The sequence below is a fragment of the Callospermophilus lateralis genome, chromosome 5 (assembly GCF_048772815.1).
Source record: "Callospermophilus lateralis isolate mCalLat2 chromosome 5, mCalLat2.hap1, whole genome shotgun sequence".
Taxonomy (NCBI): domain Eukaryota; kingdom Metazoa; phylum Chordata; class Mammalia; order Rodentia; family Sciuridae; genus Callospermophilus; species Callospermophilus lateralis.
Window position 1 is genome coordinate 156,862,620 of NC_135309.1, and position 121,896 is coordinate 156,984,515.

Sequence of the window (121,896 nt, forward strand, 5' to 3'; positions counted from 1 at the left end):
CACGAGGCCAGAAGCAGAGCCCACCCGTGAGCTGCCCTGGCCACACAGCTCACTGGAAATCTTCAGCACTTTGAACCTCATTTCCTGGTCCTCGTTTTCCATCCAGATGATGATGTGGATCAAAGAAGTATTTGAAAGCATTTTATGAGTTTTAATGCACTGTGTGAGTGGAGGGGTGGCCACAGAAAACTTAATCCCCAATGGCATTTGGCATTGGACATGGGGCCTTTGGAGGTGCTTAGGTTAGATTGGGGCCTGAGAGTGGGCTTTTGTAATGGAATAAATGTCCTTATAAAGAGACACAGGATCTCTCTCCCTCTCCTCTCCTCTCCCCTTCTCCTCCTCTCCTCCTTCCTCTTCTTCTTCTTCCTCCCCCTCCTTTTCCTCCTCCCATCCCTCCTCCCTTCTCTTCCTCCTCCTCCTCCTCCTCCTCTTCTTCTCTGTGTACCAAAAAAGTCCATGTGAGCACATAACCAGAGATCCTCTCCAAATCCAGGCAGGCTGGCACCCCAATCCTCAACTTCCAGCCTCCATAACGGTGGGAGATAAATGTCTGTCATTTCAGCCGCCCAGTGTATGTATGGTATTCTGACACAGCAGCCTGAACAGACAGCAGTCTTCTTCTAGATGACTAATTTTATGAAGAAGTTGCAAAAAAATTTAAGAAGAACAATTAGAAGTTTTGCTCTTAATTCATTAATCTCACTCTTTCTAAGTGCTAGCTATGCACCAGGCATGGTGCCCAGATTTTCACACATTCTCTTAATATCACCTTCAGAACCATTCTGTGAGATGTGGGTTGTGAGTGTTCCCATTTTACAGGTGGAGAAGTGTATAACCACCCTGCCCAGGGCCAAGCTCCTGGGATGCTGGGTACCAGGACTCCCCTCAGGGCATAGGGTCTGTAGCTCACCTTCTCCCCTGCCACATAACCTCCAAGGCTTGCACTTCCTGGTGCTGCTCATGGGATTATAAGATCATAATTTGTTTCACTGAATCTATGTGTCATGGAGCCACCTCTCTAAGCTCCTCAGATGCAGTGTAGCATACCACTGTGACTGTGTGTTGTTTGTTACACAGCATTACTACAGATACACAGTTACACAAATAACTGCTCTATCAGGGCATTGCATGGTCAAAGGAAAAAACCACAGGTTCACTGAAATGTCCTGCTCTCTCCTAACCACAGCTCTTCTGTCCCCAACACACCTGCCAGCCCACGCCCTACCACCACCCGTGCAAGCTCCAGCTCTCAGCCTCAAGGTCACTTCCTCCAGAATGATTCTCCTGGTACCCCCCCTTTCTCCTCCAAGGCACTGGACACACTTCCCAATTTATTGTGCAGGATATGGAGAAAAGTGTTATTTCAGGAGGTGGGAGGAAAAGTCCTTTGAAACAAGAGGATGAATTAGTAGTGAAAAATAACTGTTACCTCTTTTGCTAAGGTGCCAGGCAGTAAACAAGGGGGAAGGGTATACTCATTGAAAAGGCGGGTGGGAATGACCCAACTCCATGTGTGTGCGGCTCTGCAGAGAAACCTTTAGACTAGAAGGAGGTGGGGGTGGCTCCAGCACCCTGATGTCATGAATAACTGTCCCCAGCCAGAGTACGGTGCACCACAACTTCCATGCAGGTTGCTCAGTGAATATTTGAACATGATTGGGATTGTCTTACTCCCCGTGTCCTTCCTGATTAATTGGGAGAAAAGTTCTTCATATTGGTAAGTCTTCTATGCTTATATGCAAGCCAGAGTAACACCACTAGGGTGTTGCCCAGTTCCAGGGCCATATCTGAATCGAGGAGATTTGGAATGACAAAATGTAGCCTAGCTTACAAAAGGAATTGCCCATGATATTTAAGTATAGCCAACTCAGACCTACTAACAAAGCTTTTTTTATTTTAAAGGATATTTCTTTAGATACTCTGTTTTTATTTCTGGATAAGATCCATTTATAATTACCTTGTACTATACATGTAAATGTTGTTTCTCCAGTGTTTGATGAGTAGGTCTTGAATGAGAAATATACCCCTCCCTCACATTGAAATAATAACTAAAATTACCTTTCAAGAAAATGTTTGCAAACTAAAAAAGACTTCATTGAGTTCTTATCTGAACCATTACAAATTCTAAACTAATGAAATTTAAACAAATGAGATGTGTTATCAGAGATACTGATTTTTCAAAAAAAAATGTGACTTAGATTATTAATACAAACATATAAATGGGAAATTATACTCTTTATTAATTTTTGTTTCTTCCAAGGGAAGAAAGGATCTAAAAACTAAGTCACTTTTACCAAAAAACAAAAAACAACAACAAAAAACAACTATTTATGACTATATCCATCAAAAACCTTGTGTTGAATGTTCTAATTAGCATTATCAATAATAACCCATAACTGGAAACCATCCAAATGCCTATTGCCTATAAAATGGATAATTACAGGTATTACAGAATAAGTGTTGCTAAATGGAAATTAGAGCCCTTCTTTCTTGGTTTTCAAATAAGTTCCTGCACTAGGTACCAACAGACCAGATTAAAAAATCAAAATGGAGTCACTTGTGCTAACGTTTCACCAGGCTGAAACTAAGCTGTTATCTGAACTCAAAAAAAAATCAGAGGTAGAAAGATAATAGCCAAATTTTCCAGTCAGGACAGTTTTGATTGGCATGATAATGAAATTCCTTCAGCTTTAATTCTTATACACACACACACACACACACACACACACACACACAAATAGTGGCCTGAGGCAACCTGATTTAACCAATCCGTTATTTTTCTATTGTCCGTCTTCCTGTCCCCACCTTACAAGGAAAATAACTTTGCAGTGACCAATCTGCCTTTTATTGAAGCCCTTTCCTGTCTATGTAAGGAGCCTCCTCTGCCTGGCTCTGGGAACGCTCATGCTGCCCAGTTCCAGAACTATAGAGCCACGCGAGATCTTTGAGCAACAATGTGCTTTTGTCCTTGGATGGTTTCTGTTCTATTTCATACATTATTTCATGTTACCTAAAATGATAGATTGTACGAGAACGATAGCATCACCATGGGACAGTGCTCTGGGGAGCGTGAACACACCGGGGCTGGACCTCACACTCAAGGAGCCAGACGCGAAGATTTCACTTCTAAGACTACAAAACCAAGCAACGCACGTGTGTGCCGTTAGAGACACACCAATGGTCAGCTTTTGAGGGGGTGGTGACAAGGAAGGGACCAGAAGGTTTTCTGGAGCTGACAACTTAGTTTCTTTCTCAGAGCCAAAACCATGGAGCCTGTCTTGTGGTTGAAAAATTATCCCATGGAGTTTTTCTGTGTTCATATACACTTCAATACAAATGTGTTCTTATTTTAATTGAAGTTAAAATAATAATAATAATACCCAGTAAAGGGGCAGGGTAAGGGAGAGGAAGAACTTGAGAAAAAAGCAGGTGTCTACAGTCCATTGTTGAAGATTGAGTTGGGATTCTGTCTGATAAACACAAAATTCAAAATGAAAGGCTGTGAGAAAATATTAGGACAGCTAGAGGACCCAGCACATGGGAAATGCTGAAGGACGATACAGGAGACCACCCATTCAGCTTCACCAGCCATGCCAGAGATGGCATAGGCAGACATCCCTGGGGGGACAGAGCAGGGGCCATACAAAGCATCCTGAATGTGGCAGAGCACAGCTGAGCCCAGGGAGGTAGCCTGGACCTCGGGTTTGCCAGAGTCATGGCCCCTCACACCTCTGTAGTTCTCAGCCCCCTCGTCTACCAAATGAGGTAAGAACACCTGCCCCCCAGGTTGGTTTTAAGGATGAAGCGAGATGAAGTGTGAATATGTCTATCAATTGCAAGGGACCACGCGAATGAAGTTACCAGCTTATTTAGTGCTTTCTATAAACCAAACCATAAAATAAATAAATAAATAATGTTGCTCCTGGTCACAGTGAGCTTACAGTCTAAACGCAAGAGCATGTTTTTATCTTTCAAGTCAAAATGATTCCTCCTGAGCAGACCAGCACCAGAAAGCAGAAGGCTCTTCTGTTACTCATTTACAAAGCTCTTATTGAAAACACAAGGTCCAAGACTTCAAAACAACACCATTTAAACTCAGAAGTCCCCTTTGTAATCCTCCAGAGAGGTAAGCGATGGCCTCATTATCTGGTGTTATCAGACGGGTTTTATCACAGTGTGATCAGCTATTGCTCGAACTTGTCATTTTTATGAGGCTGTCCTTCCAATGCATGTGGCACCCAACTCTAATTTAGTCTAATTTTGGATCCACAAATATAAACTTCATGTAGCATTTCACTTATCTCTAAAATAAAGTTATTGCTCTAGTTCTCAATTCCTTTCTGGAACACATTATTGTTTGTTGAGTTATTGATCTTACTTGGAAAATTAGAATATTAGCTTTCAAGTCCTTCACATTAAAATGTCATTTGTTAATTTGCATTAAATAGCTGGCATTACGGGCCCACTGAGAATTAACTTTGCTTCTAGCTGTTACTAATTATTAACATTTTTTATCTTTGCACTTCAAGCATTTGTTTTGATACCCTCCTTTCCTATCTGTTCCAAGTCATAAGTCATCCGGGAGGAAGCGATTAAGCTGCCAGATTGCCCTAATGGTATTCATCCTGGGAGATCATTTGTACTACCAACTAGAGTTTGCCTTTTAACAACTGGTAAAGATCAATCTGTTTCAATATTGAGAATTAGAATACAGAGACTTCCTAATTTTTAATTATCCTTTGCAGCAATGTCCAGGGCCTTGTGTTTGACTTTGAAATGCTGGCCATGGGGAAAACTAAGCCGAAGGGACAATCCACTTCTTCCTAAAACACAGTGGAATCCTGGACAAACATTTCAATGTGTTTTAAAGACGTAGTTAAGTTAAAAAGTAAAAGAAATTTTAAGGTGCTGCCAGAAACTAAGGATGAGCTTGCAAGATGACGCCCTGGGCGTGGACACAGGCCCTAACAGCTGAGAGCCAGGGTTTAAATAGCATGTTGGGAGACATGATGGGTTCTGAGCCCCTTGGGAGGGGAAGAATTCCACTGTAACCACTGCAGCCAGAATCTCTGAAGATCCGTCACCATGAAAAAGATGCTCTGTTGTCAGAAGTGAATTGCGTTAGTAATCATCTCTGGCGACATAAGAAATTATCCCAAACCTTCACAACCTAAAAGCATAAGCACTCATTAATTAGCTCATGGTTTCTGTGGATCACTCATCCTGGTGGGCTTAGCTGGGCCTTTGCCTCAGCATCCCTATAAGGTTCCACTCAAGGTTTCAACAGGGCATGGCTCTGCCTCCAAGCCCACTCCTCACAAACTGTTGACCCAGAGCCTCCGTTCTCGTGTGCGCCAGAGGCTCCCCTCTGCTCTCCCAGCCTCTGGGCCTCTCCAGGGAACAGCTAGCCACATGGTGGCCGGATTTCTCGAGAGAACAAGCAAGAGACAGGAGAGGGAAAGATGGAGGCCAGGGCTTCTGTGACCTGGTCTCAGAGGCGGCTCCCCTCCATTTGTACCACTATCAATTTGTCTGTCAGCTGGCATTCAAGGGATGGGACTACACAGGAGTGCACATAACAGAGAGAGAAGGCTGGGGCGGTCAGATATGGGAAATGGCAGGCCCCAAATGGTGTGGCCTGGGAAGAGGGGCTGAGGAAGAGCACATTGATAACATCGATCCTTTCCCAGTCCATCCTTTTCCAGTGCCAGGACAATCCCTGGAAATGAAGCAAACATCATCTAGTGACACCACAGTCCTTGGGAGGACACATTCATCCAGCCCAGAATGGCAGTCTCTGGGAGGAAGCCAAAGCATTGATCCTTTCCCAAATAAATCCTTCACCAGTGACAGTACAGTGGGACCCTGAAGGGAAAGAGATAAGCACCGAACACTGACCCCAGACCCTCCATTCTTCCCCAAGTAAAAACACTGCCCAAGAAAAACAAATTTAAAGTTCTCACAAGCCTGTTTCCTGAGTGCCCAAACTGACCCGCTCTGTCCATAATTAAGTCACCTCTCAGTGTAGGATATATAAGCACAGGATCCCCCTTTGGCCAGTGGCTCATTTTCCATCAGGAAATTGAGTCCGTCAGATGCATGACTCCACCACTGAATAAAGACTGTGCTGATCTGTGAAGTTTGCATGGGGCTCAGTGGTTTTGTGCTAACAGGGACCATCTTGGAAGCTGCCCACCACAACCAGCTATTTATCTAGATCCATGTGCTCCTGTCCAAGAGTGAGCTCAGTAGAACTTGGAGGAGGGTCCCCACAGAGCCAAGACCCAGTCTCGGGAAGGGCTGCTGCCAGCTGGTACTGCTGTCTGTGGGTACAATAGGGTGTTACTGATGGTGGGAAAATAAGCCGGGAATAGAACCATGGCCAGCCACAGTGAGACCGTGGCTGGAGTGATGCTTCAGGAACGGGAGCAGACAGGAAGTGGGAGGGTCCTCTCTCACTCCCCTTCCATCCTCACTCCGAGAACCCGATGAGCAAAAGCTAAAGGAGAGAGGCGCCTCCTCCCTTTTAGTGACAAAGGGGAAATGTGGTTTGCAGAATCCCAACCCTGGCACCATCACACAGAAGGTGCAGGAGCCGAGAGCCCACCACTCCACAAGAGCACAGGAGGCAGGAAGAGAGGTCGTCCTCCGGACCCAAGGAGTGGCAGGAGGTTTCTCTCGCCTGGGGATCTGGGCAAGAAACAATTTTCAGGTCTCCAAGGAAAAGTCAGAACAGTACTTTTAGACATAGCTTAGGTGCAGAGTCTAAATTTACACCATCCAAACAGTGCAGGAATCTCGAAAAATAAGAACAAAAAAAAAATCTCAGGCCAGTGAAATCCTGTGGTTTACAGAGGAAACATGCAAACACACCCTCCCCAATCCTCCTGTACTCACAGTAGGCCTCCCCTGTCCACCAAAGATGAGCTCGGACTCAAAATTAAAGCCTAGAAGAGTGGACTGGGGTGTGGCTCAGTGGCAGAGCACTTGCCTAGCAGGGGCAGGGCCCTGGGTTTGATCCCCACCACACATGCGCATACACACACACACACACACACACACACACACACACACACACGAAAGAAAGAAAAAAAACCACCTAGGAGAGTAAATGTTTTATGTAAAGGAGAAGGTGACTCAGGAAACACAAAACCAGAAACAGAAGAAAGAGAAGAAACCAGGAGAAGCAGTAGTCAAGTCCTCAGGGATTAGAAAAATGTGGAATTATTCATAATGTAACACAGTGAAAGAAGTTAAGAAAGAAGAAAAGGTTTCTGTTTAAACATAAATGTTCCTTTTAACACAGACGTTTATCACTCCTCCTTCCTACGAAACCACTGAAGTAACAATGGTGAGAGGAAGGCAGCCACCTCAGGAGCAAATGGAACGGGGAGGAGATGCACGATAAGACATCAGTAATAGCATGTAGCTTGAGAAGGCTAACGCGGAGCCCACAAGGAGAAGGTGGAAGTAGAAGTAGGTGATCCACGTACTGTATTATGAGCCTCACGCTCCTCCTGCACTTGGTTGGGAGAGCATGGGCATCCAAAGTCTACTCCCCGAGCACAGATGTGCAGGCTGTCCCTTTTAGAAAATTGAGCAAAAGAAAACATCTACTCTTTTTTTATGTGATACTTCCCTCAATTGTCTGGTAATGTTTGCCTAGGCTCCTATTTAAAAGTGAGGATTAGAAAGCAATTGAATGTTCTATATCAAAAAGGAAAAGAAAAGAACTTTGAAGAAATGGAAGCAACATGCAGAAGCAGAAAAATCAGAAAAGACAAGCGACTATTGATAATGTCCTCAGGGAGAAGGAGGAGGAGGAAGAGGAGAAGGAGGAGGAGGAGGAGAAAAAGATAGTATACATATGAAACAAGAACAGGAGGAAATTAAAAAGAAAACCACTGCAGAAAAATTTAAATTTAAATTAGAAAAATTTAAAAATGATAGTAGGAAGAAAAACTTTGGGGAAAAATTTGAAAGATAACAAAAGGAAGGGGAACACTGTCATATAGGTATAAGAGAGGGAATTTCTCATTTCTATAGTAAGAAATCAGTAGATGAAATCCAAACCTGAAAACAGTAGCATTATCATAATGTAATAATGCAGAGGCAAATGTCAGAAGAAACAACTTGAAAACAGTAGGTTTGGGAGTTGGAATTTGTGTGAGGCAGGGGGTTTCTTTATTATATCCTAAGTCTTACTTATTTAGCCTTAAACATTGCATATGTATTATTTTAATAGAAATAAATTCCTAACTATACAGATTTTGACTTTTGATCTTTCCCAGGCTAGTTATATGCAGTATAATCCTCTGTCGTGATTCTGGGCAGGGCAGAAAGCCATTGCTGCTAGTCAGCCCCCAGATTATGAGGGGAAACAGCGACTCTCTACAACAACTCTCTCTACATCTATTGTGTGGCTAAGGCAGGATGCTTTTGGGGTTAGACTCAATGCATTTGCAACTTCTGATATTTTCAATTTATGAGGGGTTTGTTGGACATAACCCCATCATAAATCAAGGAATATCTATATACACACACACATGAAAGTGTTGTTAAGAGGCACATAGAATAAAATGAAAAGGTCCAATGTAAGTCTACAAAGATGTTTTCCAAAAAGAAATGGAGAAACTGGCAGAGAGACTATTTTAAAAGAATTTTGCAGCTCTCTAAAATGCATGATTGTTCAGATTCAAAAGGCTCTCCAAGTCTCAAGCAAGACAGAGTTAAGCACATGAATCACAGTGAATAATCTTCCCTGTGTTTTGCATTTGATTTGTGACCTCATTCTCAATGGAATGTCTGGGGTCGTGCAAATACCCCTGCAGAGTGGCTTAGCGCTAGCTTCTGCCAATCATCCCTAAGGATCCCAGGCCAGGCATCTGTCTACACTGATCTCTTGAATTGGGATCCTAAACACATAGGCAGAGTATATTCAGACTCCATAACACCTTGTGGATAATATCTGCTGTCTCTCCACCAGGAAATCTTTACCTTTTTTCTTCTCCACTCAGAATCCTGAACTGTGTTTTAAAGGATGAAAAAGTAAGAAATATGAAAAATATTATCAAAATCTGTGAAAAGGTTTGTCAAGTTCATATCATTATCCGAAAAAAAAGTCTAAACACATAGAAAGAATCATGTAACATAAAACAACGCGATACAGGACAGAACAGAAGGTTAGAAAGTAGAGAGATGGAAAAGACACACCAGGCTAAAAATAAGAAAACGAATTTGGACAGGCAATGCTAACGTAAAAACAAGACGGCTTTAAGGTAGACATTGCTGTCCTGGGGACGTCTGGGTTATTCCGTTGTCCAACATTGTGACAAAAAATCTCAGAAAAACAACTTAGAGGAGAAAAGATTTATTTGGGTTAATGTTTTCAGAGGTTTTGGTCCCTGGTCACCTGGGCCTGAGATGAAGTAGGACATCAAGGCAGAAGGGTGCAGCAGAGGAAAGCTGTCTCCTGGTGGCAGGGCAGGGAAGTGGGTGGGGACAAGCTGTAACCACGCAGGACGCACACCCTGAGGCCTACTTCACCCAGTGAGGTCCTGCCTCCTACAGTTCCCACCTCCTCCCAACAATGCCATTAAAATCCTGATCTATCAGTGGATCAATCCACGGATGAGGCTAAAGCCCTTGTGATTCAATTAACTCCCCAGAGTCCCACCCCTGAACATTGCTGCCTTGGGGACTGGGCCTTCAACAGATGAATCTTAGGGGGTCATTCTGCATAAGCTATAACAGTGCAAACCTCCAAGAGCCCTGCTTTCACGGCTCTGCAGATTCCCGTCTCCCTCAGGGCCCCTCCGTGTGCGCCAACTCTGCCCCAGGTTCGTGGGCAGCATAATGACGCCGGGCAGGACTGCAGAGTAGGGACGCCTGTCACACCCTGCTCTGCCTCTCACCAGCTGCCCCTCAACCTGGGCCTCTGCTGGTCCACCTGTGAGACAGGAGTGTGACAGTGACAGCCTTGGCTGTGGTGAGGGATAAATCAGCGAACACTTGGAAAGCCACTAGAGGGGCGTCCAAAAGCAGGCTTAGGAGGGGGCCACCTTCAATGGCATCATACCCAGGTGTGCATGAGGCTTTGAGGGACATCTCAGACCCAAATGATAGCAGGTATGACCTGAGGATTCGGTCAGCACTGAACCCTGTGGTTCCGTCCAGTATGGGAGAATACGCACTGCAGCCTCCTCGTCCACCATGGACCATGATTTGACTCATTAAGACGACCCCAAAGTGGGAGCCCCTGGGATGCATACTCACACAGAGAGAGGGCAGCTTGTCCGTCCCATTTGGACTCCAGTGAACTGGCCATTTACTGCATAGCTCTCTATCTCCTCAATACTACAACGCTATAGCTCAATACTATTGCGCCCAGAGGAACACGGAGCAATAAATAGTATTGTAACGCTCAATTATGCTCCCAGAGGGCAGAGGACTTCTAGAGAATTCTAAAACAGAACCCCTCTCTTTTGCATGAAAAAATTAGATAGCTCTCTTTTCTTTCCTAAATAAACACACGGGTCCTTGAAACATGCTAGCTTGTTTTCTAAAATGAAGCCTCTGTTGTTAAATTTAACAGTTTTCCAGAGACCTTTGAGACCCTCAAAGAATAGACATGTAGGGTCTGGTTACACAGTATCTAATATTTGAAGACCTATAAATGTGTTTTGGACCCACATTTTATTTTCACGACTCTGAGTGAAATAGAGTGCTTGGAGCTATCCTCATTCTTAAATGAAGAGATTCAGGCAGAGAGCTCAGCCCGAGGCTTCAGATCACTGACTCCAACAAGGCCAAGGCCAGCACCTGCCTTGGGCTGCTCAAGGGTGTGGTGACCTGAGGGATCTCGATGCACTTCACAGCGATCAGGTCCCCACTTTGTGTCTAGTTTTGAGACTGCTGCTCAACAGAGAGGGCACACGGGAAGGGACCTCAAAAGCAATGGATTCTGTCTGAACATGAAAAACTAGAACCTCAGAGGAAAAAAAGAGGAGTGAGGAAGACCAGGCAGAACACAATTGCTCAGACAACATTAGACTTTTTAAAATTCGCCTAGAATGATGTCCACTCATCCGTCTGATATAGACCAGCATTAAAGCACGGAGAACGTGGCCATTCCAGAGCTGCATCGAGCCCTCTGGAAGTGTGGCAGGGATCCTGGAGAGGATCCACAGAGAGAAGTAGCTCGGGAATGGCTAATGGGCCTACAGGGACCCTTCTGCCCACCATGCCCTTCCCTGTGCTGAGCGTGGGCAGGGAAGACAGCCCTGTGTTTTTGTTTTGCTCTGAGTTACCACGAAAAGAACACAGGACTGCAAGTCAGGAGGTGGTTCCCTGCTGGTCTGCCTTCACCAGCTCTGTGACCCATGGCCAGGTGGCTGTAGTCCCTGGGCACCCGATTCTCACTTGGGAAAGGAAAGGACTGAACTGGCTGATTCTAAGGCCATGTTTGCCTTGAACAGTAAACCAGGCCAGACTAGAGACACGGCTAAAGCCCTGACGTTTCTCCAAGATGCCAGGATCTCCAGCTTTGCCTTTCCCACCTTTTTGTCCAGATAACGTCTTTAGTATTTTCATGTTAAAACAGGGGGAGATATAATGCCATCATCTGTGCTTCGGCAGAAAGCCTTTTATGCTGCCCTGTTGTCTCCATTATAGTTACATGGAAGGCTCTGAGTCCATGTTCATCTGGTTGAATGAGCAGAGTTGGAGTCAAAGATAAGAGTAGGAACTTGATGTATGGCAAGGAGGCAGAAGAACACCTTTCAGCTCCTGCCAAGTCTGGTGCTATGGGCGATCTGGCTGGGATCATCTCAGAAGTCCTGAGGGGCTGAGGAAACGTGGAGAAGTAATGCCTTTCTCCCCTTCCCCACTCTGCCCTTCTCTGAACTACCTTTCCTTCAAAGAGAGAGGTAGGATGTGGAGTCCAGACCATGCCCCAGTAATCCCCTGGAGCATGCTCAGTGGAGATTCAGGAGAAAGAAGCTCCTGTGGCACAGAGTTAAAGCCCGTGAGCATGTTTAGGGGAGCAGAAGTGTGTGAGAGCAAGACATGGAAATTAAGTAGCTCAAGGATCAGGGAAAATGGTCCACTGGAGACACGGAGAACCAGTGAAATCAAGTCAATAGCGAACACAAGGGAACTGATGGCATTCTTTGTTTACTCCTAATTATGGTGAAGCCCAAAGAACTCTTAGGTACTGTTCATCAGAATTACCTGCAAATTGTTCTATTTGCCTACAGAAGTGCATATTAGCCTAGCTGCTGCACTGCAGACAGGCCAGTGGGCTTCCAGACACCTGGACACCACAACAGGGGTGATGGACTCTGCAGGCTCAGGCTCCGGCAGCAAGAAGACTCTTCGCACGTTCTGGCTTCTGGAACTCTGCCCACATCTTCCTCCCCTTCCCATTGGTCCTCACACCTGAAGACTCTCTGACACCATGCAAGTAGGGGGTTCCATCTCCAGCTCAGCGACTGTGAACTTCAACCAGTGGATGAATGCGGAAGAATCATGGTGCTCAGAGGAGGAGAGAAAGGGAGACCCTGAACCTCACGAGGTGCAGAGTGTTCATTTTCTCTGATTCTTCCAAGGACACTTCACTTACCTTTATTTGACTTATGTCTTTCATGTTTCTTCACAATGGCGGAAAGATAGCTGAAGAGATTCGTAAATCAGAAACACAGGAGTACGTACCAAGAGCATGAAATGAGATCCCAGCTCTAGAATCTGATGCATCCTGTAGACTGTTCCTGCAGATGTCCCTTCAGATCCAGGGGCTCAACACCGCTGTATGCACATGAAGTGTTCATCCACAGGGGTGGGAAGGGCTTCCTTGCAGAAGAGGGCCCAAGTTCACAGCCCCAGCCAAGGTGCAGTGATCTGCAGGAAAAGAATGTCAGAAAACAGAGAATGAGACTGAACTCCAGGAAGTAGCCCTCTTCACTGAAGGTGAGCCTTTGAGTCTGGAAGTCCCTGTTCAGTATCATTTTGAGACTTGCAAAAATGGGTATTCCAAAGATGCTGCAGGTTGTAACTAACATAAATGGATAAACAGCAAAAAAAGACTTGCTCTAAATATGAGTTTCTTCCCTTTGCTAGAAATCAAATTTTAGCATAACTACTCTTGTATCAGGAAGAAAGGAAAAAAAGAGGCAGAAAATGTGAAAAGCCAAGAAAAACAGCTCCACACTGTGATGCTTTAAAATAAAGCAAAAATATTGACTCCCTGTATTAACCAACTGGAAGGGTAGCCACATGCAATTTCTCAAATAAGAAGTAGTTATGGTTACTGCACTTTGGAAAGCAGGCGTAGAGGGGAAGTGTCACTTTGGACAACTGCAATTTAAGTAAAACAACAGCTTAATAAAGTGTCAGCAGCTCCCTCGCTGTTTAAAAACAGATGGGCCTTGCTACCCAGGAAGAAGGGGAATTTTTAGATGTGCTGCGATTTAGAGAGTCTGTCTCCACCCTTTACTGAATCGTTAGAATTCTGAAAAGCATAAATGATGATAATGTCTCCAATTCACTTCAGACACTCCTGTGCTATGTGTCAGATTTGGTCAACAGCAACACCATCATCAGTTTCAAATTACAATGCAGAGAATAGGCTTTTATACATGTGAGAATTTTGAAGAGACTGTTAGCCAAAGTATTTTTACAATTCTTTTCTCTTTTAACAATGGAATAGTCCTAAGGCTAAAACTAACAAGGCAACAAACATTTCAAAGTCAGCCCTATGAAGCATATCTGTCTGTATGTATACATATGCATATGTACACATATGTGTAGACATACTTACATATACATATACATATACTGATAGATAGGGAAGGAGGTAGGTAGGTGGATGATAGCTATGCAAAGTATAGATGTCCTTCTGACGAGGTGAGAAGCTCTTTCCAGTATATCCAGAACATCCCCATTTGGGGTCTTAAGCAGCATTTTGGGTGGCTGGTCACCCTCAGCCTCAATGTTCCCATGAGCTGCCAAAATCAGGAGAGCCTTTCTCATAACGGGAGGCCCTGCCTGGTGACATAAGGAAGATGGGTACCCATTTGTCCCTGACCTGACATGTGAAGCTGTCACCTGCCTTCCTGTCCTGTGGAACTGGAGGCCACTCCATTGGAGATGGAACACACAGTTCATGAAACCTATCCCACAGGCAGTCTTAGGAGTTACCAAACTCTCAGTTGTCCTGTTGTCAGAGGCCCTACAGGATGCTGAAAATGAGGGACGGTCCCTTTCCCTCACAAAGGCCCTGACCTGTGCTGCAGACTGCATTCTGGTTGACCAGCCAACTGGAAGGCCAGACTTGTGGCTGTCATCCCAGGACGACTAACTCTGGGTGTTCCCTGCTTGCGGCATGTTTGAACTCTGCTCAAAGAATATTTAAATTTAAATATTTAAACAGGTAATATTCATTACCTGTGTCCTTCCTAATTAACTGAGAAAAGGGTCCTGCAGGCTGATAAGTATTCTTTGCTTAAATGAAAGCTAGATTAACATCAAGGCCAATTTAAAATGATAAATTACAGCATTACTAGTAAAATGAATTCTTCATTAAGTATCTGATCACTGATTGATAATCTTGTATATCTATCTCTCTGAACTATCCATCTGTTGGACAATATAAGACAACAATTTGGACATTCAATAGGAATTTTTCTCCAGGTCACTGATAAATTTCAGGGATGATAAGATTAGTGAACCATAGTGTTCTGGACCACTGGCCTCCCTGGTGATCAGCATTAACATCTTGCACACACACACACACACACAAACACAACACCTCTAGAACCAATTATAATTTCTACCACATGGAAACAAGTTTCTAAATGGCACTACACCTTATGTTTACTAACGAAAAGATGACAAAATGGTGCCATCTGATCAAAACTAGTAGATAGGGTGGCTCTTCAAGATAGAAGAAATGATGCTAGAGCTTTAGCCTGTCTCCTTTAAGTAGAGACATCACACAAAGTTTTATCTTGATGTTGTGTACTTTTCTCATTAAAACTTGATTCTCCTTGCTTTAGTCATTAATCCCATCTTGGCATTTTATCTAAAACATAAGCTCTTATCATGCCAAAGTAGAAATAATGAGATAACATTGTACCATTGTGGCTAATTACAAGTTGCAGATCTTAACACACCAAAGCTCTATCCCAAATTGAAAGAGAACAAATCCATCTCCCTCTTCACTTTTTGACTTTGGAAGGAAGGTCTGCAAGACCAATTCTTTATCTATTCACACCTTTCGTGTTGAAGGAGGAGTAGGTCAGTAAAAATTAATTAAAGGAGTTAGTTAAGCAGAAAAGAGAAATTTACCAAGCAATTTCCCACTTCTTGGTAAAAACTGTATCCCGGGCCATAGAGTCTCCTGAACAAGTGGCTTTATTTTGTGATTTAACAGTAGGACATTTCTTAGCTCATCCCATCTGCATCCATTTTCACCTTGACTGAACAAATGCAATTAGCTTGCAGTGAGCCAAGTAATGGTTTTCTTAAAGGATTGGGAACACTTTCTTAGACTCTAATGTGTACAGACGTCTGCTGCGGCTCTTCCAGCCAGGCTCCTGATAGGAACAACCACATGTCTTTTTCCAGTGCATCACGGCAAAAGTTTTGCAGCAAGAAAACAACATCAAGGGACAGAAGAGCTGGCTGAGGAGTAAATGCGTAGACACTGGGCCTCCCCGTCATTTCAAGGTTGTGATCTTGACCAGGAAAGAAAGGAAACAACATCTTGGCACTCCTACTGAAGGTTGATGCTGCATCAAGGAGTGGACATCCATGCCAGCGTTCTAGAACCTCAGTGCACCAGAGCAGAGATTTTCACCTGCCTTGCTCACCACCGTATCCTTAGTGCACATGGTAGGCACTCAAAAGATGCTTTGGAAGACAACCTGAAGACCCCGAGGAGTCATTCTCCATCCTTGGATTTAGCGGAATCTAAGGTATTTCCTCCCTGTTGGGTAGTCCTAGAAATCAGTTGGCCTCGCGGGAGTCATCACACCTGGGAATGCTCTGGGAGCCCAAATATAGTTTCTCCAAGACCTTTAGATTTAAAGGCACTGGAAAACACTTTAGCAGATAAGTTCAATTCACTAAGACAGAGGATGTAAGCACATACTACATGCATGACCATATATGGATAGAAGACTCCTGAAATCCAGACCACTAACCATATTTTATCAAACCCAGAACATACCCTGTCAACTCTAAGGTGTCTGCTGATTTCCAAGATGGTAGGAGGTGAAGCTGTCTGCATTGGTCCTGCTCTGTGTGATCTCACACGTGTACACACACACACACACGATAAGAAATCTGAAATGTAATGATTGTGGATAGAAGTGGGGCTGTTCTCATGGGAAGAAACGCTACAGGGTAGACTCTCTGTTAAAGACCTTCATCCCAAATCTTGCTACCATTCTACTCCCATGATCCACCCATCACCTTCATTTGGTATTTACTTTGCTCACACACAAAAATATTTAATTAAACTTTAATTGACAGAAATACATTTGAATAACAAATTAAATGAAATATTGAGAATTGGAAATAACTAGATTCTTATACTTGCATACTACTTGGTAGTACATATATAAATTCAATTTAACATTTAAAAAATGAATTGTAAGTTTTTCAAAATCAACACAAAACTATTCACAGGCTAACTTTTGCAAATTTCAAGTGCATTTTGTTCTCAGTAGAAACTTTCACCTAGATAATATAGCAGTTATATCTAAAGTCTTATTTCAGAAACTGATACCACTATTGCTTTTGTTTTTGTAGCCCAGAGGAACTTGTTCAAACAACTTAATCAAAAATGAAAAAGAAGAAGGAAGGAAAGAGGAAGAGGAGGAAAAAAGAAATTAAAAGTAGTCTCATTTCTATCATTTTTGGTACCTGGAAGAGGGGAATTCACCATTACTAAGTAGATTTAAAAAAAAATTTTTTTTTTAGTTATACATGGACACAATATCCTTATTTTGTTTATTTATTTTTATATGGTGTTGAGGATTGAACCCAGGGTCTCAAACGTGTGAGGAGAGCATTCTACCACTGAAACACAACCCCAGCCCACTAAGTAGATTTTTACAGATAAATAAGTCAGGACTTCCTACTTATAATGACTTCTAATACTGAATCTTGGAGATTTTTACGATATAGAAAATTGATCAGTAAAGAGCCCATACTACCATGAAATGTTTACTCTTTTGTAAAATTATTACAACAAAGATATTCAAATAGGAAAGCAACAGGCATAAAGACAGACTGCCCTGAGCCATCAGTCTCCCAAGGGGCAGGATGGGTGCTAGGTGTCACAACACCTGGCAGCAATCAGTTCTTGACACTTATGTATTAACTGGAGGACTAAGTGAATGAATGACTTGCACACATAGCCAGTTGTGGTGTGCAAAGGGTGGCAGCTCCAGAACTGCAGAATGTGAAGAACAGCTGTCAGAAATCTGCACAGAGTTCCACTGGCTGGAAGGGAAGAACTTGGAGAACAACATGGCTAAGTGAAGGTCATCATATACTTCTGGAGGGACCATGAGTGGATGCTGTGGTTTGGAAATGAGGTATCCCCCAAAGAGCTCAGGTGTTAGACAGCGAAGCAATGTTCAGAATGAAGCGATTAGGTTGTGAGAGTTGGAACCCAATCAGTGGATTCATGCATTTGATGGATTGATAATCTGAATGGATTACTGGGTGGAAACTGTTGGCAGGTGGGCATGCTAGTAGGTCTCTGGGGGCGTAACTGGGGATTAGGCTCTGCTCCTGGCTCCACCCACACGCTCGGCTTCCTGGCTGCTGTAGAGTGTCCTCCTGCCTTGACGATCTGCTCATCTCAGACCTACAGCAATAGAGTTGACCAACCATGGACTGAACCTCGGAAACCGTGGGCCAAAATAAACTTTTCCTCCTCGAAGTTGTTCTTGTCAGGGCTTTTGGTCACAGCAACAAAAAGCTGACTAATACAGAGGGTTTATTCTGATCTATAGAGCCAGAGGGACTGCGCAGTCACATGGCCACAGAGGCAAACTCAGGTGAACACAGATGGGCTTTCAAACAGGAATTTTAGGAGTTGCAAAGGCCACGTATGATCCTGTTGGCTTTTCCCCGTGGACTCTGCAAGACCCAAATGTGTGGGGTACACAAAATGGGAGGGCTCCACGAATCGTTTCTTGGAGGGCACACACCCCACAGACAGGTGGTGACCGGGGTAGACCTCAAACCTGTGATCCTCATCTGGAGCTGGTTCCCCTAAAATGTGATGCTTTCCTGGCCTCCTGCAGGGGCTCCAAGGGCACAGCTCTCGGGCTCAAGTCCTCAGAATAACTGAAAGAGCAGCAGGAGGGAGACAGCAGTGTCTCCTGGCCCAGAACCCCCCACTCAGCTGTCACATCTCCTCACCAAGGAGAGAGGAGCAGCTTCTGGTGCTGGACACTTACCCACTGTCCAGAAGCGGCAGCTCAACCGCGGCAGAACTGCTGAGCTGGTTTCTGCCGGGCCTCAGGTGTCACTGGCAACACTGCCAGTTAAGCAGGGATGGCCGGATCTTTATTCCTGGCCATGAGGCGAGACATAGAAGGCGCACAGCTGGATTTCCTGATCACAGGTTGGCTTGCAAGGCTTAGGGGTGGGGAGCCGGGAGCTAACGGGACAGTCAAGCTGGAAGTCAAAAATCTATAAAATCAAAGAGGGAATCCCATATTTTATCTGCTTCTGGTTCTTGGATAGGGCTGTTCTTGAAAAAGAAATAGCGATTTTCTTTCAGATAATTAAATGAAACAAGCAAGAACCCCCTGCCCCCCCCCAACCAAAGGTGGAAATCATTGGATTTAAACAATTTAAAGACAAATCCTGCCTTCTCTTCATAGCTAGCCTATAAATATCTTGAGAGAAAGTCCCTCGCTGTCCACCTCTTTTATTGTTCGTGGTGCAATTTATGGTGTCATGCACGTGGCAGAAATGAATACGTATTTGGGGCACGAGGGAAAAAATACAGACTGAGCACAGCTTCATTCTCCGCCAACCAGAAATGCACAGACCTGAAAATGGGGTGTAAAAGAGACATAAAGAATAAAAAAAATATGCAACTAGTAGATCAGGCAGGAAACGCTCCTCGTAGGCACAGCGGGGACCTCAGCCTCATTCCTGGGTTCACATCCTAGCTCCACCACCTTCTCTGTGTGACGACCAGGAAGTTTTTCACGTCCTCGAGGATGAATCACTGCCTGTGCAGGGCTTTGGTGCCCTGTGAAGACACAAGTCAGATGGGTCAGCGCTGTGCTCCGGGCCCTCCCCCAGTGGTTCCCCGTCACCTACCAAGTCAAAGCCAGTGTCTTCCTGGGAACTTAGAAGCCCTCCACCCCCCCCCCTTTACCTCTCTGAGTTCATGTGACGAGACTCACCCTCTTACAAACTGTCCTCCCCTTGGTCACCACTGCCTCCCTTTTTCCCTTGGTCAATGCGTCACTCCTGCCCCGTCAGCTTCTCTGACAGGCCACCGGAAAGCATGATCTGGGAGTGTGAGGAAGTTAACTTCTGTGGGGAGAAGTTTCCCAGTAGACAGAGAAGATGGCTTCGGGCCGGGCTGGGGAACGCCTCTTGTGAATATTCCCAGACACTCGTCCTCAGGAGCCCCTTCCCCAGGACTCCGGTGCATGAGAACCTGCCACCTGCCACACCCCTTTCCAGCTCACCTCCAACCTCTGTGTCCTCGTTCTACATTCTCCCAGCCCCAGCCTCGCACCGCCCAAACCTCCACTTTCTAGAAAAGGCAGAGCTGCAGAAGATCCTCTTCAGTCTGTGGATTCGTTTCATAATTCAGTGAGGGCCGAGGTTTCCTTTTTATGCCCAGCAGGGTGAGCGGTCCCTGGAGTGGACGAGTTTCTAGCACCGTGTCTGGCAGTGTACCTGGCGCTGGGAGCTGCCCATGGGATGGAGATCTTCACCATCATTCTTATTACCTCTGATGTTCAGGAAGAGCTGTGCTATGTGCTAGGTCCTTTGCACCAAAACAAAACAAAACAAAAACACTCTTTTTTTTCCCCCCCAGAAATAAAATAAAAAGACATGCCTGGAAACATTTGCACATATTTTTCAGACCTGTCCTGCAGTGGATGTTTTTTATTTAGTCCTGATTATAGTCCAGTGTTCTTTCCAATGGAAACATAAACAAAAACATGGCAAAAATAAGAGAAGCAGAAACAGGAGACACAAGCAGAAGAGTAAAGAGGAGCTGAAATGAGCCCTAAATGGTGGAAAGGTAGAGAATCCGTGAGGAAAGCAGGCCCTGCATGCTGCAGTGACTCTCCTAAGAAAACAGAGTAAAGGAGACAGGAGGAAAGGGCTGTCCGAGGGACCAAGAAAACAGTGCCATCGTTTTGTGACGTTTCTCTAGCCTTAGGAGCTGGAGGTTGCAAAATGAACACTTAAAAAAGCTGTCATCGTCTGATTATACCACCACAAATCCCACTCTTGTAAATATTATAATGCACTAATTAAAATAATGATGATAATAATAGAAGGGAGATCCATAGAGTAGAGCAGGCACATTGGCAGGAGGGAGGAAAGAGGCTGGGGAACGTGACTGATGGAATCACGTCAGGTGCGTATACAAATACTGCCATGAATGCTGCTATTATGTGACAGTAATCACCAATAAAACAACAGATCTTAAAAAGCTCTGTTTGCTTTCCATGCTGATATTTTTCCTCATATGCTTCCCACAGTTTTGGCAATTGCATCGACTGCATTCACATGGTTCCTAAGAGGCACACTTTCTTTCTTTCTTTTAATATTTATTCTTTAGGTGCAGATGGACACAACACAATGCTTTTATTTTTATGTGGTGCTGAGGATCGAACCCAGGTCCCACCCATGCTAGGCAAGCGCTCTACCGCTGAGTCACAATCCCAGCCCCAAGAGGCACACTGTCTCAGAGATTCAGATTTCAAACATTTCTTCAAGTTGCTAATATAAAACACTTTTTTTCACTTTTCGATTACATATGTGGAAAATTCAAAAGAATCAAAAGGAAAGACACTATGGCCCTAAGAGAATTTAGTGAGGAAGCAAGTTTAAAATTATCAGAGAAAAATAAGTGCACATCATAAAAACCTGGCTGGCATTCTCCCTTGAATATGCGTTCCTTGCTTTACCCCACAGTATCTCTCTTGAGAGTCCCCTATGACTCTTTGAATATGTACCTACCTTCATAAACAAACCTCTGTATACACCTTTGGGGGGAAAGGAAAGGAAGAAAAACTTAGGTGTGGATCTTACAAAAGAGGGTCCAAACCCTAAGTGAAAAAAACCATAAAACACTTCATTTATTAATTATTAATCCTCCATAAAACCACAAAACACTCATGGAAGGTACAAAAGCAGACTAGGACACAGGTGCCAAGCCAACCTGTGTTCTTTGAAGGGACTCTACATTAAAAAAGTTATTGGAAACACAAGTTATTGGATTTGTCAAGTTAATAAATAAATTTAATGCAATCTAAATTTTCTTAAATTCCCAGGCTTTTGTTTGAGGGCAGAGAGACTGATGAAAGAGTTCATTTAGAATAAAAAACAAGCAAGTATAACTAACACCCTAAGAAAGAAGCACTGTCGGGGAGAGGGAGGCGCCAGAACCCGCTGTGATGGGTTTATCCTTTAAGAAGCTTCGTGTGGGTGCTCAGATAGACAGGATGCTGAAGAGAAAATCCAGAGACAGACTCACATGACTATGAAAATTTAGTATACAAGAAAGAGCACATCTTAAGTCAGTAGAGCAAAGCTGTACAGCTTTGCATAGCTGTACAGCCCCGTGGGAAAGAAAGTGGAATCTACTGATGCTATATGCTAGGATAAGTTTCTATTGTTGCATATTTAAATGGAAAACCAAAAGAAAACCATTTGGTCCTAGAAAAAATACTGGGCAAATCCATTGTTAACCTGAGAACGAAGAAAACCTTAGTAAATATGGTTTAGTGACTAGAACAATAAGATTGATTAATTTTATTACTAAAAAAATTATGGAAAAAAAAGTGTAAGTAAAAAGGCAGATGATATACTAAGAGAAAATTACATATATCCATCAATAGACTTAACTCATTAAAAGGTTTTGATAAAAGACAAAAAAAAAAAAAAACACCTTGACTGAAAAAAAATTCAGAAAAATGAACACTTAGTTTGTGGAAAAAACAAATAATCAATGCAACTGACTCTTCAACACATGGGAAGATATTCAACTTCTTTTACCTGTCTCATAAGAGGAATGCAAATTAAAATTATGGTAAGATACCAATGTATTGAAATACATCAAATATGGCTAAACTTATATGCTTATGATTCATACAGACAAGAACCTTCATTGTCACCTCTGGAGTGTGCCTGAGAACCTTCATTGTTGTGAACCAGAAGGAATTTGGGCTGAGAGGTGGTAAAAGGAAATCTCTCTTCATAGAACTATTCCAATCAATGAATAAAGAGTGTTTGGATTTAAGTATCACCATTTTTCAACCCTAAATGAATTAATGCATTGGGAAAAAAATAAGATTTGACAATATAAGGCTTTCCAGCTAGCCCACTTCTGGGACCTAACTCACTAATATACTGGCAAAAATTTGAAAATGTAAATTTGAAAATGTAAATTCAATTCATTGCAGCTCCAATTGTGAGATGCACAAGACTTAGGACAACCAGATTATCCATCTGTGGAGTGCCCAGTGTGCTACAGTACTACCCAGTACTAGGGTTATGCAGCTGTCAAAAAGAATGAGAAAGTTTTCCATAAATCTCTGATATTTATGGTCAAGTTAAAAAAGCAAAATGAAAAACAGCAACCATAATAGATTAGGAAAGGAGGAGGGTGTGAATGTAGAGAGAATTTTTTTTTAATTTTTAAGAAGACCTGGGAAGATAAATGTCTGTAAGTGGTTGTCTACAGAAAGATGAGGGAATACAATAGAAGGGATAGGAAGAGAAGCTAAGCTTCTTTGGACAAATCTTATTTTGTAGATTTAACTTTAATACATAATAAAAAACAGCTTAAAAATCCTTAAGAATAAAAAGTAAAGTGAACCAAATGAAATTAGATAGTGTCCGGTTGAGAGCATAATCACCCAGAGGAGCTGTTCCACATGCTGTTAAAATGCATTGCAAACCAATATCCCAGCAGCACTTCTGTGAGGAAAAAGCAACCGCTAGCAAGTCATAAACTGTTTTCAGTCAAAATATTGCTCCTGCAAGTGTTGGCATTGTGAATTGAAACTTGTATGTGTGTGTGTGTGTGTGTGTGTGTGTGTGTTATGAGATAATACAAAAATGAGTGGTTATGTTGGTTCACTGTGAACCTGGAATCTTAGAGTGCAAAAATAAAAACCATGGGTTTGATCTCTAGCACCACAATAAAAAAAAAAAAAAAAAGGTAAGGTTGATGAGGCTAAGTAAGAACACCATGGCCCTACATTTGAACTAGAAGTTCCAGGATGAACTCCACATAGTTTATTATAAATAGCAAAAAACAATCAAGTAAACAAAGAAAAGATATTTTTGGCTGTATCTGCTGCAAGTCATGTCATCAGTGGATATCCCAGCAGCTAAGGGCTTCCCAGTACCCAGACTTTAATCTTAACAGTCTATTTCCCACTCAAGGGAACAGGTGCACCTTAGAGAATAGGCTCTTCCAGGCCTGGAGTAGACATGTGCCGGGAGATTCTGGAACATTTTATCACATCAGAAAGCAAGAATGCTGTCAAGCTGGCCAGGCACCCAATCAAGAGACACTGAGGCAAGATGTGCCCATGACCCAGGGGGACAGTAAATGAACGTGATGGTCCATAGAACACCCACAGAATGGATGTCACTCCGCAATTTTTAAAAAATGAAACACTGATTCATGTTGCAATGTAGATTACTTTCAAAATGTTTTTCTAAGTGAAAGTGGCCAGCTATAAAAGATGCCCTCTTATGTTATTCCATTTATGTAAATTTCTAAAATGAGCAAATGAACTGGGCTAAAGGTAGATTAGTGGTTTTCTAGCTGTAGGGGGCCTAGGGCTCTAGGGAGGAGTAGGTAGTTAGAGAGAGACAGGGAATGAGTGCAAATGGGCACAGAGTTTCTTTGGGGGATGACAAAAGTATTCTAAAATTGATTGTGGTGATGGTTGCACAATTCTTAATATACTAAAAACCATTGAATTGTATCCTTTAAATGAATGAACTGTACTGCAGATGAACTACATATCTCAATAAAATATGTTTTAAAAACTTTCAGGGGTCAGCTGGGTTGGAGATACCAAACATGTTACATATGGTTAAATCCCTAAGTGCATAACAAAAATACTTTGGATTACCTTGGAGAATGTCTGGTAACCAACTCATTGCTATTAAAATCAGCAAATGCTATGGTTTGAATATATTTATCTTCCTCAAATTCTATGGTAGAACCTGAGATCCAAGTTGGCCATAGAAGGGTGAGGTCTTTAAGTAGGGGTGAGGTGGCGAGGTAAGAGTAGGGTTAGCACCCTTACTAGAGGGCTGGAGGACCTAGCTCATTCTTGCTATCCAATCAGAAGAGCAATCTTTGTGACCCTACGGAAAGGAAGTTCACCCAGCACGTATCATGCGACCGTGTCATATACCCCAAATCAGAATCTGATCAGGCCTCTCCGTCCATCCACCTGCCCCTTCACAGAAAGCACAGTGGATGCCTGGGCAGCTCAAAAGCCCAACGGGGTGAAACCCTCAAAACTCGGCTCTGGAGGATAAACACGCAGCTGCTCCAGCAAACAAGTGCGTGAAGACCAAAAGGTGGAGGGAACCTGAGGTTAGGGAGGGACGCCACCCAGCAACCCCCAGGGTTTGTTTGCTCTGTGCTTGCAATGAGCACATGGGGAAGAAACACGGGCACGTGACACAGGTGAGGTGACGGGGAATGAGCGCCAGCATTGCAGTCTGGAGTGTGCATGGTATGATATAGACGCCTCCTTTCATCTATCTATCGTCTCTCTCTATAGATCTATGTTTCGTTCTATTGAATTGAACTCAGGACCTCACACAGGCTAGGAAAGTGATCCATCACTGAGCCATCTCCTCAGTCCAGCACACCCCTTATTTTAAATGCCTAGTAAATAACTGAAATTGCTCCAAGCAGGTTTTGAAGGCACAAAACCCTCTGTGCTGCATTGGTCCATTCCCATCTCTAGCTTTCCTTTCCAGCACCTGAGCCCACGTTTCCTGTCCGATGCAGCCTCCTCTCACAACAAAGATGCCTCCAAAATATGTGTCCACCCAGTAAGACCCCACACCCAGCCCCATAACTGAAAGGTCATCCATCAGGAAAAAAAAATGGTCCTACTCTTTGTTCTTAAGGGAAAAGCCAGGAGCTTCCCCTCACCCCTGACCCCTGTACAGCAACAGGAAGAAAAGAGGAGGCCGCTTTAACTCCAGCGGCCCCGTCCCATGAGAATGAGCAAACCCAAGCTTTATGTCCCTACTGCCGGGACCTGCCCCCTCTCCACTCCCCTTTCTAAGGCTGATCCTACGTCTTCCACTGGCTTGTTTCCACAAAGACAGTTGCTTCTTGGTGCCCTGCAGCTTTCTGTCCCCTCCTACCAGAGCCTCCATTGGCCTGCCCTGGGCCTCCTTTCTGCCCAGCTGGCCGGAGGCAAACTCGGCAAGTCAGAAAATCTTCCCCCTTTGCTCTCACTTTACCTTCACCCAGTCTTTCCACTCTGCCTCTTGGTCATGCTACATCTTTGTGAAGAAAAAGTGATCTTTTGAAACTAATCTGTGCTAAGAGGTGAGTGCTGATGGCCACAAGGGCTTTTTAGAACTGCCCACCCCACCCGAGAGACGGCCGTCTGTGACAAGATGTTGCCCGGGGAAACCGGTGGGAACCGAGAAGCACACCCAGCACTGGCGCTTGCTCTGCAGGGTCTGCATCGAGCAGGTCTGCCCTGTCCTCTGAACCACCTGGGAGGCAGGCCCGTCCCCCAGCGGCTGGTGTCCCTGCCCACAACCTTCATGTGTTGGCGTTCTAACCCTCGTGTTTCAGGATGGGACCTTATTGGGAAGTAGGGCCTTTACAGTGACAAATGAGTTAAAGTGAGGTCGTTAGAGGCCACCCCAACCTGATGTACTTGGTGTTCCAATAAAGAGGGAAATTTGGACTCACACGTACAGAGGGAGGATATAGTGAGAACCTGCAGCGGGAAGGTCATCTGCAAGCTGAAGAGGGCAGTCCCAGAAGAAACCATCCCCATCAGGACTGAACCTCAGACTCCCAGCCTCCAGATGGTGAGGGGACACAGTCAGTTGTTGAAGCATCCAGTGCCGGGTACAGGTTGACTGTCCCTAATCCAAAGTCCAAAATGCTCCATAATCTGAAACATTTTTCCGCACCAATATAACAACACAACTGACCTCACCTATGGCTTTCAGTTAAAATGCAGACACCTAGGATTTTTCGTATTAAATTGCCTTCAGGCCCTGCATAGAAGGCATATATAAAAACATAAATGCATTTTGTGTTTGGTCTCGAATCCCATCTCCAGATTTCTTATGACATTCATACTAGTCTTTCAAAATTTTCAAAAATATCCAAAACCCTCAACACGGTTGGTCCCAAGCATCCTGAAGGAGCTTTGTGCTGACAGCCCTCGAGTAGATGGATGCAGCTGCTCCTTCATTCTGGGGACTGTTCCTCTTGTCCTGGTGGGAAGACCCACCTCGGTACCTCCATGGCCGGTGACAAATGACCAAACACGGAGATACAAGAAGGGACCATGGGTGTGGTGCGGTCCACCTTGTGGCGCTCCTTTGGGACCCAGCGTGGGCAGACCCAGGGAGTCCCCCTCCACTTAGCCCCACCCCCAACAGTACCTTTCCTCAGCCCCCTCCCTTCTCAGAACAATGGCTTCTTCAATCCTTGGCACAGGCTGCCCCGTCCCGTGATTCATCTGGGGAACCCAGCTGAAGTCACTGGGCATCCATAAAAGACCTTTGGGGACTCAGGGCCCTTCACAGCCGGGAGGCCCCTGCGCCATTCCTGTGTGACTGCAGATCCTGACTCCACCCTGTCCTGGTGTCTCCGGCTCTCCAGAAAACTCAGGGCTTTGACAGCAGACACCAGGGCAGCCCGCGAAAGGAGCCAGAGAACTGGACACACTGTCAGGCAGACCCTGGGGACAGGACGCCAAATGCTGCTCTCCACTTAGCCGCAGAATGCAGCATCCGGAGGACGCCAGCCTCCTTGTCCCCAGTGAATGTCGATGCCGCTGCGTGGCCCCTTTCCCTTCCCGCATGACTTCTCCTGCATTCTAATAAGCTGTGTGTTGGGGAGCTCAGGGAGCCTGAGAGACCCTGCTCAGTCCCCGACAGCAAGCCTCACTCAGGGACAGATGAGGGAAGACAGAAAGAGAAAGAAAAGCAAGGGACAAATTCTTGCTGCCTTAAGGCTCACTAGGGAAAAAAATCGGCCCTGCTGGATTCCACCTGGCTCAGAGTTTCCGATCTCATTTTTCTTTTGCAGAAATGAGAAGAAAGTGTTTTTTTTTTTTCTTTTTTTCCCTGATTTTGCAAGAGTTTGGGAAAGAAGTAGCATTTTTGTGCTTCTTGTTTTTCTTATGCTTTATCTTTAATTGGCTTCCTCACCCAAATGACAGCCCAAGGAGCAAATGGGGAAGGAGATATTATATAAGCCACTTTGCTTTGATACCTTGCAGCAGATCTGAACAAAACCACACTTAGAATTTATTAATGATTTCTGCACAGCAGATGGTTTTTAGAAGTATGGGTTCACATTCGAAAGCCTGCTTACCTCTAATAAGACACTTCAAAAACAAATAAATTACAGAGCAAAAGGATTTTAGAAACCCCTCCATCCAGCTGTGTGTGGTGGTGCACACCTGTAATCCCATCTACTCAGGAGGCTGAGGCAGGAGGATCGCAAGGTTCAAGGCCACCCCCAACAACTTAGTGAGATGCACCTTGGGTTCAGTCTCTAGAGCAAAAAAAAAAAAAAAAAGAAAAAAAAAAAGAAAGAAAGCATACCCCCCCACCACCCACCCACACCCACCAACTTCTGATGACCAGGCAGCTTTCCAAGGTGAAACTCCTGTTGAGTTACCTTCAGGGATCAGAAAACATTCCAGAATATTCAGCCAAAATTCTACCCTAGACAGGTATCCTCTCCATGTAGCTGCAGTGCTGGGGAGGCAGCCAAGGCTGTCTTCTCCCGGCCTTTCCATCTTTCTCCAGGTCACGCCAGAGGATGCCATTTGAATCCCTGTTTCTAGTTCCTATTTTCTATGGATATGATTCTCCTTTGGGGCCCTATTTTGGATTCTGTGTTCCAATCCAGCCTGCCCTTTCAGTTCCACACACGCTTGTGAAAATACACTGCATCTAGCCCTTCCTAGACATAGGCTAAAAGACAGATAGGATGAAGAACTTAGAGAATCACAGACAACAGGAAGCTGTTGGTACATGCCAAAGTGGAACACTAGGCAGGTTCAAGGCTGTGGTGGAATTTTACAAAGTGCTTCAGAGGAGGTGAAAGAGCGATTCTGCTTGATTGTGGCTTTGGTAGAGCATATGGAGTTATAAAGGAATTGGCACCAAGGTCAGAGGGATCCATGTGATTTCAGAACATAGGAATGGGAGATTGTGTCTGGAAATGCAGAACTGTTTTGTGTGGAGGGAAGATCCTGTGCAAAGGTACTGAGGCAGGGAAGCACAGCTGAGTCTGCTGAATTAAGTCTGTTTGGGGGGCACTAGAGCAGGGAGCATGAACAAGAGGCAGAGAAGATAGAAAGGCAGGCTAGTGTCAGAGCAGCAGGGCCCTGAGAGACCTGATGAGAAGTTGGCCTCTCTGTTAAGAAACAAGTGTCCTTTCAATGAGTGACTTTGTTATAGGTAGACAAGTATGAGTTTGGTAGGGCTGCTATAACAAAGTGATACCAACTGGAAAATTTAGACATTAGACATTTGTTTTCCCCCATTTCTGGAGTCTAGAAATGTTTAACATCAGAGTGTCAGTAGGGTTAGTTTCTTTTGCAGCCTTACCTTGGCTTGCCGATGGCTATCTTCTTTCTGTGTCTTTACAAGGTCTTTCCTCTGCAAATGTTTGTCCTAATCTCTTTTTGATCCAGCCATATTGGATTAGAGTCTTCCCTAAACACCTCATTTAAACTTCATGAGCTGCATGTCCAAATACAGTCCCATTATATGGTTCTGGGTAGAACTTCAACACGAAGATGTGGTGGGAGGGCACAGTTCAGCCCATAACATAATCTGTGCAAGAAACATTCTTACAGAAGATGGAAGAAAGACCAAGAAGGAGGCAATGAAGTCAGGGAGACCAATAGAGGCTGGCACAATGGATCCAAGATTATCAGCTGTGGACAGGGAATGAAGAGGTCAAAGGTTTTTGAAGACGGCTGGTTGGCACTCAGCCGCTGGTGGTGTTGGAGGTGTGAGATGGAAGGAACCAGAGACAACTGCATAGAACTCCAAGAGCCAGCATGAAACTGGTCTGCACCTTAGCTTACTAGTAGCTCATTAATAAACAGGAGGGGATTAATGGGTGAGTTGATCTGGGCAGGGTCCAGAGTGGAAAGCAAACTGTGTTTCACACAATTTTAGTATTGCTTGCAACTTTGTTGCAGAACTATGTGTTCCAATTCAAAAAATCAAAAAAAAAAAAATCAAAAAATAACCATGGAGCTTCAAAGGGGTTTTCCCTCTGGGCTGGTTTTCACATCACTTGACTCCTGAAGTTCTGGGCACCTATGCTAAAGACACAATCTAAGAAACCAACCCAGGTAGAAATCATGGTGGTGATAGGGGAGGTTAACAACTAGAAGAAAAGAAAAACAGAAATTCAACAGAAGCATAGCAAAACAGTTATTTATACAGAGAAGTTTGGTATAAGGAAGATTCACCCTGGACTCTTCCAAGGACATTCAGTTACTAAACTCTCCTCTCTCCTCCCTGAACAAGAAAAGTCGAAGACTTGGAGCTCCAGGCAGCTGACATGATTGAATGGGATGATAACTCTGCAGTCATCTTCCTGAACATTACCTCTGCACTAGATGTAGACGTAACTGCCCAACAAGTGTCAGCTATGGCAATGGCACTAATAGCATCTGTTACGTATTGCATTTGGGGTGCCTCGTCTAAGAGTCATAAGGGGCAGAGGGATGCAGCTACCCAACAGCTCTTTATCTCTTTACCTGACAGCAGAATCCCAGCTGTGTTCAGGGATTGGAAGGCCTGTGTTTCCAGAGGCTGGATTCCCTCTCAAGTCCCAGCATGGATCTTGATTAGTCTGACAGTCACTTGTGACTGATATTAGTCTTGTGTGATGGTTAATTTTATGTATCAACTTAAATGGGTCAAGGGGTGTCCAGATGTTTGGTTAATCATCATTTCTGGGTATGTCTACAAGGGTGTTTCTGGGTAAGATTAGCATCTGAATCTGTAGATAGAGTGAAGCAGACGGCCCCTCCCAATGCAGATGGACCTCGTGCAATCTGCTGATGCCTGGCTAGAACAACAGGTTGAACAAGAGAGAGTACGTTTTTAAGCTGGGATAGTGGTCTTCCCTGCCTAGAAATCACACCATTAGCTCTCCTAGATCCCAGGCCTTAGAACTGCAGATCTTGGGACATCTCAGCCTCCATAATTGTGTGAGCCAATTCTTTGTGATATATATCCTGACTAATCCAGCTTAGGAAGAGATGCAGTCGTGCATAAATATGAGGGGAGGCAATCCACTGTGGAACATCAGGGAAATTATCCCTTGATCTTAAAAAGGGACTGATAAGTTGTCATCTATATAGATATTGTCATCTGCACAGTCTTCCTGGAATTGTAGCAGCCACCTACGTAGGCCAGTAGCCAGCCTAAAAGGATAGACCAAATCACCCACCCAGCACCACAGAAAGGGGAGACAGAATGGATTCGGACCTAGATGATTTTGTTAAACTGATGAATTAGCAACCCTAGTACATACCTGCCTCAGGACTTCTCCTAAGGGAAGGATGAATGACCTCATCCCTGATGAGGTCTTTGTTTGCTTGCCTGTTACTTGCAGCCTAAAGTATCCTAACTGCTAGAAATTCTGGCTCACATGAAAATCTTGGGTTCCTCTTTGTCTGGTGTATTTCTTACTGTTTTCTTCACCCAGACTTGGGGTAGAGTTGGGGGGTCCTGTGCAGGGCCCTGTGAACTTTACCCACCAGAGCATGTCACATAGTCCTGAAGCGTCTCCCTCTTGGACACGGTGGCTGTAGGCAAGTGCTTTAGAGACAGTCCTCTGTGCATGTGGGGTGGCCCTTTTAAATGATGGTCATTGCTGTTCTGATTTGTGCTGTGTGTGTTTCCACTGAAGTCTTCCAGAGAGAATTCCAAGGAACTAGCCAAAATCGCCTCGTCACTCTGACTCACTCTCTTCAGGTGACCGAGAGTGAAGTTTGCTCTTTATAATATAAAACTCTCCACACAGCGTTGCTTCCGCCCACCGTTTATTTTTGAACATGTGACCAGTGATCTCCACTGAGCATGCTCATGACTGTGCCTGCCCTCTGGGTGGTGACGGGTTGTCCCACATGAATATGTGTGACCTCCCCAGTGAAGAGCCAATTGCTTCCTCTGAGGGGCAGTGCCCTAGCGAGCCGTAAGCCTCCCTTCACTCTGGTCTCCTGGTTGTGCTTTCAGCCTTATGCTCATCCGGAGGGAACCTTGTGCATTTGGTTACAGAAGAACTTTGGCCAACAAGCGCAACGTCCTGGGAGCCAGACTCACATGTTTCGTGCTGACTCCTTTGCGAGTGGGACCTTCTGTTCTGGAGGGACTGCTGCTTCTCCCTGGACTCCATCCAATGTTGTCAGCCTCCTGTACTCATGTTTCTAAACCCCAGTCCAAAATTCCAACTGTGGGCTCATCGGCTTTCTCCATTTTTTTTTTTTTTTTTAATGTTTGCAGGCTCCTTTTCTGGTATGAGTCAGAGTGTGTTTTCCACTGATAAGCAAACAAGTCAGCCTCCTGCCCCACAACCCCGGGCCATCTGCCATTTCTCCCAGGTCCAGTCTCCCACTGTGGGCTCAAAATAGTAGCAATCCTCACAGCGCTTACGTTGCCTCACGTGGTTCTTCAGAGTGTACAGGCATTTTCACACGTGCCATCTAGTTTAATCCTTGCAATGATGTATGAGGTAAGAAGAGCACATGATTACTCCTATTTCACAGAAGAAGAAACACGTTCAGAGGGGAGGCCTGGCAGGGCCGAGGTCCAACAGCAGGGAGCTGGCACGCGTAGGAAGCGAGTCCAGAATTAGCAGGAGCGTCTCCTCTTCTAATCCGGCTCCATTCCACACACATTTAGCCTGTGCTGCCCTGTGCTCGGCACTTCAGGGCCTGCCCAGGACAACCGTGAGGATGAGGACGCACATTCATGCCACACAGGGTTCCGGGGTGGAGTCACCTCTCGCGTTGTGTCTGCTGTGTGGGGTTGGTGTGGCTCTGGGAACTTGCTATGTTCCGTTCTTTCTTCCACTAGGAAGACTCTCCTCAGGTTTGTTTTTCTGTATTGGTAATGAAGAGCAGAAAGCAGATGATGTTCGATGCTTATGAAGCCATCGATGCCCTTGCTAAGCAGAGAACAGGGCCCAGCAAGGACTAGAGAGGACAGTCACACAGGAAGGGACAGGGCCACACACTGGAGAAGCCCAGCCTTCCTTGGTGAGCTGAATGGAAAACTCAACAGAGTATAAGCTACATTTACCAAATGTGTATTGTATCAATTAGTTGTTGATCACAAAATGCCCCAAATCCAGCACCTTAACAACACCCTGTTTGTCAGTTGTTAGGCAGGTGGCACTCTGATGGGCCAGGCCCGGTGTTCTCAGTTTGCCTGGCTCAGGAGCCTGCAGTCCGCTGGCAGGGTGGCTGGGGACGGGCCGTCTCGGCTGGCCTGGGCTGGGACGGTTTGGCTCTAGTGCACATGGTCTCTCACCTGCAACAGGCTGTCCTGGTCCTGGCCCTGTGGTGAAGTGGGGGAGCGCGAGTGACAGACATCTGCTGGTCTCTGCAAGCCCAGGCCCAGGCCGGCTGCACGGCACACCTGCTGTGCTCTTAGAGCCAGTGCAAGTCACAAGCCAGGCCACACCCAGGATCAAGGAAACCAGATGCCACTTTCTGATAAGCAGAGCTGCAGAGTCCCAAAGGGAAAGAGGGAAGGGTAGAGAATGGCTGCCCATTGCCTGTGTAGAATTTTGAGTCCTGAGAGAAAGCTGTGTGTAAGACTGCCCTGGTCTGATTGTGAGAAATAACTATAGGTCCTCCTACAGCCTGTTAATACGCACTGAGTAGGACCTCTAGAAAAGCACCGTTGAGACTTCTTTGATGATTAAGAGATCAAGGGAATAATTTTGCATAAGAGAATATAGCAGCCCTTACACCTAAAAATAATAGACCATCAAGGTCAAGGCTATTAGCACCTCCTGGACAATGCTTTGGAACAGAACCAACAGGTTATATATGTACACATATTATATATATTATATGTATGTTTATGTAGGTATACATATGTGTGATATAATCATATGTGTGTGTGTTTATGAAAAAGGGATTCATTAGAGTGACTTTCACAACCACAAGCCAGATACTCCACAACAGGCTGGAGAGACGGAGGGACCAGTAGCTGCCCAGTCCTAGAAGCTGCAGCTCCAGAAGGAAGGAGATGGACGACGGAGCCCCAGTCTGAAGTCCAGAAACTCCCTGAAGACCGCTGGTCAGTCTGCTTTGGAAGAATCAAGGAGCCGGCGTCCCACGTCCTCTGGTCGATTGCAGCAGCAACCCAAGCCCGGCTCAGGAAGAACGGAGCTTGTGTCTGTGTGGGCTTCCTCCTTCTGCCACCTTCTTCCCATCAGGGTCCCCAGCTCATTGGATGGTGTCACCCACACTCAGGTAGGTGTCCCACTCAGTTTGCTGTCCCATGTGCCAGTCGCCTCTGGAAACCTCCTTATCAACACAGCCACAAGTCTCTGAATCCTGGGCATCCCTTAATCCAGCTGAACTGACAACCCCCATTAAACACCGCTCCCTCCATGTGAAAAGGGCCCTGCACACAGTGTAATGTTCTGTCTCCGTTGTCCCTAAAAGTAAGAAATATGCTGGGATTTGTTGTTGAGTTCTATTCAACATATTTTGGGGGAGGGGAGTATCAGAGACTGAACCCAGGGGCACTCAAGCCATGCCCTCAGGCTCTTTTGTATTTTATTTGGAGACAGGGTCTCACTGAGTTGCTTAGCACCTCGCCAGTGCTGAGGCTGGCTTTGAACTTGCAGTCCTCCTGCCTCAGCCTCCCGAGCTGCTGAGATTACAGGCGTGCACCACCACACCCAGCTCAATATATTTTTGAGTATTCTGACAAAAAAGAAAAAAAAAAAGCAGATTTCAGGCACATCTGATATGCGTTTTGTAAGAACATCTCTTCTACAGAATTTTTTTTTTAAATCCCCGAAACTTTGTGGTGCAGAAAAGGAACATCATCATTTCCAGCTAGGTGCTGAGCTATAGGATATTTAAAGGTTTGACATGTTCCTATTCAAAAACTGAAAGCAACTGTCAGCAAAACACATACAATTTGAAATAGATTATTCAAATTTATTTTTAAGTATCTAATTAAAAATATTTAATGGTCTTTGATGGAATGCTAAAGATCAGACTTGATCGAAGACCTTAGCAACAGTAAATAAGTGGGAAAGAAATGGACATCCCTCAATCAATCTAATCATGTGAGTGCCTTTGTTGACTGTGAAGAGCGGTTTTCTCTATGATCAAATCAGAACTTCTCCTTTCACCGGGAGGAAGGTGTGGAATAGCCCTAGGCACCTGTTAAAAGTCAAACTTTATGAAATTCATAAACTTATGGAATTCAAGCACATTCCCTTTCACTGCCATGCACTGAGACGACATCACTAGAACCAGCAAGCGGCTCAGCAGAGGAACGTCCTGGGCTTGTCTGATCAAGATGCAGACTCTGGACACAGAAGCCCACCAAGACAGCCCAAAAGGAGAGGCCTCCGCACTGCTGGTGCCGTCGCTCTGCTGATTTATTCAGCCATTGGCATACACTTTGAGCACCCGCTTTGCACACAGCATCACCTCAGAGGTTAAGAGACAATCTTCCTCCAGCTCCATGATGTCCTGTGAGGTCAGGGTCTGGGTGGTGCAAAGAGCCCGGCCCAGTGGTTACCTGCCTTCCCTCTCCTCATCCCTTCACACCTACACGGTATCTGCAGCCCTAATGTGCCCCCAGGATATTTCTAGATCTTTTCTGACCTGTTCCTTGATTCTTGGTGCAGTGTTTCCTGGTGGTCATGGCCATTACCTCCTGTACCCTGTGGAGGGGCCCCCACGCACCCACCTCCACCCAGCAGCACAGCACAGTCTGCACCCTTGGGTGGCAGGAGGAGAACAGGACAGGCCTGAGCTGAAGTCCAGCACTCTACCCTGGGCACACCTCTCACCCTCGTGGCTTTACTTTCCCTAGAGTGGAGCAAGGGCCTGGGTCAGCAGAAGGACACTGTCCTCCACCACTGACCTGTTGAGTCTGCACCAAGGACCAGCTCCTGGGTGCCGCAGTTCAGGCATGAGCTGGGGCTGGTGTCAAAGGCCCCAGAGTGGAGCAGGCCCCACAGTAATGCATTCCATGCCAACCCTGGCCTTTTCCTGGGAAGGCAGGATTTCTGCCTGCCCAATTGGATTCATTGATGGTTGAAGAGAGATCCACGCTGAAGAGGACAAAAACTCCCAAGTAAACTGGAAAGTCCCTTCTGTCCTTGAATAGAATTTAGCTATGAGCCTGTCTGTCTCTGCCACTTGCTGGCCATTAGATTTGGGGTAAGTAACTTTTCTTCTTGGGACCTCAGTCTCCCAAGAGGCCTGGCTTGGTAGGTCCCTGTGAGGTTTAAAGTGGCCATTGTATATAAAGCCTGTGCAGCAGTGAGCATGGCAGGCAAACTGTGAGCACGTGTCAGGTCCAGCCCAGGCAAGCCTCAGGACACAAAGAGGAAGCCAGGGCTCCAGCCCACATTCTAACTTTGGGTGGTGACTCAGGTCTCCACTCCTAAGTCTGAGCAATGGATGCAGAGGCTAGACAAAAACTATAAGCCGGACAAACCTGTAAGTCCTTGAGGTCAGACTACATTTTCACTGGTCAGAAGGCAGAGGCCCAGTGAAAGAAGGCCAGAGGATCTGACACCACAGCCAGTCCTCAGACTCTCTGGCATTTCCAGGCAAACTGGCCACATTCATCTATGACGACAGATTTACAGTGTGCACTCAGGAATCCTTCCTCATTCCCACCAGCCACGCAACTGGACATGTTTTCCTTATTGAAGGTTCCTACATATTAATTTGAGTGGTAAAGAAGGAGTAATAGATAAGGGAAGAGATCTGGGGAGTTACCCCAGATCTGCATATCTTAGAGAACATCATTCCTCATCTCTCACTGCATGTTGGGCTCTGTGCACACATACGTGCACACACATGGGCACACACAGCACACACAGAAACATCTATGCCCACAGGCAGGGCATACCTGCATGCATGCACAGATGTACACCCATGCATACATAGGCGTACACACGTGCACATAGGCATAGCCATGTATATATATGCCTGCACACAGATACACACAGGCAAATGTGCATACCCATAGGTACGCAGGAGCACAAATATGTGCAAAGGAACATATGTGAATGCACAGAGAACTACAGATAGATGCACAGAGGCATGCATGTATAGACATATGTATACACATATATACATGCTTAGAGACACACGTACATGTAAAGGTGCACAGGTCGTTGCATGACTGCACACTCAAGCATGGGCTCACACAAGCTCCCACATACTAAAACACACATGCACACTCACACATGGGAGCAGCTATGATCTCAGCTGAGTGGTGGCACAGGCTGTGGCAGTAGCCACGGCCAGCTTTGGGCAATCATCCGCATCCGTCTGTGAAGCCCCAGATCAGCTTTCTGGACAGTGACTGTGTCCAACAGTTGTCACCTGTCGTCTAGAATTTGAGGCGCTGAGAACTGACAGGCACGAGCATGAGGGAGCTGCAAACATTCCGCACTCAGCGCTGGGCATGGGGAGAGGAAACTTGAGTCGCAGGATTTGCCAATTTCTATATGCAAATGCTCCTTCACGGCCAATTTCAAGCGACCAGCGTGGGGCCACTGAAAGTGAGGCTCGGAAGAGACACTGACAGGCAGCTCTCATAAAAAGCACCGGCCAGCTTCGGGACCAGGCCTCCCAAGCCGTGTGAATCAATCAAGACACCGGGATGCCCAACGCCAACAGGAACGGAGATGACACGTGTCTCATCACCCAGCCCAGACCCATTTATTCAATTGAAAATATTCATCCAATAAACTTGAACAATGGAAAAATCATAGGAAGGAAAAATTCCCCCTGACTTCTCGCACATAGTTTAGTTAACAAAGGTGGAATTTTTTTCTGTCCAGATATTGGCAAAATAACAGATTTACAGTGTGCACTCAGGGAGACATCCACTCTTTTGCTTGCTTCATTTGGGTTCTGTTTATTGAAACTTTAAACAGTTTCATATCACACCAAGTTCAGATAAAAGGAGATCTTATAGAAATGCACCCTAACCTCCATGAGGCCAACAACGTGGAAGGATGTTCTGACTCACACATAGGACACTTTTGCACGAGGGATTAATGGTCATTGAACCCTCGAGAATGGCTGGTCGGTAGGGGGATCAGAAGCAAACTCCCACCTGAGCAATCGTAAGGCCTTCTGCCCGCGGCAGCCTCATATGCTGCGCTGCAGAATCCTCACCAAACAACTTCTTTTCATTCCATCCACCCAGTTGTTTGCAGCTCACATTTTTATTAGGTTTTCTGGATGTGAACCTGAGAGGACTCCCAATGCAAGCGGAGAAGCTCCAGTTATGGTCCATTTGTAAAACTGCCCACGATAGGGAAGGGAAAACACAGTCTGTGTTTATGCAAAAGCAACGGAGCCTCCAACAATATGCTAAGATTATAATATTCTTGAGGGAGGCAAAATCCTCCATTCTAATATAAAATACACAATTGGTGATCTCTGCACCATTAAGGAAGTGCTCAGCTGAAGGAACTAAGTACCCTCTGGATAGCCAAGTTCCTTTACAGAAGGGCAATCCACAAAGGCAGGCAGAGGCTGGAACTAGAGCACCCCCCTGCGCTGGCCCCCAGGCAAGAATGCCAGTGGCCCTGAGAAGCCAGAGTTCAGGGACTGGGGCCATCCTGAAGCTCTGGGGCCATCAGAGCCTGGGTTCGGGAAGCATCATCTTCCTTCCAACCTCGGATCAATGTTGAACTCCAGCTTCTTAGAGAAACGGAATGCAGGCTCTGGGTGAGGCCACTCTAGGTGGGTGCCACACCCCCAGGCTCAGTCACAGACACATGCAGACACTGCCAAGGGACAGAAAGGACTGGTTACTGCACCCCAGCCCAACCCCAAGGGGCTCCCGAGTGAGTGAGGAAACCAAGACTGGGGAAGGTGAGTTTGCACTTCCTCCCAGAACTGGAGGGCAGAGGGGTTAGGACCAAGTGCAGGTTGTCCCAGCTCCAGGTTGAATTCTCTCTCCACGTCAGGAGCATGAACCAATGCTGTGCTGTCCAAAGCACTCCTTCCATAACAGACAAAGAATGCCCCCCTTTTGAATTTGAAAAATACCAGCATTCCACTTTGTGCACCTTCTAGAAACCTGTGCATTGAAAGAAAATGAGATGGATCTGCTTGTTCAGGTAGCAGTGGGGATAGTGCAAAGGGGAGGAGAGCAGGTACCGGAAGGTGCAGCCTGTGCCCCAGAATGCACAGGGAGACAGGTTCCCGGGGGGGCCCTCCCGCTGCTTCCTTCCTCTACCAATGGAGGGCAAATTACCTAACCTCTCTGTATCCCAGTGGCCCTCATGTGTAGACTAGAGTTGATGATAGGAATCCCCACACCTAATAGGCATCACTGTGGCCAGTGTTTGATGAGATAACCAGGTACCTGGTGAAGGTCAGCGGTTTGAGCCATTTCTGTGTTTCATTAATCCTAAGATACTTATCTTTTTCTGCTGTATTGTTTGTACATCTGGCCATCTTTGGATATTCTAGGATTGTGTCAAATTTTGATGGTGCATCTTACAATTAATGGAACCTTGATTCTGGTGACATAAGGTATTGTAATTACCGCTAAATTACCACTAAAGAGATATGATCATAAAATAATAGAGACTGCTCCCATGAGCTGTGGACAGCAAGTAACTTTCTTATCTAATAATAGCATGGCACAGATTTTCCCAACTGGGAAACTCCCCCAGGAGCCTCTGTACCATGGCTGAGAGGGATGAACGTCACCCCGTGGTCCTGACAAACTCTCTGTAGATCTGTCTTATTTCAGGCAAACCCAGGGTGCACATATCTAGGTGCCTGTTTGAAAATTAATGACGAGGTGACACTTCAAAAGAGAAGAGCATTACAAAAGTATCCAAAGCACTATTTCTCAATATGTTTCATTGTCCCCCAGACCCCGCAACAAGCCTTTCTAGGCAATTTGGTCCTGGTCAATGAAATTTTAATGTTAAAGACATATGGGATATCGATTTATGCATTATTTCTATATCTCTGCTTTATACATGAAAAGACGCATGAAAGAGTTCTATGCTCGACCTGGGTGGCACGCACCTGTACTCCCAGTAACTCGGGAAGCTAGAACAATAGGATTGCAAGTACGAGGCCAGCCTCAACAACTCAGCAAGGCCCTAAGCAACTTGGTGAGACCCTGTCTCAAAATAAAAATAAAAGGTGGTAAAGTGCCCCTGGATTTAATCCCCAATACCAAAACCACAACAACAAAAAAAAGAGAATACTATAGCTATTCTGAGTCTCTTATTTTCCCAGATGAATTTCATGACTGCTTTTTCTATTTCTATGAGGAATGCCATTGGAATTTTGATCAGAATTGCATTAAATCTGTAGAGTGCTTTTGGAAGTATGGTCATTTTGATAATATTAATTCTGCGTATCCATGAACAAGATCTTTCCATCTTCCGAGGTCTTCTTTGATTTCTTTCTTTAGGGCTCTGTAATTTTCATTATATAGGTCTTTCACCTCTTTCATTAAGTTGATTCCCAGGTATTTAATTTTATTGAGGCTATTCTAAATGGGGTAGTTTTCCTTGTTTCCCTTCCTGAGGACTTGTCACTGATATACAGAAATGCCTTTGATTTATGGGTGTTGATTTTATATCTTGCTACTTTCTGAATTCATTTACTAGTCTTAGAACTTTTCTGGTGGAACTTTTAGGGTCTTCTAGGTATAGAATCATATCATCTGCAAATAGTGAAAATTTGAGTTCTTCTTCTATGTGGATCCCCAGAATAGCTAAAACAATCCTTAGCAGAAAGAGTGAAGCAGGTGGCATCACTATACCAGATCTTAAACTATACTACAGAGCATAGTAACAAAAACAGCTTGGTATTGGCACCAAAACAGAGTGGTACAGAACTCAACTCAAAATGGATCAAGGACTTAGGAATAAAACCAGAGACCCTGCATCTAATAGAAAAAAAAAAAAAAACCAACTAGGCCCAAATCTTCGTCATGTTAGATTAGGCCCCAACTTCCTTAATAAGAGTCCTGTGGCACAAGAATTAAAATCAAGAATCAATAAATTGGATGGTCTCAAACGAAAAAGTTTCTTCTCAGCAAAAGAAACAATCTGTGATGTGAATAGAGAGCCTACATCTTGGGAGCAAATCTTTACCCCTCACATATCAGATAGAACACTAATCTCTAGGGTATATAAAGAACTCAAAAAGCTAAGAACCAAAAAAAAAAAAACAAAAAACAAATAACCCAATCAATAAAAGGACCTGAACAGACACTTCTCAGAAGATGATATACAATCAATTAACAAATATTAAAAAAAATGTTCATTATCACTAGCAGTTAGAGAAATGCGAATCAAAACCACTCTAAGATTTCATCTCACTCCAATCAGAATGGCAACTATTATGCATACAAACAACAATAAGTGTTGGTGAGGATGTGGGGAAAAAGAAACACTCCTACACTGCTATTGGGACTGCAAATTGGTGAGGCCAATATGGAAAACAGTATGGAGATTTCTTGGAAAATTGGAAACGGTACCACCATTTGACCCAGCTATCTCTCTCCTCAGTCTATATCCAAAGGACTTAAATACAGCATACTACAGGGACACAGCCACATCAATGTCTATAGCAGCACAATTCACAATAGCTAAACTGTGGAACCAACCTAGATGCCCTTCAGTAGATGAATGGACAAAAAAATGTGGCATATATACACAATGGAATTTTACTCAGCAATAAAAGAGAATAAAATCATGGCATTTTCAGGTAAATGGATGGAGTTGGAGAAGATAATGCCAAGTGAAGTTGGCCAATCCCCCCCAAAATGCCAAATGTTTTCTATGATAAAAGGAGGTTGATTCATAGTGTTATAGGGAGAGGGAGCATGGGAGGAATAGTCGGACTCTACACAGGGCAGAGGGATTAGAGGGAAAGGGAAGGGGCATGGGGCTAGAAATGATGGTGGAATGTGATGGACATTACTATCCAAAGCACATGTATGAAGACACGAGTTGGTGTGAATATACTTTATATACAACCAGAGATATAAAAAATTGTACTCTATATGTGTAATAAGAATTGTAATGCATTCCGCTGTTATATATAAATTTTTTAAAAAATGAAAAAAAGAATATTATGTTTTGCACACATGCATCCCCTCAAATTTTCACCCCATGTGCAATCTCTCTCCTTTGAGAATGTATGCAATAGATACAGATTTTAAAGGATATTTAAAATTCTATGTGACTCAAGACACTTTAATTTGTACTCAGTGTTTCCATGAAAAACCAGCCATGAATAGGAAGTTGCACAAATATGGTATTTGATATGATATGTCTCAGTGAGATGTCCAAACTCATGTTTGTTACGGTGTAATTCTGTCTTGTTATTTTTATATCATACTACCAGAGTCATACACCAGGAAAGTGGGACACATCTAAGCCATGCTTAATTTCTGTAATTGAAGAAAATTGTAGACACTTTTTTAATGTGTGTAACAGGTTTCTCCAATAGTGCATTCAAATAATCATTATTAACATTATTTTTCCAATGTCTCTCCAATATTTTTTCTTTCTCACATTGTTGTCTTCCTAGTAGCTGAAATCAACATCCCAATCAATAATTTCCTCAAGTATTCTGTATAGTTTCACCCTATGTCAGTGAGTTTTCCATCACTCTAACAGATACCTGAGATAAACCAACTTATTTAAGGTCTCTTTTTGGCTCACAGTGTTGGAGGTTTCAGTCCATGATCAATTAGCCCTGTTTGGGGCCTGTGACAAAGCAGCTCACAATGGCAGAAATGAGTGGCAGAGTAAAACTGCTCAACCATAGCCAGGAAGTGAAAGAAAGGAAGAAGAAAGTCAGAGGCCCAGTATCTCCCTCAAGGGCACACCCTCAGTGACCTCAGCACATCCCACTGGCCCCTCCTTAAAGGTTTCCCGTGTCCAGAGACCTCACTGGGAACCAAGCCTTTACTCCGTGTACCTTTGGGAGTCGGTCCAGATCCAAACTATGGCAAACCCCAAGGTCAGGATTGCATAGTCTCACAGACCAGGGCCCAGAGGAAGGACTCCTGAAGAAGCACCGATAGCTGTGTGGTTTCCTGCTTCCTGCTTCTAGCTTCTGGCTCTGAGAGTCCATAGTAACAGGAAGGACGGGCTCCTGGCCGTGGTGTGGGGTCTCTACTTAGAGTACACAGGGGGAAAGCCAGGCAGTGGCTTGGTCCAGATGACAGGCCAAGGCACACAGGAAGTGAGCTCCACCAAGCTGGAAAATTGCACTAGAGGAGAAAAAAGAGAAAAGCAAAGGTGAGGAAAGACGGGAAGGAAGCAGCCACCTTGCAGAGCAGAACTCTGAGGACATGGTGTACTCTGTCTTGGAGCTGCAACGGGGAGACCCCGGCTGCCTAGCTGAGCTGGGGGCCATGTGATCAGTAGCCTGCCATGGCCTCTGTGGCCCACACTTCTTGTGATAATTCCCTATCCCCTGGCCACTCTGGAGTAGGCTGGCAGTAGTCCTTGGGGACTGCTCTACCCTGAGTAGGATTTCAGGGTGGACCAGAGGCCAGGCTGAGCAGCTCCCCCACCACACCCGACTGCTCAGAAACTAGGCAGTTTAGCTGGATGTGTGAAAGATCATGTGAACTGCGGGTGGGGTGGGCTTAGTACAACCACTATGAAAGCATAGTGGTTTCTTGAGGTTCCTCAAGAAGTTGAAAACGGAACTACCATATCCTACAATCCCACTGCTGGGTTTATACACAGAACCAAAATGTATCTATCCCATCACAATTTGAAATAGTTAAGACTGGGAATCAGCCTGCATGTCCATATACACATAAGGAAAAGTAGAATCCCATCGTTTTCAGCAAGATGAATGAAGCTAAAGGACATGTAAGTGACATAAGCCAGACACAGGGGACGAGCGCTGCATGCTCTCTCTCATATGTAGAACCTGAAAAAGTCGCCCTGCATATAAAATAGTGATTGACAGGGGTTGGGAGGTGTCTTGGGGAGGGGAAGGGCAGACAAAGGAAGTCTGGATTTGACCAGTGCATACCGACCGTGTGCCTGTGTGAGGTGTCACATTGAGCCCCACTATTAGGTACAAAATACATGTTAATAAAAAGAAACAGCAGAAGGAGAGATCATGTATAGAGTCCAGAGCCTTCGATTCCACAGTATAAATTACCTACAAACCAAAACAATAGCTTGCTAGAATTTTTACCTCCGTTTTGGCTTAGGACAGGTGTCTGGAAGACTCTGGGGACATCTGTCCAGCTGAGCCTCAGGAAAACAGGGACCTGCTTAGAGCCTCCTTCCTCTCCCAGGGCTTGAGGGCCCTCTGTTCCCCACAGAAGGACTTTCCCAGCGTGACAGCACATACTGTGTGTGTACCCCGACCTTGGCTGCCTCCATGCCTCACTGAGGTTGGGGGACTGGCTGGGAAGCTCCCCTTTCCTCATGCGATGACCTGTCAGGATCCCAGACCTGCCACTCGGGTAGCCAGGCTCAAGGTGCTAGAGGATGCAAACTGTTGAGGCTGCAGAAAAATGCCCCATGTTTACTTCTGGGTCGAGGCTCCCAGGCCATCACTCCTGATCCCGGTCTTCCTTCTAACCACATGTAGATACAGAAACTCTCTTCTTGTTTTTCAAAGTGGGAAAGACGGAAGCTGCAGAGCCTGCAGAGGGCTTGGAGAGGTTAGTACTAGGGACATGAAAGGCCAAAGGGGCAGCAAGCCAAGGCCATCTTGCCCAACCCCATGGTTCCCCAGGGCTCTGCTTGCTTCTCTCTGCTCTCCCCACACAGAGGTGCTGCAGGTCATTTCATGGCAGAAGTCCAGAACTGGGCATGGCTCAGGGATGTCTAGAAATGCTGTCTAGAAGAGCTTCCTGCTTCAAGCTGATTGAATGTGTGTGTGATACTTTAAATTTCACAATTCTGATAAGTTCAAAGTCTCCTTTGCTGAACTTCACCTGGCAAATAAAAGGGGGTTGTTATGGTTTAGAAATGAGGTGTCCCCCCAAAGCTCGTGTGTAAGACAATGCAGGGATGTTCAGAGGTGAATGATGAGGTTATGAGAGCTGTAACTTAATGGGAGGATTACTCCACTGATATGGATTAACGGGGGAGTGGGGGGAGGTAACTAACTACAGGCAGGTAGGGTGTGACTGGAGGAAGGGGCATGGCTCAGGGTTTTATATTTTGTTGCTGGTGAGCGACACTTTCTCTGCTCCGTGGATTTTGTGTCCTGAGCTGCTGGCCTCCACCACACTCTGCTGCCATGATATTCTGCCTCACTTCAGGCCCAGAGCTATGGAGCTGAGCAACCCCTGACTAATTCTCTAAATCATGAGCCAAAATAAACTCTTCCTCCTCCAAGTTTCCTCATCAAGTCTTTTGTTCACAGCAAAGAAAAGATGACTGAGACAGGGATATGGTGGATACCAAGATGCACCAGAGTCGTTACAACTAGTGAGACATGAAGCAGAATCCAGGAGCTAGCTCTAGAGGAGCCCAGTGAGGCACACCTGGGCACGCGCGTGCGCGCACACACACACTATATCACACACACCCCTATCAACCTACAGGCAGAATGCCTCTAAGAGCAGCAACCTTGTCTGTCTTAGTCAATCCCAGTGCCATTTGGGGGAGGCAGGAGGGAGGGCTTGGCAGCTGGGTCCTTACCCCATCACAGGTGCTGAGACCACCCAGGACACTCTGGCTGTGCACCTTCAGATGAGTGTCAATCTCCTCGGTAGTTTAGCAGGGGAGTTTAAAACCTAGGGTTTGGGAGAATGATAATCTCTTCAATTACAAAACCACCTAACGGGCAATTTTAAGAAATAAAGGAAGACAGCAAACTGGAGAGAGGGAAAGTCCTTCCTGCCTCCAGACACACTGAGCCTCACGGAGGACCACGCTAGTCAGCCTTCTACCTCCGTGACCAAAACACCCAACAAGAACAACTGAGAGGAGCAAAAGGTTATGTTGGCTCATGTGTCTGTGGGTTCAGTAACTCCACTGCTCGGCCGAGGTGAGGCAGAACGTTGAGTGGAAGGACGTGGGGAAGGCAGCGGCTCAGCTCATGGTAGTAGAGAGGGGGGAGGGGGAAGGAGCCACGGGAAGATGCTCCTTCCAGGACACACCCCTAGAGACCCACGTCCCTAGCTACCCCCCACCTGCTAAGATTTCCTCCAAGCCAGGCCATTCAGACTAGGATGGACTCTCATAATCCAGCCATTTCACCTCCAGACATTCCTGCATCAACACAGGGGCTCTGGGGGACTCCTCATATCCAAACCATAGCAGACACCAAGGGAAGAGAGCAGACAACAAACACCAGTGACAAAGCCTAGCAGCACGCGCACAAGTTTGCTGTGAGATGGCCACAAAGGCAGCCCTTTGCTGTTGACTGGGGCAGGGTCCCAACAACAGGGCCCTCACTCTTCCTGGAGCCCTAGGCCCTGCCTGCTTACCTCAGCTGATGACTGGGCCTTCAATGAGGCCAAGGGAAAGGGTTCTTCAGGCTTAAATCAAAGGTGCGCAGAGTTTCAGTGTATGGCATTTGCTTGGCCTACATTCTGATACACTTCTGGGGAAGGAGAAGGAGCTGCCTGTGGTCTGGCTTAAAGGGACTGGGTGGTTTCATTTACCAGGAACACAACAAGCCAATGTGTTTGGAGCAGCTCCCGTCTGCTCTGGGGACAACGCTTCAAGATGTTCATCAGCAAACAGGAAGGCTCTGGATAGACGGGCCCTGTAATCAGAGGGCACAGGGTTATATCATCTGAGGGGAAGTCAGGCATTGCTTCCTGGAAGAGTGAAGCTTTCAAAGGGCCTGGGAACCTTTCACACACACCTGACTTTGACCAGGGAATGCAGACAATCTGGCTGCAAAAGAAGGAGGAAAGGTTAGCTCCATAACATAGGGAAGAAAGACATTGACTAAGCACAGTGGGTACTTGCCTAACAAGCAGAACACTCTGATAATTGAACTCGTGATATGAAAATTGTGGTCTCTGCAATCATTCCAACGTGGACTAGAGTCCCACCCTGCCATCTCCAGGTTGTGAGGTCTTGGACAAGTTACATGATCTCTTCAGTCCTCACTTTCATCATCTCTAAATTGGAAATAATAATAACACAATTTTTTCCAAGGTTGCTGTAAAGATGAAAATTTTAAAATGCACATAAAACACTTATCTTGACTAGTAAGCACCCCCCAAAAATCTGAGCTATAGCCATTTAATAATTATAGAATACTTTAATATCTTTTGGGTGAAGGTCCTGTTATACAAGTAGAACTGTGTCCCCCTCTGAAAGAGTCTGTTGGAGTCCTGTCTCTTGGGGCCTCATAATGTGAGCTTATTTGCAAATAGAGTCCTCACAGAGGTGATTAAGCCTGAAAGTGGGTCACTGAGGCAGAAGCCCCCATTCAATATGACCGGCGTCCTCATAAAACGGGAAAATTTGGACACAGGCACGCATTGAAGGAAGTCAACAAGGATAAGCACAAAAAGAAGATGGTCCCTGACAAGCCGTGAAGAGATCTGGGGCGGATTCTCCCTCAGAGGAAGCCGCCCTGCCGCTATGGTCTGCGCATGCCCCTAAATACGTGTCCATATGCAGAGAGGAGCCTCGAGCCCCCACGGATGTACATGAGAGAAGAAAGGTAAAGAACAAATCGAGCTGGTTTGTCTTCACCAAATCAGCCTCCAGGCTGGGCCGGCAGCTGGCGAGCTCTGCCTGTCCTGCCCTCACAGCTCCCCTGATGGCCACAGAGCTTCCCCCGCCTATGCTGGCCACCTGACAGCTGTCAGGGGTCTGATGAGCAGCAAAGGCCAGTAGGACATGGGCTGGGGGACGCTGGGACAGCTGCAGCTGCTCAGGCCTGGCTGTTCACAGTTCCTCTGCCAGGCAGCTGCAGGAGCTGGGGGCTGCCGGAGCCTGAGGCTGGCCCTACAGTGAAGATACGTCAAAGCTGGCATTTTACAAAGTACAGATGTTGGCACCTGTAACGTGCCTTGGCTTCACTTTCAAAAGAATAGATAGCTTTTCAAAGTGGGCAACTTCTGGCCTTTCATTTCCCATAAAATTAGCCCACTCATATATATATCTCATAGCTTGCCATGTGAGCTAAGACGTAATGATTGTGCATAAAGAGGAGTGGAGACCCACCCCAGTATCTGCCAATCCTAGAGTAGTGTGCAACCCTGGAGATGGGAGCAAGGCCTTGGGCATGTTGACAGTAGTTGGGGACAATGTGGACCCCACGGAATAACAGATCACTCTGCGTCTCTATCTGTGAGCTCCACTTCCATGGGCTCAACCAACCACAGATATAAAATATTTTAAACTGTTTTAAATTTAAAAATATATATTTTAAAACATAACAACTACTTACATAGCATTTTTAATTATATTCAGTGTTATAAGTAATCTTGAGATAATTAAAAGTGCAGGGAGGATGTGCATAGGCTACCTGAAAACACTATTTATTTGTTTGTTTTGGTACCAGGGATTGACCCAGGAGCACTTGACTACTGAGCCACATCCCCAGCCTTTTTTTTTTTTTTTTTTTTTTTTTTAGAGGCAGGGTCTCTCTAGGTTGCTTAGGCCTTGCTCAGTTGCTGAGGCTGGCTTTGAACTCAGGATCCCCTTGCCTCAGTGTCCAGAGCCACCATGCCCAGCTCTGTGCCATTTTACACAAGGGATCTAGTACCTGGGATTTTTGTATTTCCCTGGATACCAAGGGACAATTGCACTTCAAGAGGGTGCTGACTTACCCTTGTCAATTACTATTAACTAATAAAGTGAACTGTGTAAGTTACATTGCCTGAAAATGGCATCATTCCCTAGTTCAGCTGAGTTTTTCCCTCTTGGGGAACAAAGGACCCTAAAATTTGGTGGCTTAAAACAACAAACATTTTTAATCTCACAGTCTCTGGGTGAGGAGTGCAGGCGTGGCTGGGCTGGGTCTTGTGAGGTTGCAGTCAGCTGTCAACCAGGGCTGTGGTCTCATCTGAGGCTCAGCCTAGAGTGGTGGGTGTGGATTTGCTTCCAAGTCCACTTGTGTGGTCATTGGCATGGCTTGGTCTCTTGCCACATGGGCCTTTTCACAGTGTCTCAGTCTGTTTGTGCTGCTGTAACAGACTACTGCAGACTGGGCAATTGTAATGAACAAAAATGTATCGTCTCCAAGCTCTGGAAGCTGGGAAGTCCAGGAAGGAAGGGCCACGTCTGGCAAGGGCCGTTTTGTTGCACCATCCAATGCTGAAAGACAAAGAGAAGGGGAGAAAGTGGGTAGGAAACTACTAAACTCATCCTTCCACATGAAATCTATTCCTTGCTAATGAGCCTAGTCCCATGATGATGTCATTGATCCATTCTCTCTACCCTTGTGGCCTGGACACCTGTCATTGGGCTCCAACGCCCAGCACTGTTGAACTAGGGTTTGAGTTTCCATCTCACACTTGGCAGAAGACAGACCCAAACCATAGCAGCAGGGTTGCTTTGTGACTGCCCCGGCATCCCCCAAGGTGAGCAAACAGGGAGAGAGAGGGGACCCAAGGTGAAGTCACAGTCTTTCACAGCCCACTCTCAGCTGCGATGCTGCACCACTTTTACTTTACTCTGTTTATCAGAAGCCAGATTTCAGATCCAGCCCACAGGCGGGAGATTATGTGATGCCGTGAACACAGGAGCAGGGCCCCTGGGGCTTATCTTAGAGGCTGCCTCCCACATTCTGGTCAAAGGAGCTTCCACACCACAGGAGCCGTTTCTCCAGGACACTCTCTCATAGGAGTTTGTGCTCAGGGTTCTATCACAAATAGGAAAGATAGCACCCTCTGGAAGGATCCTTTTCCATCACGTCTGAATAGGAATGAGGGTTAAAACTAAATCATGGGAAACTCCCCTGCGGTCCATTATTCTAAACACTGAGTACAAGTGCTCTGCTTCTGCTTCCGCACTGATACCTACAGCAAAGCCAACACTGAGAGGAACACATCCTCCACCTGATTTAGTGTCTACCAACAAATCCATCTCTGGCCCTGAAATGCTGCCTTGGCTGGTGACACAGAAGAGCAGAGGCTGTCGATCTTTCCATAACGGACATTTAAGGTAGTTTTCTTTGAAGGCCACATGGCCTCAGTCACAGTAACTGAACACAGCTACTGAGGCACAAAAAATAGTCATGAACAATATGTCAACCAGTGGGCGTGGCTGAGTTCCAATAAAACTTTATTTGCACAAATAGGCAGGACTTGCCCACAGGTTGTAGTTTACCAACTCCACGGTAGAGAAGAGCCTGATTCCTTCTACTGGAGAATAAAGCAAAACTGGAAACGAAGGTTAAAGTCAAACCAGTGTGCTGCTATTTCAGACAAACATTAGGGTGACATGTGTGCACAACGCCTTAGCGTAAATATGCAGGTTTTGTTCGGAGGCTGTAACGGCCATCACCATCCAAGTATGGAAACTGGATCTGTGAACCCTCCTGCTGTCTATAATAATTTTTAAAAGTTGTGTGAAGCTGTGGAACCAGTGAGGTGAGTGTGGTCAGAGTTGAAATCTCTCCCTGTCGTCCTAACGGTGAATCTCTACCTAAGCACCTGGGATGCGGGTGCCGTTCATTTCTTTTGGCTGATTTTATGACCACAAAATTACTGGGTGGCCCATGAAAATCCCATCTGTGTGAGGAATACAGGTAAGTGAAAGAAAATCCTGGTGATGATAAGCCTGAAACGAAGGCAGAGGAAGAGGTTTGGTTAAGCCTTTTCAAGTCTGAGTCCTAGACACAAGAGTCAGGAGGCCGCAGTCCAGAGAAGCCTGGTGGAATCTCCTCGCTCACCGTCCAGCCACAGATGGAGATGACCGCAGCTGGTGCCCAGGGCTCACCCTTCTCTTTGCTTCTCAGATGTCCCAAACCTTGAAACGCAGTTCAGTGTGTGACCCTGGTACCGCACTCTCCCAGCGGAGGAGGAGCTTGCCGTGGTTTGAAAGCCTCCCTCAAAGTCCACGGGTCACTACTGACCTCCAAGCAAGAGGGTGAGAGGCGGGACCCGTAAGAGGCAGCTGGGTCACCAGGCCTGAGCTCCTGGAGAGCGAACGTCACTCAGGAGTGGATTTGTGGCCCTCCCCTGCGTGGGCCTCCCTCCCATCACCACGTGGCACCTTCTGCCAGGTCACCCAGGGAGCGGGCGCTCCCCAGACACAGGCAGGAGAATAAAACTGGAAACAAAGGTTAAAGTCAAACCACCTTGTCTTTCCAGTCTCTGAAACGGTGAGGAATAACTGTTTGTTCTTCATGAAACACCCAGTCTGCGGCCTTCCATCACAGAGCACAAAACAGACAAGGGCAATCGGAGGCAGCATCGCGACACCCCCAACAGAGGGACACCCCCATAGTCATGCCTTTCAGAGCCTTTCATGGACGTCTTAAATCAGGCTCATCCGCGTCCCCCGGGGCAGCCTGGGAGCTGTTCACTATCACAGCGCACTAGTGCACATCGTCAGCCAGTGTCTCACGCTCAAGTGTGATCAAAAATTAATTTAAAGAGATTTAACTTTAAAAAGGGACATCGATGCAATGTGCATAAATCAGTGAACTAAATATCAGCCCTCGTAAGTGTTATGAAGTCAGCTAATGATCCCTTCTGCAGGAAGCACCATTCTTAATCATAGACACCACTACTACAAACAGCCTCTTGAAATTCCTCAGCCAACACGTCACAACACACAACGTTCATTTTCTAAGCAATCATGAAAAAATAAGGATATGCTAGGAATCGAAAACTGCCCCAGGTTCCTAACTTCCTGGTAGGCTAGTGTTGCCTTGAAACTAGGGTCACGTGGTACGCGGTGGTTCTCAACCTTCAGTGTGGTCAGGTTCACCAGCAGGGCCCACCACCCGAGTTTCTGATTTAGTATGCGGGGGTGGAGTGAGAACTTGGATTTCTTTACCAGCCTTCGGTGAAGCTGATGCTACTGCTCCAGGGTCCACACTCTGGAAACCACTGCTCCACAGAGGAGTCCGCACACCTCCTGTAAAAAGCCAGATGGGCAGCCTGGCTGCGCGGCCGCACCACCTCGCTGCAAGCTCCAGCCTTGCTCCTGCTAGGGAGAGCAGCATCCCGCCACATGCAGAGCGTGTGGCAGTGCTCCAGGGGCAAGGGACAAACACAGGCAGCGGCTGGATCTGGTCTTGAGCCAGGGTTTACTGACTCCTCTAGAGAGGATGAAGGAGTCTCTTCAAAAGGCTCGCCCTGGCTTGAGCAACTGGAAGGGATAAGGGGCGTGCGAGCCAGCCCCTGTAGCCCCCGCCACCCTGCCTGAAGCAGAAGTGCCATGATACCCCTCTTGGCTTTGAAAATGTGTCTCAGGAACGGGAGCCAATATTTGTCCAGAACCAACACAGCATGTTAACATTGCAGAGCCTCAGAAACCGGGGCATTAGTCAGCTGCGCAGCTTGTTTAACGGGAGAATAACAGAGCCTGCCTCTGTCACTTGTCACCATGCACAGTGTGGGCCTCCAACAAGAGATCTTATCAACTGGACATTTTATAGGGAGCAAGGAGCTGGTGGCCAGGGGCTGGGAGGGCGTGGAGTTGCACAAACGGAGGCGAAGGGTCCCCTTCCTGACCAGTAAGGCAGGGCTGGAGAACAGGAGCATCCTTGACACCAGGCTCCAGGAAAACCTGACAGGCAGGATCCATGACGTAGGTGCACCTGGAAGGATTCAGTGTGGCTTGAGACTTCCAGGCAGAGGGGCTCCTGTCTCTGATCCCTGGGTTCTAAGTGTCGTCCCCACGTTGGCTTGCTGATCAGCACCCGGCAAGGTCATTCACAGCACGGCCTCTGCGCTCCAGCAGTCGAGACCAGCACATGACACGTTCTCTGAATCAGAATGGTCACCCGGAGAGGGGGACAGGCACAGCAGAGTGCAGTAGCCAGGGTTCTCCAGAGGAACAACTGCCGTGGGTGTTTGTGGGTAAGGAGAGGCAGAGATGGGGACACAGATCGACAGAGGGACAGAATGATTGATTGTAAGGGAATTGGTCGCGTGGGATTGTGGAAGCTATAGTTGGTATATATATTTTTAAAGGCCCTCAACTGACCGGGTGAAGCCCACTCACATTACAGAGGGTCATCTACTTTACTCAAAATTAACCAATTTTAAATCCCATCTTTAAAAAAAAAAAAAAATAGCTTCATAGAAACATCTAGAATAATGTTTGACCAAATTCCTGGGTCCCCTGGTCCAGCCAAGTTCACACGCAAAATGAACCGTCACCTGAGTCATCCAGGCAACGTCCTGGAGAGAGAAGGCTGTTGCTGGTATTTCTAGAGATTCCCTGGTTTTCCTCCTCCCCGACCTGGCAAGGGTCCCCTCCTGGATTCCATGAGCTCCTCCAGAATTCCATAGCTATTCCAATTAAAAACTCAGAGTGGATTTCTCCTTGGACAGGGATGGGGGGAGAGAGAAGAGAGGGAAAGAGAAAGGGGGAGTGACAACAAGCAGCCTTTAGGGACAAAGGGACCGCAAGGAAGCCCAGCCCAAGCCCAGCCTGCTCACGGCCAGTCCTCGGTGCTGCCGCTGAGGGGCGCCATGCCCAGGGTTCCTGTCCCACAGCCTGGGACGGAGGGCTTCAGTGAGGCCGCCTTTACCCAGAGATCCCATGGCTCTTGCTTAAGGTGAAGAATGGTCGTGTTGTAAGTCTCCAGTGAGCTGCTGAAATTGTGTATTTTCTTCCTTTTTTCCCCCCATGGTCAAAGGTAGTTTATTGATCCACACCAGTGAGAAGCTCCTGGAGGGTGCCCCAGAGGGCCCCTTAAAACTTAAAGGATGGGTTTGAGATTTGTTCTTCTCTGGATTTAATAGCAATCATATTTCCCAAGTTTGGACCTTTTCTAATATTGAACAAGAACACAACTGATTTTTTTTTTGCAAACACTGAGACTGAGATTTGACAGAAGTCATTATTTACAACCTTCTCCAGCCCGAAAAGTCACACGCAGATACTTCAGCCTGATTGGAATAATTAATCAATGATGGGAAAGTCCTTGCTGAGAAGAAAAATGGTTTAAAAAGAAACCCAAGTAATTTCAGCTGGAAAAATAGCCTTTAAATGTGTTAGGGATATTACCAGCCATCTCTAACACAGAATAGACAGAAAGAATAAAGGAAAGAGGGAAAGAGCCTAAAAGTATCTTCCAGAATTGTGCCCAGATATATGCTTGTTAATACAGACTCTTAGAAATTATTAAGAAACTCTAAGTTTACCGATTTAGTCCATTTGCATTGCCACAACAAAATACTTGGAGTAGGCTAATTTATAAAGAGAAAAGGTTTATTTTGGCCCTCAGTTCTGGAGGTGTAAGATCTAGAGGCCTCATCCCATGATGGCCTTCTTGTTGGCACAGCCTCAAAGCAACACATGGCAAGAAGGGGAGCACGCATTGAATGTGTGCCTTTCTGGTCTCTCTCCCTCTTCTTACAAAGCCATCAGGATCAATGATGGGGTTCCACACTGAAGACTTTAATCCCTTCCCCAAACCCCACCTCTACACACTACGGCTGGATTAAGTTTCCACCTTCTCAACATCTCACAGTGAGATTCCATTTCAACACATGAAGTCTTGGGGGACACTCATACCATCTCCCAATACAAGGAACTAAGCCCATGTTCACACTGATTCCTAATAAAGAGCTGAACTCACAGACAGGCGAGCTTAAGTCTTGTATAGCGACCACAACCCTCCACCAGCAAGGCGATCACCAGACCTCGGTGACCAGCGGTGCCAACAGCACTCCCACCCCCCAACCCGCCACACACGGTGATACAAGTGCACAGGGGACTCCCACACCCCAGCTGCTGCTGAACCCTGGGAAACACACCAGCCAGGATCCCAGGGACAGTCCACAGAGACAGACAGCTGAGAAGGGTCCCTGTCTGGCTTCCTGGAAGCCGAGCGCCGTGCCACAGGACGTGGTCAGTGACCCATTCAGCACATGGGCAGGCTGTGGGCGATGCCGCCGGGCTTTTTCCCCTTGGCATTACTGTTATTCGGGTTTTTGAAAGTTGTCTTGGTCTAGATCTGGGATGTGCCCCAAGAGCTCGCGGGGTGAAGGCTGGTCCCCAGCTGGTGGTGGGAACTGGGACGCAGGGCGGACCTGAGGAAGCAGGTCACTGGAGACGTGGCGATGAAGGGTATATTGTGTCCCTGGTCCCTTCCTCCCTCCCTCTCTCTCTGCTTCCTGGACACCTTTCCTCGGCCAAGGCTTCTTCCACCATGAGTGGCCTCACTCTGGGCCCAACAGCCGCTGGGCCAAACAATCACAGACTGACGCCTCTGAAACTGTGAGTGGAAATCAATCTCCCTCCTTTGGAGGGGTTTGTCTGGGGTGTTTGTTCACAGCTATGGAAAGTGACCAACAAAAGGGCATTGCTTTTGCATTTTTCTGTGAAAGTGTGATCATAAAAAGCTCTTCCTTAGCCCAAACACCACGTGTCCCACCGCGAGAAAGCACAAGAGGGCGCTGTGGAGGACACACGGCCGGTGGACTCCATCCCACACTCAGGGGCCTGTGGAAACAGCCCTGGGGGAAATGGAGCCCTCAACACTGTGGGCCCTGAGGTTGCCCAGGCCACCGTCCCTGAGGCAGAACAGCGCAGAATGGGGGCCGCGTGGATCCAGAGACGCTGCAGTGTAGGGAAGCCTTTCCCTGGGGGACAAGACCCAGGTGCCCCCCAGCATCTGTGGGTGTCCAGGAGAGGGGAGCCCCAAGCCCCACCTGCTGACCGGTCCACTGGGGCTGCACCTGCTCACGCTGCAGGCCCAGCCTGTCATGGTGTCTTGGTGCTGATGACCCCACCCACTCCACTGTGGTGGTCACATTACTAATCCAGATTTTTTTTTTTAATTTTGTATCTTCTATCAATAAGTATCTAAGGAATGTCTAGGACAGTGGTTCTCAAAGTGTGTTAGGAGGAACACTGGAGGTTTCCATTCAGGGGATCTGGGAGGTTCACATTATGTGGGTTTTTTTGTCCTGTTGTTGTTGTAACAGTTATGCACGACAGTAGAATGCACTTTGACACATCATGCATCAATGCAGATTAACTTCTCATTTTTCTGATTGTACCTGATGTAGAATCACACCAGTCATGTAATCATATATGCTCACAGGGTAATAATGTCTGCTTGATTCTACTGTCCTTCCATCCCCCATACCCCTTCCCCTTCCTTCACTCCCCTCTGCCTAATCCAAAGTACCTCTATTCTTCCCTAGCTGCCCCCCCTTATTGTAAGTTAGCATCTGCATACCAGACAAACCTTCAGCCTTTGGTTTTGGGGTATTGGCTTATTTTACCTAGCATGATTGTCTCCAGTTCCATCCATTTACCAGCGAATGCCATAATTTCATTCTTCTTTAAGGCTGAGTAATGTGCCATTGTATATATGAACCACATTTTTTTTATCCCATTCATCTATTGAAGGGCACCTAGGTTGGTTCCATAGTTTAGCTCTTATGAATTGAGCTTCGATAAACACTGATGTGGCTGCATCACTGTAGTATGCTGATTTTAAGTCCTTTGGGTATAAACCAAGAAGTGGGATAGCTAGGTCAAATGGTGGCTCCATTTCAAGTTTTCTGAGGCATCTCCATACTGCTTTCCAGAGTGGCTGCACCAAACTGAAGCTTAAATTATGTTTTTGGATATTATTTGTTGCTTCCCACTCTTCTTCTCTCTCCAATGTGCAGTGGAATTTTCCTGTGGTTCCTGGCAAGAGAATGAAGGTGAGGGGCCACTGCCTTCCCTTCAGCCTGACCAGGCAGGAGCTCTGCTGCCTGCAGGTCTGCTGGGGCCAGGCTCCGTCCCCACCTCCACGCCTCCCCTCTGCTCTCCTCTATCTGAATGCCCCCATCTCCTGCCAAGGGGAAAGTCTCAGGTCCATCTCCTGCCATGGCATAGGCTCATCCTCACCCTTCCTCCCCATACAGCACCAGTGAGACCCTTCCTAGAATACCATCACATTCTGCCTCGTATTCTAAGTCTATTTCACTTTGCTGTTTCTCTAAAATCTCTTACCAACAAGCAATGTGCTTCTAGTAGATTTGTTTATTTCCTTCAGGTTGACAAAGAATTCTGAGCACTATCACCTGTGCCTCTTGTAAACATCCTAGGGGGGCATTACTCTCCCTGTGTGGAGGCGGCAGCTCTGAGACTCAGAGAGGATGGAGCATTCTGGAAGGCTGAGTCTCAGCCTTAGGTCCAGACACCTAGGTCAGTCACTTGCAGGCTCTCCTTCCAGATGGAGCCCATGAGAAAAGTCTGAGTAGAGCCTCTCTGGCTTGAGAAGGCACATAAGCGGCCCTTCTGCTGTTTCTACGGTGCCCCCAGATATGACACACTGACCCCTCAAGAGCCTTTTGAAACATTTCATGTTTTGTTTTGTTGAAGGAAGGAGGGATTAGAAAAAAAAATGTCCCCATGCCGCTGCCTCCTAGATAGAATCTTTTTAAAAAGGGGAGAAGGTAATAAAACATGTTATTCTTCAATTTCAAATTTCAGGCTCCCTGGAGATTATTTTGTCTTGCTGAAAGCCTCTTTATTTTTGATGTCTTTGTCATGTTTATTTGTTAACTTATAGCAATTCATATACCCTTGTAAGAAATTTCATACAAGGAGATAAATGCTAAGACATAATATTGAATAACTATTTGAATCCCTAAGTAAGATAAGTATTATTGCCTCCAGTACAGAATTATAATCACAGAATATGTAAGGAGCTTGCACAAGGTCAAAGAATGACTCAGAGGAAGAGCCAGAAATACAATTTATCCCTCCCCTTCCCTAGTTTCTCTGTAAGACACATTTTTCATAAATAACTCTCAAGCGTTTGGAAATTCGGTGGGAAATCAGTATTCATGGTTGCATTACAGTCATCTTTTTTTCAGTTTCTATTTTCTAACTTCCAAATAAAGTTAAGAGGGATATTTTTCCAAGGTTCAGATTGGATATTTTTTTCCTTCAAATATCTTTTACTAATGTAAAACTTCATATATGACTAAAGTTGATCTCTGTATTCTTTATTAGCTGATGAACTTCTTTTGAAAAGTTCCCCAAAGTGTTTCTCAATTACCCTGTGACTAAATGACAATGAAACCTCCAGAAATTCCTCATGTGGGGGAGGTGGGGCAAGATATGTGATATGTGATGCTCTATCATTTTTATTTGGCTTTGGGACAGAAGGTGTGTAACCTCTTCAAGTATTCTAGTGTAGATGTGCATATGCCAAATATATTATATTTAAATTGATTTTATTTAAAGCCTCTGTAATATATTATAAAAAAAATATCCTGCCTGTCGGACTGAAATGTTGCTCAGCGGTAAAGCACTTGCCTAGTATGCACAAGGCCCTGGGTTCAATCCCCATCACTGGAGAAAAAAAAAAAGGAGGAGGAGGAGGAGGAGAAAAGAAAGAAAAATAAATTAGGTAGATTCATTCTGGATGTTACAAAGCAAAGTTGAAAATGACTGTTGCCCTCGATTTATGAGAAAAATCAATAATGGAAGAGATTCTGTGTAAGAACTAACACTGTAAAAGTTCTCATCCACCAGACAGCAGCACTGGAAGACAGAAAGTGGGGCTAACCTGGAATAAGAATGCAAGGTTCATGGAACTGATTGATGCATGGGGTCATTATAGTATGACATGTGACAATTCATGTGTTTTATGAAGGCTGGTGAAAAACTCCCACTGCAGTACTAACAGGACGTTCTCTAGGACAGTACGGTTTGCAGCATGAGGTGGGAATGGTGGCAAAAGCAGACTCTCTAGGGCCTTCCCACTAAGGTACCAATACTGCCCTTCACAGGCTCATTTTCTCCATCAAGAAGGCCAGAGATGCCACCATGCCTCAGGATCCCATGGGCAGTAATGGGATAACACAGAGATAGGTGCATTGATCCAAAGCCCTGAACTCTCCATTCCTGGGGAGGTGCTACAGTTTCATCTGGAATGTCCCCCAAAGCCCATGTAGTCAAGGCTTGGTGCCCAGTTGGGGGGCTATTGGGAGGTGATCAAAACTTTAAGAGGTAAGTTCTGGCGAGAGACTTTCAGGCCACTGGAGTCATGTCCATGGGGATGAGGGAACCTCAGAACACAGTGTGAATGGTTTCACTCCACCATGCACCCCTACCATGATGTGCTGCCTCACCACTGACCCTAAAGCAATGAAGTCAATCCCTCATGAACTAGAACCTCCAAAAATATGAGCCAAAATGAAGATTTTTCTCTATTTTTAAAACTTTTTATTATGGATTGATTGATTTTTACAATACTGGACATCAAACTCAAGGCCTCAGGCATGCTGGTAAGTGCTCTCTCCCAAAGCCCATCCTTTTTTATATATGTATAAATTAATTTATCACAGTGTTTGTTGTAGTGGTGGAAAGCTGACTAGCACAAGAGATATTCAAGTTCATGTCTTGATATCAACAAGGTTACAAAGTATACCCATGGAAAAGAGAATCTGTAATTCTGTTTCTTCTTCAAACACTCTTCCCAGTGCTTACAGTATTCCCATTAAGGAGTATCAGATTGGATGCCATTGTTTCAAAACAACGTAAATCCAGAGAAAAACCTACTTAGAAGTTAGGACAGTGATGCACACATCTGAGTAATCCCAGACACTCAGGAGGCTGAGGGAGGAAGAGCACAAGTGTGAGGCCAATCGTAGCAACTTAGTGAGGCCCTGTCTCAAATTTTCTAAAAACTGCTGGGAATGTAACTCAGTGAAGCACATTGGCAAGTCCCTGGGTATAATCTGCAGTAGCACATGGAAGAGAGAGAGAGAGAGAGAGAGAGAGAGAGAGAGAGAGAGAGATATGAAGGAAGGGAGAGAGGGAGGGAAGAGAGAGGAAGGAAGGGAGAGAAGAGAAAAGCAAAGCAAGGCAGGCAGGCACATGCTGTGCTTGTTTACAGCGAAGGTAAATATCAGGAAAGATTAGAGGCATTTGCCTTCTGATTCTGGGCATTCTCCTCATTCCCTATGCAGTCCTCCTGTGCTCCCTTCATTCAGGTAAACAGTTGGAAGAAATCCTGCGTTTGTGCTCCAGAATTATGAGAAGAAGATACTACTGAACACTGCTGCAGTGCCCACCATGCTTTTGGGAGCTGGGACACAGGAGCAGGCCAGATGGACAAGGTCTCTCCCTTCATGGAGATGACCTTGTCATCAATGGAGAAAGACAGTGGGTGAGCAGACAGTTAACACGGGGGCTTTAAGACAAGGATGAAAAGCTATTCAAGTCAGTAAAAGTGGTATCAGTTGAGCTTCTGGGTGGCTTCTTCACAGGAAATGGTTCAAGACAAGGCCTCAGGAAGCTGATTACAAAACAGGAAGGAGTCGATCACACAGGATCTGGAGAGATGGTTCTTAGTGGTGGAAATGGTTGATGTTAAGGCCTGAAGGGAAGAATCAGCTTGTCCCACTAAAGGAGCATCACTTGGGACAGTGTGGCCACTGGAGCCAGGAGAGATGAGCTGACAGCTGGGCAGGGCCCCATCGTGCTATGCCTGGTGGGCTGCAAGGGCTCTAGCTTGCATCTGGCCATCCACACAGCCTCCAAGCACAAGGTTTCCATATAATAGGGACTTGTTTTCAAGTCCCATGTGCTTTGGCCTTGTGCCCTGCTATCGTCCACGTGTGGTTTTCATGCCTTTGGCTGCCTCAAGGTGATAACTCATTTGTTATGTTATCAAAATACCTGATGGGAAAGATTTATTTTGGTTCATAGCTTCAGAGCTCTCAGTCAGTGGTCAGTGGTCCAAAGTCTCCACGGCCTTGAGCAGGAGGTGAGGCAGAACACCGTGGCAGAAGGGTGTGGGGGAGGAAAACTGCTCCGCTCATGGCCACAGTGAAGAGAGGGGATGGGTCAGGAGGGAAGAAAGACCACTCCAGGGAAGGCCCCAGTGACCTTCTTCCTCCAACAAGGTCCCACCTCCACTTGGCTTCAATGGCTCTGATGAGGTCACTTCCCAAAAGCCTCATCTCTTAAATCCTAGGAGGCATTCCAGATCCAAACCAGGACACTGCCCTCTGCTTTCCCCCCACAGATTCCAAGTACGTTTTAGTGGTCAGAAATGCGACCTCTCACCACCCCCTGCAAGGGAGGTTGAAAATCTGTTTTTAAAGCTAAGTTCAATTCCTCCTTAAATGACAGTGTCTTCTTCAGCAGGAATGCTGCCCAGTTGGCACACTGCTGGAGTAGCTTGGCCTCTGCTCCAGCGAGGAAGCTATTGGTGGGTAAGTAGGTGACCAGGAACTCTGCTCTGAACATGTGGCACTGTACGTGCTGTTACACTAGAGGGCCCCATCAGTCTAGTCCTCTCAGACCTCAGGCCATCCCATTGGTGGGCCCCCAGACCCTTGGGTCACTCTGCTCTTCCTCAGAAAGCTCCTCCTTTTACCCCAGCATTCCCTAACAATCCTGTTTGTTATTGAGTCTGAGATGCCACAGCTTATGCCTGCTACTTTATGTGCCAAAAAGGGGAAAACATGGCCAATTAAACTTTAATACAATGTTTTCTTTCAAACTAAAGTTTTTGTTTTGTATTTCTTAGAAATAATTATTTTACAGTTGTTAAGACTTGAATTTTTAGTCATATAGATACAGAAAAAGAAAAACATTCATAAAATTAATTGGTTAGGTATTCTTAAAGCTTCTCAGTTCAAAATCCAAAGCACTGTCTTTGGATTCTCTCTGTTCCTTCAAAGGTGTTAGTGAAAAGAGCACTTTGGGGCTGGGTTGGTAGAATGCCTGTCTAGTATGTGCGAGGCCTTGGACTCCCCAATACTACAGAGGAGAAAAGTGCTTCACTGGTATTCCAGGATTTCCTTCTAAGCTGTTCTTACTGGTTTGCAACTTCTGATGTAAATGCAAAACAATGACAACTGTATCACAACCATCAGGTGGCCCACAGCCATTAGTAATAGTGAAACATGGAGGGTGAGTGCAAGATCAGCGTATGGCCAGCATCAGTGTGTGTGGCCTGACACAAAGAACTGGGCAGCCCTGAAGGAGGCATCTTCTTTGATGGAGTTTCAGAGCCAATGGAATGTATCAGTCAAGAGATCAAGGATACAGAAATAGGTTTGCAGGCCTGGGATCTGTAAGCATATGGATGAAAGTCATACTCGTGGGCTTGCCTGTGATAGAAGGCATCCAAGATGTTCTATGGTTTGACATGTTTCTCCAAGGTTCAAGTGTTGAACTTAATGCTGAATGCAACAATGCAGGAGATGGGGGCTTAATAGGAAGTGATTAAGTCATGAGAGTTCTGCCCCCATTTCAAGTTTGCTTTTACGGGGTCACCCTTACAGTGAATTCATTAGGAGAGTTCAGCCCTCTTCCTCCTCCTTTCACTTTTCACTCTGAGGTGTTGCTGCACCAAGGCCTCACCAATATGCCATCATTGTGCCTTTGAACTTCTCAGCTTCCAGAACCAGTAGCCAAAGAAATCTCTGCTCTTTAACCCCTTCTCAGATTTTGTTTAGCAGCAGAACACAGACAAAGACACCACCTAAGCCTAGGGAAAGGGGCAGCGGGGGCAGGAGGCAATATTGAGGCTTGGGACACTCAAATATTTAGAAATCTAGACTGTGCAGCCAGGGTGGCCCCAAAACTGCAAGACGAGGCACTAACATGGCATCCCTGAAGCTGAATAGGAGGATGGCTGGCTTCTTCAAAGTACTGCTAAAAAATAAATATTAAAATATTCTCTCTCTCTCTCTCAAAAATAAATAAATAAATAAAAATAAAGAGGTCAAGTAGAATCAGTGGAAGAGTGACCACTGGATTTGGCAGCCTGGAGGTCATGTGTGACTTGACTAAGGGATTTCCCCATAATTGGGGGAAGCCGCAGGGGAGCTGACTGAAAACCAGGTTGCTGCTGGTAAGAAGGGGCGAGGTGCCCGACCACTTTGAACAGCTCTGTCATCACAGACAAACCGACAGCCAAGAGAGCTGACGGTGTTTCCTTCCAAGCTCTTGGCCATGTCTGAATGCTAATCCAGCCACGGAGACGGCGGCCCTGGAGTCGCAGCGCGCTGGGGAGACCCTCGAGCCCTGAGACCGCACCTACGCAGCCGCTCGGGAACTCGCCGTTTCCGGCGCTGCCTTTCTCTCCCGGGGAGCAGGCTCATCCTTTGCTTCGCCTCTTAACAAAATCCGACCCCCGGCCCCATCGGGGGCCTCAAGTCTAGCTGAGGACTTCAGGTCGAGACCTCAGCTCCCCACCGCGTGGCCGTCCACGTGGGGACACTGGCGGGCGGAGCGGTTTCGTGGAGTGGGGAGTGTCCTCAAGCTGGGCCCTTTTTAGTCACCGCTCCTCAGCCAGTCCTCAGGGAGCCCCGACCGAACGCCACGCCCTCCTTCCCGTTCGCTCCTCCCCACGATCCCCAACGTGGCACGGCCCGCTGCGCATGCCCTGTACGCACGCGCTGGAGGCCGCCGGGGCGGGGCGGGGCGGCCGCAGGGACGTCGGCGCGCCCGGTGCCGGAGGGCGGAGCGTGCCACGTCGACGCTCATCGGCCACGCCCCCCGCCGGGCGGCGGCGCGCCCTCCTGGCTGCCTCGCCCCCTGCGCGTACTCTCGCTCTCGCACGCGCACTCCCTTCAGGTCCGTCAGCCGCGCCGCCGCCGCCGCCCAGCCCCGCGGAACTCCGGTGGCACCATGTCTTCGCCTCCCGAAGGGAAACTAGAGACTAAAGCTGGACACCCGCCCGCCGGTACTGACTCGTTTCCGCTTACTCTCGGGGGCGCCGGGCGGGGGAGGCCCCCGAGGGACCGCGCGCCCCGATGCCCGAGCGCGGGGCGCAGGGGAGTGCGGGCGCCCGGGCGCGCGGTCCGCCGGCCTGTGCGGGATTCCACCGCTGCCCCACCCGCTGCGGTTGGCAGACCCGGGCCCGCGCCCGCCGAGACCCGCTGTCATGACGAGTGCGACACGTAGTCTACCTGTGGCCGTTGCTTGCTAATGACAAGGGCCTAAACCCAGTTGCACAACTTTACAAAAGAAAGTTTGAGCTGTTATTGTTTACTAAGATTGTACAGTTTTTTGTTTTGTTTTTTTTTCTTTTCTTTTTAAAAGAGTAACAGGAGTCTGTGTTTTTAATATCGGGATGATTAATTGTAGCCCGACAGCATTGGGTACTGATAAAAGAACCAAAGGGGCGGAAATCCTTTTCATCATTAATCACTCAATATGACTTCTCTTACCCCACTTTCTTTCACGTCCAGCTTTTTTTCAAAGGTGCTTTAAAAAAAAGAAAGAAAATGCTAAACTTCTGGCCAAACAAGCTAAACCCAGGAGAGAGCCATCTTTCTTAGAATATAGGAATTTAAGCAGCCTTTGGGTTCACTGGGGCCTTCTCTCTCTGCTCACAGTTCTGTTTGCTCTGATGTCATCCAGACTGGTCGATTTCCATTTCTGCTGCCCTTTCAAGGGACAGTGGATCCATATGGATAGACACTTGGTGAGCAGATCAAAGTACTTAGGTGACAGAAGACAGGTTTGGGGTTCTTTAGGGTCTTAATTGCAAATGCCAGGACTAGAACTCAGTCTTTCGCTGACAAATCCTCAGAGGACTGAGGCTTCTTTTTGTGTCACATCTATGCCATCTAATAGTGAAGAATTGGTAATCTGTCTCCCACTGTAGGACACGAATTCTCTGCCTCATTACAGGGAATAGGGACAATTCTTTAAATATGTTGCACTGCAGAGGAGGAATATACTTCACTAGTGACAGCCTCCCAACAGCAACAACTTGCACTAGAGTGAAAAAAATGGCTGACTGTTCCAAGAGGACTTATCAGGACCTGTGTTAGAAAAGTGTCCCACTGTAATGGAAATGGCTTTGGGAGCTTTTGCTCATAACAATAAAAACAAAGAGCCCCCCAAGGCCTGGAGGTGTTGCTAAGTGATAGAGCACCTGGTGCCCTGAGTGCTATCAGTAGCACAGAAAAAACAAAATACAAAACACAAGCAAAACCACCCTCGAAGGGATTTCCTTTAAGGATAGCTCTGATCTTTAATTCCTACAGCAAGGTGTCCCTGCCCAGCTGCCTGTAGCTCTGTGCTTCTGTGTTGGGAGGAACACCTTTATTTACCCTCATGGCAGGGTTGACACCCCAGAACCTCGCAGCAGCAGTCTTCCTGAGACTGTCCACTCCCCCAGGGTAGTGAATTCATTCAAGTATATTTTCTGGAATGATACCAAGTCAAAGTAGCAGTAATTAAATTGCATATATATAAACATATCCATATGGAGATTTTTAAGATCAGAATTATCAACTGTACATGTTAACTCTGGGAGAAATTTTCATGCAGAATTCTAATTTTGCTTGAATTGTAAGCTGCAAGGCTTTTGAATTTAAAAAATTAATGATTTATTTATGCCTAACAAGAGAAGAGGCAATTTATTTGCACCTATGTATCAGTGAACTTGGGTTCCAAGTTTGGAGACAGGCCACTCCATTTCTGTGGGACTCAGATTTCCTCATCTGTGAAATCCCAGGATGGCATGAACATCATCCTCTGGATAAGTCCCAGTACACAGCCTTTGCTGCTGTGACTCTTCCAAGCTCTCAGCTGCCCTCCTCAAGATCAAAGCCCCCAGGTTAGTTAACCACAGTAAACTCCAGGGATTTCAGGGCACACCTCTTAACTGTGGGGCCCAAGTCTAGCAGGAGTGCTTTGGGTAGCTGTCACTGTCACACAGCATTTTCAAGGCCAATAAGACTTGGCCAGAGTTGAAGGAAAGGCCCTGGGCTCTGAGCCCAGAGGCCTAGGTAGACAGGTACTTGGAAGGTACAGTACTTGGAAATTGCAGTATTGGCTCTGCAGTGCTCCTGGGAGGAATGCTTTCCCCAGTTCACAGAGGACCTGTGTGCAAGCCTCTTTTCCCAGGAAGCTCCCAATCTTCTTCAGTCTGGTGTTGCCAGAGAGTAAGCCATTCTGCCAGCCACTATAATAATCATCAAAGATAGCCAAGAGCATAATTCATAAATTAAAATAATTGCCTTAAAAACTTTGGGAACACTTTTATTAAGTGCTTAAATTGGATAACAGACTTGTGCTTAAATCCTTAATCAGAAATAATAAAATTCTCTTACAGTGACTGTCTTGCTGTTCTTTTGTGTTTTCTCTTTATTGCTCTCTGGATCAGGTCCCCTCTTCCCTCTCCCCACAGTAGTCCCATTTTCTTTATTGCACTTACCTCCCCCTGTCTGCCTCTCTTCTCCTGGCTTCCAGGGCTGGGTCTTATTGATATCTTTAAATCCCAGGGGTCTCACTGTGCCTGGCATGAGATACTCCACAAACAGCTTTCTCCTGGGAGTTACTTCAGGCCCTTTCTCACCTTCTATTCCCCAAAGCATGGTAAGCCTCCACCTTCCCTGTGTGAGACCTCTCCATTGTGTGCTAATGGTGCAACTGGTCCCCTTCCCTCATTTAGGTTGAGGAATGCAGGAAATGGCAACTGTAATTTGCTGAGTGTAATACTGTGCCAGTATTAAGCACTTGGCACTGTCATTAAATTTAGTAGTCACCTTAACATTGGGACCCTGAGGACAGTGCCATTTAAAAAACTGTCTAAACTATTTGGAGTATGTCTTGCTGATTCCTCTGAGCCAGTGACCAGGGGACCAGCCTGAAGGGCCTTTGCTGCTTACAGCCAGACAGGGGACCCTGTCACTTGCCAGGTTCTGCCTCTGAAGGTGTGATATCATCATCGGGGCAGTTTGTAAAGGCTTCTGGTTAGTGTGAAAGGAAGGTTCTGTGCAGATACAAAGTATCGTCACTTGAGAGTGATGGATGACCTACACTACACATTCTGCCAACTCTTTGCAGAAGAAATCCATTTAGTGACTGGAGACCCTACCACTGTTCTCCACTACAAAATATTTGCAGAGAAATGGGGTGAAGAATGCTTATTTTATGAGAAGTTTTGCAAAACTGGATTAGCAAAGTTAAAAGTAGTGAGATTCCTTGCTATTTCCCCCAACAGCAGCAATAGCCTTCCACAGCAGAAAGGAGGACCTGATTACAAGCCATACTGTTACTCATCTCTGCCAGTCTCTGTGGGTTTTGGCAGTGATGTAAATAAATACATGTTGCTGGCCACATTCCCCTGCCCCCATTTTTCAGAGGAGCCAAAACCATGTGTCAGTGAGGTCTCATAAGTCTGATATGATAGCGTTGAATGTTACTAATGTTATATAGTTTTCTTCAAAAAGTAGGTGGCACCCCCCACCCATAGAACTAAGTCAAGTAAAAATGTGAACATGAACCAGTCGGTCAGTCATGAGTTAAGGGAGAATTTATAAGGTTGTGGGTAACATTTCTCCCTGAATTATCTCCCTGTAGGAGGGTTTTCAAGTTATCTAGGCCATTCTACTGCTAGAAATGCGAAGCTTCGTTGTCTTTTATTGTATTAAGCATATAGTCACAGACTGCCCAACAGCGTCCTCATGTTGTCAGCTAGATGCAGGTCAGAGGTGTGCTTTTGTTTCCAGCATGCCAAGGGGAAAATATCCTTCAGTTATTGTGTGGTGGTTTTGTTGTTATTGTTGTTTTGTTTTTGTTTTTTTAAGAAGCTTCTGGTCAGGCTGGACCACAGCCTTTCTAGATTTTACTGTTGTTCCCTAGCCACCTTTGGTTATTTTCCCCTTCTAACATCTGCTGTGTGTGTCCTTTTCATTTCAGCCAATGCTCTGTGCATTCTGACTTGGTTTTATGAATAGTTTTCCCTTCTCAACCTCAGAAGTCTTTGTATTTATATAAAGGATATTCACTTTTGTAAAAAGTACAGTAAGTGAGCTGAACAAATTAAGGTTTATTTGTTTCCTGGGTGACCCTCTACAAGAAACAGTACAGAGGCCCAGACCCCTCCTGCTGCAGGACACTGCTGTTTCAAGGCAAAGCCACTACAGAGGGGGATAAGTGTGGGTCAGCATGCTTGGGGCCCGCAAGCGGCATGCTTCACTAGGTTAGTTTTTATGACTACCATAGCAAAACACAATAACCTTGGTAGTTTAAAACCACTGTAAACTTAAAATCATTATACATGAGTGTATTTATTTAAAGTCAAATGGGAAACAGGCCACCGTGTTTGTTTTAGTAACTGAAAAATAATTCACTTCTTTATTATCTTATGATTCTGGAGGTGAGAAGTCCAAAACGAGTCAAGGTGTCAGCTGGGCTGGTCCTTCTGGAGGCTTTGGGGGAGAATGGTTCCCCTGCCATTCCCAGAGTCCAGAGGCACCTGTGGCCCCTGCCTTGTGGCCCCTGCTCCATCTGCAGAAGCCACAGTGGGTGCTTACATCCTTCTTCCATCACAGCCCCCAAACCTGACTCTTTCTCTACTCTTGCGTGTTTGAAGACCCTTGTGATCACATGGGCCATGAGGATAATGCAGGCAATCTCCTCGTGTTCTGATCAGCTGATCAGCCTCTTAATCCCAGCCTTGATTCCTCCTTGCCACATAGCACATCTAAGGGCCTGGGACGAGCAACACTATGCTGCCCACCAGTCACTTTTCCCATTCCTTTGTCTAGGACCCAGTTAAATGGTCCCAAACCAACTGCAAGGGACGCTGGGAGTAGGATAGGCAAACACCTGACAGTCCCTGCCTGAGCCAACAATCCTCACTGCGGGGCTTCTCCTGAGCACCTCCAGGCAATGGATCCTATTTTCCCCTGGCATTTTTAGAACTAATTTCTTTCCCTAAATTCAAGGTTCCCTACACTGCTGACCCCCACACTTCTCAGCTTGAAGGGGACATGGTTATCTGCCCACCAGGGTCCCCTTCCAGTTCCCCACCCAGTTTGTCCTTGAGGTCAAAGCTGTGTCCTGAATGGAGGACACAGCTATGGAAGACACACCCAGCCCTTCTAGCTAAGTCAAAGCCCTCAGGGCCTGGGGGCCACACCAAGTCTCTGGAAAGTGAAAGGAGTGGCCCTCTGTGGCCTGAGTGCCTTAGCAACTTCACAGTCGATTCTCAGTGCTGAGACATACTTTCCCTTCCTTCCATCTGGGGTGCAAGTTCAACAGCATATTGGGGGCTCAAGTTTTAGCACTTCCACCTGTGTATGTACATACCAGAAAGCCCCTGTCCGTCCCCACAGTCTGGGGTCCCCCACAGCTGGTGTGCTTTCAGTCCAGATGTCAGAACCCAGTGCCCCACAGCTTCTCTCTGCCTCTGGCCTCTTATCCTTTCCACTTTGTCTTGACAGGGTGATGAGCTTCCATCGAAGGGGGTTCTTTTTCTTGCCAAGTGGTTCTCTCCTAGTAGAGCCATTTCTCTTGACTAAAATAGATGGCAGCCCTTGCCCCGTGCCTCTCAGGAGGCTCACCCTCCAATATCACATTGGAGGGGAGGGGAGGTCCGATTCCATGTGCTTATCTGCTACCACAGTGCCCTAGCCATCAGGTTTAATCCTAACCTACACACTCTGCTTGTTTTCTGTTTTGTTTTCTTTTGTTCTTCCTACCAGAATGATCCTCGGAATCTTCATTTCTTGTAGTGGATTAGCGTCCCTTTGAATAACGTTTCAATAGCCCTTCTCAGGCAAGAACAAAGGCAGCAACACTTCTAAGTCACGCTCCAGTCTCCACAGTCAGTGCTTTGGGGACATTTGTGTACATCCACAGCCCTTCCTCTTCCCTGCTGGACACCACACTGGGGCTCTCAGGGCTCCTCAGGTACTGAGTGACCCTGGAAAGACCCTTCTCTTCCCCCTCCATCTTCCTGCTATAGATTTTTCTAGCCAGCTATTGAGCATTGCCAATAGCTAGCTGCCAGTGGCTTCCTCTCACAGTTCCCTCCTGGAGGGGATAGAGTACTCTGGACCTACCTGTAGGCCCCAGCCTACATCACTGAAGAGCCTCCACGCTCCGCATCTTGGAAGGATCCCCAGCGTAGGAAGATGTGAGTGTGACTGGGGTGCAGATCCTGGATCTCATGCTGCTGTGCTGCTGGCTGTCTGTGCATGGTGGCTGCTGCTTCAGGCCCTGCCCCATGGGGAGCTGATGAAGTGGGACCATGCACAGGAGTGCCCAGGGCAGTACCCGCACAGTGACAGCAAAGAAAGCAGAAAGTGGGAGGATTGTCCAGGATCCCAGAGTCTCTGGAAGCTTCCCTGCTTAGGTGGTGAGGTAGTGGTAACTACCTGGTGATGGTCAGTTGGCCACATGATAAGCAGCAGCAGAGTGGCCAAGCACTTTGTAGGCCTCTCCTTCATTCCTCAATGACCCGGGGGTCATAGGTTAATGCTGTCATCTCAGGGAGGAGACATTCAGGCACCAAGGATTTGAGCACTGTAGAGGTCTCTAAGCATGCAATTCTAATTTGTAAAACCTGCCTGTCATGGTTTAATTGGGAGGTGTCCCCAAAAGCTCTTGTGAGGTAATGCAAGAAAGTTTAGAGGTGAAATGACAGGTCATCAACCCCCTGTTAGGGACTAATTAGGTGTTGACTGCAGGCAGATAGGGTATGGCTGGAGGAGGTGGGTGGCTAGAGGGTGTGCCTTTGGGGACTATATTTTGTCCATGAGAGGGAAGCGCACATGTTCACTCTCTCCCGCCCCGCCCCCCTCCTCTCCTCTCTTCCTTGCTGGTCATGTCCTGACCTGCTCTCTTCCACAACACCCATCTGTCATGGTGTACTGCCTTGCCCTGGGCCCTGACGGCACTGAGGAATGGAGTTGGCCACCTAGGGACTGAGACCTCTAAAACTATGAGCCTCAAATAAACTTTTCCTCCTCTAAACTTGTTCTTGTGAGGTGCTTTGGTCACAGGAGTGAAAAGCTGATTGAGACCCCGCGTGGTGAGACTAGCTAACAGCTATGCACCTCCTATGTACCAGGCCTGCTGGAGGGGTTTCCAGGGTGCCAGTTCACATAGTCCTCAGCTGTCTGTGGGAGGAGGAATACTGTCCCTCTCTTCACAGAAGGGGATCTTGGGGCACAGAGAGCTTTGACAGCTTTCTAGGCACATTCACACACGTGCAGATGCCTGGGCACACAAGTACACACACATACACACAAACTCGCAGGCAGGGGCGGAAGTGAGCCCGAGGGCCTGGCCCCAGGATCACGCACTTCTCCTCTGCATAGCACCTATGCTGAAAGGTATGTAGTTATTCCTTAAATTTGAAGCTCTTGTTTGAATGACAACCACCACTACAAAAATTCGAGTTTTTTTCCTAATGTCTCACAAAAATATCTAGATTGGCAAATAATTCTGCAAAGATTTCTGAGAAAATAATTCTGCCGTTATAGTTTTACCAATGAAAAGTTCTTGAGACATGGATACAACAATCACAATAAATTTGTGCTGTCATATTTTGGGGCAGTATTGCAAGTTAAAATTAATCTGTCTCAGCCTTGAATTATTATTATTGTCACTTCTTATTGCTGCATTAATCACCAAACATACTGAGAGAGATTAATGAAGTTAATTGTTTTTAGAAACAGAATTAAATGCAAGTGCTAATGCTGGGTGACTAGCCCTGCCACTGATCCCTTATTTCAATGAAAGAATGGACAGGCCTTTCCACAGAGCTTTCAGAGACTTGATTATTTCAAATGTCACCTTGATGCTCAGTATCAGTTTTCTTTGTAGTGGTTTCACAGCCCTTTTTACTTTTAGTTAGTTTATGGAATACATCTGTGAGTTACAGTTCAAAGGTTTTATGTCTGCCAAGTAGAAATGATTCAGAGATTATTTTTAAATGGGAACCTGAATGAGTTTGCTAGGGATGCCATAACAGAATACCAAGACCTTTCTTTCTCACAATTCTGGAGGTTGAAAGTCGAGGATCAAGGTGTGGGCAGGTGTGGTTTCTCCTGAGGCCTCTCTTTGGCTGGCAGTTGGCTCTTCTCTCTGCCTTTTTTCTGTGCACATGCATTCCCTGCATCTCTTCCTTTTTGGGAGAGGGGTACTGGGGATTAGGAGCACTTAATCACTGAGCCACATCCCTAGCCCTTTTTATGTTTTTATTTAGAGACAAAGTCTTGCTGGGTTGCTTAGGGCCTCATTAAGTTGCTGAGGCTGGCTCTGAATTCACAATCCTCCTGCCTCAGCCTCCTACTAGGATTATAGGCATGCACCTCTGTACCCGCTTCTTATAAGGACATAATCTTATTGGATCAGGGTCTGACCTAGTTTTAACTTAATTACCTCTTTAAAGACACACACTATCTAAGGTGTTAAGACTTCAACGTATGCATTTTGGTGGAACATAACAGCATCTCTAATCAATTTCTGAAGGGCATGGGATCAAGGTGTGAGAAAAGGAAAATGTATTGTGAAAAACATTTCATGGAGGCTGGGGCTATAGCTCAGTGGCAGAGCACTTGTCTGGCTTGTGTGAGGCACTGGGTTCAATCCTCAGTACCACATAGAAATAAGTAAATAAAATAAAAGGCATGCTGTCTGTGTACAACTACGAAAATAATTTTTAAAAGAAAAAAATTCATAGGACGATTCTAGGCTCTTCTTTTGGTCAAAAACATAATTCTCAAATTCCACATTTCAAGAGAGTGGAAAGTCATTTACTGCAGAATTTTATTTTCAAACTCCATTTCTAATGGGGTACTACACAGGCTGGGAAATCTTAGATTTAAAAGCTGTCCACTAATAGTAGATTTCTCTCTCTCTCTCTCTCTCTCTCTCTCTCTCTCTCTCTCTCTAGCAGATATTGAACTCAGGGGAACTTAAACCCTGAGCCACATTCCCAGCCCTTTTATTGTATTTTATTTTAAAGACAGGGTCTCACTGAGTTGCTTAGCATCTCACTAAGTTGCTGAGGCTGGCTTTGAACTTGTGATCCTCTTTCCTCAGCCTCCTGTACTCAGCTTTTTTTTTTTTTTTTTTAATCTGAGTTTAAAGTGAGGAAAATCCTTAGAAACCAAAAACAAGGAACTGAAATTCAGACAGCATGAGAATTGGCCCACAGACCCCAGACTGCAGCATAATGCTTCATGCTCAGAAGCCAAACCCTGGGGAAGACGTGGCAGAGGGGACCCTCCCCAGCAACACAGTGGAATGGCAAGGAAGGGCCCCCGCAGCCTTGGATGTCAGCGTGGGTTCTGAATGGAAGCACAAATCTTGAGAATTGGTAAATGAGGCCGGCTTCTATGAGTGGGGTTCAGATTCCACTGTCTGGTCTGGCTGTTCCATCCTAAGAAATCCTTGGTAAGGACTTTCAGGCACCTTCCTCTTGATCTAGTAGATCACAAGCAGCATTTCTTGAAAGAATTGCTGTCTACACCACGGGCCCCATAACATCTTCCTGACAGGCCCGGTGAAGACAAGTGTGGAATCCAGAGTCACCTGCACGAGAGCAAGAAGGAGCAGACAGAAACCAACAGGAGGACTGACTCCTAGGGCCCCAGGTGACAAAATAGGTGCCTATACAACTCTAAGTGCACATACAAGTGTGCCCAAATGGTTAAGTTTATTATAATGGGAAACATGAGGAAAGAAGCAGAGCCTATCAAGTAAAGACCTGATGAGTTGGAGACCACAAGGCATAAGCTCTCGCAGTCAGATGCAAAATGATTAGAAATGAATTCCTAGGGTAAAAAGCGGATCACTGAACAGGATCCTATTTCTTTCCAAAGTAGAATGCCCCCGCTCCATGAAAGAAGTGGTGGGGCACAGGGAGATTGTAGTTCCAATCCCAGACCAGCATGGGCACTGTTTAAACACAACCATTTATTTTACTTGATGCCTGTTTTGCTCTCATCTGAGGGAAGCTGCTAGGGTACCATTGTCCCTGAGAAGCAAGCGTCATCGTCTTCCTGAAGTCTGAGAGATTGAAGACTATTCAACTTGGAGCATGTGAGGCTGAGGTGACTTCAGTCTCTTCCTGTTCATCAGCATTATCAACTTGCCCTGGACTTTTGTGAACCAGCAAGGTCCACCCAGATTTGGGACCCCAGAGGAGCTGGAGTGCAAATGGACGGTACTGTGGGATGTGGCTGCTTCATGGCCGAAGACCCAGTAGCTGCCCTGAGTAGGGCAAGGGTGGGACTCCCTGAGGCCTGCATCAAGAACCTGGGGTAAATGCAAACAACAACAACAAAAAAAACAGCCCTTCCTTCCATCAAGCACTCCCCTCCTTGAGAATTGGTAAAGGAGGCCCGTGGTGTAGACTGCTGTTCCTTCCTTTGAATGTCTCCATCTTGGAGTTTTCTCCCCTTTATGCAGATTAAGCAACCACTGTCCATGTAAAATAACAACTGTGCTTTAAAGGAAACAAGAAAATAGTTTATCCTAAGCCAAACAGGAGTGGCTGTGGTCTAGGAAGTGGCACTACATGACATACTCCACCATGCAACTTTTACAGCCACAAAACAAGGGAAGTCCTAATCAATACATTTAGCAAACATTTGGCGGGTCATCAGGTAGGCTGGCTATAGCACAGGGAGAAAAATCTTTCCTGTAAGTTTAGCCATTACCTTAAACATGCTTAGCTTGGTGAATGCTTATAGGTCTGCAAAGTTTAGTGGTTTATTCTGAGTTTTATTTGAAGTTATAATGGCAGATACAGGAGTTGAAATTAAGTGGCTACTAAAGAGCCTAAGAAATACCAAGATGCTTGAAATCTTCCATCTCTCCACAATCGCAGTCCTCTTGCTCAGCCAGTCAAGCAGTCTGCAAGATCTTCTATATGGATGCAGCTTCTTCAAAGAACCTCAGCTCCACACCACCATGTGAGGTCATCTTTTTGGATATATGGCTAGTATTTTCAAACTCTATTCCATGGGACACTATGGTGCTAAAAGATGATAACAGCATTACTGCAAAACCAAAAATAGATCAAAACAAAAACTAAGTCAAATGCATCTGGGGCCAGGCATACCAATAATCCTAGCAACCTGGTAGGCTGGGGCAGGGGGATCACAAGTTTGAGGCCAGCCTGGACAATTTAGTGAGATCCTGTCTCAAAATTTAAAAAAGGCAGGAGACTGAAATGAGGAAACTATGTTTTATGCATTTATGAATATGTCAAAATGAACCCCACCATTATGTGTAACTATTATGCACTAATAAAAAATAAACACTTCTAGATAAAGAAAAAAAATTTAAAAAGGGTTGGGGATGTTGCTCAATGTAAAGCTCCCCTGGGTTCAATCCCCATTGCATCCGTACACACACACACACACACACACACACACACACACAGAAAAAAAAGAAACATCTGGGGGAGACTGCATGCTCCATGCCCCTCATAAAGCTTCATGATGCACATTTGCACACTAAAGGGCCCCAAAATCTCTCTAGAAGAAGCCCATTTGCTTTTGTTCAACCTAGTATTTCCTATACCCATTAGATCCTGGTGTCCCATGTCCCACTCTTGTCCTCCTTGTAAGATAATATTAAGATGTTAGTGTTTGGAAAATGTGAATCAAACTACTGTGAAATAGCACATCACACCCACTAGGACAGCTATAATTAAATAGGCAATAACAAGCGTGGACACATACGCAAAAATCCTCACACCAGTGAAAATGGAAAATGGCGCACAACTGAAAAGCAATCCTGGTTCCTCACAAGTGTAATCAGAGTCAAAATGTGACCCAGCCATTCATTCCTAAGTACAAACCTAAGAAAATGAAAATATGTACACAGAAAAAGTCACATAAATGTGTTCAAAGCTTATTATCCATAACAGCTGAAAAGTGGAAACAACCCATATATCCACCATGTGATGAACGGAGGAATGGAACGCGGTGAGTCTGTGATGGAGTGTTTTCTCCTTGAAAAGGATCGAGCCCTCACACTGCAGCACAGGCGAACCTGAACACATGCTGTCTGAAAGGAGCCAGCCACCCAAGCCCATGTGTTTTATGATTCCATTTCTATTCCAAATGTCCAGAAAGAGACCAGCCCAAGTAACTGTTGTAACTGGTTGCTGGGAGCTGGGGGACAGGTGAACAGGGAACAACTGTTTGTGAGTATAGGATTTTCTGCTTGAGTGACAGAAATTTATTGTAGTGATGGTTGCATAACTTGAATATACTCAAACCACTGTATTATATAATTTACATGGGTGAATTGTACATAAATTAGATCTTGATGAAGCTTTTGGTGGGGGAGATTGAACCCAAGGACACTTAACCACGGAGCCACATCCCTATCCATTTTTTATGTTTTATTTAGAGACAGGGTTTCACTAAGTTGCTTAGGGCCTTTCCGAGTTCCTGAGTCTGGCTTGAACTCACAATCCCCCTGCCTCAGCTTCCCGAGCTGCTGGATTACACACGTGTGCCACCATACCCAACTGCAATGAGGCTGTTTTTCTAAAAACAGAATGAACATCTACCAATAGGAGGGTTTCACAGCACAGCCTGGGAAGGGCTGCTGTGGACATCTTTGCCACTCCCCACTAGGCTCTGTGACTAACACAGTAGCTGTTCTGTGTCACCTGTAGCTATGTCACCTATCAAAAGCATCACTGGTATTTGAGAAAATAATGCTCACAGGGTAGGGCAGGGTTTAGGGAGCCCCTGTATCAAGAAGATGTGCAGAACTAAGCAGCCACTGCTCCGCATGCTTCACACTTTGGTTATGTGACTGTTCTTATAAAATACGTGAGAGGTAACCAAAAAGGGACCCCAGAGTCTTGGAAAGTTTCTAACATCTGGAGTAAGAGATAGCATTGCACAGGTAACACATTGAATCTCCTCCAAACCACACTACTCCCTACCCCCAATTAATGATAGTCACTGCCAGGGTCTCCAAACTGACTTGTGGCCACTGGGCAAACCTCCGAGGCAGTTCCCCGTCTGTACTAATCATACTCGCCCTTTGTTTTCATTTCAGTGAAAGCTGGTGGAATGCGGATCGTGCAGAAACACCCACATGCTGGAGACACCAAGGAAGAAAGAGACAAGGATGACCAGGAATGGGAAAGCCCCAGGTGGGAGACGTCTGGTGACTCTTAACAAACTTTGCAAATAACAATCCTTCGGTTAAACATTAATGTTTGTCCTTCCTCTGTTCTGATAATTCCTGGGCAGCTGGACCTGGGCTGTGTATTCTTGCTTTCCCTGTCAATGAGTGTCAATGTGCCACTTGGGCAGGAGACAGGGCATGTAAAGTGCACCGTTTTCTCTGTCGACAACCCACGAGCCCAGGCAGGTGCAGGGACTGCACTGGTGTTGGCAGGCACAGGCAGCCTCTCTGTGCCCTGGGTAAGTCAGGGCCCCTCCCTTTCTGCAAGCCGAGGGGCTGTGCCAGTAGGAACAGGAGACCCTGGAGAAGCTTACTGTGGCTCCTGGGTCTCCGGTGGGGCATAAAGCCACCATCATTTCCCTCCAGGTCCAAGTGGAGGAAATAGGTTAATTCTTGGGACTGCAGGTCCTTTACACTCTAGATTTCCGTTTACTATTCCAGAGAAGTGTGCACTAACAGTCTGTGGACTGCAGTTCTCCACTAGGGCTACAGTTCTGAAACCCCTGGGAACCCTGAGGTACTACACTAGTTGAATCTTGGCCATCTGCGCAGCTGGGATGGAGAACTTCTGGTTTAAGAAATGTTTATGGGAAACCCTTACTTGACATCTCTGCTTCCTTTGGGTCTTGGAACCTCTCTGCTTACCCTTCTGTTGGGCACCTCTTCTCCTTGGAGGTTCTGAATTCAAGCTTGGCTCAAGGGCCTCGTCTTTGCTGTGCTTGACCTTGCTATGTACAAGCAGGCCCACAGACACATGCTCCTTTCTAGGAGTCCACGAGGAAGAATGTGAACATCCAGTTTTGTGCTTATAACTTGTCTCCAGACAGCAGAGGAGGAAACAAAGGATGGGAGGGAAGGAGGGCGTGGAGGGCAGTGAGCTCTTGCTCCTGTGGGTCAGGAACATGATCTGACTTCATTTCACTCCTGTAGTGCTGAGCAGCAGGTAGTATTCTCCCCGATTTACACACAAGGAAACGGGATCCCACATCACGCTCCTTCCCAGTTAATAGAGAAGTCATTTAAATGCAGTCTAGTGGGGTTCAGAGAAGGCCAGGTTTCCAAAAGGGGACTCCTAGGAGTGCACACCAATAGGAAGGCAGGTGTACTTGGTACCATGTGTCTGGTGGCAAGTATCCCCCACTGGGCATTTTCCGTAAGCCTTGTATGGGTGCTTCAGATTCTAGCCTCTCCTTCACTCAAAAGATTGCTCTCTCTCTCTGTGTAGACCCAAGGTTTTGAAACAAGCTGACCACAGAGTACAGACCCAGTCAAGCGCTACTTGAAGGGAAGACATCTGCATGAAGTTTCTGTGCAATCATTTCCCATTTTGAATTGAGTCAGCAATGTCAAAGAAAGTTCAGCCTAAGTCATGGTTTTATTTTTTTTAACTCTTTTTTGTCCATTTGTTTGATGCTGGGGTTGAACTCTGAGCCCTGCACATGCTAAGCATATACCCAAATTCTGGTTTTAAAAGAAGAAAGCAGTTTAAAGAAAATTCCACAATTATTTTTCACTAACTGTTTTCCAGAGCTGCATATGGGTTGCAAGGGCAGCAGTAACTCCTCCAGGTCCACATCCTGGGGCCCAGGTTGTCTCAGGCTCCATAAAGGTTGGGGTTTTAGAGAGTGATGCACACGTGATGCAGTCATGCACACACCATCCAGCTGCCAGGGCACAGGCACCTATCACAAGCTGCTCACTGCCCTCCATCCAGGTGGGCTTAATACTCACCTGTAGGGACCTGTAAATAGTGCAGATGAAGTTTTGCCTCCATAGGGGACATAGGGAAACTCATAATTTCAGAACATTCCAGAATAGAGGGCAAGAGGATCTGGCCTACAGGGGTGTCCTCCTCTGGGACACCTGCTGCCACCATCCTTCCTCAAGATGCAGGAAGAGGATAAGAGAGGGAAGGCACTGCTGGAGTGAGGTCCTGCATGAGTAGGGAAGGTGCCTTTCTGAATGTCACTGGGGCAAGGACACATGGCTCGTCCCCTGCCCAGTCAAGTGCTGAGAAGCCTGAGTCGTATGCTTAGAAATAAGGGCAGAACAGTGTGTCAGTTTTCTTTCTACTGATTTGTCCCTGAAATCAAATACAGCATTTATGAGATGAGCAGTTTAAATAACCGTGCCAGAGGATGAACAGTGGAAACAGAAAAGGTGGCTCTCCCCAGCGCTTCAGATCCCTCCTTCACCAGAAAGATCACTCTCTCTCTCTGTGTAGACCTGAGGTTTTAAAGCAAGCTGACTACAGAGTACAGGCCACAGCTGACTGCTGGTTATCCAACCCAGTGACAGGTGGCCCGTCAGTGTCCTGGCCAGGACTGCTCCCCAGGTCTGTCTTGACTTAGCAGCTGTGTGGGGTCTGCAGACACAGTCAGGGGCTTTGCTTGTCAGTCTCTGCAGCTGAGCTGCAGTGTGTCACTCTTGTCCTCATCACCATGGCTGGCTCCTGTTCAGCCTGGGTTAAACCAGTGACACAGAATACACGGAGTGCAAGGAGCTGTGCTCTTCAGCTTCTGACCTGTGTCGCCAACACAGTTCTAAAACTCGCATCAGGCCATGGACATGTATAACCGTTTACTTCTACCACAATGCCCACCCCATTTTCCTGTTGGTAGTTGAATAATTGGTAATCATTGCTAGCTCTTATGGAGAGCAGGGAATCTGCCTGTTCTAAGTGCTCTGTCCCCCTTAACTCATTGAATTCTCATAACTGCTCTGTTATTTTCACTATTTCAAAGTTGACTAGTGATTATTATCTTCATTTCAGATTCTAATCTCTTTTTGGTAGCTCAGAGTTAGGTGAGTTTTCTAAGGTCACACAGCAAGTAAGTGGCAGAATGCTGGCAGCTGGGTCCAGATTCTTCACTCTTAGCCATGAAACTGCTCCTACCAATTCCCATTTCACATCAGGTTTAATGCCACTTACACCTTGGTGTTAATGTGCCCCTCGTAGAGATGAAGAAAGAAGGCTTAGGGTGGTTATCCAACCCCATGATAGGTAGCCAGTCAGTGGCCTGGCCAGGATTGATCCCTGAGTCGGTCTTGACTTAGAAGCTTTGTTAGTCAACTTTTCACTGTGAAAAAATACCTGAGAGAGACAACTCAAAGGAGGAAAGACTTATTTGGCTCATAATTTCCGAGGTTTCAATACATGGGCAGCTGGTTCCGTTGCTCTGGGCCTAAGGTGAGGCAGAAGAGCACCGCAGAAGAAAGATGCTCACCTCATGACAGCCAGGAAGCAGGCGGGGGGGTGGGGAGCATTGTGAGGAAGGGGCCAGGACAAGAGGGCCCCACCTCCCACCCCATCGACCACCCCCCCCAATGCCATTAAGTTACGAGCACATAGATTAATCACTTCCCAAAGGCCCTGCTCTGACACTGCTGCACTAGGGACCCAGCCTTCAACACTTGAGCCTTTGGGCTCCAGAACTAAACTGTAACAGAAGCCCAAATCTCAAGTTATTACAGAAGCCCCTGATCAACATAGCCTGCAGTCTGGATCCTTTCTCAACCTCATCATTCTGAGGTTGCCTATGACATTGTCTGTGCTTCTCAAACCCATAATCCTACCCATCTTCAGCCTCCCCATCCAGAGATGGTCTAATTGTCAGCTTACAACAAGGTTTCAGGGGGCTGGTTTTATTTTACATATGGGAAGATCTTTTTATTTGCAGAATTTGTAAAACATTAAATGATCCTCTTGGAAATGTCATATGGCCTATGACTCATCATATCCCAATCCTAAAGTTTTGTGTTTTGATGCAAAGTTCTTCAGATATGATGATAAGTGCATTGTGTTGGATGCCAATTTCCTCTTTCAACATAGATCTACATTTACAAACTCTTTGTTTTATTTCCCAAATATTTACAACTGTTCTTAATTTACCAACTCATTTCTGGTGGGCTTCCTTCCCCAGTCATTGAGAAATCATACACTGATTACAGAGAAAATGAAAACTTGGATCATTGAAAAGGTTATTGTGTGAAATCCCAAAACCTTTACTAGTAATTACTTTTGTTTTGCAAACATTTGTGTAATTCTTTCTCCCTTTAATCTTGTAGTTTTTCAGAAATTTAAAAATAATCTCATGCTGCTAAGTTGTTTTGAGATGGTACCTTTTTTAAAAAAAGGAGAAGAAAGTGGCCGGAATGTGAAAATGTTGCCCAAGAATTCCCATCAGGCTGCGTTCTAGTCATCTATGAGTCTTGACATCCAAGGAGAGTACAAGGTTAATTGTGCTCTCCTGAGTGGCTGCTAGATTCCATCTCATAAGTGACCCAATTGAGAAAAGCAGAGGTTGTCCTCAGAGCCTTTTGTTGGGCATAATAAAATGATGTGCCCAGCTTCACTGTGAACAGGAGAAACTGCAGGTGTGGGATGGGCTCCAAGAGTCAGGATTCACTGAAGGAAACGATTAATGTTGAGTATTATGGAGGACCTGCCATGAACCAGGCTTAATACAAGACATTAAAAAGCAATGAGTGTCAGAAAGAGTAAACCAGAAATGAATGCACTGTTTACTTTGTTGTTGTTTTGGGTTTGGGTTCAGAGACTGAACCCAGGACCACTTTACCACTGAGCCACATCCCCAGCCCTTTTTTATTTTTTCTCACTAAGTTGCTTGGGGCCTCTCTAAGTTGTTAAGGTTGGCTTTAAACTTGTGATCCTCCTGCTTTAGCCTCCCCAGTCGCTGGGATTATAGTTGTGGGCCACCATGTGCAGCAAATGAATGCATTTTGTTGCCACCAGGATTGGGAGGATTAAGAGTAGTAAGAATGATTGGATGGAATGAGCAGTCAGGATCGGAAGGGAGCAAGCAGCTCCTCACTGAGCTTGGATTTTCATGTCCCTGTCAGCTAGAACCATGGTGTTGTTCCACACATCCAAGAAATAAGCAAACCATTGACATCAACCAAATGCAGGAGTGAAGGATCCAACCTGCATACAAACAGTAACAGATGAGGCTGACTGCACTACAATTGATTAATATGACCACATGGAAGGGAGTAGGAGGTTGCCTAAGTAACTTTGTAAAACAACATTTTGGTTGGATACTGTAAGGCTGAAGATAAAAAAGCATCACACCCCAATGTCGTACTACAGTTAGTAAACAGTTTTCCCACAGGGGGTTGGGGTAGCTCTAAGTATATACTAGAATTGAACAAGTTGGTAAATATGTTGTAGATAAGTTTCTCACTGCCAAAACAAGGGGTCACAAATAGAGGGAGGACTGAAACGGACTTTGTGCTGATGGATGGGGGAGAAGATAACTGTCAGAACTGATGGTTTTAGATGGGTGGGTGGATGGAAGATGCATTTATATACATACATAGGCGCCAAAATAAATGAAGATGAGGGGTTAGTACACATACGAGTATTTCCTGCTTCTTTGCCCTGCCTCTCTTCACTGAGGGGACCTAAAAACCAACACCCATGCAGCCGTAAGCACCTAGGGCTGACATCTTGGTTTCTACACAGTATTCCCAGTTAGGGAACAGGTCCCTTGAAGAAGTTGTGAATTCCAGAAGCACAGCAAGGAAAGGACTAGATTAGCCCGGAGCATTTGTAATGCCAGAACATAAGGAAGTGCTTCAGAAAGGCCCAGGAGTGGCAGAATACACGGCCCACTCACAGGGTCTCTTAATGCCAAAGTTGAAACAGTCTGTAAAATATACAGCCGCCACAGCAAATTTAATATCCACAAGTCCAAGCTGACATGAACAAAGAAGGAAGGGATAATACAGCTCTTCTTTACTGAATAATTCCAATTAATAAAAAAAAAGAAGGAGGTAAGTAGAATATCACCAGTAGGCAAAAATCACAGTAATTTAAAAAAATATTTTTGTAGTTGTAGATGGACACAGTATTTTTATTTTATTTATTTATTTTTATATGGTGCCAAGGATCGAACCCAGTGCCTCACACATGCTAAGCAAGTGTTCTACCACTGAGCCACAACCCCAACCCAGTATAGTAATTTTTATAAGCAAAATTCACCAGTGGAAATTAGGATTTGTGGGTGTAAATTTGAGAATGACCAGAATATTTGCATAGTCTCGAAGTATTTTCTTCAATATATTTGTTAGTTATAAGATAACACAGAGAGAGTGTCTTTACAGTAGAAACCATGAAAAGGACATGTGTTTATGGGATGAAGAAGGCAAGGGTTACCTGCACGACCCCAGCTGGGGAAGTGCGTATTGATGACTGAGTTTCTGCTGCTTGTGTGAACATCTGTGAGCGACCCTGTGAGCACTCCAGGGTTTGCAAGTAGGCAAGTGCATAGCAACAGGGGTCTGTGAGCAGAGAAGATGGACTACTCACTTACTATGTGGCCCTTTTAGAAAAGTTTGCCAGCCCCTATTTTAATTTAGTCTACCTTCAAAAAATGTTCTACTTCATAAACAATTAAGAACCTTACAACTGTATACTTCTAATTTCCTCTTCCCCACTTTGTGCTGTTGTCAGATTCTTTACTTCTATCTATACTCCAAGGAATAATGTGCAGATAACTACTTCACCACTCGCTCTACAGCGGCACAAAAGCCCTGATCTGTGGCAGTGACTGTCTTTATGGTGTAAAACCTCCCACCATGGCCAGTTTTAAGTGAGCAACATGACATTACTAAACAGGAACTTGTGAAGAGATGCTTCCAGTCAACTCTGGCACACTAGTGGCTACAACCAGTTATTATTTTTTGTTTTAAAGATCAATTATCTTTTAAAGAGATTTAAAGAAAGATGTGAGGTATTTGTAAAGGTCCATTATGTATTTCCACAAAAACATCTCATAGTGTAGGCACTCCGATTTGGCTGTGGCTTGAGTGTGTCTCCCAAGGGTTCATGTGTTGAGAATTGATTTCCAGTGTGAGGTCTTAGGAGGGTGAAAAGTTAATATGACTATGGTGTTTAGAGGTGAGGCTTCCAGGAGACAATTAGGAGTAGATAAGGTCATGAGGGTGGAGCCTCCATGATTGATTCTGGTGTTTTTTTAAGAAGGGGAGGGAGACCAGAGGAGACCCCCATACATCTGCACTCTGTTCTTGCCATTTGATGATGCCTGCACCACCTTGGAACTCTGTCAGCAGGAACGTCTTTATTGGATGCAGACCCAGGACCTTGGATAGAACCATGAGCCAAAATGAAACCTCTTTCTGTTAAAGTTATTCTGCCTTAGATTGCATTATAGTAACAGAAAATGTACCAATACAGTGTAAGAAGGTACTCATCTGCTAGGGATGAATTCTTTCTGCTTGTCTCTGTCTGAAAATGAATTTGTTTTGCTTTAACTTTGAAAAGATGTTTTACTATTGAATTCCTAATTATGTTTTTTTCTTCTAATACTTTAAATGTGACTTTCCATTGTCTTCTGGCCCCCATTGTATACAGTGAGAAATCATTGGTATTTCTTATCATTGTTCCTTTGTGTAATAATTCTGCTTACCTTTGGTACCTTTCAAGATTTTCTCTTTGTTTTTGTTTTTCTATAGTTTGTGATACAAGAAGCATGATTTTCTTTGTATTTGTCTTATTTAAGGTTCTCTGAGCTTCTTGGGTTTATGGTTTAATATTATCCATTTAGAAAAATTGTTAGCCATTAACTTTTTAAAAATTGCTTCTGCTTCACTCTCCTTTTCTAAGACTCCAGTTGCTTCATTAAACCAATGGTGTGCCCTCAGGTCTCAGATTCTCTGTCCTTCTCCTGTGCCCTGACTCTTTTTCATATTTGTATTTCTGATTAATTCCATTAGCCTGTTTTCATGACCACCAATTCCCTCCTCTGTTGTACCCAGTCTCATTCTAAGTCCCTCAAAAAGATTCTTCATTTCTGATATCCTGTTTTTTTTTATTTCTAACATTTTAATTTTAAAAAAAATTCTTTTAAAAAATTCAGAGTTAAAAATTCAGAGTTAACTTAATTTTTTCCTTTTTCATTATTCTTTGTTTTATTTATATATGACAGCAGAATGCATTACAATTCTTATTACACATATAGAGCACAATTTTTCATATCTCTGGTTGTATACTAAGTTTTTTAAAAAAATCTTAAAATTAAAATTTAAAAATTTAATTTTAAAATTATATCATTTCCATTTCTCTGCTGAAATTTCCTGTCTTTTCAAACTTTTATCATAGTTATTTTTAGATTTATACCTGATGAATCCAACAGCTGGGCCATGTTTTCTGGTTCTGTTTTCAGGTCTGTTTTCTAGTTCTACTTACTGTTTATTTCTTTACAGTAGATCACATCATCTTTTCAAGTGTCCAATAACTTTTAGTTGAAGTAATAACTCATATGTGAAAGAATGGCAGTGGCAGAGGTAAGAACACTGGAGAATGATGTAAATGATTTTTACTCTAGTTCAGAAAATAGTATGCCTTTCTGGTCAAACTCATTCATGTGTGTGTGTGTGTGTGTGTGTGTGTGTGTGTGTGTGTGTCCACGCATGCACGCACACTGAGCCAGTCTAGTGTCTCTACTGGGCCAGGGCTGTTTCATTCCTTTATTTGGATTCAAGTGGCCACAAATTTCAAGTTAAGATTTGAAGGTGGGATCATAACCTTCCCACTACTTTATGGTCTAGATTTTGAGTGCTGAGATTTGTCTCTGTTTTCCTGTCCTGGTCTCAGACATCAGCAGGCCCCTTGTGTGATGCTGACATGCAGTGGAAGGTTCTCTGTTCCCCTGCCTCTCCTACCTTGCCAGGCTTCTCCATGGTACTCTGGGTGAGGTTTGGAGTGCTGGCAGGAATTATATTTGAAATATATACTTAATGCCTCAAACCATTTCAGGTATTCAACAAAGGATAATCATTATTTTTTAAAACTGTATTTTGAAATAATTTTAGACCTACAGAAAAGTTGCAAAAAAAAAAAGTACCAAAAAAATCTCATCTACCCCTCACCACACTTCCTGCATGATAAGATTTTTACCTTGTTTGCTTCTGTTTCTTACTATTGTATACATCAAATCTTCATCTGTCTACATGAACTGTCTCCTGAATCATTTCAGAATGAGTTCCAGATATAAAGCCTTTTACTTTTGAATGCTTCAACTGCCTTACTTAAAACAAGTATCCCATGAGCATTAAAATCAGGAAATTATCATCAAAACAGTAATTATCTAATCTGCAGACTTTTTAAGATTTGATCAGTGTCCCCGGCTCAGATTTCTATCCAGGATATAAACTTCATTTACTTATGTCTGTTTAGTCTTTTCCAATCTAGAGCGGTCCTTCAGCCTTTTTTCAACCTTCCATAGCCTCATGGTGTTTAAAGAGTGCAAGTCATTTATTTTGTAGAATGTCCCTCAACTTGACTTCTCTGATGTTTCTCCATGATGGCGTCCAGGTCGTGTTGGGCCTAACCCTAACCCTAACCCTAACCCACACCTATAGAATGCATCAAATCAGAAGGCACATGATGTCTTCATGTCCCTCTCCTGGCAGTGTCCACTTCATCAACCTGAGTAAGGTGGTATCTGCCAAGATTCTCCTCTGTAAACTTTCTATTTTTCCCTTGGTTATCAGTATTTGTCTTGTGGGGAAATAACTTTGAGGCTATCTAAATGTTCTGATTCTCATCAAACTTTGACCTGCTACATTAGCATTTACTGATGATTTTTGCCTGACAGTTATTACTATCAGGGTACGCTTTTTAGATTTTTTGGGCTGCCTTAACAAAGTACCTTAAACCAGATAGTGTTTCACTGTTCTTCGGGCTGGAAGTCTGAAATCCAGGTATCAACAGGGTGAGTTCATCTGAAGGCTTGGGGGGATCCATTCCCAGCCTCTCCCTGGCTTCTGGGGACTTACTGGCTGTCCGGCGTTGCTTGGCTTGCAGATGCATCCCTAGGATCCTCTGACTGTACCTGGTGCTCTCCCTCGGTCTTTCTCAGCATTTTCCCTCTATGTGTCTGTCTCTGTGTCCAAATTTCCCCGTTTTATTGGATCAGGGCCACTCTGATGACTTCATTTTAACTGATTACATCTGAGAAGTCTCTATTTCCAAGTAAGGTCATATTTTGATGGCCTGGAGGTTTAGGACTTCAACACATTCTTTTTGGAAGATATAAGTGAACCCAAAACAGATGCCATATTGTGATCCATGGCTGTTTTTAAAGGGTCTCTCGATAAAATTAATTGTTAAGAAATAAAATATTAAGATCTCTGAAGCTGAAAAGTGGCACAGCTGTGAGCCAGCTGGGATCTCATGACCTACCTGCCTGAGAATGTCTGTCTTTGAGCTGTGGTCTGCAGGTGTGACTTTAATGGCTCCTTGTGGCAAACCAATGTCCATACCCCCCACAAGTCCCAGTGTGGTATTTTGTATACAGGCTGGTTGTCGGCAGATACCTTCTCCCCATGGTATCTGCAGAGATGCCAGTTGAGCAAAGATACTGAGCGCCAGCCAGCACCAAGTCCAGTTTTGCTTTGAATCCCCTACAACAAGACAGCAACAGCCAGCCCATATGTGGTGGGTAGGGACCACAGAGCCCTGTCCTGCCAAAGGCAGCCTTTCTATGTATTCAGTGCCTTTTGTGACATACCATGTCCTTATGAGGTAGCTAATTGGTTGTCCCCTGATTGTGGACTGACATGCCTCAGTAATGAAGCTCTCAGAAGGCACAGTGAGATGCTCATATCCAAAGCACTTGAAAGGTAAATTTTTTGGCAGCACAAAACGGTAATAAATATCCAGTCTGGTAAGAAAAATGGGAAGAGTAGTGGCTATTAGGTGGCTCTTCCATTGGGGCTGTCCACATGAGCCTCAGAATTAATATTCTAACTCTGTAGGCAAAGGGGGCATTGCTGAAGTGAGCAGTTTTCATACCAGCCATGGAGTGGTGCAGGTCATCATTTGCCTGTGGTAACCTGGGCAGTGAAAGGTGGGCAGAGCCAGCACAGGCCCCGCATCCCTCCCCAGAGCCCAGGTCCGCTGGTAGCATCAACTGCACAGTACGTACCTCTGAGGTGGCATCATCAGAGGCCATCAAGGGAGATTTGGTGACAGCCTGCCTTATCCCCACAGTCTGCCCTAGAGGCCACATCTGCCCATTGCCCTGCAGAGGCTCAGGCTGACTAGCTCTCATTGCCAGCAGGCCGCAGCAGGCAGAACTGCCTAGCAGGTTGCCTCTCCTCTGGCACAGACTATTGGCTTCCTGGGGCTACCCTAGTAACGTGCCACAAACTGGGTGGTTTAGCTGAAATTTGTTGATTCGCAGTTCCGGAGGCCTGATGTTTGAAGGTAGCAGCAGGACTGCGCTCCCGCTGGAGGTGCTGGGAAGGGTGTGTCCCCAGGCCCTCTCTTAGGTCCTTAGTTCCTTGAATGTGGCCACAGAACTCTAGTCTTCCGTTTCTCCCTGTGCACATGTCTGTTCAAATGCCCCTTCTCAGAAGGAGAGCTGGCCTATGGCACATACCCTACTTCAGAACCCTCTCCTCCTAACTAACTACATCTGCAACAACCTTATTTCCAAATACGGTCAATTTTGAGGTTCTGAGGGTTAGGACTTCTGACATACTTTTTTTTCTTTAGGGCACAATCCTGCTGTAGGCATTGGTTGGCAGTGCCCCGCTCCCCCGGTCCTTTGACATCCGGGGGATGAATGAATGGCTGCACAATAATTTATTAACTGAGGTCTACGTGGCAAACGAGTCCCTCTTCCTCCTGGGCCAGCACTTCCTGTTGAGCGCTGCAGCAGCCTGCTTTCCAAATCAGGCAGATGCTCTGCCAATCCATTAGCCTGCTCGTCAAGTTAAAAGGAATGTGCTCTGCATTCATCTCCAACATACATGCATATGTAAATTACACATGCGTAGGTCGTAACATGTATACAAAAATGGATGGTGACATGTTAGAGGAGAAATAAGCAGTATTTTAAATGTGTTGCTAAGCACTGTGACTTCATACTCTGGTTAGCTAATATCTCAAAGTCCAAATACCCTTGAGGTGAAGTTTCTCATTAATGATTCAGGATGCGAATCTGAATTTCTAACGACCTTCCGGTAATTCCGGATTTTGTGGGGGAGGGTGCTCCTTGTCAGGTCTGATTAGGTCCCTGATATCTGTGCTGCTGTTGATGAGGGGAGGTGTGAGCTCATTCCTCTCGTATTGTTCGCTGTGCTGTAAACAGATCAACATCAGCATCCAGCATCCAGAGTGTCTTTTTGTAGGAATTTTCCTTTCTTTTTTTTTTTTTTTTTGTACCAGGGAATGAACCCAAGGGTGCTTAACCACTGAGCAACATCCCCAGTTCTTTTGTATATTTTATTTAGAGGCAGGGTTCACTAAGTGGCTTAGGTCCTCACTAAGTTGTTGAGGCTGGCTTGGAACTCGCAATCCTCCTGCCTCAGCCTCTGAAGCTGCTGGGATCACCAGCGTGTGCCACCAGGAATTTTCTTAATCCACTTGTCCATTTCGTAAAAGTTAGTTTAAATTCATTCATAATATAACATTTGGGCATAATTCTCATACATTGAAGATAGAACCAGAGAATTCAATCACCCTGTCCCTCAGACACGGTCCCGTGTGAGTTTCAAGACACTGAGAGCAAGTCACACAGAGCCTGAGGGTGGTAACCCCAGATCTTCCTCAGGAGCCCTTAGGACCATGGGGCCAGCTGAGGGACAGTTTGCCTATGGACAATTTTTACAGTGCACATAGTAAACAGTTACAAAACACAATTTGTTTTGTTTCTTTGGATTAAAAAAAAAATGTGAACAGAACAGATTTTCATGTTGATCTCAATTTCCCATCTAAAACATAGCCTTCTTAAGCAGAAGGAATTTCCTTAGCCATTGCTTGCCTCCTGGTGATCCCAATACAGTTTCATTGTTGGGCATGGTAGAAATTAAACATTTCATTCCAAAACCTGCAGGCACGTGTGTTTTAGCACAATCAACAGGAGTGCGATATGTGTGTTTTAAGAAACTTCGCCCAGTGTCGCCTGAGTGCAGATCAGGATGTGCAGGATGCAGACACTTATTTCTCCTCTAACATGTCACCATGTACTAGAAGTCACGTCTTCTGTGCTGTCAGGATCTCCGTCTCTGATTCCCCCTCTCGCTGGATGGGCAGCAGAGGAAGGCCCAGGTCTGGCAGGTTCCAGTGCTCTGCTGGACTCCTTGCGTCTGGGGAAGGAAAGCCCAGCAGGCTGGCTTCTTTCCCACCCTGGTGCTGGCGAGAAGCTTCGTGGCAGTGTTTATACAACATCTGGTTTCGTGACAGGTGTGGAAACCAGGTGTGATTTACTAGCTTCTGAGCCGCCTCCCACCAGGAGAGCCCTTCTTGTCAGATGGGAAGGGACAGATAGGAGGTGCAGCCCAGGGCTTTCCCTCCAGACCCTGCTCTGCACATGTGCTGGAGTCGGCCTCGCCCAACAAGTGATGCTCTGTGCTTCTGTTGTATGGCGGCTATCAGGAGTGTTCTATGTAAATGTGTGAGCCAGATTCAAATCAGTGGTCTAGCAACTGGATTTTATGGGATGAATACATAATAACTACATAGAAACAAGAGCCCTCTATCGAACTTATTACATCAAATTACTTTGCCTGAAACAAGCATCTAAGCAAACTCCATTGACTTCAACTGTGTAGGAACACACAGCACTCTGAAAATGCTTGGCACATCAGTGAAATTAGCTTAGGCTTTGATTCTTTGACAGTTATGTAACTTAGTAGCATAATTACTTCTTACTTTCCAGCTGATGAAAATGGGTGAATGGGGCAGTGTCAATGTTGGGGAAGAAAATTCTTAGTCTTTGTAGCCATGTTTTGCAGGCTCTCCACTCTCTCTAGGCAGTGTGTTTACTTGATTTTTGGTTGTGTACATCAGACTGGGCTACAGTCATGAATATAGAAATGATGTGGACTGAAGGAGGTAATGTGGAGGGCTGCAGGTGGAGCTGTACCTAGAGACTGCTCGTAGACTCGTCCGATTCAAAGCTGGACCCACCTGAGGGATCCCCAGACCTAGCACTCTCAAATGGGACCCCCAAGGGGCAAAATCCAAGACTTTGCTGAAGATCCAGAAGGATTCAGACACCAAAAGCAAAACATGTGCCAGATAAGTGTCTTATCAGCTTTCTTCATGGCTGCAACTAAAAGATCCAACCAGCACAATTGTGGAAGAGGAAAAGTTTCTTTGGGGGTTCACAGTTTCAGAGGTCTCAGTCCATAGACAGCAGACTCCCTTCCTCGGGGCTCAAGATGAGGCAGGACATCATGGCAGCAGAGTGTGACAAAGGAAAGCAGCTCAGATAATGATCAGTAAGCAGAGACACTCCATTCAACAGATAAAAAAATAAACCGCACCTTTAGGGACCCACCTCCTCCAGCCACACCTGCTTTCAGCTACCACTCAGTCAATCCCCATCAGGAGATTAATCCACTGATTGGATTAAGGTTCTTATAATCCAATTGTTTCTCCTCTAAACCTTGCATTGTCTCACACATATGTTTTTGGGGGACACCACATCTAAACCATAACAGTAAGGACCCACAGAGTTCTTTCATGCTAAAAGCAAACCCCCATCCACTTCTGAGGTAGGTATCCTAATGCAGGGTCTCCTACATTCACAGATGCACTGTGTGCATAGCCAAGAGCGGGGAGCAGCCCGATGTCCATTGACAGATGGGGGTAAACAAAGGAAATCCTGCCACAGGCTGCGGCATGGGTGAGCCACGAGGATGTGGAGCTGATTGAGAGAAGCCAGTCACTAAGGGACAAATACTGTATAATTCCCCTTATGAGACATCTAAAGTGGCCACATCATAGATTAGGAAGTAGGGCAGTGGCTACTGAGGGCTGGGTGAGGGGTGGGGAGTTAGCATTTAATATATCTGGAGTTTCAGATTCACAAGACAGAGAAGTTTTGGTGCTTGGTTTCATAACCATGTCAATAGACCTGGCACTACAGAAGTGTACACTTTAAAAGTGTTTAAGATGATAAGTTTTATTATGTATTTTTACCACTTTAAAAATAATTTTAAATTATTTAAAAAATAATTTTAAAAGACAACAAAGAAGCACTGGCTGCTATTGTAAATGGCTCCTAAAAGAGCTAAAAAGCATTCACATATGAGCAACAATTCTACCTCTAGGTGTTTACCAAGAGGATTGAAAATAAGTGTTCAAAACAAATGTATTCTTGAATGTTTATCATCTTACTATTCACAATAGCCAGAAAATGGAAACAAGCCACACATCCATCAACTGATGAATGGGTAAACAAACGGTCTATCCATGCAATGGAATATTATTCAGCCATAAAAAGGAATGAAGTGCTGATTGCTGTCACAGTGCCAGATGGACCTTGAAAAACATTAGGCTAAGTAAAAGAAGGTAGACCCAACTGCTCACAGGTTATTTGATTCCATTTATGTTAAATGTCCAGAAGAAGCAAATCTATAAAAACAGAAAGCAGATCGGTAGCTGCCAGTGGCTGGGCAGTGCCTGTGTATAGCTCCTTCTGAGAGCAGAGAAAGTGTCCAGGATCAGATAGTGATGACCAGTCACTATCTAATAGTGAATGCAAAATTTAATATGGTTAAAATGGTGCATTCCATGTCTTATGAATGATTCCTCCCCAAAAAAAGACTTTATGTATAAAGAATCTTTGGTCTAGCCCAAGTTTTTTAGCTGGGAAAGTGGAAGCTCACTTCTGGGGGACATGGCTTTCTGGGGGCCATGGCCACAATCCCCAGGACACCAGGGCGCTCCTGGGGGAGGTGGGAAGCAAGGCATCCTCATGCAGCAAGGGCGGATGCTCAGGTAGTGCAGGCATTCCGGGTTCTGTGAAGAAGGGCCAGCGTGGCATTGGCTGCAGCAGAGGTGGGGTCCCTGGCTCCTCCTGGAGTTGCTTCCCAGCTACAGGGGGCCCAGATTATTTGTTTGGCCCACCTGTGCCCCAGCCCTTACCCCTTACATTCCATCACCGAAACTATAAAAAGGGAAGACAACCGCACTTCCACGGATTCCACCTCTTGGGTCCCCTTCTTCCTCCGGGAGAAGTCTTTTCTGCTGTCCTTTAATAAACTTCTAATTTCTACTTTGAAAAAAAAAAATGGCCTGATGGAGTGCTCTTAACCATGTGATGACAGCCAAGGCCTGTGCAGAATTCATGTGGAAAGAGAGAAATGAAGACGGATGCTGAGCAGATGTCCCAGACATGGCCCTGCAGGCAGTGTCTGTGGGCCCAGGAGCCGGCGGGAGCTCTGAGCCATGCTCTTGCTGCGTGCCAGGATGACAGCACGCTTCCACTCCGCTGTTGACTTGCACACCACAAAGACGAGTTTTTTGCTAATAAAACCAGAATGCAATCTTATGGGTTTGGCTTCAAGACCGACTGCAGGTCGGAGGCTAAGGATTTTGCAAATAACACACAGTCACATCAGAATTGTTTGGTGCTCTGGTCCAGTTTGGTTGGCTGCTGCCTCCCTGGTATTCTACAAAACAGATCCCCAAGTGGAAAACCACAGAGCACCAGAGAAAGAGCACCATCTTCAGTGTGCCAAGATTTTGTCAAAAAACCTGGACTCCCACCACTAACTAGATAACTTGGAATTTATTTACACTGAGAATAAGAAGATTATGAATGACATCTACTAGGTGTTCCTTTGTAGCAGTTCCTCCCAGAGCAATGATGAAGGCATTCAGGCAATTTCAGGCAGCCTGACTGAGAAAAGTAATGGCTGCTCACTCATTGAGAGTCAGGACAACAAGAAAGGAGAGGAAGGGGAGAGAAGGGAAAGGAAGAAATGCCAAGACCATGCAGCAGAAATCACACATTTTGAGGCAGGGGCCTATTTTGAAAGATGATGGTCCAGGATAAAGTTTATTTCACTTACAAGCACTAGCTCATTCTTTTCATCTAGCATTCCCACCTATGGATTAGCAACAGCATGACCTCTGTAGGGAAAATTAACTTGCAGCTACATAGGGATTCAGCAGAAAGCAGACATGAAGGGATTGTTTTGACAGTTTTGAAATCTATATTCTTTGTGGGAAAAGCACTGTTGAAATCCTGCTGTATTAAGCCGTTTTACATTACTTTCACTAATTGCCTGGGGTTGGATAAATTTATCAAGAAAAAAGGTTTATTCTGTCTCTTGGTTCCAAAGATCCAAGGCCAAGGGGCCATATCCAGTGATATCCTTCCTGCAAGCAGAATTCCAAGGCTGTGCGTGGAATCACATGGCAAGAACAAGGAGTGTGCACGTGTGTGTGCCTCTTCTAGTCTCTGCCCCTCTCTTTATAAAGCCACCAGGATTCATTCAGTCATGAGGCCCCCACCCCACTGACCTTATCTAACCCTAAGTGCCCAGAGGCACCACCATGGTGTGATGAAGTCTCAACCCTCTAAAACCTCAAGGTGGCAACTAAAGTTCAACACGTGACCCCTTGGAGACATACGCCAACCATATCCAAACACAGCACCTGGAATATTAAGTAAGTTCTGTGCGTTGAGAGAAAAACTCAGACAATTAACATTAGTCACTAACTAATAAGCGGTTTAACTTGTATGTTAAGAGTGATTCTCTCTGAACCTAGAAGCACATGTAGAATTTTGATAGGCTGCTACACAGGCAGTCTGTGCTAGTCAGGAGGCAGCGCATCCATGGACTTTTTGAAAAAGGCAGAATCTTTGGTGCTGATGCTGGAGAGGGGACCAGGCTGCCTCCTTCCCTTCCCCTCTCATTTCTCTCTCATCTCTCTTTCTCTCTCTCTCCCCTCCCTCCTTCCCTCCCTTTCTCCCTCTCTCCTCCCCTCCCTCTCTTCCTCCTCCCTCTCTCTCTCCCTCCCTTTCTCCTCTCTGCCCCTCCCTCTCTCTCCCTCCCTCCTTCCTCTCTTTCTCTCTCTCCTCCCTTTCTCCTCCCTCTTTCTCTCTCCTTCCCTCTCTCTCTCTTTCTCTCTTTTTCTCCCTCCCCCTCCCTCTCTCCCTCACTCCTTTTCTTCTTCCTCCTCCCTCCCTCCCTTTCTCCCTCTCTCCCTCCCTCTCTCCTCTCTTTCTCCCCCCTCCCTTCCTCCCTCTCTCTCTCCTCCCTCTCTCCCTCCCTCCCTCCTCTATTTCTCTCCCTCTCTCTCCCTCCCTCCCTGTCTTTCTCCCTCTCTCTCTCCCTCCCCCTCCCCCTCTCTCATAAGGGTATCATGGGGACATATTTCTCCCCAAGGCTTCAGTGTCTGATAGGGGCTCCTGGCCCAAGTGCTGTGTGGGCCACAATCAAACAGTTGCATTTTGGGACAAGATAGGTTTTCCTGGTTTGCCATGAATTGGAATGTAGGAGTTTGGTGACTCTCCACACCTAGACTTACTGGCAGGCCAAGTTTCTAAAGAACACTAAGATCATAAATCTGTATCACTGCTTTACCTCCTTAACCCCAGGATCTGCTGCTCTGTACATCTATTTGTATCTCCTTTCCCTGAAGCTCTGAAGAGTAGGGCAGAAGACTGTGGGTCCCCACTGTATCCTTCTTGCCTGTACCTGGGTAAGTCTAAGTCTTCTCCCAGGGTTTTAAATAGCTCCATACTTATCTTCTTAAAAGTAAGCATGATAATTAAAACCCAGTACAGACTGTCAGAATGAATGGGAAGTTCACATAAATGAATAATAAATACATCAAACTCCCAACAGATTAAAAAGAACACAAACGATTCACAAGAGTAAATATTTGTAAATAAATACTATTAGTGAATAAACAAAAAATAAATAAAACTTCACTCTCCCTGGCATCTAGAAAAAAAGCTTACCTCCTTGATGTTGTATCTCGTTCCTACCAATCATAGTCGGATCCGCTCTCAGTCTATAAGCCCTGCCATTTCTCCCTCTCCCTTCTCTCTCCTCCTGGCTTTTCAGACCCTTGTTGGGCTCTCATTTCTGAGTTAACCACACCAAGATCAGGAAATTTCTCCTTCTCCCCAGTCCCCCATGACCAAAACCTCAGAATAAACCTGGTACCTGGGCATCAAGAATGAGGCTGCAGCCCCCTCCCATGTACCTCTCACACCCGTCTGACCTGCCATTCTGAACACTGAGCTCAGCTGGGAGTCAGCAGCCCTGGGGACCCTTCCCAAACAGCATCTCCCCCACCTCCCTGGGCTGAGGGTGGGGGAGGCAGGCTTTGGTGGCCTGGTGTTCCCAAGGACACCTGGGACTTCCCCTCTCCCAGCAGGGTCATTTGATTGTGGCACCCTCTGCTACTAGCTCCTGGGGCAGAGCAGTGTTGTCCCCTGCTGTGTTCCAGCCACCTGTCATCTGGACACAGACACACCAGGCATCAGTTCTCCACAGACATCTCTTGTTCCTGCACTTTGGATTCTCTGAGCAAAGAGAGACGCAGCGGGTTAATAGTGTTCCTGTAAGGGGACATTTCAGACCAGGGAAGCTCAGAGAGCCTTCCCTCCCCAGAGATGACCCAGAGCAGTAACCCTCCCACCGCCACCTCCCAGGACAACTGCATACTTTCTGCCGGTCTCATCCCTGTCTCTCCAGACAAGAGGGAGGGAGGTCAGCAGAGCCCTGGGTAAGATGAGGGTTTCCTAATTTCAGATCCTTCTCCTGTGAGGGTGCCCTGCATGCACAGGTGACCCCCTGTCTCTGTCACTGTAGGAACCAATGCTCCAGCAACAAATGCTAGTCCACCACTCGTTTCCGGGGGTTTGGTTTGTCTGTTTTTGCTGTGAGTGATAAATGTTCCTTTTCTCTGACTTCCCCCACCCCATGTCTGTGTCTGTCTGTCTGTCTGTCTCTCTCTCTGTCTCTCTCTCTCTCTCTCTCTCTCTCTCTCTCATACACACACACACACACACACACACACACACACACACACTGTGGCAAGTTCAGAGGCTGAACAATCAGAATCCTGTCTCCTGAGTCCTTGGCCAGCACCTTGACCTCAGCATGACCTGCCTCCTCTGTGTGACTGAGGAGTGAGCAGAGCTTCTCATTGCAAATCACTTGGGAACCAGATCAAAACTCAGGCTCTGCACTAGCAGGTCTGGGCAGGGCCTGGGGCTACTTCTCTCCAGCCTGGCCATGGTGGTGCTGCCTGGGCCTCCCCGCACCCACACTAGCAGCAAAGCTTTAAGGCCTGCACCCCAGTCTCTGTAGAAGGAAGAAATGCTTTGTGAATAACTTACCTGTTAGTTGTGGCTGAGAAATTTCACTTCTGATCGACCACCGTGTTTACAGGTGCTCTGGAAGGGAACTGGGAGACAGTGTGAGTGAGAGCTGCTCGCAGAGCAGAACTGGATTTTTTTTCCCCATGGGACTTTTTGTATTTTGGAAATGTGTGACATTCAGCCTGTTGAATTTATGCTTAGGTCTCATCTTCGTGTCACCTTGGGGAATGAGAAGGTTAGAATATTGTCCTGGGTGTTAAACAAGCAATTCAGCATCATTCTGAAAGTCTAGAAGCCAAATAATGGCAAATGCTTTCATCCTTAGCCTTCCTTTGTCTTCACATCCTATAGGGGTGTGGACACAACCCCACTGGATGGTCAAGGAGATCTGCTGTGGAAAGCTGAGGAAGTGCCCATTGTCATCCAGCGAACTGTCAGAAATAATATTTCAGTCTGAATGTGTGGATTGCAGAGACTCTGGCCACTCCCCTGCCCACCATTTCTCTTCTAGCAGCTGGTGGTCCTTTTCTAAAGCACTGGGGGGTGTGGTTGTTAAAAAGAACACCTGCAATTCTACCTGCTATTTTAAATTCAGAGGTCTTTTTGCTATTAGAGTACACTCCTAGGCACTGGCTTCCACCCAAGCTCAGTTAAGATGCAGGAGTTTCTGTTATTTTCCGTCTCTGATCATCAGCTTGGGCTTGTGGTTTTACAAAGTACCAGGACAGTGCAGGATGCTGTGCAGGGGCATCGCTTCTGTGGAACTGCCCCCTCCCCAGCACCCGCCACACCAGGAGTCCCAGAACCAGCAAAAGGACCATCCCAGGGGAACGCCTAGCCCTGCCTATGGGCACAGAGACACCTCCACCTCGATTTCAAGGCCAGAAAGTGGGGTTCCCCAAAGAAGCTTCCAAGAAAGGAAATCCGGAGGGAAAAGCACAAAGAGGAAGTTGGAATCAGTAAAACCTGATGAGTCCCTGCTACTGAATTCATGATGACTTTTAGTGGGGGGCAGGGCCCTACCCTTAAATGGAAAGGGTGGCACCTCTGGGCCCCAACAAGAGCTGCTAAGGAATTAAAAGAGTGTCTTTCCATTTGCAGGGGTCCAAATGTGGGGGTGGATAGAAAGGAACCAGACCAGCTGTGGCAAGGCAGAGCCAGGTGCTGGGTGGAGGGACCCCCCTTGGGACAGGAGAAAGGCAGGTCCTACGAGCTCTGTGGGACCCTTCTTCTCCTAGAAGAGGGAGGAAACCAGCCCTGCAGAGCTTGGCTGTGCCCACTTCCTGGGTGACAGACACTGAAATCCCAGGTCCCAGGGAGCAGAAGGGCCCTGCCTCCTTAGAGTCCCTGAGCTCCCCACATCCCTGAGGGAATGGAACCAGAAAAGGAAAGTGTTTGCCAGGGGCATGACCTTGAAGCAACCCAGTCAGCCCTGCCCTTTTCTCTGTTGGTCTTTCTAACTTCTTTTTTTAATCAGAGACCTTGGTAATGACCCTGAATTAAGCAAATTAGGTACACACAGTCCCTAAAAGTCAGCCTGCTCTTGTCCTCCTGAAATGTGCATTTCACACTTTTTGTCTGGGAGCATCCTGAGCTTAGGGGAGGAGCTCTGGGCTCCCCAGGGTCCTGGGACAAGCCTGGAGGCAGTTGGTGGGGGAGAGCAGGGCTCAGGTAAATCATTGGCTGTGGCACCTGTTTTCATGGCTGTAGCCGATTTATGCATGTGTCTGCTCCTCTTTTAGGACTTTTATGATAAAAACAAGATGAGATAAAAATGAGAATCTGAAAGTTATGAAAAGAATTAAAAGCACAGCATGAATCAATAACAGCCTCATTCTTGTGTGTTTTCTGTTAATGAGGGTGAACCTCACTAGATGCTGAAGGAGATAAGAAAAGAGAAGTTAGTCTGCAAGAAACCCCCAGAGCTGGCTAGTCCTCACTGAGATTGGCTGGTCCCGCGCAGCTTTGATGGGAGGGTAGGTCCTGGGTAGGTGTTCAAAAATTATTTCAGTCATGCAGGATTAGAGGTGCTGTGCTTTAAATGTTTTGAATTTAAGGTTTTTACCAGAGATGATTGTGAAACAATTGTAGGGCAGCACAGGAAGCACTGAACCAGCCTCATGGTTCTCTTTTGTGCTGTATGTTTTCTTTCTCTTCCATACCCAAACAATGCGTCATTTGTGTTTTGACCTTTGCTTCCATAACCATCCAAATAGACAACTGGCAAATGCTGGGGATGACAAACAGCCCCATGATGCACAGCGAGATGGACCAGCCTGTTCTCAGAAGCCTGGGGAGCTCTGCCAACTCGGGGCTGTCTGTGAGAACTGCTGAGGGCGGAGATAAGGACCGTAATGAAATGTATAGCCAAGGCAGACAGAGGGCGTTTAATGAGAGGGGATCTGGATTTCACACTTTTATTCTCTTGCTTTCTGGCCTGCAGCCTGGGCTGGAGCCTCTCCTTGGAGAGTGCTATGTGTTAATTAGTGACTAGAGCCTGCTGTCTTTTTCTTTACTAAAAATGCTCAGGACTCTTTTGTTTGATCTCCTGCCTGGTCCTCTTACTGCTTGTTTCTCCACCTCTCTGCCATGCCTTCCCCAGGTGCTCACTCACAGTAAACAGAGTCCTGGTCTCTACTTACTGACCAGAGCAGTCGGCATTATTTGCAAAGTTCCGTAGGCTGCATTTTTCTTAGGAGGCATGGGGTGAATGAAGTGCAAGACCCCCATAAAACTCCTGATGAAAAGACCTGAGGTGGGCAGTCCCACCACTGGCCAGTGACCTTGCATGAACCAAACTATATTTATAGGATAGAAAAAGAAATATGTAGAGAGAGAGTTGAATTAGTTTCTCTGATTATTATCATTCTCCTAGTTTTTTTTTAATCTGGTAGACTATTAATACCATATCTGTCCCCCTCTGTCAGCAAAAGTCTGTCACAAATGCTGTTTTAGAGGAACTAAATATTTGGCTTTTTATCTTTAATAACTTACTCTCTTGGAGGAGAACATGATGGCAAGAGGGAAGAGAGAGAGCAAATAAGCAAGGCGTGTCGGTCTGGATTTCCTTGGCTTTGACATTTCATTTCACCAGGGAACACAGCTCTGAAAGATGGCTGTCCCTTCTAATGGCTGGGACTTTGCGGCCGCAATGGCCAGAAGCATAAAGACGTGTAAAGAGGATTTCTCGGTACATGGAGCACTGAGCGCCTGGCTCAGCGGCTCCTGTGATTGATACCCATTTCTGTGTGCTCCTTCCTAACTGCACTCCCTAAAGCATACTGGGGAATAGTAATTTCAGGAAAAAATAGGCATGCGCCATCAGTCACTGGGTGGCGGGTTTGGGGAGGGCATTGCTGATGGTGGCTGCTGTGTCATCCTCCCCAGGATGGTCTTAAAGGATTCGTGGGGAAGGAACTGAGGACCAACCCCAGTGGTTTTCATTAGGCTGGCATTCCCATGGCATCTGGGTCCAGGTGAGGTATGGCAGACAATGGCCAGCCACCATGTAGCCGTCAACAGTTTAGAGTTAGTTTGGGGAGAAGGGCTGGATAATATTATTTTTTCTTGCTGCCTACGGGTATCTAGATCTCAGAGGTTTGCTTTGCTCCTTGCAAACCACAGTCTGAGCCTGTTTCCCTCTGATTCTCCATTGACAGCACTCAATTTCTGTTTCTCCCCCTCATGTCCTCTTTGCCTCTATACTGTTAAGTGGTCAGTAGACGCCTGTGACAGCCCGTGTGTCCTGACACTGGCCATGCGATTAGGAACAGGGAGCAGGTCGATAGGAGGCGGTCCCAAGGCGATGAAGGAAAGCTGTCCTGGGCTGATGCCAGCATCCTCTGCGGGAGAAATCAGCAAGAGTGTGTATCTCTGCTAAATCTAGGCCCAGGGAACCATCAAGGCGTCCTGTCAGGCCCAGTTTGGGATCATCAAATTAATTGTTACATGTTACAAGCTGACATGTGCAGAAGGTGATAAATAGCTGGTGCTGAAACTCCACCATGCGTTCCCGCCGTGAGGCGGAGGGTGAAGGAGGCTGCCGGCTTCCACCCACTGAGAGCAACCTGCCCGAACTTCCTGGTTTTCCTGAGGCCTTCCTTAACCCACTGCCTCCCACCATTGCGTTTACTCGTAGCATCCTTCTGCTGCTTTGGAGGGGTGCTATGTACCTAGAAGTCACGCAGCAGCTATTTTAGAAGGCAATTTGCTAGGTCCTCAGGAGCCAGCGTGTGGGGGGTCTCTCCAGGTCAACATGAGTTGGGAACCAGGACTGATCCAGCCTCTGCTCTGTGTCCCTGTGGGTGGATTGGAGCAGGTGTGGCCAGGCATTCGAGTGGCCCTGGACATGGGTGTATGTCAGTAGTGGACAGGCCAGAGAGTTACTCCCACTGCCGTCCTGAGCCTTGGACTTCAGCCAGCATTTCTGTTACCGCAGGAGGTTGCCACAGGGTGGGGTACAGCAGCACACTTCCATGGATTGTCTGATGACAGTTCTTCAGCCTCTGCAGTGTCTCAGGTGTGGCCCTCCTTTCCCTCTCTTCAAAAGTAGGAACTGGGCTACTATCTCTTAGCGAGAGGGAATGCCAAGTATCAAAGAGATGTTGGGGGAAGCAGAGACGTAGGGATGGTCAATTGGTCGTTAGTTGGTTCCCCTGCCTGGTTCCTGGGTGCCCTGGGTTCTACTTTTGGATGTGTTAGATGTGATCTGTCCTTATGTCTTGGTACATTTTATAGTAAAGCATGCATGTCTGAACTCCTATCAGGTCTCCTCTGAATTTCTGTGACATCAGACAACTTTCCTAAGGTCTGGATTTCCGTGGAGCTCTGATGGTTCTGAGCCCCATGTGTACCTCCTCTGAGGAAAGAACCTGCATCTTCATTTAAGAGGCTCTTGGCAAATTTGCTCACTGTCAGTCTAAATTAATGTTTTCCATCGCAAATAGGGATGGAAAACACACATGCAGACTGGTGGGATTTTCCCCGGATGATGAGGGGTCCCTGATACCCATCCTCTGGCCTCTGTGGATGATGAACATAAAGGCTCCAGACCAACCCCTGTGGGAGACCGTCCACCTCCCAGAGCAGCTGTAGGAACCATGGCCATGCTGAGTCCTGGTTCTGCCCAGCCCTCACTGTGCCTTTCAACGTGCAGAGGAGTGAAACCCTGTCCTCTGCCCTGTCCTCAAACCTGGAAGCATGTACCCTTGGTAGGATTTCTTTCATGTTTAAAGATTTTGAATATTCAAGGGGTTGAGTCCCACATTCACTCTTGTTTAACCAACACCCTTAGTTGCTCCTGATCAGCCACATGACATTTCCTCTCTGTCCCCTGTCCTTTCACACATTCTCAGAGGGATCTCCTTTCAACTTCAGCTTTCCAGGCAGTGCATTTGCAGAGAACCCCTGTGCATCTAGCACCAATTACTGCCCTGCGGCAGCACATTGCTGGCTACGCCCCCAACACGCATGCCCAAGTTGTCTTGCTTGGATTGTCCCAAACCAAATTCCATTTGCCCCTCCTCCAACATGAACCCACACGTTCATGTGCATGCGCACACACACACACACACACACACACACACACAAACACACACACACACACACACACACCACTGTGTGTGTGCACCTGCAGCCCTGTGTGTAGGGGATTCTTGTGCCTGTGATAAAAAGTCTAGATGTTTGTAACCAAAGTCATAGTCTGGTGACTCAAGTAAGCCTCACAGCAGGTGCTCTGCGGTTCTGTTAGTGGGAATCCCCATTCCTGACTGATTGCTCATCTTCAGTTCCTCTTCAGCCTGTGTGCACTCTGGGGCCCCTGTGGGGTGGGGGACACTGGGGCCTCAGTGGGCCTCAGCCATCATGTGTCTCCAGCCCTGGCACGGGACCATTTCACAACGGGTAAAATGCACAAGCCTTCCCCTTCCCACCTCCTGACCCCAGCTCCTCCTCACACAGCACTGGGCCTGAGTGCCCAGCAGGGTGACACGCCCCTTCCTGGCTTCCCTGGAGCACTGAGTAGCCTTTAAGCCTGGGTGTGCTGAAGGGTGTGTTTTAACCTACCTCCCAGCCACAGAGTCCCCACCACAGTGTCCTCGCCAGCTCTGGCATAGGTCAGGAGAAGCCATGAGACCGGTGGACAAGGGCTGTGCTCTGCAGCAGGCCACCTGTCCTCAAGGGTCGTGTGTGTCACCCTGGGAGGGGCTGGAGCTGGGACACTGGCCGTCCAACCTGGGCATTTTCCCCAGGGCAGGGCCCAGGCTCCCGTGGAAGCCACCAGCTGCCCATACCCAGCTGTGCAAGGCTCAGGCTGCAGAGTAAGCCCACCCGCTGCCACCATCGTCCTCAGAAGGCTGCGTGCATTTGTCCTCCCTGGAGATGCCTCTCTGACCTCACTCTCTATATGCTGCCTAGCCACTGGCCCGTCCTCCAGGCTGGTCCCTCTCTCCCTTCCTCTCTGAGCTTTCCCGTGCTCCCTACTATCCAACTAGGTATCCAGACCCAGTGACAAAGGCAGCCTGACTCCACACAGAGCCATCAGCCACCCTGATCCCCCTAAGAATCTCCCATAGTCCCTTCAGTGTTGTCTAGTGTTGTGACCGTGGACCCGATTCCCAGAAGGACCTTGGTGCAGGGCTTAGCATAGGGCGAGAGCAGGGGCCTGCTCATGTCTGCCATGACTGCTGGGTGACGTTTGCCAGATGAACTCTACCTGGAGAGTCTGCAACGCTCTGAGCCTTGTCATGTCCTCCCATAGGATTTTCCATGATCGAGGCTGGCCAAGGCCTCTCTGTGAATGGCACCTGGCCAGCAGCAGGCTCTGAAACACATTTGCTCAGCTCCACCCAGGGCCTCAGTACTGGATTTCTCTAGAAAGGGCTGGAAGGGAGGGCTTCTGAAAAGCACTTCCTTGTTTTTCTCATTGCCCGGCCCTGGGTACTGGCTTTTCCCTGATTTGTTTCTAAAGGTGGAAGTGCTAGAGGCCGCCCAGGACTGCCCCTTCCTGTGGGCACTGGACCCTCCAAGCAGAGCCAGATTCTCGACCTTGGGCCACACCAGCATCACCAGGGGCTGGCTCAAAGCAGGTCACTGGCCCCCAAGATTCCAAAGGAGGTGTCTGGGTGTGGCTTCAGAATATGCAGTTCGGTTTCCGGGGTGAATCAGTGCTGATGCCTAAGTCCTGGGCTCTGCTTGACCTACTGCCCTAATGAATAAGAGAGAAACGCTGACGAATTTGGGGCAGCAGATCTTATTGTTCCCTTTGAGGCATTGCCTGGGACATGGTACATACAGGTGACTCTCAGCTTCTTTAACACAGGCCTGTCACCGCCTTGTGGAGTGTGGGCATGTTCTTTGTTGTGTGACATCTTTCTTAGCCATTTATGTCAAGCACTCTGATGAAGAGTTCCGGCCAGGGGTGGCAGACACAGATCCTCCTAGGATCGCCTCTGGGGAATTCTCAGCCCATCCTAGCTTAGAACCCAGCCAAGGGGTGTGCCTGCCGGAGAGAAGGCCGCACACCCTGTTTAACCCACACCTGCCAAATCCACCCGACCATGAAGCAGCCCAGAGGAATGTTTATGAGCCCACCCGGGCTATGGGACCCTCATCAAACCTCTCCAGTGGGGCTTATTTACCTCTTTCCTGCTTCCCTTGTGTGCTGGATCGGGGTCTTGTGTACAGGCGGAGCTGCACCTTACTCACTGGGTGCTGGGATTGGGCTCCTGTTTGTCTTCCATGGCAGGCGATTTCTAGGGCTCTTTATAGGACACTTGTGCGTATTTTGAATAGCAAACATAGAAACGTTTATGAAGTATGCCCTGTGTTGTAGAACCTCACCATCTTGTATTAATTATAGTGAATGGTAGTTTGATCTGCTTTCTAAAAATCTAAATTATAAAATATTTATAAGGAAATGTGGTGTTACTTTCAGATCACACCGTGGCTCAGACTTGTCTAGCAGAGGGGCCCAGTAAATTCCTCTTACAGGATGCATGATTCAATGTACAAATAGAATTATTTGTAATAAGCACATCAATTATTTGTGTGTAAGCTTTCACTACAGAATATTGTTGGGTTTTCCCAACCTTGTTTTCTTGGGGGATTTTAATATTCTTCCATCTTGTTTGTGTTGTCTATGGCCCTTAACCAATGAGCACAAACTTCAAATTAGTGAAATTCAGCTAAATAAGGCTTGAGTCTTTTGGAGAAATGATTCCCCTACTGAGAAGCACATGTGATCCCCTGTGCTCCCAATGTGTCTGGTCACAGGTTCCAAGAACCGTGATGGTGGTCACTGTTGACTGTTGTCCCAAACCCCATTCCTGCGACAGACCTGCAGCATAGGAACTGACCTGCAGAGCCACAGTGACATCACTCACTGCTGTGGTTACAAAGGAAATGGAAGCTCCTTTAACCTGTTCCTTCAAACTAGGTTGTCACCCACTGGCGGTCCATGAAGTCAGGTTAGTGAGTAGAGATCAGCACTTTCAAAACAGGAAACAGGATCAAGCAGAAGCTCGTAGAGTGCATGCCACACTACAGGAAACATCACACAGCAAGGCCTTGCTCTGCCCCCGCCACAGGCTCCCTGGCACCCCTGCACCGAGGCTGCTGGGTAGAGAAGCAGTTGGCCCATGCCCCAGGAAGCTGGCTACGCCAAAGCAGCGATGCTTTATGAAACCTAAGAATCTTGTTGTAGTAGTCCATTATGAATTATTGAATCACCATTGCATATTTATAGCAACGTCTTAATAGTTTAATAATTTATTTATCCCTTGTGGGTCCTTTTGTCTATTTCTTTTAATTGATAAAGGAAAGAGTCTTTTTGGAGCTGAGTTCACTGGGCTACTCCCTTGAAATGATGCTTCCAGAATTCTAAAACAGAATCCTGCACATTTGTCCCTGAGTTGAAGTCACCCAGTGTACAGTAAAATAGACCTACTCGCAGGAATCAGAGGGGCCCCTGCCCTCCCCTGGGCTGCCACAGCTCTGTGGAAGACAGCCAGTCTCAGGTCTCAGCCTGAGAATTAATAGCCACTTGTAGTCCGTGAATTACAGCAGCTTAGAGACCTGGGAAAACCCTACTGTGTCCACCACGTGCGCCCTCTACTTGGGGAGCACCCTTCATAAGTGGCCTTCAGCCCCAGAGTCATTCCCACAGGCTCTGGGTGCCTTGCTCCTGTTAGCTGTGCTCATGGAGAAAAGGAAGTCAAGGGAAATAGCCAGTTTCCTAGTAGTTACACGATGACCTGGCTGGCCCTGGATAAGGAGAACTTTTAAAACTAAGGTGTGCATCCTTCAGGCTGAAGAAGCCGAGGTGGTCCTGGCTAGGGGTGAGAATTGTGGCAGGAGGTCTTAGTCCTGTGAGAATGCCCGGGAGGCTGTGGTCCCTTTTGCATTGAGTTGGGTTGTTTGTCATGGGTGACATCACACACTGAGAACACATTGAGCTCTTTACAGGACGAGCTGCCTTTAAGTCTGCCCCTGTATCTTCTGGACCATTCCAGATGTTTGGGAAATATGGCAAGAGTCCTGCCGAGGAATGTTGTGCTGTCACCACTGCCTGGAATTGCCACATGGAAAGCAGTTGGAGTTTTTCCCCCCATTAAATGTACTCATTCGGTCTCTTGGAAGTGGTCTTTGATAAGGTGCACACCCTCTTTCCCTACCTGCCCCCAGCTAAGCGACCTCATTGGTTAAGATTGAACTTGGTTCCATCATAATTCTCAAGTTTAACTTGAGACTGTTTGAAGAAGTACATCTTAGCCTGGCTCCCTCTTAAGAGGGAGAAAAACTGTTGGAAATCTTCAAGGTCCAGCAAAAGCTGCAGGAAGAGCCCTTTTGCTTGGGAAATCCAAGGCAGTGCCCCATCACCAGTGGATCCAGCTCTGCCAGATTGTTAGTCAACAGAAATAAACTCACATACATCTGATGACTCTCTTGCAGCGCTTTCAGGCTCACTGTGCACAAGGAGTTTCATTTCTAAGAAGGGAGCTACAAACGGCTCAGGTTAGCCATCCTGGTGAATTCACCTCCTGGCCGCTGTTGCAAACTTATACCAAGCTAAGGCTCGCTGGCCAGCCATGCTCAAGGTGCTAACAGCATTTGTTGAGCATCTGTCAGGCAGGATGCTAGGCACACAGCAAACTCCACCCTGTCCTTGACCTTGAAGTGGGGAGCCAGGCAAGCAGGAGTGGGAAGTTCCTGTGGCCACACAGCTGGGAAAGGTCTGCCCTGGGAGGGTCAGGGGAGACTGTGGAAAGTTAAGAAGTGAGCCAGCCTTTGAAGCTGGTGCCCCAGCTGCCTCAAACATTAAGGTTGTGCCAGGTAGAGGGAATGCCCACATTTCTCCCATCAGAAGTGAAACTCTTGAGAGCCCTGGTAAAGTTGAGGATCATTTTGAAATTGTCTCAACCTGGAGTGACTGCAACAGCATGTGTAGTCTGGGATACCTTTGAGAGAGAAAGAAGGCACTATCAGTAATTATACCAGGACAGAGGACAGATACCTGAACCCAGCTACTCTGGGAATTGGGATCCTATGACCAACCTGCAGAACACTTAAAGCCTATGTCTGTCTCCTTGAGTGAAGTGTCTCCCTCTACTGGTCAGAGGAGAAACAGCTGGTCATTTGTTGTCTTTTTTTTTTTTTTTTTTTTTTTTTAAGAAAAGGGTGGAAGACAAATACAAATGCCATCTGCCATTGCAATCATTCTGAAACTACAGTGCAGAAAAATGTTTGTACTTGTGTCCCTGATAACCATTTTAGGACTGTCGTTAAGCCCTGTTATTAAACCATAAAGATGCTCGTGTTTTCTTTACATTCAAATTGGTACCTTTTGAGGCAAATGCTCAGGAAAAGCAACAAATTGAATCTTGAACTTGAAAAGAACTGCTGGTTTGTCTTGCGCTCTTCTTGCATGACAGAATTCACTGCCTTTACACAGTGTTCAAGCTAGCCTTGTTTTCCCTCCTCACCTTCCCTGCAGAACAAGCAGCAGAGATACAATCAGCTTCTCTGGGGACTTTGCCCAGGTAGCTCATTTTAGACACAATGCCCTTTATTTTCTTGGAAAAAGAAGTCTTCATCAAAAACAGATGCTTCAGGTGTTGGCCATGCATCCAGGTGCCCCAGCCAGACTCCCTGCTTTTCCTCCTGGGGTTGCCTCTCCCTGGGTCCTTCCCTGGATGCTCAGAACAGGGCAGCACAGGCACAGCCTGCTACTCCAGAGCTCGGGCCACTCAGCCCAGGTTTTCTGGGTCAGTGCTAGTCTCTGTGTTCTCTCCCGTTGTCTACACAAGGATGGTAGATGGCAGGCAGTGTGTTCTGGTCCTGGATGGCAGAATGCAAGACAGTGGCGTTACCTGAAAAGTAGCATGTGATCCAGAGACACGGGGGCCCTGGGTGAGTAGGCAGAGCAGGTCAGGGCTGCCCTGAGTCCGCACCATTGTGGAGCCCAGCACCCTGCTCTAGTTAGGCTCCAGCAGGGTAGGCCCATCTGCGTTGGCAGCCACTGAGCCTGCAGCACCTAGCTCTGTGGCAGGCCCAGGGGCTGCTTGGTGACGGTATCTGATGGGCAGGCACAGCATAGGTGATGGCGGGCACAGGTTCCTCTCATGCTGATTGCTGTGTCCTGGGCTCCACAGCTCCAGGCAGGGCATGCCACTGAAAATGCTCTTCCCCAATACAACCCCCTGCCTCCTTCCAGCTCCTCCATTGGCCCCAAACTTAGTTTACATTCTAGATCAGTCATCTTTGTGGCCTTGGCTGGTGATGGCCAGTGGTTGTTCCCAAACTTCTCTGAAAAGCAGCCGTACTATTCTTGCACTCCCCCCTGCTCACAATAGCCAGGCTGGGAGTGGGACAGTGGGTCTTCTGGACCATGCCTGATGACCAGTGGAGTTTTCAGTGTTGGGGTCTCAACACACACATGATCTCAAAGTGAGATCTATAAATATAAGTTCTCCTCCGACTTCTTAACTATGAGTGTTTACTTAGCCCTGTCGTTCCCTGGAGGCAAGTCGTGTCCAGCCTCCAGGTCCCCTCTCTGTGCTGTGGCAGGGTGCATCTCAGCTCCTCCAGTGTCCTGAAGGGCACTGCTCATCCCATCCTGCCTGCAGAGCAATGGGAAGTTTCACCCTGTGGTCCCAGAGCCTAGTGCAAACTGAGAGCATCCTCAACACCTAAGGACAGTGCCTGTCTGCTCTGACGTTTGTAGCCTTCATCCTGTCCTGCTGTCCCCACACTCTCATTTCACCTCTACAACTGCTTCCACTGACATGTCACTTACTAACAGGTCTCTTCCTGAGTCACACTGCATGTGCTACAAACCTAATGTTTGGGAGCTCATTTGACCTTCCCCAAACTCCTTCCTGCAAGCTCCAGAGGAGATGTTTGGCTCCTTGTTTCAGGAAGGAAGCTGAAGTTCCAAGAATTCCAGTCTGGCTCTGGGTTAGAACACTCATCTTTTGTCTCCTAGCCCTGGTCTCATGTCCCCCTGTGGGACTGCCCCTCCAGCTCTCATCTGCCTCCTCACTTTGTAGATAACAAGGCAGGTTGACTGTCCCATGGGTAAGATGGGATCTGGTTGTCCTCTGGGAAGCATGGAGAGGCCCCAGGGCAGCCCCTCAGGGAGCGAGGGAGCATGGGGAAGCAGGAAGGTTAAGGCCCTGGGCCATAGCCTGCAAGTCATGCATGGCTTGACGCCTGCTCTGCGCATGACCCGCTCCTTCACTCCTCCCCCGAAACCCTCATTTGAGAAGTTTAAAGAGATGCTGTGGTTCCCTGGATGTCCCAGGGAACAGGAAGGAATTAACTCTCAATAGAGGCTCGGACTTGTGGAAGTTCTTCCCACACATAAGGACAGTTTCCTCTTGGTTGTGACAGATGCTGTCCACACCTACACAGGGACAACCCTGTTCCCAGAAAATCCTGATGACCTATTTCCCACGCCAGCTTCCGGCAAACCTCACAGCTGTCCCACTGGCCTCTCAAAGGACCTTTCAGGACCAGTCCATGTCCTCACCCCAACCCTGAGCCCAGAACCCTGTATGGTGTGTGATCACCAAACGCTTGTTGGTGCAGAGGACAGAGGTACTAACTGACCTGTGCTGACTCAGCATGAGAGCATCAGCGGGTAGAGACTTTATTCATTGCTCCGAGTGCGCTCAGACCCTGCAGCTGAAGTGGCCTGGTGCTAGTCTGCCTGCAGTTCACGCTGCTGTGCTCCATGCTCCGCCATCACTGCTTGCTCTGAACATCCAGGGCACATGGGCTCCTAGATGAAACAGAAGTCCTCCCCACCAGCTGCTGTTGAAAGGAAGCAAAATTGGTGGGGTTTGATTTCCTTCATATTTGACTCTGCTCCCCTTCTGCTAATTCCAGAAAAGGCTTGAGCACTGGATGTGGTCTGAGGTAGTCCCCAGAACTGGCCTTTCCAATCAGACAGCTGTTGGATTTGCACATCCTGAGACCATCTGCCAGCTGGGCAGAGCTGCTCTCCCAGGTCACCAAGCCCCTCCCGCAGGCACATGGAAGCGGGGTTACAGGTACAGTTCCGTGGATCCAGCAACAGGGAAGCCAGAAAGCTCTCTCCATTGCTCAGTGTGCTGGGCTTTGGCCCAGCTGAGCTTCACCCTCCCTGGCTGAGCTTCGCCCTTGCTAGATGCATATTCCTGCCACCAGGAGAGCAGCTGAAGGCACAGGAGAGCAGGGAAATCACTTTTCTCTTCTTTTATTTCTGAGTTTGTGCAAAAACCTAGTGACAGCTGTCTCATTTAAAGCCAGCCACCTGTACTTCTGGGGATGGGATGAGATGCAGAGAATGAGATTCTCAGTGTCTATTTGATTATCATGTCCTTTTTAATAGGAATTTTATTAGCAGTTGTCTTGTGAAATTTTTCTATTATGTAATCCTTCTCCTTTTTAAGCTGTAATAGCTGTCTTGTACCAACCACACACTTTGCATTCTGAACCGGGGATACCCTCCTCCCCAAAACCATTATAAAACATGACCCTTGAACCTGAAGCTCCCATTTCAAGATGGAACGATTAATGCTCTGATTTTCACCAGCTGTCTAATAAGCACGGCTTATTCACCGGCACTTCCTCATAATTGAAATTCAAAGGAAGGAGCCTAAAACATCAATGTGTTCAGAATAAAAGATGGAATCGCTTTAAGTGTGGTACTTACTGAAATTGAGTAACTTGTAAAGTTTTAATACATATAACATGGTCATACAGACTGTCCAACGACCACACAACTTGTTCCTCGATGTGTGATGAGCAGACACTTCCCAGCCAGGTCTGGGAGCCTTCCCCAGCATCCCAGAGACACCTGCAGGCTGGGGCTGGCGGACACTGGCAGGGGTCTTCCAGCAGCTTAGCAGTGGAGCAGAGCAGCAGGGGGCTCCCCACCCCACCCCCAGCATCTACCCTCTTCCTTCTGCGCTGCCACTTGGTAAAACACATGCACAGAATGGCTTCATTTTAAACAGGTGCCTTGCCTTAGATCTTAGCCTCCCTAACAGCTCCCTAAAAATGACCCTCTCTGGCACATTTACTGAGGCTGTTGCCGTGTGCAGGTGGGGATATGTTGTTGGGGACACACAGGATGGGGGTGGGGACAGAGGAATCCAAATTCTGTGGCACTGAGGAATCTTTTCTCACTGAAATACCTCCAGTCCCACCCTGTGATACCCACAGTGCTTAGAACAAAGGAGAGAAAACTCAATGTGGGCAACCTCGCGTTCCTCGGAGATGCTCTAAGAAACCCCAAAATTCTTTAGCCACCCCAGGAAGAAAGGGAGGGAGAAAAGGAAGTAGGAAGGGAGAAAAGAGAAGAAAGGAGAAAAAAAATCATTCTCAAATTATAATTTAGAAGAAAAATTTAGCAACTTCTAGACTTTTTTTCCCAATATTGGAAATTGAACCAAGAGGCTCTATACCACTGAATTGCCTCGCCAGCCCTTTTGATTTATTTATTTTATTTGTTTTATTTTATTTTTGAGAGGATCTTGCCTTAGAAAACTTGGAATCCTCTGCATCAGCCCCCAAGTGGCTAGGATTACAGGCATGTACCACCATGCCCAGCTCTAGACTGACTTTATACAGTCAGTTAATTCAGTTATTACCACTAAATATGAGCTTGTCAATAGAGGTTCATTCTAAGCAAAGTAAAAGTGTTATTTCATTAAAACTCCCAAATATTCTATGAATCGGGTGTTGTTTCCATTTTACAGATGGACACTGAGTACAGAGGAGCTTCTTGTGTGGACCCAGGGCTCTTTGTCTCCAAAGCCCAGGCTCTCAAACACACCACTGCATGGGGCTTTCCTCTGGGCTTCAGCTGCTCTGCACTCTGCAGGGGCAGCAGCAGAACTGCTGGGCACAAGCGCTTACTCCCTCACCTGCCAGGACATCCTCTCCTCCGTGTAGGGATGGAGGTAGAGGCCCACAGTGGCCCTGGACCATCACTGTGTATTAAATCTGTGAGATGCAAGATAAGTAACCAGAACACATACTGTGATCATTTGTCTTCTTTGCATCCAGGAAAGGAGGGGACTAGGTGACAGCAGAGGGAAGAAGGAGTGGGAAAAGCCCAAGTCAAATTCTCTGGTTGTCAAGAGAGAAAGCAGCTCTGGAACTATGTCCATGGGTACAATGAAGATCCCAGCACCTGTTAAACAGCTGGCTCAGTGGCCATGTCTGGATCTGCATGGACTCCCATAGCAGGTGCCTACCTCCTCCTCACCATGAGGAGGGTGGACCCCATCTCTATGTGCAAGCCGTGAACACCCCATACTCAGGAGTGGGGGTTCAAGTCTTCTCTAGTTGCAGAAGGGGGCTGGTGAGATTTCGAGGTGTCCATCAACAGCTAGCCAAGCACCTGGGAGGAGTGTTTTAGAACCCAGGCAAGAACTGTCCTCCCAGTGGCAACCAGCCCCTGCTCATCTGGAGACACTCGGGAACCAGCAGGGTTAGACATTGTGTATTTGCGGCCCTGATGAGGGAGGCAGCCTCTCCCCCCTCTGCAGGAGGGAGTGGATCACTAAGAAAGCAGAGCTGGTTTGCTGGGTCACGGGCCCTTCACTGGAGGATCTGAAGACTGGGATTTTGGTGTCTCAAAGCACCATCTTCTCACTGGAAATCCAATGTCATTGAACCAGACTGAACAGAGCTCACAAGCTCCACCCCAGCCAAGTTCTTTTGCTAGGGCTCTTTTGAACAACACTATAAATTCCACATACTAAATCTGGAATAATTGGGTTCCAGAGTCTTTTCTCCTGGGTTTAGAATTGTACTTAAAGCATTTATGCTGAGGTTTTGTTTTTGTTTTTCACCTTCAGTCAGACTCACTTGACAAGGAACTCCTTAGAGAGAAAGGACATGCTTGCCAGCAGGGGACACCTGGTTCTTGTCATCCTGGGGATATCGTTGAGCCTTGCAGGCCCTGAGAGGACCAGCAGTGCCATCTTGTGGGGTGATCTCAGCACCTGAAGTCAGGCCACAGGAACGAAGCCCTTGACTGTCAGGCTTTGAAGAATAACAAGGCAGAGGGACGTAAGTGGGGCAAGGCTGTCCCTCTGCTCACCAGCCACGCTCGTTGTTATTTTGGTGTCCAGAAAATTAAAAAGCCCAGAAAAGTAAGACCAGGTCAGGAAGATATTTCAAGAACTAAAAATAGCAGGAAAGCATTTGTTTTCTGGCTGTTTACTAGAAAGTGATTGTGATAGCCCCTCAGATGGGAATAGACTTTTTCCATAAATTTCATAAAAACACAAAGCCACATGTTCAGAGCAAAGTCAAAGAAGAGTTTCAGAATTTGTTTTAGAATTTGTGTCACTTCCATTAGGAGGATGGGTAGAAGGAAGGCTTTCCAGAGAATGGCCACCAGAGGCGGCCCCACCTCACCCACCCACCCAACTGGGTGCCACATGAGCCCTCCCACCCTACCCCGACCTCGTTCACTTCGCACTGGTGAATACTAATTAAAACATGCCCTTCTTCCTGAAACTGAGCTCTCTGTTCTCTTACACAGATATGCACACTCATGTGCACACATGCAGAGCTCAGTGGCCATGTCTGGGTCTGCGTGGACTCCCACAGCAGGTGCCTGCTCCTTGCCCTAGGCGCTCAGCACCTCTACTGTGGAGAGGCACTTGGAGTCTTTGGTGGACTTTAATTGTCCCCATCTGTTCTGCCTGGTGCAGAGGAGGACACAGTGCTGTCAACTGAAGCATGGGAGTGATTTTGAAGCCCCCACAGAGATGATCACATTCTTTCCAGCCAGTGCTCACCTGCCTGACCCACCAGCAGACGGGAACACACTGGGAGGAGTGTCCATTAGTAGGACTGGATCTGGTATGACAGCAACATCTCCCCCCTCTGTTGACATGGCACAGATACCCTCATGGGCTTCCTGGTCTTGGAGCAGCCTGACGCTCCTCCCAAGCGTGCTGCTGGTGAACTAGGGCTTTGCTGTGGTTTGGCCTCAGATAAGCACCTTTCCATGGAACTGAGTGGCTTTGCTTTAAAAAGTGAAATCGAGACTCTGCATATAGCTTCATACCCTGCCCCTGGCTCATTGGGCAACTTGGACTTGCAGGGAGATTTTAGGGGAATATCCTTTCTGAATACTGACTACTTTTGTACCAGGAAGAGAGGGAAGTGGCACATGATGGGCCCCTTCCCAGTCCCCGATGGCACTATGCACCACTGACCACTGTCAACAATGGTGGTGTTCCTTCTGTCCCTGTTTCATGGGCTGCATCGGAAGTGGGAGTGGAGGAGGAGCTGGTGACCCATCCCTGATGGCCCCTCACCCTCTCCTCCAGCCCTCTTCCCCAGGGCCCCCCGGCAGCTCTCAGGGTGCTTGGCCACCGTGCCACTTGCATTTGTTTCTTCTTGTCTTCGGTGGGCTTGGAAGCTAAGTTACTGCCTAAACCATGTCAAACCTTCGAGCCAAACAGAGGAAGGGCCTGGAGAGATTTTCCTCACGTCCAATCCAGCGATTGCGAGGCCCTTTCTTTGCTTACTTTGGAAACCCTTCTGTTCTAGATAAGCAGTAACCACACCTGGCCATAGGATCCACAGTGAAGCAAAGCTGGACTCATTATGAATGTGCACGGCAGTGTGCATGGGACAGGTGGGGTGGTGTTATCATTGTCATCGTCACCATCCACAGCTAACATTGATGGAGTGCTTTCTGTGTGCTAAGCAGTGTGTGTGTGTGTGTGTGTGTGTGTGTGTGTGTACTCATAAGCATACAGTCACCTGGTGTGGTAGGGTCTGCTGCTAGCCCATTCCACAGAGGAGGAAACCTGGCCTCAGAAAGGCCAAGCACCTGCCCACCAACTGGTTCCTGGCAGACTCAGATTTGAACATAGATGTCTGACAGCAGAGCCCACCTGGAAGGTGTGGGTTTGTCACCTTTCCTCCTGTCCTTCCACGTGAACCTGACCACTGCATCTTGACTGGTCAGTTAGGAAAGCATATTCCTGAAACCTGGGAACAGAGACCTATGAGGTGGGTAGAGTGTGGCCTGAGAGTCCCCAAGCTCTGCCCCTGGGACCTTGAACACATTTACAACGCCCTCTGACCCTCCGTTTCCTCCTTCAAATAGAAATCACACCTGCTGAGGAGACTCAGGTGAGCAGAAGTATTCTGCATTCCAATTAAGTGCTACAGACATAAATGATAGTTTTTAAGAAAAAACTTCATTTCACATTAGAAAATGAATGTTTAGATAGACTTAATGTATTAGCTGGTTGAACAAGAGACTCTTATATTGCATTTAGATGACTATCTGCATTCTAAATCATAGACAGAAGACAGACCTATAATTTGAGGTCCCTTAAAATGAGGGGTGGGGCTCCTGGCCACACTCATGTACCCTGGATGGCCTTTGTCCCAAGTCTGGCTCCCAGCACTTAGCTATTGTATAGCTTTCAGGAAAATTATTGACCATCTCTGATTTATCACCCTTATCTGGAAAATGGAGAGGAGAACCCTCCCTGCTATGTAGAATCCTGTTTGGGGTGATGGAAGGCTTTGCATTTTTCCAAGAAACACCTCCACTGGCTCTTTTAGAAGGTGTCCATGTGAATAGGAAAAAGCATTTGCAGAAAATGAACCCATGTCAAAACTACTAACCTGAAAATGGTTCTGCCCATGCTGCCATCTTGGCCTTCCCTAGGACCTGCGCTGCGCCTGGGTTTCCAGGCTTACTGATGTGCATGCGTGCATGGTGTGCGTCTCCCCCTCCCCAAATCCTCTCACATGGTAGCACCCAACCCCAGTCCTTATCAGCATGCTTGGGAAGGACAGGCTGACCAGTCGGAAGGGCAGTGAACCCTCCCTGCTGTGCAGAATCCTGTTTGGGGTGGCGAGGGCTTTGCATTTTTCCAAGGGTGGTGCAGCACACCCCAGGGTGAAGGAGGACCTCACACCACTGGCTGAGGAGAAGAGGGCACTGGGTAGGTTGCCCCGACCACAGCTGCCTAGCAGTAGCCATGCTGTGTGACAATTATTAGCCGTGGGTCCTTTCATAATCATTTGCTCAGGGAGAGCAGTGTCAACGTGGGTGCCCTGTGAGGACAGGGTGGGTACCTGTGGGGCGATGGGGAGGTTCTGGGCGATGCTGGAAACCACACTGGAATGCGTTAGGGAGGGGCAGCCTGCAGGATTTTGAAGCCACCCCTGAGCCTGGGAGGGCATGTCCCAGAGGCCATGGCAGACTTCCTCAAATTTGGCTGGGCTGTCCCACTGAAGAGGGTAGACCCGGGAAGGGCCTCTGGGCAGAGTACAGGAGCCCTAATTCATGTCACCAGAGACCCTTGGCCTGCAGAAGCACAAGAGCACCCCTGTCAGCCCTAAGTTCCCATCTGGCCCTTAAGGCCAGAGGTGTGGCTTGAACCTCTCAGAGGCAGGGCAGAAATGCCGAGTTGTTGGGGACCCCTACTGACAAGGAAATCTTCGTAAAGTCCTAGAACACTCAAAAGTCTTCCTGGTGATTTATCTATTAATCACATGTTGAGAGGGTAGTAAGTGGGGCATGAATACAGTGTGTTGGAATTGACTTCAGTCACTGCTGCTTTGGAGTCCAGTGGAGTTTAAGAATGTGAATTCATTGGGCTGGGGATGTGGCTCAAGCGGTAGCGCGCTCGCCTGGCATGCGTGCGGCCTGGGTTTGATCCTCAGCACCACATACAAACAAAGATGTTGTGTCCGCCGAAAACTAAAAAATAAATATTAAAATTCCCTCTCTCTCTCTCTCTCTCTTTCTAAAAAAAAAAAAAGAATGTGAATTCAGGTTCTCAGCCTTCGGGACTCTAGGGGAACTGAGTCCCTGAGCTCAGTCTTAATGTCAGCCCCCCTCTGGGGTGTGAGGGCGCCACCCCCTAAGTGCTGTTTCTGGCACTTCATCCTGTCTGTCTGCGGGCCCATAAAATGCCAAGCTTTGCTCACCAAGGAAATTTAGAGAATAAGGAACAGGGAAGACCAGTCAAGACCAGTGACCCTGATGATGTGGTCATTATCAGGTGAGACACAGGACCAGGCTCAGCACTGCCTCATCCCCACGGGGCACAGCTTCAGTTCCTGCTGATGTTGGGAATTGTCCCCAGGACTCCAATCCAGACTGACTGACTCGCAGTGCCTTGGAGTTCAGTGAGTGTGTTGGGTGAGACTGCCAAGGCCTGAGGGTGCGGGAAACAAGGGAGGACAGTCTTCCCTGTCTCCATTTCCTGAGAGAGAATAATGGTGCACCTTCAAAACAACACCTGTCAGAACAATCTCATCAGATTACATAAATCCTCAAAGCAGCTCTCACACTGTATAGAACCTGGAAAGTAGGTTACCCTGGGCACGGGCCCTGATGGAATCTAATGTGCCAGTGTTTCCCAAGCACAGCGGTGCACCCGACTCTTTTCCAGGTGTCCTTGTTTAAACTACCCCCCCAGTCTCCTCCTCGTGGCTAGAAGGCTCTGCACGTGCAAACACGATTCTTAATTTTTGAAGTATCATCTTAAAGTAAAAGCCTTGCCTGCGATCATGCCTCATACGCAGGAATTAGCCTCATTTCTTTTACCACTTTATTTCTGACTGGCACCAAACAGAGGCACTGGAGAAGAGCAACGCAGGATGGAGCCTTTGAGGCGTTACTGATGCCCTACCCTTGAGCCTGCTAGTCTAATAGAACGCACAGTGTTTAGGTCGCACCCAAAGTCTGCTCTGCACACAGCTCATCCCCCAGTCCCATCACTGTCCCTGCTACAGACCAGAATCAGCCCTCATGGGAGCACATAAGTTAGGTTCACACCCTTTCTGTACTTCATCCCTTCAACTGTGGCCATCAGACCCTGAGTCACGCAGACCACTCCTCAGTCTCAAACTCCAACCCCAACAGGATGATCAGAGCCTGCCATGGCTGCAACACTGAAACACAGGGTTGGTGTGGCTGCAGCCACTTCCTGAGCCACTGTGGCAGACACAGTGCACACACCTGCCCTCCCTCCAGTCCACTTGACTCCCTGGAGCCCCGGTGGGCTCTGGTGACGGGAGAGCTTGCGTGATGCTCTTGATTCATGCCCATCGCTACCGATGGGTGCCCATCATGTGTGATCTGGATGCGCACGGATAGGCAGCGTACATTTTAAGACATATATCCCCAAAGTAGGCTTGAAAGGTGATACTTGAATTTTTACTTCTTTATTCATCAGTATTTACTCATTTAAAAATATTTAATGATAATTCAATATGAAAATTTAATATTTACTTCTGTGGTGCTTAATATTTACCATTTCCGAATTCCTTTCCAAAGGGCTATCCCCACCCTGTGGGAGGCCACTGCTGTGGGAACCCTGTTATCTGTCCCCTCCTCTCTTCCCTAACCCAGAAGTGTCCATCAATTTTAGGTATAATGATCCAGAAATTCCCTCCCCCGAAGCCTAACTAGCCACATTGTGCAGAACATAACACAAAGCTGGCCGCACCCAGCGCAGCTGCACCCATGGAACCTCCCTCTCCACTGTCACCTGATTGTTGTCAGAGCATGTTCTTTACTCTGAGTTCCTTACACGTTTCACTGACTGTCTCCCTAATGAGCAAGAGCCAAAGGGCAGCTAAACCTTGGCAGGTGGGCAGGGGTGTGTTGGCTGGGCTAGAGACCCGAGGAGTGGCCTCCTGTGGGTGCTCCTGCAGACAGCCCTGGGATGACTGGACTGGGGTCATTCCTACTGCTAAGTTCTGCTTCAGCCCTAAGTCTGAAGGCCACTAAGCAGCCACGTTGGGACCATCTCATTGAGAGGCTCCCAGGGCAGCTGGAGGCTCAAATTATTAAGAAAAGCATGTGCATCTGTCCACAGACCTGGACCGCATGTTAACAGTGGTCATCACCAACACACTTTGGTTTGTCTCCTCTTCATGAAGGCTCATATTCTACTAGGGTGCCATATTCTGCCCTCGCAATACCGTTGACAGTTTGGGAAGATGGGTATTAATTTACAGGTGAAAAAGTGACAGCTGCCATCATAAGGACCTTGAGTCCATGATGCTTGGTGGTCCACAGGTGCCAGGAGTTTGCATCGGTTGTGGGGTCTCACTGGTTAGAAGTTTCTGGAACTCATGGACTCCATGGGGACACTGGGCGGGGAAGCCCCTGGTGGAGAGGGAGGGAAATTCACCCCAGAGCCAAGCTACTTCCCTGTTTCCACAGTCCCACCAAATCAGAACTGCCCAGCTTCCTCACAGTGAGAATTTGAGGACTGACCGAAAAACAAGCCAAAAGAAGTTCTTTGGGGCTGTGTCTTCTGCCACCTGTTTTCCTCTCTCACTCTTTGCTTGGACTCACTTCAGAGCAAAGCTTCCTAGTGGCCTTTCCAAAGGGCCTTCAGACTTAGAGCCCCACCACCTGGTGCTTGTGGACACCAGCACCCAGGGAGGGGTCGGCTCCCATCCTCCTTGGGCCTCTTTGTCGTTCCAGCTGCATGTCACCTTCTGTGGCCGGCCTGTTAAACCCGCCTTTCCCTCTTGTTTTCCAGCCCGCCTAAACCAACCGTGTTCATCTCGGGAGTCATCGCCCGGGTAAGCTCACCCGCCCGCCCTGCGGCACCTGCAGCACCCACGCCGTGCATCAGATGAGAGCATCACACGGCCTCCCAATGCTGGTTCTTGGGAACCCCTCCTAGACTAACCCGCAGAACTGCGCACCCCCACACACACACCCGGGGCCTGTGACTTTCTTTTTTGTCCCGTTTTCTTCATGCAGCACGTTTCTGACAGAGGGGACCTGGCTGCCCCGTGGTCAGGGACCACCTGCCTCTGCCCCTGCCCTCTGCAGACAGCCAGGGCTCCAAAAACCATGCCCTGGGGCAGGCGTTCTTCAGTGACCTCAGCTAAAAGTGTTCTCATATTTTTAAATGACTTTAAACGTCAACATAAGAATCATGTCACGACACAAGAGAATTTAAGAAATACAACTTGGTGTCCATGAATAGCTTTAGTAGCACACAGCTACGTCGTCCACTATGTACTAGCGATGGCTCTTTCTTCTGCCCTCTGCTGAGTTAAACCCATGGTTCAGTTGCACCCTAACCCTTCGAATCCCCCTTATCTGGGAGACTACACTCTGCCTGTCTGCAGGCTTTCTCCATAATGCCACCTGGGCTCTGCTGCTCTCTGCACATCCAGGTCCTGATCATGCCATACCTGAAGAAAGGGCCACTAGTGAGGACAGCTCTGTGATGGAGCTGTAGCCACAGCCATCCAAACACCCTGGGACAGACAGACATGTCTGCCACACCAGCACAAGTGTGAGGCCACCCCATGGCCAGGCTCCACCAAGCACAGCCCCGTCACAGCCCACTATTGGTGCAAGAAGCCAACTGACCCCCCCACCCCCTGGAAAACAGCCATGCCCCTTTTCCTGTACCTTTCCTTCCCCACCAGCACCCAGGCCTGGCCCACAGCCATGATGGCAAATCTGAGGCTCAGGTTTTGGTCCTTTTGCCCCTAATGTGGATGATCACAAAGACCTAGCAGGGGAAGCTGCCAGCACCCAGCTCAGGGCAGAGCCAGTCCTGCTGTGCATCTGTCTCGTGGCCTGGGGCAGAGCCAACGAACACAGTCTCTGTGCTGCCCTCCCCCCCCGCCCAGCTCCTGGTCCTGAGGCCCCCTGAGAGCCTCAGCCCCCAGCCACAGAAGAGGGGCTCCTCACTGCTGAGAGGTCACTGCCCCATTGCCCCTCAGCCCCTGCTTTCCCTGCAGGAAACCAGTGGATGCTGGGTGTGGGGCCCTGGCACCTAGCCCACCCTTTCACAGTGGCTCATTTGTGTCTCCAACAGGGTGACAAGGACTTCCCCCCAGCGGCTGCACAGGTGGCTCACCAGAAACCTCATGCCTCCATAGACAAGCACCCTTCCCCCAGGACCCAGCACATCCAGCAGCCTCGCAAGTAAAGGAGCACCTGCACCCCGACACCCCGACAGTCCTGGCTTCGCTTCCCTGTGACGTCCCCAGTGGAGACCCAGCACCTTCTTCAAGAGCTGCTCAACCTGGGAAATCTAAGACAAAGCCAAGCATCCCTTCCTTTGTCTTAAATTTCCATATTTAAAATTAGAAATATTCAAACCCCAAATGTGTTCTAAGAGTCTTGGCGGGATGTCATTGAAAGATCCTCGCACCCTCCCCCAGAAGTGCCATTAGCAGAATTTGCTGAGACCCAAGTAAAATGAAGTCCTTCACCCTTTAGCCTAATTCTGTCTTCGCGGTGTTCTGAAGTCCTGCCTGTGGTCCTGAGAACAAGAGAGCACAGTGTGGCAAGATTCAATAAGGTTAAGGAAAAGCACAACCTTTTCATGCTTTTTAGCAAAAACGTAACAGTCTACACGGCCACGGGAGGGTGTGACATAGGGCTGGTCTGGCAGGTCTCAGGGAGGGCCTTTGAGCAGGCACCTGACACTGAATCCCTCCCTGGGCAACAAGGGTCTCAGTACC

General features: G+C 46.8%; 1 protein-coding gene across 1 annotated transcript; it reads left to right on the top strand.

Annotated features, from left to right (window-relative positions):
• The first annotated feature begins 63,362 nt into the window (after nucleotides 1-63,362).
• On the top strand, nucleotides 63,363-121,650 carry Dap (death associated protein). Its single transcript, XM_076856217.2, has 4 exons — nucleotides 63,363-63,536; nucleotides 76,640-76,736; nucleotides 119,943-119,985; nucleotides 121,245-121,650. Exons 1-4 carry the CDS (start codon nucleotides 63,482-63,484, stop codon nucleotides 121,356-121,358), a joined length of 309 nt encoding a protein of 102 aa, XP_076712332.1. The 5' UTR covers nucleotides 63,363-63,481; the 3' UTR covers nucleotides 121,359-121,650.
• The last annotated feature ends 246 nt before the right edge of the window (nucleotides 121,651-121,896 follow it).

Excerpts from the sequence above, each read along its gene's own strand:
- Dap (XM_076856217.2), top strand. The coding sequence starts at position 63,482 with ATGTCTTCGCCTCCCGAAGGGAAACTAGAGACTAAAGCTGGACACCCG. Across the intron at positions 63,537-76,639 it reads AGCTGGACACCCGCCCGCCG|TGAAAGCTGGTGGAATGCGG; the intron begins GTACTGACTCGT and ends TTTTCATTTCAG. Across the intron at positions 119,986-121,244 it reads TCTCGGGAGTCATCGCCCGG|GGTGACAAGGACTTCCCCCC; the intron begins GTAAGCTCACCC and ends TGTCTCCAACAG.